The sequence below is a fragment of the Sebastes fasciatus genome, chromosome 11, assembly GCF_043250625.1.
Source record: "Sebastes fasciatus isolate fSebFas1 chromosome 11, fSebFas1.pri, whole genome shotgun sequence".
Lineage (NCBI taxonomy): Eukaryota > Metazoa > Chordata > Actinopteri > Perciformes > Sebastidae > Sebastes > Sebastes fasciatus.
This window is the reverse complement of record NC_133805.1, coordinates 21,619,736-21,758,029: the sequence shown is the minus strand read 5'-3', so window position 1 is coordinate 21,758,029 and position 138,294 is coordinate 21,619,736. Positions and strand designations below refer to the sequence as shown.

General features: G+C 40.0%; 6 protein-coding genes across 7 annotated transcripts in view; 3 read left to right on the top strand and 3 right to left on the bottom strand.

Moving 5' to 3' along the window:
• Positions 1-18,270: 18,270 nt before the first annotated feature.
• Positions 18,271-24,260, top strand: arf1 (ADP-ribosylation factor 1). Its single transcript, XM_074651580.1, has 5 exons — positions 18,271-18,404; positions 21,852-22,048; positions 22,164-22,274; positions 22,453-22,577; positions 22,709-24,260. The coding sequence occupies exons 2-5, from the start codon at positions 21,901-21,903 to the stop codon at positions 22,868-22,870; spliced, it is 546 nt and encodes a 181-aa protein (XP_074507681.1). The 5' UTR covers positions 18,271-18,404; positions 21,852-21,900; the 3' UTR covers positions 22,871-24,260.
• A 2,713-nt stretch (positions 24,261-26,973) lies between these two features.
• On the bottom strand, positions 26,974-33,060 carry c11h1orf35 (chromosome 11 C1orf35 homolog). The gene is made up of 8 exons (XM_074651576.1): positions 32,887-33,060; positions 30,783-30,930; positions 30,645-30,690; positions 29,449-29,531; positions 28,854-28,926; positions 28,593-28,675; positions 28,282-28,401; positions 26,974-27,607 (listed from the first exon to the last, which is right to left on the bottom strand). Exons 1-8 carry the CDS (start codon positions 32,981-32,983, stop codon positions 27,352-27,354), a joined length of 906 nt encoding a protein of 301 aa, XP_074507677.1. The 5' UTR covers positions 32,984-33,060; the 3' UTR covers positions 26,974-27,351.
• On the top strand, positions 32,583-41,269 carry guk1a (guanylate kinase 1a). Of its 2 annotated transcripts, none has more exons than XM_074651579.1 (7): positions 32,583-32,763; positions 37,226-37,339; positions 37,965-38,006; positions 38,228-38,463; positions 38,598-38,682; positions 38,769-38,854; positions 39,882-41,269. In XM_074651579.1, exons 1-7 carry the CDS (start codon positions 32,742-32,744, stop codon positions 39,918-39,920), a joined length of 624 nt encoding a protein of 207 aa, XP_074507680.1. In that variant the 5' UTR covers positions 32,583-32,741; the 3' UTR covers positions 39,921-41,269. The 2 variants fall into 2 exon arrangements, with proteins under 2 accessions (XP_074507680.1, XP_074507679.1); XM_074651578.1 differs by lacking the exon at positions 32,583-32,763 and adding an exon at positions 33,504-33,631.
• A 1,221-nt stretch (positions 41,270-42,490) lies between these two features.
• On the bottom strand, positions 42,491-116,365 carry obscnb (obscurin, cytoskeletal calmodulin and titin-interacting RhoGEF b). The gene is made up of 82 exons (XM_074651582.1): positions 116,047-116,365; positions 113,643-114,738; positions 109,537-109,806; positions 109,106-109,366; positions 108,090-108,395; positions 107,735-108,001; positions 107,459-107,565; positions 106,409-106,577; positions 105,648-105,923; positions 105,276-105,557; positions 104,583-104,858; positions 104,171-104,452; positions 103,328-103,621; positions 102,878-103,159; positions 102,373-102,648; positions 102,009-102,275; positions 101,651-101,917; positions 101,280-101,549; positions 100,916-101,182; positions 100,475-100,741; positions 100,239-100,351; positions 99,988-100,141; positions 99,716-99,877; positions 99,489-99,593; positions 98,185-98,451; positions 96,104-96,373; positions 95,728-95,994; positions 95,342-95,608; positions 94,014-94,280; positions 93,644-93,913; positions 93,289-93,558; positions 92,884-93,150; positions 91,548-91,814; positions 91,118-91,384; positions 90,640-90,906; positions 90,157-90,423; positions 89,668-89,934; positions 89,186-89,452; positions 87,300-87,359; positions 86,624-86,692; positions 83,143-83,238; positions 82,485-82,556; positions 77,057-77,323; positions 76,362-76,631; positions 75,170-75,436; positions 73,867-74,145; positions 73,133-73,390; positions 72,610-72,876; positions 72,088-72,360; positions 67,906-68,172; positions 67,409-67,684; positions 67,002-67,274; positions 65,504-65,794; positions 65,164-65,193; positions 63,582-64,922; positions 62,964-63,245; positions 62,231-62,312; positions 62,002-62,123; positions 60,700-60,897; positions 60,554-60,586; positions 60,354-60,452; positions 60,035-60,253; positions 59,846-59,879; positions 59,676-59,728; positions 59,441-59,539; positions 57,060-57,116; positions 56,180-56,319; positions 53,317-53,517; positions 53,110-53,186; positions 52,860-53,030; positions 52,588-52,747; positions 51,559-51,675; positions 51,234-51,398; positions 50,980-51,138; positions 50,703-50,880; positions 50,460-50,573; positions 49,529-49,696; positions 48,094-48,196; positions 47,863-47,992; positions 47,105-47,198; positions 46,857-46,899; positions 42,491-45,295 (listed from the first exon to the last, which is right to left on the bottom strand). The coding sequence occupies exons 2-82, from the start codon at positions 114,727-114,729 to the stop codon at positions 44,182-44,184; spliced, it is 19,122 nt and encodes a 6,373-aa protein (XP_074507683.1). The 5' UTR covers positions 114,730-114,738; positions 116,047-116,365; the 3' UTR covers positions 42,491-44,181.
• Positions 116,366-123,542: 7,177 nt separating this feature from the next.
• Positions 123,543-136,329, bottom strand: atg9b (autophagy related 9B). The gene is made up of 13 exons (XM_074651556.1): positions 135,651-136,329; positions 135,292-135,335; positions 134,353-134,417; positions 133,078-133,248; positions 130,602-130,743; positions 129,687-130,435; positions 128,761-128,914; positions 128,361-128,540; positions 127,972-128,217; positions 127,504-127,736; positions 127,291-127,384; positions 126,925-127,009; positions 123,543-125,056 (listed from the first exon to the last, which is right to left on the bottom strand). The coding sequence occupies exons 1-13, from the start codon at positions 135,757-135,759 to the stop codon at positions 124,896-124,898; spliced, it is 2,433 nt and encodes an 810-aa protein (XP_074507657.1). The 5' UTR covers positions 135,760-136,329; the 3' UTR covers positions 123,543-124,895.
• A 1,867-nt stretch (positions 136,330-138,196) lies between these two features.
• Positions 138,197-138,294, top strand: part of abcb8 (ATP-binding cassette, sub-family B (MDR/TAP), member 8) — a 7,666-nt gene continuing 7,568 nt past the window's right edge. The window contains exon 1 of the mRNA XM_074651557.1: positions 138,197-138,294. This exon is cut by the window's right edge and continues 147 nt beyond it. The gene's annotated coding sequence lies outside the window, so the exon portion shown is untranslated.

The following is a 138,294-nucleotide window of genomic DNA, read 5'->3' as shown; positions in this document are numbered from 1 at the left end:
TTTATGATTTTCCTTTTTGTAGCCGGTCTTAATAAAAAAAAAAATTCTGGAAAATGAACGCCTGCATGCTGCTCCATTCTTCCCACTCACACTACCAACCATCCTCAAGTACAGCAAATGATTTTGATGATTTTTGGAAATCCTGAGTGACAAAAAATGGCCACCTCTGACATCTGGGGGCTGACCTGAGGGAAGGCTCCTGAACACTGGCTTCAATATTATACATATAACGTGTGTAGCGTATGAATTTGAAGATGATAGCACAATGTGAAATAAGTGGGTAACATTATTCAGCCACTAAATGCCTTGGACAAAGAAAACAAGCTCTTTTAAAAGAAAAAAAAAGTCTCTCAAATTCAGACCATTTTTGACAAGTCGTGACTTTTGTGTAATAGCTTGATCTGGTCTTGAAGGAAAATATAATTTTTTAAAAAGCAATTCCCCTTTTGATTTATGGGTGATGGGTTGTGGGAAGTGATGCCTACGAGTTTCAGTTGGCTAGAAGAACTAAATTAGTTTGTCAGTTTTAATGAACTGTGTTAAATAGTTTGTATTGATGGATAAAAGAAGAAAAAAAACATTTTAAAAACAGCCCTGATTGGAAAGTCACACTAATCTGCTGCTTCCTCGTGGAGGACGCACATATGTGTAATGACACAGTGATTGCTATTTCTATGATGTGAGGACTATGTGTTGAAATGGAATCATGAATGATAGACTGACATTGGTCAAACTCAGCTTTGGAAGGGTGTAAAGTAACAGTGATAGCCATGTTGTGTTGATGGGAGAACCCCAAAGTCCAGGAGCACCTTAATTGGTATAATAATAGTAATAAGTAATAATGGCAGTAGTGCTAAAGTATAAATGTTTTGATGTTAAAGGTGGAGTCGGTAAAGCTAAGAAACTAGCCAGACTACACTAGATTTTAAACCTGATCCAACCTAAAAACCCAGCCCAGTGTGGCCAACTCGTTTCCAATGAAGGTAGCCAGCAGCACTAGCTCCAAATCTCCCTAAATCTATAGCCAGAAAGTCGCCAAGTCATTAACACTGACAATCCGTCCTTTCAGGTTCAAATCATCATAATGAACGTAAACATATAATGAATGTAAACAATGAATATGGCTATTGTTAGTACCAAGACCACAGGAAGCACGCTGGGCTTTGAGGCAAGTTTTCGTTGTGGCCAAATGGTGGAATTACAGCTTCCGTGTCCTTCACATGATGCCATTGGGCCCAAAAAGACTTTTTTCAAATAGAATTACATTGGGAAAGAGACGTCTGTAACATTTTGGCTTCACGCGCCACTGAGCAACTCTCATATGAAAGAATGGGAGCCACGGTTCGTACTCACCACCGTCAAAGCAGCTTAGACAGCAGAATACTTTCTTTGTGTTCCATTTTACGGATTCAAATGATGTTGAATTAAGGGACATGTAGCGGGGGAATCCTGATTCAGCACACAGGTGGCAATCCTCAAGACAAAAAAAGATATCTCCCCTAAACAGAAGCATTAAGACCGGTCAACAAACTCTGAATCCTTTTCAGTGACAATCATGCAGGTAAGCCTCCAGCCAGCAACAGAAAACCAAAACCATGTAATTACCCTGTTGAATACCTAAGGGCCACTGAATTAGCTGCACGACTGCCTGTCTGCAGACGCAGCCTCATTATGTAGACACCATTGCAACCTACCACAGATAATACTGATGCCTGAATGAATGAAAAATCTAATCACAGTCCCACACTTAGAATATGGACAAGCTGTCAGTCATGAAGACTAATAGATTTAGGCCCAAACATGGGCTATGGATTCGTCATAGAACGACGAAAGAAGAAGAAAATAAAGCTGGACCTATAATTTGATTCCTTTGAGAGACTGCAGAAGCCAGCTGTGCTTTTTGGAGAAACAATAATACCAGAAAAAAAAAAAATCTCAGTGATGAGAATTAAGAAATAGATGGAGCTTTGTTGAAGAGAAAGACCTGATCTCAAGATAGATTAGGGGTTGGATGTGAATAGAGCCCACCAGTGCTCCGGCTCAGCCGCTGGACCCCTGATAGTCTTTGAGCCCTGCAACAATGTCACCACCAGAGGCCAGGTCTCACTGCTATCTAACCCCATTATCTCACAGAAAGATTGATACACACCCCCTCCAGAGTGGAAGCACCACAAAAAGTGATACCCTTCCGTTCTCATTCATGTGGATTCATTAGTCCGCCCGACCCCACATCAAACTATATTTTAAGCCGTCTTTCACAGTTTGTCCTACGACTGAAACTCATTACTTGGGTATACTTATTTTCCCAGACATTCATAAAAATGCTATGGCATTTAAATCCTGCCTCATAATGGGAGATGAATAAAGACTTGTTGGAGACTGTGTATGAACTCCCTCCTGGGAGCCAGCCAGGTTCAGGTTTGGTTTAGTGACTGGGAGGCTGTCGGCAGCTCATTCCACACCTCGACCTTTGACACTTTTCACACCGTCTGAATGGGAGAAAACAAGTGCAAAACATGAAACAGATCACAGGATGGACAGAAACTCTGGCCCTGCAGCAACGCCGTCTTTTTGGCTGAAGGAAATGGGCCCTTCCCCTTCCAGACCAGACCCACCTAGCAGCTTTGTCACCCAAGTGAGATGAACATTGTTAGCAGATAGTTGCCAGAGGAGGCTGCGGAGGCTCCAGTGAGAGAGGTGGCATCCTGACTGTGAGAACTTCGACGCGACCAGACTGCAAGAGGCACCTCCCAATAACCATATAAATGGGAGACAATGGGCCTAATTGCAATCAGTGTCCTCTTTTTTATTTTATGTTCTGAGTTTCACCCTGACATTCACAAGAGACCACCGCATGCATTTCAATAAAGCCGTGTTGTGGGGCAGAGCAGAGCGACGTATATACAGTGTGAGTGGTGCAAAGGCCCACACTCAAATGACACACGATGCAAATACTCCCACAGAAGTCACACTTTGGTTACAGCCAGCTTTCTGTTTCACTCTTCCTGAGGCCTTTTGATGTTATGAACATAAAAAATCCCCAGTAACAAACATTGAAACTGGGATTGATAACTTGATATGTTCAATTTGAGGTTTTGTCTGCATGGAAATGTTTGAAAAGCAGTTTTTATCAAAAGATGACATATCAGAGAGACTATAATGCTCAACACTGCAGTACAGACTTAAAAGAATGTGATTCTCAAAGCTCTTTTTGTTTATAGCCTCATACTACGCCAAAGGTGATGGGCCAAAACTGAACTACAGAGGGGAAGTGCAGTGTGTGGGCATTTCATTATGTAACTGACTTTGAAGCCAATCTTTTGATGTCTATGTGTTCTTCTGTCTGAAATTAGATCACTCCCCCGGATTCAGTACACGTCTTTAACACATTTAACACGTCGGACCATCTAGAGTGGGAGATTATTAAAAGCAAATTTGTCGTGTGAATATTCCATGAAAAACGTGCATACTGTCACAGAAAGGGACGTAGCCAGGGTTTAGAAATTAGTGAGGTACAGAATCCTTTTTTTAATGGTCAATAAGCGGGAGGTCTCATTTCCTGCATTATGGTGAATTTTTATACTTGAATCTCAAATTAGACTGTGACTCATGGTCTAATTTGAGAAACCGGCACATGATTACTGTATTTGTCTCCCAAATTTAAATAATGCAAAATAATCCTCCACAAAATGCCTTTATTTTGCCTTATTAGTCCTGTTTTTATATGGCCTGTAAGTGATATTTCTCACTTCTATTTTCTAAATAAATAGATCCTGACAGCACTCACACCTTTATCCAACACTTCAGCCATTAAATTCTAACTTAAGATCCGCCAATGTGTTGTTTATCACACAATACTAATCACTTTTTTGCCACTTTTGGATAAACATTAGACACAGACAAAATAGTCTTCTACCGATAACACTATGCACTGATACGAAACAAACCATTCTCTAATGGCTGCGTGGAAACATCTTAACATCTGTAGCAATCATGGCATTACATTTTCTCTTTTACAGCCAGGGAGGGGAACGTGTGAAGTATGTCGCCTGCCTTGAATGAGGATGATGGGTTATCTGCAAGATTTCTAAAGAGGGCAGCCATCATCAGAAGAGATGTGGCACCTGTAAAGCAGCTTTATCCCCTTTTGAAGTGCCTGTTTGTATTGTTGAAGCCAACAAAGGCATTTTGCCACCTCTGTACTTACAAGAGAACATTAGTCAAACTGGGGGAGATAACAAGGGGGAAGGGGGGGTGATATGGGAGACATCCTAATGCACTACACAGTCTACAGGTGTGTGTTTGCACATGCATGTGCGTGCATTTGATTACCACACTGACTGCTCTGACGCTCCAAGAGTTTTTCAGCATGTGTTCAGGTATGCTGGTGTAGGATGTGGTCTGGTAGTGGTGGTGGTGGTGGGGTGCCGAGCCTGGAGGTTGACAAGGGGTCATCCTCCAGATCAATGCAGGCTGGGGTTGTAGTGGGGAGGAGGAGGCAGACATGATCACTCATTAGTCACCTTTTCACCTCTCTGCAGCGCAAAGTGGTTCAGCAGGTAGGATGAGCATGTATGCATTTCCAGAAGCAGTCTCAGTCAGTTTCACTAATGTTCATTTTTTCTCTTTCTCTCATATCTCCAGTGGGGTCTAATCTTATATTTATGGTATTCACAGAATATGCATGAATTAGAGATTATTTATTCACTTGTGGAAAAGTGAATCATAATGTTGTTTGTTGTTATTGGGGATTATATAGTGTCTCATTTTATACAATTATAAATTAACTAGGGTTGTCAAAGTTAACGCAATAATAACGCATTAACGCAAATTTGTTTTAACGCCACTAATTTCTTTAAAGCATTAACGCAATTGATATTTCATTGCTCAGTTTTAAAGCTAAAGTGATGATACTGGTATCATAGAAACTAGAAAAGCTAAAGAATCAATCAGTACCAATCATGTCATACTAGCTTGTCGGGAAGGAGGCTAAATAAAGCTCCAAACTTGCACTAAATTTTGGTGAGGAAAAACTCTCGTGGCCATTTTCAAAGGGGTCCCTTGACCTCTGACCTCAAGATATGTGAATGAAAATGGGTTCTATGGGTACCCACGAGTCTCCCCTTTACAGACATGCCCACTTTATGATAATCACATGCAGTTTGCGGCAAGTCATAGTCAAGTCAGCTGTTGTTGCCTGTTGGGCTTGAGTTTGCCATGCTGTGATTTGAGCATATTTTTATGCTAAATGCAGTACCTGTGAGGGTTTCTGGACAATATTTGTCATTGTTTTGTGCTGTTAATTGATTTCTCATAATAAATATATACAAACATTTGCATAAAGCAGGATATTTGCCCACTCCCATGTTGATAAGAGTATTAAATACTTGACAAATCTCCCTTTAAGGTATATTTTGAACAGATACAAAATGTGTGATTAATTTGCGATTAAATGTGATTAATCATGGACAGTAATGTGATTAATCGTGATTAAATATTTTAATCGATTGACAGCCCTAAAATTTACAAGTAAGTTTCAGTTGCCAATATACAGGGCCTGCCTAAGACTTTTTAGGCCCAAGGTGAGATTTTGTGTGTGTGAGTGTGTGTAGGATCTGGCGGCATCCAGTGGTGAGGTTGCAGATTGCAACCAGCTGACACTTTAGTCGTGTGCCAAGTGTGTCGGTGAACTACGGTGGCCATAATTTGGTTTGTCTATTCTGGGCTACTGTAGAAACATGGCGGCTGGCTTCATGAAGAGGACCTGCTCGGTATGTATAAACAGCTCCTTCAAAGGTAACGAGAAAAAAAAGGATTCTTAGTTTCAGGTGATTATACACTAAAGAAAACATACTGCTAATAGATCCCCCGAAATGTTACACACTATTCCTTTAACCAATTTCAAGTGCAGCCAAAACAGTACGACATCTGCTCAAACCGAGCATTTTTGGAATTGAGCCTGTTGAAAAGTATGGCTTGGAGCTACATAAATCTCTACAATGAAGTAATCAATCAAATTTAAAATTGTTTTCTTTTTGCAAAAAATGTAGGCTGATAATCACCACTATATTCCACCCCAAAAGTAGAGCTTTCAAGGTGGATAAAATCAATCAAAAACAAAAAGGCAGATTATAGTATGAATGAGGAGTCATCAACCATGTCAACTATTTTGTCATCTTGTTAACTCTTTACAAACATGGTCAAGTACTTAGATTTAGCGGCAATAGAAAAAGGGCCTCAATCATGTTGAGCACAGCCACAATATACAGTAGGTACTGTCATGAAGTATACAATAACAATATAGCCTCAGTTAACATGCAGGCAGCATTTATGAATGTCAGTGAAATCCTTATTTTATAGCTGTGCAGTCATCTGCCATGAGGTGAAAATAAAAAGTGGAGGAGGACAAGATCTGAACAAGTGTGGAAGTCAAACTTTTTCAAATTACCCATAAAATGGTAAACTTACACACTGAAAGCATAAAAGGCATTTTCAGATTCAAATTTTCACCCAGCCAGTCAGTTATGTACTCTAATAATACTTATTACACGGCTCTGTTGAATCCTCGATTCTGATTGGACAATCACTGCATTCTACGGTCTGTTATTTCTTTAGAGTAGACTGTTGCTATGTATAACAGAACGTTGCTATGGACGCAGTTCTGATGTTAGACTCTGGAGGACGATTTTTATGTCAAATTATTGATTTCTTAAGTAGCCGTGTAATAAGCGGGATAAATCATATCAGGGCTTCACGTCTGGGGTCGATCATCACCCTGTCAGGGTTTATTTCACAACAATGACCGGCTCGCTGTACATTATGCCTTACATAATATCTAGTGTAAATCTGAATTTATTCTTGCAATTATCACGTATGCATCATTAGTTTACTTTTTGTCAAAACCATAATTGCTGTAGGTATCTCTCAATTAACAGATTTGTGTCAGAAAAGTCATGTAATGGGTAGCAGTGGTGGAAAAATAAAAACTTGTGAAACAGCTGTTACAACCAACACTGCAAATAACGGAACCTGTATGTAAATTAATATACACCCTCCATTTTCGTATTCTATTTCCTTGCATCTTTCCATACAGTGGCTCAACTAGCAAACAACTCATGTCAATTTGGAAGAATTTGGTTTAATGCAACCCTTACCAAAAATATATTTATTCAAGTGTGCTATTAGTATACTTCTTTTAAACTTAAAATAAGAGAGTATACTTTCAGTTTACTTTTTATGTACTTATCAGAGATATACTTAACGAACGTATACTTAAGTATACTTGGCTCATACTGACAAGTATACAGAAAAGTCTAAGTATATTTGGCTTACAGGCCTACTTGTACTTTTGATCGAGATGTACTTAAGAGAAGTATAATTAAGTATGCTTGCCTTATGGGCCTACAGAAAGGTATACTTGGCTTGTAGTTGTGGTTACTTTTTGATAGAGTAACCTATTAAAGTGTGTTTTGACATGAATTTACTTCAATTCATCAAGAATTTTCAAAGTTCTGGGATTATCTGTTCACGATAATAATATAATGATAATAACAATAATATAATAATAGGTCTCAAGTCAAGTCTCAAGTCACTGTTTGTGCGACTTAAGTGCGACTCGAGTCCAGGACGCAGACTCGAGTCCCCATTTCTGCTAAAAAAGTGGGCTACGAATATATAGTATGCTTGCAGGATAAAAACTATTAAACTAGTGGTTTACTGAGAGTATACTTTAAATTGTACTTTCATAAACTATAAAGTGGGCTAAAAGTATACTTTCAATATAAAAAATTATTAGAGTAGTTGTTTACTGAGAATTTACTTTAAAGTGTACTTTCATAAACTAAAAAGTGGGCTACAAGTGTAAAACTATCAGTATACTTATAGTGTAGTTGCAGTACAAAATAAAATGTAGGTGTAAACTAAGAAGTTTACTATTCTTATACTTAAAGTGTTCTCAAAAGTATACTTTTATAAACTAAAATGTGAGCCAATTTAGTCCCAAGAAGTATTAGTAGTACTAAGTATACTACTAGTACATTGATATTAGTATCCCTACTAGATAAAGTATACTTGGGAAATATACCCTTGAACTTTACTTTAGTATACTTCATAAAATAAACTTGAAGTATACTACTTTTTCATAAGGGAAACCATATTACCATAATATATGTATTGTCAAATGAATACACCTTTTTTAAATTTCCATTCTTGGTGACTGAAAAACATCAGCTTAGTGTGGATGGATAGCCAAAATGAACAGGGGGGGGGATGCATGTCCAAATTCATCCATATTATTGTGGACATGTCCTGAGTGAGTGAGATTGGGTGTATCAATTACAAGGTGACTAGCAGGGGAGAGGAGCGGGGTTATCATTAGCAGGGACTGGCGCTGGCCTCTGGTAGTTCCAGTAATTACCTCACAAAGGGTGGTGCTTGCCTTCCCACTGCTTTTCCCACACTGCACTCCAGGCTCAGAATTCCAATCGGCCCCAGACCTGCAATCTCCTCGGTTTTAGACAGCAAATTACTGACAAGTCCCATTCTTCACAGCACTGTAATTGCTTTTTAGTGCTGTTTTTATTGAGGCAAACCCCAACCCCCTTGCCCTTCCCCCAATAAAGCTACATCGGGGAAGGGGCGAAGGGTTAATATAGATAACATTAGTACCTAATTGGAAGGTCTCGGACCGTAAGGAAAGTTTCATACAAGTCCTGTCATTTTTTTTAATCTCTTGCAGTCCTTGAGTGAATATAACTGTTTCTGTATTAAATCTATTTTGTAGTGATCAAGAGAGACATGTTTGTTTTAGATTCATTAGTTCTACATTTGTTTGAAGGTACAAGCAAACTCTGCAATACTGCTTCTGCGTGCTCCATAGAGGTGATGTCATTAAGGCTCTTCACATCCCATATAAAGAGAGGCACTGAGCATCTTGGCTACTCCGCGACTTAAATCACTCCGTGTTGTCTTTCCCACCCCTGCGCATTACTCTCTAAATCTATTACTTTGTGGAAATCATTAGTCTCCGTGTCAATACAAGCTCCGAGCAGAGAAAACATCTCATTATGGGACTTAAAGAGATCCGTAGCATTCTCGGCTCTGTCAAGCTGTTCTTCCTTTCTTCAATATAGTTACTTTCCTTTCACTCGGAGGACAAATTCTCAACGTTCCAATGCCGGACAACCGAACAGTTGCCATTTGAAATGAGAAAAAAAAAAAGGAGAAAGAACGGAAAATGGCTGAGGGATTAGAGGATCTAAACAGGATAAAGGGATAGGAGATTCTTGGTGTGATCCAGTTTAGTTTGAAAGATGGAGAGTCTTAACAAGGATTTGAGACTTTAGAATTCATTGTGCCATTATTTCCATCCTGTGCAGTTTCAGCTAAATTGTTTGCCGTTTTGTGGCCCTACAAGCCCATAGTTCTGAACATCTTTACATGCAAGTGTATGCACGATATTTTAAATTATTGTGACATAGTGTGCTAATCGTCAATTTATTCAGATTAATAACCATTTCCAGTTTGTTTCCCATTTCTATATTTGATGTGGACATGCACAAAATGCATTTGAGAGGTGTGTAAAACATCACATGCAACTTGCGTTATCCATTCGCCTTGTAGCCTTTTCTGGTGTTGAGCCCCACACCAATGTATAGTAGCTCTACAGATGGTTTTGTCTGCCTTCAATAGAAACCAAACACAAAGACATCATAAGGAAAATATCACAAAGAGGAAAAATACAAAATGCACAGATGAGTTAAGTATGGTTAAAGTCATCTGTATTTCTCCTCTTTTCTGCATCAAACGTGACTACATCCAGGCTTAGCAAAGTGCCCTGGGGCTACAACCTGCAATTGAATCGGGTAGCAACCTAATTTGCCTGTGCCCTCATGTGTCCATCTCCCTGTCAGTCTGAGCAGGTTGACACCTCTGACCCTGTCAGGGGTGTCAAATAGCTTGTCAGAGCCCTTCAATAAAGTACAATGACAAGCCCTCTAATGCATTACCGCACGAGTTCCAGCCAGAAATGAGAGGCTGCTGCCTTTCCAGCCTCAAGGCAGACAGGTGCGCCGTCGAGCAACACACACACACACTAAACACACACACACATACACACACAAATAAGCCCTCTCTATCAAAACAATGACCAACAAAATGAATAAAACAGCTTACATGTTAAATGTCTATATTAACATCTTTGGAGTAAACCAAACATCACGATATTAAGGAGGAATTATCAATTGTGACATGGGTTTTGGCCGTTGGCATACACACTTGTATGCAATGTTCAAAATGCCTCCAAATTCATTATTCAATCACTTAAGGATTATCTTTGAGGGGCTTACATAACCAAGTTGTCAGTTACAATAAAAAACACCGTACCCGGACCACCTTGGATGCATGTTAGGCCTGTCACCATCAGGCCTCTCTAAAGGGCCCAAAGGGCCACTTACAATCAACCTGTCAATGTCACGGATGCCTGAATGTTGGAGAAATAAGATGAGACCATGTTACAAATCATTTGGCATCAACATGACAAGTGAAAAATCCCACATGCCAAATCTGGACACATACCCGGTTTTGATGCCACAGGTCTCGGTTGGTGCTGGTTGGTCCTCGAGGCCCTGCTTCGACATGCTGTGCATTCCAACCAATTATCTACCCCAAGGTGCAACAGGTTCACACTTTAATCTTTGATGCCTCCTCCAATGGGATATAGCTGGATTTAAAACAGGGAGCAGGGGTGGGACAACCCTTAAAAACTTGTATACATAGCAAACATGAATCAACTTCAAACCAACCCACTGAGGGAAACAAAAAAGTCTTTCAAAGAAATAACTTTATCCTCATTGTTGTTTCATCTTGCAATGGCTCGCCATGGCCATGTGGATGCTTGAAGCAGGTTTCAAAGAGCAGACGTAGCCTCAGATATTACACCAGTCAAAATGTCCTTTGAGTTCAGAGAAGGTGAAATCTCCTGTTAAATGCGGGTCATTTAAAGGTTGCTGAGAATTTGAAGAAATGGACCATGGTAACGTCACGTCCAACCAAGTCATCATCCTTTACCAGGAAATCCAGTTCCCTGGCATGGATGTGGCGTTCTGCGCGTACCCTTACACCTTGCCAGTATACCCACTTCCTGCAAGCCAGCGATTCCCATTCTTAATACACCCCTCAACCCCCACCACCCCTCCCACACCAGAGGCCCCCATGTCCTTTCTGAGGAAGTGCGTCCTTGAAGAGCTTGTCTCAACCATCTGTCACGGATGTCCCGGGACATCTCCCATCCACCCCAATGGATCCCACATATACTAGACCAGTTGTCATTGGAATAGTGAATGGGTCACGGGGGGAACTGAAAACCAATATTTGAATTACATCATATGTACGGTAGCACAAGTAGCCCAAATTTAAATGAAAACCCAGTTAAAGATAATTTGTGGCATCAAGGATGAAGAAATTCATACTGCACAAATTTGGAAACATTTGCTTAATGCAAGAAAAACAATGCGTGGGCTACGAACTTTAGCATCTTTAATTGTAAGTTTGTTGCCCAAACGTGGTTTGCTATGCATTTCATACTCTACATTGCCATTTACCTCGTTGCCTTTGTTTCCATAAACTGTGCTGTCAAAATACATGAGAACAATCTTCATGCGGTAATGACTCAATATGGAATCGAATATTTCCGCATGTAGCCGGGGCGGAGTGCAAAATGTTATGTAAATCCCCTTAACGACCTTTTCAGGCTGCCGACAATCACCATACAAAGGTGATTGGCAGCCGACACTGGTGCACATTTATCCTTTTGCCCCAGCCTGTCTCTCTCTGTAGCGCCCCCTACTGTGAGAGGCGTGGGGTAGGGTGCCCAGTGGCACTTGTTGCCAATGGATGAAGCCAGCATGGATCCTCTCATGGCAACGATGCTGGTCGTTGTAATAATGTTTGGTTTGTTTCCTGCTTCACACCTCCTTTGGGATTTTGCCCGACCTATAATCCAGGACATGAGACGCAGAGGGAGGCATCCCATGCCTGTCCATCCGAGTTCCAGCACTGCTTAGCCCAAACCAGCTCCTTTGTGCGACTCACACAGCAGTCTATTGGTTGCCCGTGGGCCATCCCATAGTGGGCTTCTATTATCATGATTGGTATGATTATTGAAACCCCACACCATAACTCCAAATCCAAAATAAGTTCTTTGAATGATTTAATATTTAAGAATTTGAAGGCTCACAAAACTGCAGATAACACTTCTCTTTTATGCATATGCGCGGACACACACACACACACACACACACACACACACACACACACACACACACACACACACACACACCGGACCAGCGTTCCCAAGCCCCTTACTGAGCGTTTTTATCCTTGCAAGGCCTCGTCTCAGAGGGGAGTCAGGCCCCTACTGAAATCCTAACCCACTTCCTACTGGGAAGCCTGTTTGGCTCCTTGGCAGCCCTTTTCCATTCACAAACTGCAGACAAACCTCACTCTCTGCCTCATCAGCCATAAATGTACTTTGATTTGGGCTTGACTGACTCAGCGACTTGGATAACGCCTCTCAGGTGATGATGTAGTCTGCATACGTTGCCCAGAAATTTACCAAAAGCATATTTTTCCAGCTGAAAAAGGGGACTACCTTGAAAATCTATAGTCCTACTGCAGCTGTCCCCTCTGCAGGTATATATATGTATAGGTGTTCTGGGGACACATTCGACACAAATAAAGAAGGGATTTAAAAAAGAGAGAGAGTGCACACGTGCATGTGTGGAAGAAAGTTGTCAAAGCGTTGACACAAGCGGGGCATCAGAATTTGTTTGTGTGTTTGTGTGTGTGCTTTGAGGGGGCGATATATACACCCCCTACTGTCCCATTTCTAGTCCACACATCACAACTGTCAGTAACTAGTGAGATATGAAGCCGAAAAGGAGAAACGATGAAGGAGGAGAGCCCTTCAAATGGATATTACTGCCGTGTTTGCCTGTGGAGCATGGAAAGGTGGATTTAGCACTACGCCCAGGATCTTTACTGTACATTCGGCTCATGGTACGTTATAAATGCACACTATGATAACGTCAACTCCATAAAGTATTTTTTTTTCAATTTTAGTTAGAATCCTCAAAAAATAAAAAGAGAGGTCGGCTGCTTTTGCTAATGGGGTTGGACTTTTGCTTTTAATAGCTCAAATAACAGTTTATAGCTACTTCTAGTCTTGTTAAACTATATTTTCTTTAATTTTCATAGTCTGTGTTGTAATTTGCTTTAAGAAATTACAGAACAGTGCAGAGTTGAAGCCCTTGTTCTGTGCTGTTTATGTTAGTACGTCTGATACTGTTACAACCTAAAATGAAATATACTCCCTTAAACATAAATATGCTAAACAGTTCCAATGTTACAGGTGAACGACGTTTTCAAGATAGCGCATGGCATTCGATATCATTATTTCAGAAAATGTATTTGCTTTAGATAATCAAAATTATAATGCTCAGTGAAATGATTTTTTACAACCAAATTGTATTCAACAAACTGCACAGATGATGAGGTATTACAGGTATCATGTTTTTCTTTTAAGACAGTAATATCCCCCTCCATCCCACCTTGTCACCCCCAGAAATCCCCTCCCTGCTCATAAAAACAAAATAATCATAATTAAATAAAATAAAATAAAATAAATATTCATTCTTAAATAAATACAGACCTACATAAAATATAGGTAACAAAATAATTGTACAACTAAAAAAAAGGGGGTAACTGGTAATAGACAAATTCCACATGTCAACCTAACTTTAAGCATTACATGCAGCCCACAAGGTCGCAGTCCAAGATGTAGGCTATACCCACACATCTCCACACATATTTACCCACTCATATACACACTTAATGCATACACACAGCTGCATGCATATGCAATGTGGAGCGTAATTGTGCAAAGCTAGTGTAAGATTAGATTTATTTTTGTAATGACATATTTTATACAGTTTATATATATTGTATTCTGCTCTTTAAGTTAGAGATGGAGCTATATGGTTTGGCGAACCTTGCGTGCTGGTGGGGGGAGTGATGGTTAAGATTGGCGGAGGGATATGAAGTGAGGTGCCACCTTTTGATTTGTCCTACGCTGAGTTGTGTGATTAAATGTGGATCCTGTTGAACAGACCAAGCTCTCCCCGTGCTCTTATTCTACCCACAGCCCTACAGGAGTTTAATTAAGTAATAGGTAAGGTTATAGTTAAGGTAGCAAAAAGCCTGCCTTACACTAGCAAACATAAAGGTCCCCCCAGGATAGGCCTTGTCTGTGCCAGGAGGCAAATCTTGAGTCAATCTTGGCTGGTTGAAATAATTGATTGTTACTAATAGGTATAGCTGGGGGCAGAGAAGTCCAGCCAAACGGCTGCCTAATTTGTTGCCAGGCTTTCAAAGTGGTAATAACTACGGGGTTAGAGGAGAGTCGTCTAGGTTTAAATGGAAGGCTGTTACACACCAGGGCTTTTAAGGATAAGGAGAGACGAGATTTAGCTTTTAGTCTAGTCTAGCTTCTAGATAGTAGGTTGTAGTGCATGTTAGCTGTTCAGTAAAATAATTGAAAGCTTGGTAGACTGAGTTCCCAAATTCTTGGAGTTTTACCCCCATATAAAATTTGAAATGATTGAATCCAATAGGTGAAAAATGGGTAACCATTGAAATAAGTATAAATATCAGGGGAGCACATTCATTTTAACGGATTGTACACTAAGGGGTAGGCTGTTCTATCTCTGCAAGAGGGGAATTCTTTGATGTGCAAATGTGACTTTCCAAACTTGTCAGTACTGCACAAACTTTGCTCTTATTTACTAAGTACGCAGAACACACCACCTATATACTACATAGATATCACTGTGTTCACCAAAATGCAACCTTTTCTAGAACTGATAAATTGCCTTGTCTTTAGATTTACTGTCATGTGTTTTATTTTTATTTTTTTTTTTATAGATTTTGAAAAGGTTAGATGAACCCATAGCTTGCAGAATTTCCATATATCAAAGTGTAGCACATCATTTGTTGAAGTCAAACCCAAAATGTGCCAGAATTTGTGTTTTCATCTGAAGACATCTGACCCTTTTATGAAAACCTTTGGTTCATGCTTTTTTAAGAGATCCCAAACAATTTGTTTTGTGCTCTAAGATCTACGTCCCTAATTGTTGGCTTTGGGTTCAAACAATATCTGCAGAAGAAAAACAAGATAAAGAAAGAAGAGTTGTCTAGACGCTGAGGGTTTTGTTATAGTAAAGCAGGATTTGAAACATGTCTGTTTGATTGCAACACTGATATTGAAAGGTTAATGAGAATCTACGAGTATCTAAACAATTGCTACTCAGTAAAACACCTTCACTCACAAAGACACTGTGAAATATGCTGAGAGCGATCTCTCAGGCATTTGGCCGGGCAAAACCACAACATTTATGGCTACAGAGTGAGACAGCATTATGAGCCTTCACTGTGTGGTCCATCACCAACTATAGACCCTTCTCGCCTCCTGCTGCTCTCTCCTGCCCTTCTACCCTCCTGCTGCCCCCTCTGCTGGGGGTAGCAGGCATAGTTGACCCTGGTTAAAATTCAACTGGCTCAACAATAACGTGGTTGGACTTTTCCTTAATGACCTGCTGGTTGAGGAGCAAAAGGAAGTGGAAGTCGCATAGTTTGAAAATAAATACCTCCATAGATTTAAATGAATTTAAACCGTACAGTATGACAGACCAAAGGTCATCACCAGGATGCTGCCTTGGCATAAAAGAGTTCCTCTCTTTAAGCATCATTTAGAGTCTAGACAGTTAACACACAGCACATAATGCATCACTTCACACTATATGAGGAGTTTCCATGCTTTTCACATCAAATTGATTCACATTAGACCTGCATGTATTCAGATTCAATTCGGCACAAAAGCTTTAGAAATGTAGACTATCTCTATCCATGATATATTTATTGAAATGTGATTTTATTTGTTTGTATGTTGTAAAAAATGCATGTATTTTATTTCACAATGTAGCCCATTTAAGGACCAGTGTTGTAAATTAGCTTGGGCTGTAAATGCTATCACATTCTGCATTAGACTTTTCAGTGAATATTCTATGTTTATGTGTCAGTCCCATATAAAATAATGTGAAAATAAACATATAATGTCCATACTTCCTGAATTACAAAACCATGATATGTGGTTGAGGGGATGCAATCACAATCCACGGGAGCATTATAAGATTTGTTATGCTGTTATTTTGTATTACCTTCTATTATATATTCCGTTTATATATTGTTGATCATTCAAATGACAATATTGTGTATTGGGGTTTATGATATTCGTTCAAAAAGTTCAATAATATTACACTTGACCCCTCACCGGAGCACCTTATTTTAGCACCCCCAATTTAAGATAGATAAGCAGTAAAAAGATAAATAAATAAATGGCTTATAACACATCATATTGTACTTAACAACTATAACATCTCATGTGAAGCATCTGTAACTGATCCATAAACAGATAATGAATGACTGACAATATAACACAATTCTATATATGAATATGAAATATGTATTTAGTAATTATATGTATTAATTAAGTATTTATTTTTTTATGAATACTTGAACACTCTCCATGTTAAGTAAGTGAGTCGTAACATGCAGCTAAAATCTCTGGGATAAATCTACCAATTTGGACCTGGAGTTAAAGTTTTTTTTGTTAAACCGAACAGTTTTAAATCTGCCCGTGAATGATTTGTACATGTGTATTAACAATAAATGCTTCATAGATATGTAATCAGACCCTTGTCACGTCCTTCCTTAAGTTTAGGCCGCAGCTCCATTCGTTTCTGTCTCACATTGTCTGTGAAAACTTCATTGATGAAGATCTTGGTGCCCTTCAGTTTTTTTCCTCTCTTTAGAATCTCCTCTTTATCCTTGAATCTGAGCAGCTTCATCACAATCGACCATGGCCTGTTAGCCTGCTCTTCAAATTTTCCCTTGCGATGTACATATTCAACCTCAATTGATTTGCGGTCAAAATCCAATTTGTCACTCAGCAGTTTTTTAACTTTAGATTCTGTGTCTTGCCATGATTCACTCCTTTCTTCCGAGATTCCATCGATGATGATGTTGTTCCTCTTTGACTGACTTTCCAGATAGTTTGTCAAAAGAAGCTTGAACAGATGCAAACTCACTTGAAATGCTCTTAAGACTGGTGGCATGGTCAGAGAGTCTTTTGTTAAGATCATCTACATGCTTTTGTGAGAATTGCAAACTGATCCTAATCTTAATCCCTTTAAAGGGACTGTTTATAACTTTTTAAGCGTATAAATGTAGCGGGTCGGGACACATGCGCGCTCGCCTATGCGCGCTCGCGTGTGGCCGCTGTCTCGTCTCCTCTGCCTGCTCGCCTTCACTCAGACAGCGCGCGTGTTCTCGCGTACTCGCTCCACCTCTAGACGTGAACGCGCGCTCACTCCACACTGCAGAAGAGTTAGTTTAGCTCCGAGAATATGTAGTGAATACAGTGGACGTTTGTGCAGAAAATAAATGCTGCAGCTCCTCCAGACCAACAGAGGTTTCCCGTGTCTTGTGAAGTAACGGGTCTCCGCAGAGAGAAACGTTACCATCTCGTTACCGACCGGGTGCCGGTGTCTTCCTGCTCTCTCCGGCTGCGGGCGGAGGGAGACGAGTTTCTCGCTGGGGAGCCCCGCTGCTGAAGCCTGCGCTGAGGCAGGAGAAGCAAACACAGTATCAGCATTGATTCATGGAGAGACCTTCGTCTGGTCAGCTAACTGTCTTGTGAAGTGACGGGGCTCCGCAGAGAGTTACGTTGTCTTCTCGTTACCGACCGTGTGCCGGTGTCTCCTCTGCTCTCTCCGGCTGCGGGCGGAGAGAGCAGGGAGACACGCTGCAGAGCCCCGCTGCCTCAGCCTGCACTTAGGCAGGAAAAGCCAACACTAGGATCAGATCTAAATCATGTTCATGGAGAGACCTTCGTCTGGTCAGCTAACATTACTGCCAAGCAGCTGAAATATAGAGTGATATTGTGCTTTTAGCTGACGTGTGTCGCCCCACTGTTTTGAGCGATGCTCGTTCATGTCCATTTAGAGCGAGCACAAGCACGAGCCCAACGCTGACTTTCGTTGATTTCACGCCCACAGATATCGCTGTTAAGAAGCATTTCTGAAAGCTACAAATAGTCCCTTTAAATCTTGAATCTAACATAAGCCAATTAACCTGTAACTCCCCCCTCCACCGCAGGGAGGCGACATCTCCCAGACTCGAGGGGAGTTTTGCTGGAACCGGAAGCTCTGACGTGTCAAATTGTCTCCATTTTCCCTGAGGAAGGAGGAAACGCCTTGAAGACTCGAAGAAGGAAGGAACACATCAGCTGTGTGAGTAAACCAGAGAGACTTTAACGAAGCACATTCATAACTGTATTTAGATTAACGTAGTCGTGCAAAAAAGCCACGTGTTTTCAAGCACTTCATGACCGCGGGTAGTAGATATATCCAGCACGACGAGAGAGAAACGTGCTAACTTTAAGCTAAGAGCTAACTTGTCAACTAATCAGACATTCCTCCTGGTACTTCCTTATTCCTAACTTGTGCACACATGTCCTCGGTTTTAAGTTGGCGTGAGTAAATAAAATCTCATCTAATCGCAGTAAATAATGTAACGATGGCTAATAATCTGAACTGGTCAGACGAGTGTCGGTTAGCATCGCAGCTTAGCATGCTGACGTTTGTTTACGTACACAGCACTTTACTATGGACATAAACATTGGAAACGTTTACTTATTTTATTCTTCTATTGTTATTTTTAGGTATGTTAATTTGAATACTTATTTATTCTATCCTTTTTAATGCACTGACGGGAGCTGCTGGGAGAAACAATATGTCGTTTCCTTCTGTGTTTGCAAATACTCAGTGAAATGACAATAAAGTGAATCTTTAATGTACTGTAGGTTAGACTGGCAGCTTTTTGTACATGTCAAAGTACTCCAGTGAGCTGCCTTTTGGGTATTAGTTTGTGAAAAATGCCGGGGTGTCCTAACATATAATCTAATTTGCGAAGAAAACATGTTTACTATCCGCATTACATGATACTGTTGTACAACTGTGTTTGTGACCTCATCACGTTACGTTACACCCTATTATTTTTTTTTTAAAGGGACTATTTGTAACTTTCAGAAATGCTTGTTAACAGCGACACCTGTGGCCGTGAAATCAACGAAAGTCAGCGTCGGGCTCGCGCTTGCTCGCTCTAAATATACCTGAACGAGCATCACTCAAAACAGTGAGGCGACACACGTCAGCTAAAAGCACAATATCACTCTATTTCAGCTGCTTGGCAGTAATGTTAGCTGACCAGACGAAGGTCTCTCCATGAACATGATTTAGATCTGATCCTAGTGTTGGCTTTTCCTGCCTAAGTGCAGGCTGAGGCAGCGGGGCTCTGCAGCGTGTCTCCTCTGCTCTCTCCGCCCGCAGCCGGAGAGAGCAGAGGAGACACCGGCACCCGGTAGGTAACGAGAAGACTACGTAACTCTCTGCACAGCTTGGTCACTTCACAAGACACGGAAAACCTCTGTTGGTCTGGAGGAGCTGCAGCAGTTATTTCTGCACAAACGTCCCCTGTACATTCACTAGATATTCTCAGAGCTAAACTAACTCTTCTGCAGTGTGGAGTGAGCGCGCGTTCACGTCTAGAGGTGGCGCGAGCTGAGCTGTCTGAGTGAAGGCGAGCAGGCAGAGGAGGAGGGTACAGCGGCTACACGCGAACGCGCATATGTGTGACGACCCGCTACATTTATGCGCATACAAAGTTACAAATAGTCCCTTTAATTATTATTATTTCAATATTACAGTATACATAGTAACAGCAGAAAACATTAACAAGCATAGCGAAAACATAAACAAAGAGCTGTGCCAAAAATAAAAGGACAACAGAAATGAAACAAAGCAAACATAAAATAAAAAAAAACACAGTAAAAATAAATAAATAAGTAGATAATAATAAAAAAGACCACACAAGAGTATGACAATAATTTCACTTAAAAATAAAGATATTGCATACATTTATTGTTTTCATTGCTTTTTTTGTTATGGGAGGAAGAAATTCCATTTCTTTCATAAATACAAAGAAGTTAGGCTTTTTTTTGGTAAATTTACACTTGTGAATGTGGAACTTAGCGAGAATGTATTGGCAAGAATCTGGCAATACAATACCTGTCATGATACAGGGGTTACAATTCAATATATTATGGTATTGTAAGCAAGGCGATATATTGTGATTTATTTTTTTTAAATCTAATTTTAGGAAAACGATCATAGTGTAAAAAACACACCGCCATATGCATACAATTTGAGTAAAATGTTTTTATGCTTTGCGTTTAATCTTTGCTTGTAAACTATTAATTAGAAATCAATACAGGGTTTCTGAGAATTGATACAGTATCACAAAACATAATATTGCAATATTCGATATTTTCTTCCACCCCTAGTAAACACTGAGTCAGTGGTAACAGACAGTAGACATATGGATCATGTAACCTCAATCCCTGACTATTTTTAATTTAGGAATTGCTTTTTAAAAATAATATTTTTTAATATATTATAATATCTGCCATGGTGGCAGGGGACCTTCAATTTGTACCTGCCGCAGCCGACATTTAGCCTGTATTTGGCAGGTGGCAGGTGCTAATTTCATTCCCTGGTCTCAGATCAACCTGTGATGAGATAACATCTGGTGGCGATCGCCTCCAGGTTTTAGCTGCGCATGTGAGTGAAATGGATCATCATTTGAATGGTTAAGAACTATATGGCCTACATATTGGTGATGATATTGGTATCATCTTTGACCGGAATATGACTTGTGACCATAATGTCACTAAACTTGTCCAGACCTGCTTACTCCAGTTCAGAAACATTGCAAAAATCAGATGCATCTTGTCCTCCACGGAACTTTTAATTCACACTTTCATATTCACTAGGCACTGCATGACCTCGCCCCCAGTTACATTGCTGATCTCCTTGTTCCATATTCGACCCGTCAAACACTTCGATCCAATCTAATCTCTGCCTTTTATCCATCCCCCGCTCAAACTGCAAAACAAAAGTTGATTGGGCGTTTCCTGTTTTAGCCCCAACTCTCTGGAATCACCTCCCCAATCTATTAGAGCTGCTGAATCTCTGGACTGTTTGATGCAGCTTCTAAAAAAACATCTCTATAGGCAAGCCTTTCTATAGGCCTCATCCACATGTGTGTTTGTTTGTTTTTGTTTCATCTGTTTCTCATTGTTTCTGTGTGTCATAATGTCATTTTTCCTTGTTTTTTTTTCATTGTTTGATGTTTCTTCTTGTGTGTGAAGCACTTTGTAACGGTGTCTTTTAAAAGGTTCTATATAAATAAAGCTTTACTTACTTACTTACATACCAGCACCTTCAGCAGCATGTGGGACTCCATGTAACGTAATTCCTGTCGGTAGAAATAGAGCAATGTGTCCGCACATTTAACCACTTTCATGATTATACCTGCCGATTATTGAGAAATGTCAGAAAATAGACGAGCCAAGATTATGACTGCAAATAGTTTTTTTTGTGCGACCACCAACCCTAAAAGAGTCAGTTTAATATCACACAAGACAAATATAAGCAGTGACTCACGTTTTTGCTGAAACAATACTTAAACAATTCATCAATTATCAAAATTCGAGATTTTTTTGGTCCAATGACTGATTAATTGATAAATCGTTTTAGCTCTAACACTCTTGTTTTATTATTAGCCATAGTCTTCCATGCTGCCCTAATTTCAACAACTGATCTGTTGTTTCTCCTCAGGTTTGTTTTTCTTTTTTTTTGCCAAAGTAGGATCCTATCACCAGCCGCCATGGGGAATGCGTTTACACAACTCTTTCAGAGTTTATTTGGGAAGAAGGAGATGAGGATCCTTATGGTGGGTCTTGATGCTGCTGGAAAGACAACTATTTTGTACAAGCTGAAACTTGGAGAGATTGTGACTACCATTCCCACAATAGGCAAGTTAAACATTGTAAAATAATGATGTTTACATGTGGTCTGTGTCCTTACTACTGTTAAATGAGAACTTTGTTTTTAATGTGATTCTTTGTTTTGTTTTGTTTTTTCCTTCAGGTTTTAATGTAGAGACAGTAGAGTACAAGAACATCAGTTTCACAGTATGGGATGTCGGTGGTCAAGACAAAATTCGACCGCTGTGGCGTCATTACTTCCAGAACACACAGGGTACGTTTAGTTATGTCAAAACCTTAGTGCCTGACATTTATTGGCTTTACATCAGTCACTTTGTAATGGGCTTTTTATTAAAATATTCACTAAATTTCCACAGCTTTGTAGTTAAAAGATAAAGGACACATCACACACACACACACACTCATTTGTTCTCCATTTGCTCTTGTTCTAGGTCTCATCTTTGTTGTGGACAGCAACGACAGAGAGCGATGTCAGGAGGCTCGTGAGGAGCTGAATAGAATGTTGACAGAGGATGAGTTGCGTGATGCCGTGCTATTAGTGTTTGCCAACAAACAAGTAAGTCGTACTTGTGAAAATCTTAGATATAAGCCGGTGTATATCATAACCAGTTTCCTGCCAGTTTTTCCTGTTGTATTCACAGACTTGGCTTCAAATGTTTTGTCTTCTCACTGTTTTATTGTTTGTAGGATCTTCCAAACGCTATGAATGCAGCAGAAATCACAGACAAGTTGGGTCTTCACGCTTTACGCAACAGAAACTGGTACATCCAGGCGACCTGTGCCACCACTGGGGATGGCCTCTACGAAGGACTGGATTGGTTGTCAAATCAGCTCAAGAACCATTCATAATCCCCTGCTATCCACAACTAATCTACTCCACCCAATCTCTGACCTTGTTCTCTACTCTTAAGGTGTTGCAAAACTGAGTTACCCTTTCCCAAAAAAAAAAAGTACTGGAAGCCGTCCTCACCTCAGCTCAGCTGTTATTGTCACAAACATACAGGCCAGTGGTGGGGGTGATGTATTCTTGTAAAGCTGTCGGGTTTTATTATTTTATTCTATGTAACTGTAAATATATTTGGTAATGGGGCAGCTTATTGCACTCTTACAAATCCTACGGTGGTTATTTCTCTTTCTGGCTGTTGGGCAGCCACGTGTGCATTGAATAAGAAAAGGGAGGCGAGGAATAAGAATTTACCAGCACGTTGGCCCAGGACCTCAATGCAATCTGATGACTGATTATCTGGTCACACGTACTGTAGGGAGTGATCCATTAGGGGCTTTTAATTTTCAGGAAACTGAATTAAACACTGATGCACTACTTGCAGCTACTGTGATTACTTTTAAGAAGTGACTACATGTACTAGCCCCCCAAATTACCGTTTAGTAAACACTGGCATTGACTATTTGTACTCTGTACTGACATCACTTTGTCCAAGTCGAGAACTCCCGTCAATGAAGACTTACCAGCCTTTGTTCTACAGTATGTTGGCTTGAATTGAGAAATGCTGCAACAATCTCACATCGACCTGCTTCATGGTTGTTTGAAAGGCAGTATGTTGAGTCAGCATTGGGTTTTTGTATTTCCGAGTCTCAGGTTTATCATGTGCTGCCTTTGCAATATACTTGTTAGCCAAACTGCATGATGCGGTCTGTTGGGTCTTTAGGGACATGCATATTTACTGGGTGTTTACATCATTAGGCTGCACAGGAACTATTACCCCACTGAGTACTTATTTCAACAGCCCTATACTGTAACTCGTCGTGTGTACTGTGTTAGGTAATTGTAACTATGGAGTTGCACACTACAATGGCCCTACTGTCTTCACTAAAGGCTCTAGCAAGTCATGCCTTTTTTTTTATTCAGAGTTATCAAAATCTTGGAAGTGGCGTTTTGATGGCAATACAAAATCCGTTTCATCTACATGTTTAACGTAGTGCCAGTATTTCTTCCTTTGCAGCACATTGTGCTTGGGGTAAACAGGAAGCCATACATACGCCTTCTTGTCCAAGACACATGTTGCCTTTTTTTTATTTTCAAGCTTCTTTTCTAAAAGGTGTGGGTGTTACTTTACTGCTCTGAATATGTCTTGAGGGTGAATCAAACCGTTTTTTTGATTTATAACTGCCTAAATATTTGAGAATTATGTTAATCTCTTAATTAAAGTTTGTCTCTTTTTTATGTAAAGCTTTTGTTTTGTGAGGAAAAAGCACTGTAATTAAAGTGACTGGATAAAAACATGTTTCTGCAACTGATTTTCATTTTCACACTCTATGCAATAAAACTGCTGAATGTTAAGGTGCGTAATGTAGCTTTTCCTCCATACCAATTTATACTAACATTGTCTAGTTCTGAGGATCTAGATACCAGCAAATGCTCAAAGCACAGTGTTCCTCATAAGGTAGTATTTTTGTCATTTTACATTGAAAATTGGCATCTTTGCTACAAAAACATACCAAAACCTACTACCTTTTTATATATACAGTAATGCTGAAATGGATTTTCAGTCATTTATCAAGCAGAACATGCCAAATATTATGTCACAGTAGCCATTTTGGCTCTGTTGTATTCAAACGCTACAGTCAGCGTAACAGTGAGCCAGCATGCACGATACAAGGAACCTGAAATCAAAGTAGCTAAATGGAATTCAGCCATCGTTAATTTAATTATTTACCCTTGTGCTTTTCCTACTGTGGCAAAGTCAAAGGCCTTTTTCACAGCAGCCATTTTCACATGTCATTGCCGGGTAAACAGGTGTAAATGATCAAATTAATTATGGTCCCATTCTATTTAGTGTGTCACATCCTTTCCAGTGAGCCAGCATGCACAGTACCAGGGCCTTGGCCCATCTAAATGGATCATGGCCATAATTAATGTTATTAATTACACCTGTGTTTACCCTGCAATGACATGTCAAAATGTCTGATGTGAAAAAGACATATTCTGAGTATGTGCTACTTTTCTGTTGAATTCAATTTTTAAAAAAAAGGAATTTTCTATAACAAAAATTATGCGTTTTGGTATGTCGGTCGGACATAAAAGCACTTGTGATGGGCCGTTTTCACAATTATCGTACATTTTAATTGAGAGAGTGATGAATCCAAAAATAAGTTAATTGATAAAAAAAAAAAAAAGCATTAGTTGCAGTCCTAACAGAAGAGTAAAACACGTCAGGAAAAAAAAAAAAAAATGTAACAACCACAAAAACCTGGGCTACATTCCAAATCGCATATTTTTTTCTTTTTACTTATTGTACGTACTATAGCTGCCCTTACACGTACATACGTACTGTTGCATGCAGCATACATACAATAGGGACGTACTACTTCGTCATAACATTGCTCCTTGAACTTTGACCCTCTTGCTCATATATCCGCTGTGCAGAGGATTGTGGGTCAGAATAGCCAGAAAAGCATGCTGACTTGCATACTGCAACCACCAGATGAAGTAGGACATCCTGGTATTTTTGGCATACCGCATTTGACATACTATGTATTGGGCCATACTAAATCTTTTTCTGGCGTACTAAATAGTATGGGTATTGGAACGCAGGTTTGTGCTGGTCTCATAGCAACCTGTCGGGGCCGTCACCCTTTGACCCAGGGAGAAATGTGATGCCCCAAGGTGATGTAAACCACTCGATGTTTGGGTTAAAGCAGTAATGTGGAGAGCACACCCTGTTTCACATTGTGTAGGGGTGGCAATCTAGGACAGCATTCTTGCAGGTTGATTAGGCTGCTATGGTTAATGCAGCCAAGCCTATAAAACATGGCAGCAAAGTATGGTGGTAGTGGAAGGGGAGGGAGTTGGGAGTCTTGGGTCCCTCATAGGGCTGCTTTGTGTGGCCTCCTCTCCTGCTGCTCCGTCAGCTTGGTTTGTGTGCGGCAGTCTAACGGTACTCGGCCATATAAAAGGACCAGTCTGGTTTTTTGCACTCTTCTTTATGAATGCCTTGCTCTTTTTTAGTGCACCCCCCAGGGGCCAGCCAGCAGAATACCCTCTTTCAGACCAATTCAAGGCAAATGCAAACACTACACTCTATTATGACCAGTGGAGAGCATTCCAATGGTATCGCACCAGTCAGGGAGCTGAACCTAGAACGGTGAGGGATTAAGGAGCGCTGGCATGACTGAGAAAAGAAAAGGGCCGGAGCTGCTGAGTAGTGCAACAGGCACAGTGGGATGGAGGACATGTGCAAGGACGAAAAAGGCGCCAGGGAGCATCTTGGAATATTTTCAAGAAAAACATTAAAAGAAACACACTTGCTTAACATAGGCTTCATTTTGCACGAGACTGCAGCAATGTCCTATATTTAAAGAAATATTTTCTCTGTAATGCTGATGTTAAAGGAACGGTGTGTAACATTTAGTACTTAGTGTATACTTTAGTGTATAATCACCTGAAAATAAGAACTGTTGTGTTTTTGTTACCTTCGAACGAGCTGTTTATTGCTACATACAGAGCAGGTCCTCTAGATAGGGCCATTCCCGTTTTCACATCGGCCACCATAGTTCTCTAACACGCTTGGCACACGGGAGAAGTTTCAGCTGGTTGCAATCTGCAACCTCCCCGCTAGATGCTGCCAAATCTTACATACTGCACCTTTAATGATATAAACAATACCGTGCTGATGGCACAACTTGCCACAAGTACAGATAGTAAAGCCCCCTGATGCAAATTTGTGATATTGGGCTGTACAAATCAAATTGACTTGACAACCTTCAAAAGTTTCAGCTTTGCAGAAAAGCTGCCAGATGTATGATACCTTAAAATAGAAATGTTTATAATATAAATAAAAAAACAGATACAGATCATTCTTTATATTATAAAGAATGATCTGTATCTGTTTTTTGGGATCTCTTATATAAGTCGTCCTAAACACAGAGTGTCAGGAAAGTAGTTTCCAGGAAAAATTTTATGGCACACAAGAAAAGACGGGATACGTATTTTTTTTCTGCTTTCAAAATATTTTATCTTGCAATGTATTTTACACTAATGAGATAAAAAAAACAAAAAACTCAACCTGTAACAATTTATAAATGTGATATTTGGTGGTTTAAATCACATAAAAATGTGTTCAAAATTAACTTGTTGTCAAACACAATCCAAAAAAACACAAAAGAAACCAGTGTCCCATCATGACTAACTGACCAACTTAATGGGGCGAAGAAAGTTAAAACACGAGGCCAAATCCTGCGAGTCAGACACATCGACCTCCACAGTCCGTTAAGGCTGTTCAGGGTAAATGAGGTCTTCGGGGGCCAGTCGAGCTGCTGTAGAGCGTTCTGTCCGCGTTATGCGTCTTTGAATTGGGGGGGTGGGGAGGACATTAGTCATCCGAGTCTGTGTCGTGGCGCCGCCTGTGGCTTTGTGTGGCACCAGCAGGGGCCGTCTTGTGGCTGACAGGGTTATGGGGGACAGGAGACCCCCCATCGGAGGAGTCTGTGTCATGCCGCTGCTGTCGATGATGGGGGTAGGAGGGCTGTCGCTCGGCCTTTGCTCCCCACCTTGAATGGCTGTCATGGGGTCTGGCTCCACTCTGACTATGGTATGATGGATTATGATGATGGTGGTCCTTTTTGTGCCTGAAGAGTAAAAAAGGAAACAAACAATCAATGATTGGGTCGTGGTGGATCGGGTAAGATGTTGTAAGTCTGGGGAAAAAAGTAGCGGCTGGATGAGCTTTATAGTGACGTCCACAGAAAACACCTAATGACAGCTGTAAGTTAATATAACTGGCTATCGTGTTGACAATTAGTCTGTATATTTAACGACTTATATTAATAATTCTGTACACTACCATCACATGTTGTTACATTATGATTCCTCTCTCACCAGCACATTAATTACATTATTCAATCTAATATGTTCCCACCGCTCCTCCACACTTGATTTACAGGATATATCTAAGATCTTGTGATAAATGCACCCCGAATTTAAAAGGGAATGCTTCAAGATGCTGTGTGTAGGACGGTGCCTTAGTGCCCTCTAGTGCCCTCTAGTGCCCTCTAGTGCTGGCAGACGAACTCATTTGCTTCATAGCAAGTCTGTATTTTTTTTAGATGCTATACAGGAGATGGACACAGTAACAAACAATATAATTTAACAAAAAGAAAATACAGTATCAGCATACAGTCTGTAACAATTAGACGTGTTCTTCCAAATACATGATGTGGGAATATGGGTTTGTTAATAATAGTGTTCCTGTTATTTTGTCCACCCTCAGTGCAAAAAGATCTGTATTGAGAAATGAACCAACCTCTTTCTGTCGTCTGACTCCGAAGAAGACGAGTCTCTTCTTTGCCTTTTCTTCTTTTTTTCCTTCTTCTTTTTCTCCTTTTTGCTCTTTTTCTCTTTCTTTTTCTTTTTGCTGTCGTGCCTACAGAGTATTAAAAAAAAAAAGAAAAAAAAAAAGTAGTAAAGACAAGTATTATTGAAGTAAACATGGAAAAAGGATACAGGATCACATTTTGTCCAGTAGAACTACGTTTTTATGCTTTCTGTGTCTCAAATTTCATATAGGTGCTCAGTAAGTTATCTTAGGTGGTAACTAATATAATGCAGACTCACCGTTGTTCCATGTCCCCCTTTTCTACACTCTGAGACGTCTTTGTTGTTGTTGAGGTTTCTGGACAACCTTCTGTTTTGTGGTGCTGTAAAGAAAGCATTTCTTTAATCTTTGCATCAAGTTGTAGATCCAATGAAAGAAACTCTTAAAGTTTCTTCCCTACATGCAAAAGATATTTAAATCAAACTGCTTTGCACTTACATTATAAACATCTGCATCTTAAAAACGTTCAGTGACATTTGACAGTGAGGATAAGAGCTTACCGTGAAAATGGGCAAGCCCATTTTAGCTGCCTCCTTTTCCTTTTGGGAGAGCACCATTTTCCTTTGCCCTACACTGTAGATGGAAACACTCATTTATAAACAACCACTTTACAATCACAGTCTATTAAGATAAGGGCTCTCTTGCCAACACTTAAATGTCAAGAGGAACAATTTAATCAGTTTTAACAGAACAGAAAGTAGAACATGGTGAGAGGCGGAGACAAATATTGCCATTTTTCCTACCAATATGCCGTTTGCTCTAAAACAAACACTATTTTTAGGATAGAAAGAAAGACCGTACAACCATTAAAAAGTAGGATCTTAATGAACTGAAACCCTCAAAAGTGGTGGATGTTTAAATGTCTGTTTATATATGAAGAGGATGTTTAAAATATGAAGATAAATGCCCATAAATTCTCCCTTCTGACAATATGCAGGTGAGAACGTCTTAACACTCTCCATGATTTGGACGTTCCACGTCGATGTCTGTATATTCTCATTGTTCTCATTCTGAATATACAAATAATAGTATAATAGCTGTAATAGAAACAAATGTAATAGTAGTTGACAATGTTTTTAAGAAAATAAAAATCACCTGGAGCTTCCCAAGCCTGAGACACGGTCCACATTTCTCTCTTCACCATCAGCCTCTTCCCTCCTGCAAACGTCTGCAAGGTCCTGGTATCAAAATTGGGAAAATTCAAATCATTCAACCTTTTTTTTAACAGTTTTTCTCAAATCGCTTTCAGTCATTTTTTTAAACAGTCTTCACTAAACTGCAAGTGCAATCGTCACAACTGTTTCATGGGACATCATAACTCTATTGCATGTCTGCAAAAGGTAGCAAATCACCCAAAACATTTCATTTATGCTTCAAAACTCTGTTATTGTGTCAGTAAATTGGCCAATGCCACCAAAATGAAATGTTTTTTCACCATGGAAGTCAACTCAAGAAATGTTTGTTATATGCCAATATTTGTTCTACTTTTTATCTTGACACAAACTACTTACTGTACGATACATGAATGTCAGTTTTGTCCAGCTGCATGCTGTTGTGTATCGCATGGAGCTTTTTTAGATTCCCCCCTTCAACAGCAGGTAAAAGTTTAACGAGAAAAGTCAATACTGTAGGCTACAATGCTGTATACACAGAAACAGGGTTTTCACATTTGTGGTTACAGTAAATGTATTTGTGTAGCAATGTGTTACATGTTTTATAAACAGAAAATTCACCTTCGATCTTTCATGTAAAGTCATATACAGTGAACAGAAAATTTGCCACAAAATAAAAAAATATATTATAATAAAAAAATAATTTAAAAACTCTGCAACGATGATAAAACATGTGGTAATTCAATAAAAAACAACTAATTGTACCTCCCCAGAGTACGTAACACCATTTCATAGATGTTTATTCAATATCATGTATGTCTGACAGATTTTGATAATTGAATGGATCATTTTGCACCTGATGGCTGAAACGATGAAAGAATGTTTAGAAGTTGTGACGAGGGTGACAAGTGGTTGTTGTGCAAATTGTAGACGATTGAAATTACTCTTTTGCAAACCTGTGCCAAAACTAGTTCAATTTGCTTGAATAAATGAGAAATTCTAATCTGTTGTGAACAACAAACTAATTGTTCAGAGATTTTAACTTATTGTTTTGAAAAAAATAAATCTCATTCGAGAATTGAGCCAAAGCGAAATGAGGAAAAAAACTGCAATAAAGGCAAGTTCTTGAAAAATGTTCACAAGTTTTGAGTGAAAGTAGTACCAAACAAAGTGACATACCTCTTTGGTCAGGCCTGTTGGTTGCCTCTTCATATTCTTGTGCCCTCTAGATGGAGAATGGATACGGTTAATTGATTACATCTGTTGACCCACACTTGTGTTTTGTCAACCATTTCTTTTATAGGAAGTTATACGTACAGAGCAGCCATCAGTGCCTCATGTTCTGCAGCTTTGACAGCAGCGAGTTCTTCCTCTTTGGACAAAGGTGCGCCTTTTTTGTCTCTTGAGTACCATGACAGATCTTTGCCTTTTTGCCATCGTCCTACTGGTGCCATCAAAGAATTCCCTGGAAACAAGACGGAAGATTTGAGAGCGGGTGAGAAAGATGTGTTATTTCCTCTGTATTGACAGTTTTTAACATTTACCAGTCCCTCCTTGCGCTGAACAGCAAACAAAATGTTTTCATTAGTTGTAAAAACTATTAATCGATTGTCATAACAGTCTCCAATCTTTTTTTTTTTTGTAGGTTGACTAAAGACTAATTGACTAATCATTGCAGCTTTATAGTGATGTTGGCGTTTTGTAGAACATTGCTCTGTCTGAGATGATGGAGAAACAAATCATATTGAGTCACCCTAGGGAGATGATTGAGAAATTATAATCTAAAGAGGGAACAAGATACAAAACCTACCGAGCCATCAACCCAGACATATCCGTTCATCCACTTTACACCAGTAATGCATCATATATTCAAGAATATTAAAGAATAACAAATGTTTTACACGGTTCCGGTTGTCCTCTCACAGACTGCGAGTGGAAATGGGGAAGTGGAGCCGTACATCACATGAACAACATGTGTGTTGCTGTAAAACAGGCATACAAAATAAAGAACACACACTTGTGCAACCTCGAACAAAGGATATCCGTGTAAAATATGGATATGAATCCACTGAAGTGAGCTCACCCTTTGAGGATACTGATAAAAGCATTCTAGTTATGTTACACGCTTGCCTTGCATTATTGGAGCACCACCAAGCGTCTTTAGACTGACTGATGGGATTTTGTGGCGGTAATCGTATTACCTTTTAATATTTCTTTATTTCTACTAATTTATGCACCAAATATCTGGAACAAGCTCCCAGAAACCTGCAGGACCGCTCCAACTCTGACTTCTTTTAAATCAAAGCTTAAAACTTTCCTGTTTGCTGCTGCCTTTTATTAAACCACATAATGATCTTATACTGCACTAGAGCTTTTACTCTTGTGTGTTATATTCTATTTTAGCTTCTATCCTAGCTTTTTATTTTTAGCTTGTTTTTATTTTCTAATCTTTAATGTTTTTATAACCGTTTTAATTATGTCTTAATGTTCTTGAATGTTTATGTAAAGCACTTTGAATTGCCCTGTTGCTGAAATGTGCTCTACAAATAAAGCTATATATTTATATATTTATTTATTTATATATAAATATATATATATATATATATATATATATATATATATATATAAATAAATAAATAAATGAATAAATATATATATATAGATATATATATATATATCTATATATCTATATATAGATATATATATATATATTTGCATATAGTTTGGACCCAAATGTTTTATCTTTTTGTGTCAATAAAAGACCTAGATACAGATATATCTAAACTCACTGGAACAGCACAAATTAAATTCTGTTTCTGGGCAGATATTTCCATTTGATGTAACAACTGAATGAACAACTTTGGCAATATTTCACTTAGGAAAATACACATTTTAGGTCACATCCTCTCCACAGAATCACTGTTGATCCAAACTTTAAAAAAGCTCTTCTGTTGATAAGGCAGTATCATATAATGGTAGCAATAATAAGCCTTTTAATGTAACCATAGACTGTATGAATGTAACCAGATCATGGGGTTTGTTCATGTCCCCAAAATAATGACATTTGTAAGTTGTGTGTGTGTGTCTACTTCATCCTTTCATGTCACAGCTACGTAGCTCTTGTTCGGTATGCTGACATGTTGCCAGCAGTGTGGTCTCAGCTCGGACAGCAGAGTGGCTAAACGTGTGTGTGCTCAGAGAGAGAGGGATCAATGAAAACCTGCTAGTTGTAGGGTGTTAAAACAAGGACTATACCGAGCAGCCAGACACTGTGTGATGAGGGACTCCAAAACAAAAGGTAAACATGTGGAGTACTGGCAGCTGTGGATTTAAACGTGTGTGGTTGCAGGTTAGCAAACTAGCTGTTAGCAAGTGTTAGCACTGATAACTTGGCTGCCAGTTTTATATGATTAAAACTTACCTAGATAATTCTCTCTGTGTTTATCCACTTTCACGTCATCCCAGTTGAACTGGTCCTGTCCTCCTCGGACGCCTCCAGATCTGGAGGAACCAAACATTGTAGTTTAAGAGAAGAAGAAGTTAGCTCCTGACTTTAGCCACATTAGCACACGAGTCGGCCTTCAGCGTTTCAGTCATCCGGGTACTTTTTCTGCGTTAAGTTCAACGTCCCCTGTGTTGACTGGGAACAACGCGTTTCCTGGTGGTAGTGTTTACTTTGACCCCTTGAAACTGATCCGGTAACTACTTTTTTCCCCCAGTTATTTCGTTAAAGATGTGCAGAGCGCAAAGGGGGAATAGTTGGATAAAAAAACAGCGTTCAACTGAAGCTAGGCTATGCTTTATATATAGCTAACATAACAATGCGGCCTAAAAAACAAAGCTACAGTAATTCAAGTCCGCCAGTTAAGGTAGAATCTGCAGCTACAAGTGGGATGCATACATGTATTTAATATGATCTGCCTTTGTATTGCCTATTCGCCTTGGCTAATGATAAAACTACACGTTTCTGTGTTTAGTTGCGTATATTCCCGACGCTCCGCGAACGTAACGCGTCGATGTTTTTGACACGCAGTGGTGACGTAGGCAGCACAGTTTCCTTTAATGGCTCTCACAGTAAAGACAACAGAGCAGAGGAGGCAGAGACGGACCTAGCATCTCAGACTAACTCCTGATGTACATGAGATATTTTTCCAGGCTAATGTCAGGTAGGAAGGAGGATATCATATGTCTCTTTTACCTTATGTTTTTTTTTTATTGTCTGCCCATTGTAACTGTAGCTATAATACTGCCATTAATCTCCTCCAGTGTGAGAGGAGTCAGGAGGTTGTTGCAGGAGGAAGAAAGATGGTGTGTTCACTGAACAGGGTTAAGTTCAGCTGATGCAACGAAAACCATGCACTTTAATCACGTTAATTAATTCGTCATTATACTGCTAATGCACATTGTAAATGCACATCATTATGTTGAGATTTTATGAGTTATACACTATAATATCTTAAAGCCTATAATGTCTGAGCTGTTTTAAAGCCTCCTACATCTTTAACTCAGCCAATACTTTTAAGCTCAATTTAGTTTACATATAATTATAATATCAAGTTATCCAAAGTTCCTTCCCCATCAGTATCATTGCACAAAGCAAATCACACACACACACACTTTCTGCAGGGAATGCTTCTCTATAGTTTGCATTATTTCCCCACCCTAAATTCAGCATTTCCATGAACATCAGAACATTTTATTGCCTTTTTATAGCAGTGAGTCAAAGTGCACTTTGCATGCAATGCCTGAGTTAGGTGTCTTTATTGGTTTGATAGTTCTGGCATAAGATTGTAAACAGAGTGGGTGTTTCTGGTACTACTTCCAAGGTGCATGGAGAAGGCGAAAAGTCTGAAGAGTTCAAAACTCCAGCAACACTTGTAGTATTGTATTTTTATATCTGGTATAAATTTTTTGTACTTTGCACTACTAACTTTTTTACTGCCTTCTTACTAAAATGTTTTGCACTATGGAACTGTGATGCTGGAAACTGGAATTTCCCTCAGGATCAATAAAGCTACTATCTATCTATCTATCTATCTATCTATCTATCTATCTATCTATCTATCTATCTATCTATCTATATGGAACAACTTTATTGTTCAATATTAACTCTATAATAATAGAACATGGAAATGCTACTTTGCAGTTTCTCTGCTATATTTAGATTGACTTAAGATAATTAGTTGTAATGAAGAGATCACAGCATTAGACTGAATAAGGACAAAAACTGGTTTAACGTGCCCACATAATCACCTCTGTTTCTGGCTAAACTGAACTAACAACACTGCTGTTTTGACATTGCATACGGTATGTTGTATATACTGTATGTAATGCTTTCTAGGGCTGCAACAAATGATTATTTTAATTACTGTTTAGTCTGTCAATTATTATTTTTTTTTTCTATGAATTAATAAATAATTTTGGCAGAAAATTGCAAAAAGGTGACATATTGCAAATTGCTTATTTTGTCCAACCAACAGTTCAAACCAGAGATATTTGATATATTATCATATAAAACAACATATAAGACAAAGATGGTCAGTTAATTATCATATTTGAGAAGCTGAAATGTTTAGCATTTTTTGTTTGAAAAGTAGTTGCTGAAAAATGTGTTGATCGACTAATTGATTAATCAACTTTTTGTTTCAGCTCTTAGACTGAACAGACTGTATCCGACCACTGATAGACCTGATAGATTTCACATGATTTAAATTAAATTAAATAAATTAAATGTTTTAGTTAAAGTCAAGCACAGTGTCAGCCCGTGCTGATTGTAAACTCACATGTCTCTCATTTCCTGTCACGCAGCTCTCTGTCAAGAACAAATGGTGGACTCTTGTGTGGCTGTTGGATTATAAGTAGCTGTAAGTTTCAGAAGCGTTGTCAATACGTTAGTTTAAAAAAGTTTCCATGTTTTTTATATTACGTTTTCTGTCTATAAATATCATTAAAAATATATAGGAAGCATTAGTAAACAAAGAACAAAACTCCTTGCAAAGTTGTAGCCACTAAAAATTTTCATTTATTATACTATCAGAATCGATTGATTTGGTTCATGAATCAATCGACCATCTAAACCATGGCAATAAATCTTATTAACATGCAAATTATGAGGCTTTTTTAATGAATTGTTTACTAATGATTACAGTAGTTTTAGTAAAGAAGTAGCACTCTATATGATAATAGGCATTAAAATGTCCTATATTGTTCTAGAGCTGAAACTATTAGTTGATCGACAAAAAATGAATCATCAGAAATGTTGATTATCTGTTAATTGTTGGTCATTTATCAACAAAAATGCTCAACCTTCTCTGGCTGCGGCTTCACAGATGTGAGGATTGGCAGCTTTTTATGTTACATGTCACTGTAAATTGGATATCTTTGGGTTTTGGACGTGGTTTTAATCAGACAAAAAAAACAATAAAGGAAGAGGTCCGCTTAGGCTCTTTTTATAGGCTAAACCATTAATCAAACAAATAATCAATAATCAAAATAATAATATGTTGCAGCCCTAATTGTTTCCATATGGTAACAGAAAGCCAATGCAAATGGCCCAAATAGATTCATGAATAACTTGAAAATCCTGCGGACGGTTGGGGGTGAAACCTGTTTCAGGACAGGACTGTAAAATGTTGAGGCTTGTTCACTGGCTTCTGAAAAAGGAACTCCTGACCTGCAGCTTTAATTAGCCATGTTGCTGTTCTGTGGAAGGATTCAAGAGGCAGTGGAGAATGACTCCCTGTCATCTGCACCTGCAAAGACAACCTCTCTTCATCTGGTTTGCTTGGAAACGGGAAGGCTCACAATGCTGTGACTTGTGCATTGTTTTCTTCACCTTTAGTAAAAAGACAAAACACTTTAAAGTTACTGAGAAGAATGGAGGGTTGGCTCAGCCTGTGGAATAGAAAATAAAACACACATACAGGTCTTTACTGTATCGGATCACTCTGGATAAATCAACTCAACATTTAAAATATATAAATACATAACAAAATCTGCTAGTGTGTAAACATGGTCCTGCCCTCTCTTATACTCTCCTCCCTCCTACACTTGTACACAACCTGCATGCACACAATCACACCCTCCCGGTTCCTGTTCACTTCAATTTGCCGTCTGCTTGAGCTCTGTGTAAGGACGAAAGGTAAGGAGGAGCACTACAGAATGAATGAGACAAATGTTGTGTAGAATATATTGCCGTATAGAGAAGGTTAAGTTGTTGACGTAGCTATTTTGCAAAGATTTATACTAAAAGTACTATGATTATAGGTTCGTCAGTGATTGGATTGCTGCACATTATTTAGTTAAAATGAGTTTTAAGTCGTCGTTTCCTTGAATTTGAGCCCATATCTCTTATTTAAAACAGTTTTTCCTTTTAGCCTGTTGTATGTCATAGCTCTTCTGTTTTTTCCTCTCATCCAGGGCTCTCTACTTAGTCAGTAATTGTTGCTGCACCATGGTAACCTCCCGGCTTGCCAACCCGTTGATTGCCTTTGCTCTTGTGGGAGATGTTCCCATCATTTTTTCCACCTTTTAAGAACTGCTGGCTTATCATTTTATGGCGTTTATCCCACCAGAGCGAGTATTGTCTGAGCACCTTAACGCTGTGATGTAGTGAAATCTTTTTAAAGCCATGGGTGTTGTGCACAAACAGGTTTGGTCCGATAGTGACTCACGCCATAAGATTCCAGTGGCTGCGTGTAAACCCTCCAGCTTCACCCACTTGTTTCCGATGCTGAACTCTGTCTCCACCTCTCTTTCAGCTATGGCTGGACCCAGGCCTGTGGTGATTAGCGGCCCGTCCGGGGCAGGGAAGAGCACTCTGCTGAAGAAGCTCATGAAGGAATATGACAGTGTCTTTGGCTTCAGCGTTTCCCGTAAGTATAGATAGATAAATAGTTAGTATTTCACCTCAAGAAGGAAATTCTTTTCTACAGTAGGTGCATACACAAACAAGTAAGACTATATATACCACAAAATGGATTTCTTGGAACTTTGAACTATGCTTGTCAGGCAGGTCATTGAGGTTTTCTAGGAAATGTAGATCAGAGGAGTAAATAAACCAGAACATATTTACATTTAAGTAACTGGAATCAGAGACTTTTGACTTTTTATTCAAACCAATTAATCAATTATCAAAATAGTTGGTAATTAATTTGATAGTTGACAGCTGATTGATCGTTTTAGCTCTAGTTACATGTGTACTTAATGTCATGCATACAATCAAATCCAGTTTTATTCAAATAGGGCTGCAACCAATGATTGTTCTCATTATCGATTAATCTGCTGATCATTTTTTTCCACTATTTTTCATCATTTAATGGACCAAATGATTAATTTATTAAATAAATAAATGGCAGATTAATCAACAATGAAAACAGGCGTTAGTTGCATCCCATACAGATTTTCTGTCGATCGACTGTTGGATTAATCGATTAATTGTTTCATCTCTAGATTCAACTAAAGTAACCTGTATGACGTAAATGTCTTATCAACCCTCAGATACGACAAGAAATCCTCGACCTGGAGAAGTGAACGGCAAAGGTACAACATGTTCCTCCTCTTTCATGACCATTTCATGACCGCTGCAGCCAAAGATGCCGCTGTGGAGGTTTTAACAGCTCAGGGCTGCACAGTAGAAGTATCTGACCTGTACGCCATGAAGTTTAAAGCCACTGCTACTGCCGAGGACATCACTGGAGTAGTTCAGTAGTATTGAAGCTTTCTTTATCTGTATTCTGTGTGTCTCCTTTTTTGGGTTGTAGATTACCATTATGTCACACGGGAGGTGATGCAGACAGGGATCGACAACGGCGAATTCATCGAGAGCGCAGTGTTTTCGGGGAACATGTACGGGACGAGTAAAGCTGCCGTGCAAGAGGTCCAGTCCAAGAACCTCATCTGTATACTTGACATTGACATGCAGGGTGTGAGGAGCATCAAAAAGACAGACTTCAATCCCATTTACATCACTGTCCAGCCGCCATCCATGGCAGTCCTGGTAAGCACAGGCGGAAATGCACTTCATTGAATCGATAGAGGTTCCTATTTACCTGCCAGGGTGTAACCTTGAGTTTTCTTATCACAACAGTTAACTGGTCATACAAGTTTTGAATGCCTTCTGTATTGTTTCAGGAAAAACGTTTAAGAGACAGAAAAACAGAGTCAGAGGAGAGCCTCCAGAAGCGTTTACGTGCAGCTAAGGTGGACATGGAGTTTAGTAAGTACTTATTGTTTGTTTGCAAAAATTAAACCACATAAATGTTAAAAAACAATATGACTCTGAACCTAATTATGTCCTTCTAGGTAAAGAACCTGGTGTATTTGATGTCCAAATTATCAATGATAAATTGGAGGAGGCCTATGGGCAGTTGAAACATGCTCTTCTTGAGGTGAGCTACTATTGCGGAACACAGTCCTTGACCTTAGATAATCAACACATATTAAACACTGAACACATATTGAACATTGCTTTAATGCGTTGACTTGACAATCAACAGATATGACCTGACAACTCAAACAGCGGTATGCATCTTTTCGGACGCACTGAGCAGTAATTTACATCGTCACTTCCTGAGCGCCTCCTTGCCAGTTGTAGACGTGTAACCATGGTAACCCGTGCTAATAGGCTCGTTTCGAGATGAGCCAGGCCTGCGCAGAATCAGTCACCGGCGACCGGTGCACAATGCATTCTGGTTAGATTTGTGTGAGACTTGATCCCGACTTGCTCTGACGTCATGCACACGTGGGCAACGATAACCTCACGAGATCGAGGCAGCCGCAGTTTTTAGAGCCAGACGCCGCAGTTGCTCTCCACCGACTGCAAAACCCAGGGCATGATGGGATACGCCTGGCTGTCGCTTGATCTAAGAGCTAATGGGCTCTCAGTTTTGTAGAAAAGGGAGAACTTTCTGTGTCATTGAAATATTTAACACCAGATTGTAGGCTTATAGTCTAATGTTGTGCAATGATTGTTTCATCTGTTAACAGACATATATTGTGTGGTGGATGATAATAATAATAATGAAAGTTATTTATATAGCACTTATTAAAACGAGCGCTCATTACAAAGTGCTTTACAAGGCAGACATAAAAATAATACAGAATAGAATCCAATGCCCGATACACGCACATACAGTATTTTAGTACTACACTGTTTTAGTATGGAATTTTGGATGCAACCAAAGCGACACAGCATATAAAGAGATTGGACGTAATGTCTTTTTTTTTTTTTTCATATTTAGCCTTTCCAAAAACAAAAGGGCTAAAGTGTAAGGAACGGATTAAACATTGTGTTAATCTGCTCTATGCAGTCTCGCTTTAAATGTCTTTATTCATTATAGATTTGTCTGTATTTCTTGACCAACATCACCTACCTGTATTGGTGAGCATTATAAAATATTTGTTCCCCTTTTCTAGGAAATCAGTCTGGTCAAGAAAGGCAACATGTCTTCGTAGGAGACAGCCACATCCGGACACCTTTTAGTCCCATCCAGCCACTCCTCACAAAACCACGGACCTCCATTCCAGTTGTGAACATTCCCTCAGACGTTGGTTCCGTGAAGCTCAGACAAACGTCCCTTAGCGGATACACAAATACATAGGATTTATATGGTGTTTAGAGGTAGTTACTACCACATGATATCCATTTTTTTAAATTTTTTTTTACTGATGGGAAGTGCTTTCCACATTTTTATTTTCACTTGTGTGAAGAAAAGATACTCCAATAATGCAAAGCTAGTTTCTGGTTATGCTGATTAGTGGCAGCGAGTCGTATTGTGTTAATGGGGAAACAGATTTACAGAGACCGATGTCTGCGCACATTTAGTACAGGATGGCTGTTTACTTTCAAGAGGTACTTGCAAGTCAACTTCACTGTTGAAACAATACAACTATTCCAGTGCTGGTAAATGCTTTTCTTTAACAGATTTTGTGTAAATTGCCACAGAACTCCATTATAGTTTGTTTTGTTTGAAACCATAAATACTGTCGTGCTCTAGTAGGATTAAATCCCATGATAGAGGTAGAAAATGTTGCTTAGAACAAAGAAACAATAGTACATCTAATGTCACTTAGAATATAGCTTTTTTTTTATTTCTGGGGGTTTCTAACTGTTTATTTTACAACTGTAAATTTGTTTTATATTGTGTAACTATCGTTTTGCAGCTTCCCCTGTACAGTAAAATGACCTTCAGCGGACTGTTTTGATTCCTAACTAGAGGAGGTTTTTAAATATGAAGAAAAATTAAATTGCATGTTTCTCTTTTTCTATATTGCTTATAGAAATCAAGCACACAAGTCTCCTTTTACTTGTTTACTGAGAGAATATGTATGACCAGGAATCCTTAATGTAATACCTTTTTAAGACCCGTTCCACACATTTTAAGACCTCATTGCCTCTTTGAGTTCTAACCGGTTACATCAGCGACACACTTTAACTTAGATTTACTTGATTGTAAGACAGCACAACTAAACAGTCTTAGTTTGTAATAACTCCTTGGACCACTGTTTCAATGCAACATAATTCAGATAGATGGGGTGGGAACAAAGCACAAGAGAATGAGGTTTATTTCAAAGAGTAATATCCGTAATACATGAGAGCTGGTGGGGTCGCGACTCAAAAATGTTGAGAACCACTGCCCTACAACACAGACACTCAAACGCTTTGTTATTAGGCTATTATATATCGATTCTTTATGTTATGTTTCTTGTATGTAATGGTTTACTTAAAGGAATAGGAGGTCAAGAAATTCACTACATGTACTTGTATAACCAGTATTTGACCAATAAACTTTGATAAAAGCTAATATATGAAACTTTGGTGAGCTTCAGGGGGGGATGTCATGTAGCAGCTCCCTCTTAACAAATACCCATTATGGCATGTGTACATAAATGCGTGATAGAGACCGGGGCCCCACACATACTTCAGACCAGGCGTACACACGGCTTTACCTGAGATAGCTGCGGGTGGAATAATAAAAATGCACATGAAACATAAAGTGAGAAATATAACCTGGTAGTAAAACCTTGTTTATTTAGGTTATTTTCCCGTTTCTATTATCTTTGCAGTCTACAAAGCCTTCTGTAAAATTTCAATCAAAGGTGCATTTATGAACTTAATTTTAAATGATTTAAGACTGATGAATTGTATCTTTTTTTTTTATTGACATTTGAGCCATCATTTCCTTGTTAATGATTTTTGAATTTTATCCTGATTTGTGAAGCAGTGAAAAAAACTTTGAGAACCCCTGGTATAGTATGCCATAAAAAAGTCATAGTACACTATGTCACAAAAATGTCTTAGTTCAGTATGCCATAAAACAATTAATAAAACATTTCATAGCCATGCCATAAAAAATTTAAATGACTTTTAAAACATACTTTACTATGACTTTTCAAACGTTTTTCGAAATACTACACTATGACTTTTTTCCGACATAAATTTACTATACTATGACTTTTTTTATTTTTTCGACATACTATATTATGATTTTTTAATTCTTTCGACATACCATACTATGACTTTTTTTCAACATACTATACTGACTTTTATTTTTTAGACATACTACACTTCTTTTTGACATACGATACCGTGACTTTTTTTTACATACTATACTATTACTTGTTTTCAACATACTATACTTTGTTTTATATTCAACATACTATACTATGACTTTTTACATTTTTTCAACATACTTTACTATGACTTTTTTATTTTCTTCGACATACTATACTATGACTTTTTTTTTCCGACATACTATACTATGACTTTTTTATTTGATATTTTTTCCCTAAAATCTATGAATGATAGCGATAAGTAATCGGGATTATCCGTTTGGTCATAATCGTGCATCCCTAAATGATTAATGCAAATGTTACATTATACTCATTCAGATGCACGTAGTCCTGGTAAAATGTCATGTATTTCATAAGTCCATTAGACATCCAGCAGTAACATGCCGTTGTCCGTTAAAACTTATATTATTTGTATGTGTGCTGTAAATAAGAATTATGAAAGAAACTGGCCATAGTTTGCAGTACATCTATTTATTAAAACTGAGTACACAAACATGTTTCCAAAAACTACACATGTACAGTACAAGCAATTACAATCCATTAGTGTTTAAATATTAAAACATTACATGATCCTCGTTACTGACTAAAAGACCCAACACAAACACCACAAATCTTTAATGGGGCAATTACAGCGTTCTAGTCACTTTTTTTAAATTGAAAAGGTAGTAAATTCTGTGAGCTCAAGTACTTTGCACAAACATTTGCTTGCAATCAAATACAACATTACCGATATGGTAACTCTCGATAAACAAATACTAGGGATGCACCAATACTGGATCTGATATCGGTCCAATACTGACTGTTCGGGTATTGGTGACAAAGGTCTATTCAATTCAATTCTATATTTTATATATCTATATACATTATATACTGTAATTTTAATTCCTTTTTTAGTTTTGACCAATTTGTCGCTGCATTAAAAAGGTTTACACTTGAATTGTAATTCCTGTTAATTTTCAATATGTTTTACGTGAATTTATATCTATATATTTTTATTTGTTACATTTTGTTTTACAAAGTTAGGAAAGCGATGTTTAAGTCAAGCCTGATGTTGCCTTACACTTAAAAGAATGATCCCAGTCACTTCCACACAGTGAGGCATACAGCTTATTAGTTAAACACTGGTATCGGATCGGTACTCGGTGTCGGAGGATACCAAAAGCCCAGGTATCACTATCGGTGCATCCCTAGCAAATACATGCAGCCACTCATCTAAATATCTATCACTTACATATGACCGTCCCTGTGAGTTCACAGGTGATTGCACTGCATTAACAGACACAAAAATGTCTAAAAAGCAGAGTACAACATTAAATTAATGGTAGAAACGTCAGTTTCACAATAATAAATGACATACATGCAGTCAAACACCGATGTCTAATGTCAAACAGGTTCACCTTCCAATTGATCGGCTTGTAGAAATGCCATATGTGTATAAGCCGCGACCAACAAATCATTCACAAACCAATAACCAAAGTAGAACTTATGTGTGATTTTGCCAAACTGAATTTGACATCTTTGATTCAACAGCACATTAACTCCAACATTTGCTGCTCCAGGAATCAAAAGCACTGCAAAAGTGCAAAAGGCAACATTTCTTAAAAGGTACAAAAGTGAAACCGAAAAAATATATATCCATCTAAATATACTGTATATCTATTTGTTTGTGTATAGAGCAGGAGTGATCACTAAGGGTAATGGCTGGATCAGGTAATACTGGTGGGTCGACGTTCACGATTCTTTAAAGGTGTGTTCAAGTGAAAGATGGTCTATTTTGTTTTGATAAAATTCAACTCAACAGACGAAATAGTTCATCAGAAAAATGTTAAACCTTAATTTCCTTCTTTTTTTTGTTCTCTGTCCACAATGTATATTGTACAACACATAACTGCATATGTCATACAGTGACATATTTATACCTACATTTTCCAACTCGCCTAGTCCAAAGAGACCATCTGACTCTAACCATTTGTCAAGAAAAAGACTCAGGGGATGGGCCTGTTTTCTGATGGGCAGCTTCATAATGGAATGGTTTGTCAAATGCAGTAAATAAACTTCAGGTTAGGATATGTCTTATTCATCTAAGTAGAAATGTCCCCATTTAAGACTAAGAGGGTTTGTCGTACCAAATTAAAAGAGTTTGCTACTGCTGGTTCTGATAAAGGTTATCGCTGATTTGAAGAGTGACTGGGTTGCCCACTGATGTGTAGCCGTAGGTCTGAGTTGACACTTTGGTTTTAAAGCTCTGCTGCCCACCCTCGACTCTCTGTACCTCTGAACAGTATGATGGCTTCACTTCCAGCTTTGCGTGGCTCACTTGGATGGGGACGTGCCTTTCCGTCCTGGACTGCGCTCCGCTGGCTTGGGGGACAGCAGATGAGAAAAGGCTGCTGGAGAGATGATCCCTGAAGCGGCCGAAGAAGCCGCTCCTCTGCCTCGGGACGACGACAGGCCGCCCCACGTTGAGGAGCACCGGCTGTCCCACCGTGGACCCGCCAATCTCCCTCTGGAGCACAGAGATCTCACAGGGCTTCTCTGCAGCAGGGTTGTGGCTGCTGGAGGAGCCGTAGGTCTCTCCTTCTTCTGGGACGTAATCCTCCAAGTCTTCGAGGGTCAGAACGCGGCCTCCGTGAGTCAGAATCTCAGACTCCTGCTTTTCAAGTGAGTTATGATCATCATCTTCATCATCATCAGGTTCAAAGATGACAGTTTGTTCATCGTCCAGGTCCTCGCTGTCCTCTCCAGCTGGAGTGAGGACAGATGAGAGCTCGTGTGGCGCTCCAGAAACGGCATCAGTGGTTACATTACCCTCCTCTTCCTCCCAGGAGAGCGGCTGGCTGCTGACGTCTCCCTGCAGCTGGGCCTGCTCCACCAGCTTGTTGTTGGAATTGTTAGCGTTTGGGTTTTCCGGTTGAGACCTTCTGGGTCTGGAGGGAGTGGCTGCGCGATCGGACCCCGCCGGCGAGATGCCTCTCCTCCTGGGCAGCCTGGGAGATTTATTGACCTTATACTCGATGACCTCCTCTACCTCAATCCACCTGGGCCTGCTCTCCATGGTTCTTGCTTCAGCACCCTCGGCTTGAGTAACATAGAGGGTTGGGATGGTGGTCTTTCTTGGAGTGGGCATCCTCCTCGGCCTGGCTGTGGGGGGCTCTGGGGTGGAGGTCTCCGAGCGGTGGGCTCCAGATATAGTCAAGCCGGGGGACTTGTGCCTCCTCATACGTGGGTTCTTCACCACAGTGGTTATAGTCTCCTCACTGGAGTTACGAGAAAGAGATAACACGGACATTAATAGAGCTATAGACAAAGCGCTACCAGAGGCCTGTACTATGAAGCGAGTTCAACATACCCAGGGTATCTATACCCAGGGTATCTCTACCCAGGGTATCTATACCCAGGGTATCTATACCCAGGGTATATATACCCAGGGTATCTATACCCAGGGTATCTATACCCAGGGTATCTATACCCAGGGTATCTATACCCAGGGTATCTATACCCAGGGTATCTATACCCAGGGTATCTATACCCAGGGTATCTATACCCAGGGTATCTATACCCAGGGCATCTTCTCGTTATCTGGCTTAACTAACCCTAACAAAAGCGGTCCTACGACGGTGGCTATCAACTCGGTAAGTCAACCCAGGGTTTCTCAATCTGGCTATGAACGGGGCGGTGTTTGCTGCATATGACCAATCACAAACTTGGACAAGTCTACTGACAGCAGAGCAGCACATTTTACAAACAAAGAGCAAACTATAATATTAGACAAATACGAGGAAGTTAAACACATAATCCAGACTGAAAGCAACACAGTTGAAGCTGCCAAATGCAGGAAGGACAGCTGGCAGAAGAAAAAATTGTAGATGTGGGAATGCGTAAATTAACTGACTTATTAATTGAACGGAATACTCAAAAGTCAGATATAGTCGTCTGGATGGGGCAGTGATATTATAAAAAACGTTTAGAATATAATGGATGAATAGATTACACTTCATTATGCCCTTTGGCAAAGATGTGGCGTGTATGACTATTTCAGCCTTCTTTTAGCTGCGTCCCCGACTCCGGCGGTGTGAAACAGACTTGAGAAATAAATAAATATAACAACATGGTTCACAGCGGTAAGCACCCACAGCATACAGCCAGCTGTCCTTTCTGCATTTGGCAGTTTAAACTGTGTTTTCAAGCCTGGGATATAAATGTAAATTCTTTGTATTTGTGTAATATTATCATACGGTCAATGCACCAAGCTCCGATTGGTCAGTAGGCAGTGCTTTTATACGAGTTGATCTCTTATCTTAGCATTTCTCACATGCCACCATAAACTTGCCGCACTGCATATTTGAGGAGCTACAATAATAAAGTTGCCGTTTAAAGTTGACCGCACCCTGGAGAAGACGGCCCATCCTTTCACCATCCCTGTGACAGAATCCTTTGCACTCAGGCTTTAAATACTACAGAGCAATGCACACATGGGGCCCCAGAGAGAAACACACTCGTACAGAAGAGCTCCACATCGCCATCAAGTCCATTTTATCTTTTAGCAAGCATTATCTACACAGCAAGACCAAAAATAAAACGTTCAGTGCATCCGTATCACAAAGTCAGCAACTGCAGAGGAAATCTATCCTGAACCAAATAGATTCTTCAAGTTGACAAATGATCTCAAAGTTCGATATGAAGCTCTTTCTTATAGTCAACATTTCTTACTGAAGTAATTAGGACATGTAATGCACTGATGGATTGTCTAGAGGATGATTTGATGTCCAACCAGGCAACAGATAAGCTCAAAGATCATTTTAGCGTGTTCACACTTACATGATGATGGTTTTCCTTGGTATTCTAGTCTCCTGCTCAGTCACTATGGGATGGGAAGGGGGGGGGGAGCAGAATAAATGACATTTAACAGACAAAATAAATCACATCTAGATTATAAAATGCATCAGCTGATGTGTATCTTTAAATCTGCATGAAGAGCAATGTTATTCAGAACCTGAAAAGAATGTGCATATTATACACAGGGTCTAGAGAGTCTCCTTTAGTGAGGATAAAGTCAGTGTTCCTACCTTCAATAGTGATGGCCTGCTCACCAGTGCGAGCCACAGCAGAGGGTGGAACTAAGTCAGCAGCACACTTGGCACTGCCCAGACGGTTGGACAACTGGCAAGAGCAGAGAATATATTTTTAGAGTCTTAAAGATGACATATTGTTGCTAATTGACATCAACTGAGTTAGAGTCAGCGTTTATACTTTTCCTCTTCCACATATTAGTTTAAACAAGGGCTGTTAATCGATTAAAATATGAAACCAGGATTAATCACAAATTACTTGCAGATTTGTATCTGTTTAAAATGTACTTTAAAGGGAGATCTGTAAGTATTTAATACTCCTATCAACATGGGAGTGGGCAAAAATGCTTTCTTTATGTAAATGTATATATATATTATTGAAAATCAATTAACAACACAAAATAATGACAAATACTGTCCAGAAACCCTCACAGGTACTGCATTTAGCATAAGCAAATATGCTCAAATCATAACATGGCAAACTCAAGCCCAACAGGAAACAACAGCTGTCAGTGTGTCAGTGTGCTGACTTGACTATGACTTGCCCTAAACTGCATGTGATTATCATAAAGTGGGCATGTCTGTAAAGGGTATCAAAGTACCAATGAATTCTTTAGGTTTTCTAGTTTCAAATGATGCCAGTATCTTCTCTCTAGCTTTAAACCTGAGTCCGCTTTGACAGCTCTAGTTTAAATAACACTATAATAAAGTTTGCGATTCAAGTATGATTCAAGTATGATTAAATGTCGACCAACCTCGCACTCATAGTGTCCCAGGTCTCTCTCTGTCAGGTTTTTGATTACCAAGACCAGAACCCCGCTGCGCAGCTCACTGTAGGTCTGATACTTCTCCTGGTCAGTCAGCAGCCTGCCTTCCTTGAACCACCTTGACCATGAACACAGACAGAGAAGAGAAAAAGAGGTTAGGGCAACAGAATTTTCACAGGACCTCCTGAATTTACTTAAAATGTTCTGCAAATGTCATACCTGATCTTGGGATTTGGGGCGCTCTGTATGACGCAGGTGAACTGAGCGTCCTTACCAGCAACAAATGTAGCATTCCTCATCTTATTCACAAAACGAGGCGGCACTACAAGAAATGTGTCAAAATATAATACATGTTAAAATACTAATATCTAACTAAAATAAATTGGCTTCACACAAATCTAATAATTTCAAAAGGTCTTTCATTTTGTCCAAAGAACAGTGTGACTAATAGAGTGCTGCAGGGATGATGTATTTTTGTAGGCCAACCAGGGAGTTAGCATCGCCCTGGTTCCCTCGGAAAAAAGCCAATGGGATTTTTCCATTGGATTTTGGATTATTGTAGAAAATAAACTCTGTGGCAAACAAACATTTATGATACTTACTAAGGGCAATCGCCTTTCTAAAGATATATAAAAGCTTCAAAATTCACGAGTGGGATATCTACTGACGTATTTTATATTATAGAACAAAATGTTAAAATCTGTTAAGCTTGTGTTAATTATAGACCTTATTTAAGGCATCTGACTAAAAACATAGGGCTGTCAAAGTTAACGCAATAATAACGCTTTAACGCAAATTTGTTTTAACGGCACTAATTTCTTCAACGTATTAACGCAACTCGCAATTTCTAGATTGTAGCGGGCTCAGTTTTACCCCTAAAGTAAAGACACTGATATCATATGAAACTAGAAAACCTACGGAATCATTGCTACCAAACCATGTCATACTAGCTTGTTGGGAAGAACACTAAATAACGCTCCAAAATTACGCTACATTTTGGCGTGGAAAACCTGGCATTGCCACTTTCAAGGGGTTCCTTGCCCTCTGACCTCAAGATATGTGAATGAAAATGGGTTCTATGGGTACCCACAAGTCCCCCCTTTACAGATGTGATATATGATAATCATATGCAGTTTGGGGCAAGTCATAGTCAAGTCAGCACACTGACAGCTGTTGTTGCCGGGCTTGAGTTTGCCATGTTATGATTTGAGCATTTTTGTTATGCTAAATGCAATTTCTCATTGTTTTGTGTTGTTAATTGATTTACACCAATAAATATATAAATATACATTTGCATAAAGCAAGCATATTTGTCCACTCCCATGTTAATAAAATTATTAAATACTTGGCAAATATCCTTTTAAGAGACATTTTGAACAGAAAAAAAGTGTGTTAATTTGCATCAATCACAATTAACTATGGACAATCATGTGATTAATCACGATAACATATTTGAATCGATTGACAGCCCTACTAAAAACCCATTCAAAAAATCCATTGACTTCAAGACGAGAGAACCGGAGGTGCTAAAATGCTAACTCATTACCGTGTTTTAGGACTCATTCCTGCAGCACTCTACTACTGATATTTTCTGTGTTTCATTATAGTATAAATTAAAGTATCCATGATCACACTGTACATGTATGCCACTTACCCTGAACTGTGATCTTGCCAAGAGTGCTGGCATTGCCGGCTGAACTTGTGGCAAAGCACATGTACTGGCCAGAATCATCTGCCGTCATGTTGTCCAAGATCAGTGTGCAGGAACCGTCAGGGTCCTCAATGATGATGTGATGAGGATCTGCCTCCACAGTACGTCCATCTACAGCCGACAAGTACACCATGCATTGATGAAACACATTTGGCCTCAGATACTGTTTGTATCACACAGCGTTATGTACCATTACTCCCCATTAGGCTTCCCGCATTAGTCGGTGGTAGCGGTGTTACATGGTGGTCGGGCACACACCGATTACATTACTTGCCCACCGTCGTTTTGCTTTTTTTACAGAAATAAAACCCATTTCGTTCATTTTGGCGTACAGCGGCGTGTTATTAATACATAATTGGACGACGGACGCTACAATTTGAAAGTGAAAGTGTCTGCTCTGTATGGAGTCTCAGCACAGAGTAGCAGGTGTCATATTTTACACACACAGGATGAGAGAGAGTTGACAGACAAGACGATTGCGGCGGATTTGGTGTCAAAGCAAAAAGCAAAAGCGCCCATTTGGCAATACTTCGGATTAACACCCAATCCTTTAAGGGAAACATAACATTAACGCGGTAATCGCCGTGTGTAGGACGGAGCGGTCACAGTTGGTGTGCACGACACAGTGGCTCTAGGTGGAAACCTGCAGCGAATGCTGTACCGGAGAGGCCAGACACACCGCCATCCGACGGTAAAGATCAAAGTAAGCGCTCTACATATATTGAGCGCCGTCTTGTCTTGTAAAATGCCCGGTGTAATCGGTGACACGGGTGTTGTCACAAGTTTATTAACTGGTGGGAAAAATTTCCCCTAGTCCCTATTTGTCTACATACAGTATAGTCCAGTAGAGCAAATGACTAAAGAAATGGCGTACCTTTGTACCAAGTGATCGCAGGTTTGGGTACTCCAGTGGCTTTGCAGGCCAGCTTCACAGTCTGTCCCAGCTCTGCTGTGCAGTTTGCCAGAATTTCATCAAAGTCAGGAGGACCTGTAAAAGGAGATTAATCATGAAAGGTATCTGTTTGAAAGTGGGAGAATATCAAAATACATCCTGAGTGATAAAAGCGAGAATAAGATACAAAAAAAAAGTTAGACTGTGTGTCTGTGTTCCACTCACTCCATGCAGGCATGCTGTATCGCTGCTGCAGTTCTCTGAAGTCTCTCAGCCATGAGTTCTTGATGGTAACAGTTCGGGCCTGTAAGGTGTACTTCCTCACAGAGTCCTCACGTTCGTGCCAGATCTCAAAGGCACGGTCATCACCCTCCACTGTCTCGTTCACATCAATGTTATTCAACTGCAACAGGATGAAGAATACAGAAAAAACATCGTTAAGGCTGCTGATCAGGAAAGATGACAAGAAAGAAAAAAGGTGTGATTATATTAAAAGTCTTACCTTCATCATGTTCTTAAAGGTATATGCTTGTGTATCAGTGTTGCTGTCTCTCTTGGGTTTGCAGATTACACAGTAGTTCTTAAACAGGAAGACGTGGCGGTGGTGACCTCTAGAGGACGTCCTAACTCCTGGAGCCCCTTCCCACACTTGGAAGGGTCCCTGGTTTCAAAAGGGGGAAAAAATAAATCAATGTACATAAACAATGAATCAAACACAATCATGCCTGCACTGTACTAAACAGTAACTCCACCTACCTGTCTCATTGGCTCTCCTAATACATCCAGTGTGGCAGGATAGTTCTCGATCATGGAGACATGGTGGGTGTTCTCAGAGCGCTGAGGGAGTGCAGACACCATGGCATAAGCTTCTTCCAGTAAGCAGCAGTTCTGGCCATTTTTCGCCTTGTTTCGGATGAGCTCCTGAAGATGTTGGAGAAAAGATTTCAATAAAACTGTGGTGACAGTGATGCAGGTCTAAAACCAAAATGCCTCTTACACATGCAAGTGATGTATTCCTATCTGTAATGCAGAGAACTGAACCCCATAAGAGTTCATGCATGTTGTGTGTCGAAGCCGTCACCTTGAGAACAGCCTTGTACTTCTGAATCCTCTCCAGTGGATGTTGAAGGCTGGCGTTAATGCTGCGTACAGGGGGATCTGCAGGGTCTGCACTGGCTTGCACTTTCTCTGTGTACTCCTACAATGTGATCAAAGGAAGATTTTGAAATTAAAATAATTATACCGGTGCCTGAGTCCTTTCACAGTCACCGTAATGACGAGGTATTTACAAGGTAGAAAATACAAGTATATAGTAGTAAGTTACCAAAGAAATTACAACTTTAAATACGCTGGCAAAACTAAAATATTTATTATAGTATAATATGTGTTAAGTTTAGGTTTACAGAATGTAGGTAAGGTTCTGACACACTGCATAAAGCCTGGGCCACACCGCCTGCATGAGCAGCACGTGACGGCTACCTCACTGAACTTCTCACTCTCACGCGTGTGGTGTCCACACCGACAGCGCTGCTGCTGCGCTGCTACTACCAGCCCTTTCTTTCTACATAGTTTCCCTTTCATAATGGCCATTTCAATTTATTATAAATGTCATTTATATAGAAAAGGGTTAAGCAGCATGTGCTCATTTGTAAATAACAGTAATAATCCATAATGAAAAGCCAGTACTCTATTGATTTATGGAGCCGTGGAAGTCTCTGCATTTTCAACAACACTGTCCTGCAATTATTTAAAAATAAAAGCTTTGTGTTAACAAATGAAGGGATCGCTACAGGGCATTTATTTTGGAACTGAAACATGAAGCACTGACTTAAAAATAAATATTGACTTTGTTCATGTCTGTGACATATTCTACAGATAGACATTGAAACTGTTGTAATGTTGCTGGTATGTCAATATACTGTCAAAAGATAATTTACACCGGCTATTTTCACTGTGAACAAAAATTAGGTGAGACCTCACACCGGCCGTGTGGCTGCTCTAACCTGTTAACATGGGCGGGGAAATAAAAATCAAGAGGTTCTGCGACGCACACATGTCCTATGTGGCCCGGGCGTCACCCACAATACCACGATAACAGTTCTGTTGTTACCTTGAAGAAGCGATGAACAGCCTTGTCACTGACAGCAGATTCAGCCTGACCCTGACCAACAAGATACTGGAGGTACTTCTCAAAGCCCTCCTTGTTCTTCAGGAAGCACATGGCTATATCATCATCTGTTTCACAGTCGTTCAACTTCGGGAAGAATGCCCTAAAAACAAAATTGTGGGTAAATTAATGTATTGAAAATATCACTTAAATAAAATCCCCCTTGTTTAATAAATATCTGAATAAAATGAAAAGTCATCAAGATGTGAGCTCACTTGCTATGGAAGGACTTGATATCATCAATGTTCCTGAATATGACTTCCTTCTGGCTGCTGACATCAGGCGGTGCATCAGAGCTGTCTGCGTGCTTCAGGTGATGGGAGGTAAAGAAGTCGATCTCTTTGACAAACTCTGATTCACCATTTATCAGGTCTTGGATCAGTTGGCTGGGGACATGAAATAATAATTGGTTATGATACGTCCTTTAGTTCCAGTATTTGGTGAGTGTAGATATACTTTACTTACAATAATTTCCTCTTGTATTCACCCTCAGACACCTCCTCTACATTTCCCTCTGGAAGGTCGCTCGTATCAGCAGAGAGCTGGAAGAATACACATTTTACTATTACTTTTAAATTGTTCAAAGGCCTCAAGACAATAAATTAATAATGATGGAAAAAAAAAAGTTTAGGTGTTATGTTGGTGGATCAGTGGCTTTAGTTTTAAGATTACTTTGAGTTTCTTGTCCAGGTAGGCAGGTGAGACCCAGCCTTGGCGGGATGGCGTAGTTTTGGTGGGTTTGGTCCGGACCAACCATTTGAGTGGATGAGCTGAGTCCAAAACCTCCACATATTGTCCCTCCTTTAGAGAGATGGATTCTTTGCTTGCTATGGTGGGGTTGTAGTCAGCCGTCGCCACATAGATGTCAAACATCTGTTTAAAAAAAAAAAAAAATGGATATTGATGACAGCACAGGTGATTTCCCTAAATGTTGTGATAATATTATATAAACCCAGTATGATGTGAAGCTGCTTATTCTTACTACTCTGCATGTAGAGATGTTTTTAAAAGCTTACACAATGTTTCCCTCATTTTCTTTTTAATACCTATTTAAAAGTAATTTTGACTAACTCACACAGCTGAAGCCTCAAATTAGCTTCATATAAACATTTGAATACATTTTTTTTACACAAAACGAGGACAGTGGATTTAGTCCCCCATCACTTCCATCAGAAGCAAGGTTATAATAGTTTTGAATTTTCAATTAGTTTTTATTTCATTTTAGTTTTGACTTTTCAATTTCATTTTTCATTTTCACATTGTGTTTGCTCGCTTTAATTTAGTTTCAGTTTTTCTCAAAGGTTTAGTTAAAATTTGTATACACTTAATTTTAGTTAAAATTTGTCGGGGCCAGCTAAAATGTCTCAGAAGTATGTAGCTACATACAGTCCCGGAGCAGCGAGGCCAATTCCTTTATTTTTGCTGTGCACTGAAAACATTTGGGTTTGACATCAGACGATGAATATGAGAAGAGATCAGTATTTCAGCTTCTATTTCCAGGTATTTACATCTAGATCTGTTAAAAAACTTAGAAGATAGCACCTTTTGTTTGAGCCCACCCATTTTTCAAGTGAGCAAGATTATTGGTACATGTGACTGACAGGTGTTTTTGTTGCCCAGGTGTGTCCTATTACATTGATTATTCAAACAATAAATAGCGCTGAATGTCTGCTCTGAGTTTCTCAGTTTTGCCTGTGCAAACTGCATTTATAGTTAAAAACGTGTAACAAACATGAAGACCAGAGAGCTGTTTATAGGAAAAAAGCAAACAATTTTGAAGCTGAGAGAAGATGGAAAATCAATCAGAGCCATTGCACAAACGTTGGTCTTAGCCAGTAAAACCATTTGGAATGTCCTGAAGAAGAAAGAAACCACTGGTGTACTGAGCAACAGACGTCAAGGAAGATAGACCAAGGAAAACATCAGCAGTTAATGACAAAAACATTGTGAGAGCTGTAAAGAAAAACCCTAAAACAACTGTCAGTGACATCCCCAACAACCTCCAGAGGGCAGGAGTGAAGGTACCACAATCCACCGTTCGCAGAAGACTTCTGGAACAAAAGTACAGAGGCTACACCAGAAGATGCAAACCGCATTAGCAATAAGAATAGGATTGGAATTTGCCAAAAAGTACAGAGACGAGGCTCAAACGTTGTGGGACAAAGTTTTATGGAGTGATGAGACAAAGATGAACCTTTACCAAAGTGATGGAAAGGCTAATGTGTGGAGAAAGAAAGGATCTGCTCATGATCCCAAACACACAAGCTCATCTGTGAAGCACGGTGGAGGTAATGTCATGGCTTGGGCTTGCGTGGCTTCTTCTGGGACGGACTCATTGATCTTCACTGATGATGTAACACATGATGGCAGCAGCAAAATGAACTCAGAAGTCTACAGAAACATTTTGTCTGCCAATTTAAAGAGAGATGCAACCAAACTGATCAGGAGATCCCTTTTCATGCAGCAAGACAACGACCCAAAACACACCGCCAAAACAACCAAGGAGTTCATCAGTGGAAAGAAGTGGAAGGTTTTAGACTGGCCAAGTCCATCTCCAGATTTAAACCCTATTGAGCAAGCATTTTACCATCCGAAACAAACAACAACTGAAAGAGGCTGCGGTGAAAGCCTAGAAAAGCATCACAAAAGAAGAATGCAAAAGTTTGGTGATGTCAATGGGTCGCAGACTTGATGCAGTGATTGCAACTAAATATTAAGTATTATTCACTTTAATCTATTTTAAGTTTATCTGTTCCTATGCTTTTGCTCACCTAAAAATGTGATGCTATCTTCTAAGTTGTGTAACAGATCTAGGTGTCAATACCTGGAAATAAAAACTGAAATCCTGGTCTTTTGTCTCATATTCATCTTTTGATGTCAAACCTAAATGTTTTCAGTGTACAGCAAAAATAAAGGAATTGGCCTCGCTGTTCCAATCATTTTCTAGGGGACAGTATGCAGACAAAAGACATGGTTGGAGAACAGTGTAGGAATGGAAATGTTTAGTCTTCGGGCTACTTAAGCATCTGATGTGAAGCAATTGCAGCATGGCGCCATCTCCTGGAAGCTCTAGTCCGTTCAATTTCTGTGGTTCAATGTCACGAGAGTTGACGGAAATTAATGCAGTCTCCTTTTTTAAATTATGATATATTTCAGCTAAAAAAATTGAAACTGAAATGAATAAATACTAAAATAAACATGAACTACGTTCATGTTTATTTTAGTATTTATTTAGTCCATTTTAGTTTACTATAATAACCCTGATCAGAAGCCCATTAGGAAGGGATCTCCTACTGGCCAGTATGAAAAGGATGAATGATTACAGCAATCAAATCAGTTTTAATGCATATATATATATGGAAATGCGAATATTGTTTTAAGACTGACTTGAAAAAATGTGATGTTGAAGTGATTTAGACTTAGGACCTGTTTTAGGGGTGATTTCTTCATCTATGACCGATGCAAATGATGACGTTTACAGTAAAAACAATTCTGGACAACAAAATATCACACAGAGAATTTCTATAAATCTCACCTCTCCTCTGGCGTCCCCCTCATCAGACTCAGAGGAGGAGTCAGCGATGAGGGAGGGAGGACGAGAGCGACCGTGATGAGGTGATGGAGAAGGGGTCTTGGTCTCATCATCACTGTCAACACCCGGTACGCGTAATGAAGCTGGGGCGGCAAGGACGGGAGGGAGGTAATCACAGGAAGACGGGTCAATTGTGCAAATAAGTAGAGCATGAAGCATTAAAATAATCTATCTGTTAAATTTGTAGTCAGTGTTATGTACCATGAAAACTTGATGTTCTGCTTTGTCTTGAATTTTATAGCAGGTATTAGTGCCCAGTGTCAGAGCTCAGCTGAGGCAGTCAGCTCAAAGTCACATTTAAAGCATTAACTGACTCTTTGCTGGCATCTACTGTTTTTTTATTTACTTGATCATGTTCATCAAAATATTTCAATCATTACCCCTATACATCATTTTAGATTTTAGTTTGAAATAATTCCATTTTTTGCGATGTAAAGAAAAAAAATCCACAACAATCACTTCATTCTAAATGCTTTGCTGTGTGTTAGTATTGTGACAACATGCAAGAGAACACTACAGTACAGATAACACTGATTATCTGAGCTCTCCACGTACATCTAGCGTCTGTCGGTGAACGTGCATTCCAGCTGTGAGACTTCATTTAAAAATCAATTTGAAATCCATTTCAGACATTTTAACAATTATAATGCTGACACAGGAAAAGAGGAAACTGTCGTGGCTGCACCTTCATATATAAAACATGTTTTTGTTTTCCTGTATGTAGACAGAACTCAAATTTGCTTCCACAACTTATCTGTATCCATAACTCAGTGGGAAAGAAAATGTATATTAATTGTGAAGCTGATGCACTTGGGATACATACTGGTAGATTTGGGCCAAGATTTCATCCACTGGAGCACTTCATCATTCTGTAAGCTGTCTGAATAACAAATTAATGATTGGATGAGCATTTAATTGGGTGGATTGCTAAACTGATGGATGTAAAGGTGGTAAAGAAATTATGTCTGTAGGAAGCAATGGGAAGTCATATGCTCATGGATAAAGCCAAACATGCTGAAAAACAAACACTAGAAGAACAGGAAAGGAACACTCCTTTGTCAAGTTCGGTGCAAACCTCAAATCTTTTAGAAAGTGAATTCTAATTCAAGAATTGAAGTGTTCAAGCATTCAGATTAAAAAAGCACTTTCACAATTCTTGAATAATCAGAATGAATTCACTGAATTCAACCAAACCTGAATGGCAAGTCACAAAAAACACCAAACAGACGCACTGTATCCAACGTGATGCGTGGATCACTTGTATACTTTCAGCATCTTTAGCAATAGCAACTAGCAAAGCCATCCATAGCAGCCTGCATGTTTCAGAATTACTCCTCAGTCAAAAAGGGATAGGCAAGCTGCAGATTTTTATTCCAGCCACATACAACACAGGGGGATTTAAGAAAGAGAGTGTCCCTATGGGTGAAGGCGTCCTCAGCACTTAAATCACCTGGAACAGTGTTTGGAATGAATACTAAGGCTGTCAAAGATAACGCGTTAACGCAAATTTGTTTTACCGCTACTAATTTCTTTAACGCATTGATGCAAGTTGCGATTTTTAAGTTGAAGCGGGCTCAGTTTCAAAGCTAGAGTTTAGAGAGTATGAATATGAAACTAGAAAAACCTAAGGAATCCATCGGTACAACCATGTCATACTTGCTTGCCACGAAGGAGGTTAAATAACGCTCTGAACTTGCGCTAAATTTTGGTGAGGAAAAACTGGCATGGCCATTTTAAAAGGGGTGCCTTGACCTCTGACCTCAGGATATGTGAATGAAAATGGGTTCTATGGGTACCCACGAGTCTCCCCTTTACAGACATGCCCACTTTATGTTTATGATAATCAGTAGTAATCAGTAATCAGCAGTACCTGTGAGGTTTCTGGACAATATTTGTCATTGTTTTGTGTTAATTGATTTCCAATAATATATATATATATATACATACATACATAAAGCAAGCATATTTGTACACTCCCATGTTGATAAGAGTATTAAATACAAGTATTAAATATCCCTCTAAGGTACATTTTGAACAGATAAAAAATGTGTGATTAATCACGATTAAGTATTTCAATCAATTGACAGCCCTAACGAATACCTATATAGTTTTGGGAGTCTATGGCCTTGGATGCCTATCTCTGACCTACAGTATTTTATCTGGTCACAGTTAGTTTGCTGTATGTATGATGGCGACAGAATTAATCATTTCACACTGAATAAAACAATCTTTCATCCCACCTTAACACTAAAGGTACAGTACCTATCAGTGCTGGATATTAGTTGTACATGCAGGTTGATTGTTTACCTTTTAAAAAGTCTGGAACTGAAACACCTTCCTGTGTTTTTGTGTCCATATTCTAAGCCAAATGGGCTGTCTACTACTGTTCTACTAACCCCATGAATTAAAGCCACTGGCATGCTGTCAAAGCTTCATGGGGGCTGCTGTCAAATATTAACAAACTCTTTTTAAAACTTTAAAACGTTTTAACTTTAAACTCATTGCTTTATCTTGGTTTAAACCAGATTTGAATAAGCCTGGTTATGTTACGCTAAGCTTGGTTTGTAGAAACACTTGAGCTTTAGGTTAACTTAAGTCAGGATCTTTACCATAAATTCAGCTTTCTGGAATGCCCCCTCGATATATTTTAACATTGTAGAAAGCAGAATGTACTTTAAAGGGGACATATCATGCCCATTTCCAGGTTCATACTTCATTCATTCATTCATTCATTCGTTCATTTTGGGTTTCCACTAGAACATGTTTACATGCTTTAATGTTCAAAAATAAATTATTTTTCTCATACTGTCTGTCTGAATATACCTGTATTCACCCTCTGTCTGAAACGCTCCGTTTTAGCGTCTGTCTCTTTAAAGACCCCCCTGAAAAAGCCCAGTCTGCTCTGATTGGCTTGTGAGAAGATATTCTACTGAGCCTGCATGTGACATAGGAAGGGAAGCCAAATCTGAATGGCTTGTTGAATCACATGTTTTCTGATCTAGGCAGCCCACAAAAACTGACTGGGTTGTTTTATTTCACAGTTTGCGGGTTGGTAGGAACTCCAGATACTCAAATGTATGTGAAAGTGAGTTCTTCATGATACAGTTTGTCCTCTTTAAACTGTAACTAGAATTTCCTTGAAATTAAAATCAAATAATTAATTATTTAATTGCATAGACAGAATGGTCCATAACATTCACTTACCTTGGGTCATCTTTGCCGATACCATTTCAGTGATCTGGGTGGTGAGTTTCATGAGGAATTCCTCTGTACCTACTTCACCTAGGTAGGGCATTTTACCCTCTTGAGGCACACACAAAGAGGAAAAAACACCAACAACATTGCAGTATTTATTACTACAAATAATTTATGTTACTATAAATAACAGACTGTATTACTAAAAATAATATATGCCAGTGTATAAGATGATATGTTTTACCTTTTCCTCTGCCAGCCTCCCCTTCTGGAGGACTAAGTGTAATTCCAAGAACCCTGAGGAGAATTGCATGTTACATTTTCTTTTCACATATGCATTTAAAATGTAATGTACATACATGTCTTTTTATGTCCAATGCCATTTTGAACCTGAAATCTCACAGAAAAACTTACTCTGAGGCTTTGATCTCTTTCTTTGGTTGTGCTGCTAGAGGGAAAAGGGGTAGAAACACATTTTATATTTACAAACTAAAGCGGTAATAGGTTTGCACTCTAATAAGTGTCTTCTAGTTTATGAATATACTCAAATGTCAATATAATTTCTATATACATAGAGTGCCTAGATGACTTTTCTCTCCTTACTGTCATCAACCTCTAGGTGGGCAGTGCAGATGGACTGTCCTGCTCTATTTGTGGCGATGCAGGTGTAGGCGCCGGTGTATTCTGTGCCCACGTCCATCAAGATGAGGCTGTGCTGGCGCCCCGAGCTTGCTATTTTGTATCCCTTGGTATCAGGCTTGATCCACAGGACATCTTCCATTGATTCCTCCTTTAGCCAGGAGACCATAGGAGTGGGAGAGCCTGAAAAAGTAAAGGGGAGTATTGGGAGCACAAGATGAAACTTTTCGGGTGTCCCCAGATTACTGTAGGTGTTAAAGGATGTTAAAGCAGTCACACAAACCTTCTACTTTGACAGACAGAGTGATGCTGGCTCCTTGTTTCACCTTCCTGTTGCTGAACCTTTCAATGAAACGGGGTGGCACCAGGGGCACCTTGGGGTCTGTGAAAATATAGTGCAAAACAAAAGCACAGTCACTTATAACACATTATTATATCTATTTAAGTACTTGTGCCAAGTGTGAATGATAAATGTCAAATTACCTCTTTTATCTTGTGGCATAATCTCCCCTGGATCTGTTGCAAAATACAGTTGTTACTGCATCTGTAAACTGCATTCTTTTTTAAAAGTAATCTAAACTTAAAATTTGTATTTGAGTGAGCAACAATTCAGGTGTTTGCATACATACTCAGCACTATCAGGCGGGCAGAGGAGTAAGCAGAACCAGCTGCGTTGCTGATGTAAGCAGAGTACTCCCCCATATCCTCTTTCTTCACCTGCAGGATCTCCACGCCATGAGCATCCCTCTCTGCCTGCAACAGAATCCTCTCTGAAGGTCGCAGGGGGTGCCCATCTTTGAACCAGTATACTCTGGGTTTGGGGAAGCCTGGAAGACAACAGGTATTTCATTAAACAAATATTTTTCCTTATTCATCATTAAAACATTTACTCGTTCCATTGCCCCATCCCTTCCTCACAGTGCACACACATACAGTACATATTTATCATGGCTTCAGTTCACATATAAAAATATATATTCCTATAGAGATAGCTGCCCCTCCATTTTCTTGTATATTGTTAACAAGTTTGCCCCATATCCTGTTATATTTCATTGGTTGCCCTTTAACATAGCCCATTATTTTTTCTGTAGTGCAAAATGATAATAATTCTCTCCACCATTGCAGTAATGAAGGTGTTAGATTTTATCAACAGGTGTTGTTGTTAAAGGCTGATCAGCATAGGCATTAATCATAATCACAGACCTATTAGGAGCTGCTATAGTAATGTAACTTTATAGCAATAAAAAGACGTCTTACCGAGATACAATCCATTATAATAATTGTCATCACAAAAAAAATTACAGCATACGGCCGCTGTTGGCAGTCAATAACCGGTGTGGCTGAATTGTTTGTCTTGTGTTTTAGACAAACAGGAGCTGGTTTAATAGCTACTAAAGCGGTTTGAACATATTTTAGCTCGGGGTCTTTTTCGCGAGTGAGGGGACTATGGAACGTGAGATTGGCCAGAGAATGACTCGGAGTAGAGCCGCTGCTTCTTTGCGTCGAAAGGAGCCAGTTGAGGTGGTTCAGGCATCTAGTACGGATGCCCCCTGGACGCCTCCCTTGGGAGGTGTTCCAGGCACGACCAGCTGGGAGGAGACCACGGGGAAGACCCAGGACTAGGTGGAGGGATTATATCTCCACACTGGCCTGGGAACGCCTCGGGATCCCCCAGTCAGAGCTGGTTAATGTGGCCCCCTGGTTTGGGGTCCCCTGCTGGAGCTGTTGCCCCCGCGACCCGAACCCGGATAAGCGGTTGAAGATGGATGGATGGATGGGACTGAAAATAAGACTCAAAGCTATTTCCCTCCTTTCTTCCAAGGTGTTTCAGAAACAACAAGTCATAGGCAATTTTCTTCACATTAACTTCAGTAACAATTAGCTGTTATCTAGTTGCCTCAGATGAATTGACTATTGGTTAACAAACTTACCCTTTACTTTGAGCTGCATCTTGGCAATAGGTGAACCTGGACTGACATGAACATCGTGAAGCTCGTCCACAACTTGTGGCAGCTGATCATCTTCAGCCACAGACTCAAATGTCTCAGTTTCCCTGGACGAGGAGAGGAGAACAGCACACCTCACCAATTCAGTATTAATTCATATTATAAAAAATATGTTCATCAATATATTTTTAAACACCATTCATAGTAAATTCACCTGGACATGTAGCCCTTGGCACTGACATAGGAAGATGTCTCAGTGGCATCAGCAGCGGTGTCATAATCTGAGCTGCAAGACACTGATGGAAAAGATTTTATGTACAGCATTAAAAAGTGGAATCAGTGAAATCAGCGACAATGTGTATGTGCAAATACATGTGATTGTGTAAGACTATGTCTACACTAAGCCGTCTAATTTGAACACGGGTCGCTTAGGTCTTAATGTGAGGACATTTTTGAGTAGTATTTTTAAGTAGAGTCATTTTGACCTGCTTTTTTAAGATGTTAGTTTAGGACTAGGACTTTTGTTTCAAGAGGTTAACTGTTAAACTGTTACATAACACCAATCAACTTTGTTCAGTCCATTCAGTTAATGACTTTGTGGTAAATGTAATATTTTGGTGTATCTACTTTCCATAAAATCATTACTTCAGCTTCAGTTTCCTACATTTCCCAAAATGTTTTTGAACAACTCCAAAACAATGTGCACAATTTGCTCAACTTAATTTTCTGTATCCAGATGTTGGTTTCATGTGTAGCGGGAAAGAGCGAAAGATATGTCAATAGTTAAAGCAAGAGATGCACCCCTTAATCAAAACACAGCATGTTGTGTGTTGAACTACTGAGACTACTGCTGCAGTTTATGGACAAATTGCTAAATTTTCTTTCAATCATGATATTTCTACCGCATATGCTAAAGGATGTGCTGGGATGATGCCATGTTTACTTACTGTCAACCCTGAGTTCAGCCTTAGTAGCTGCGATGCCGCTGCTATTTTCAGCCGTGCAACGATAGACACCCATGTCAGTGGGCAGCACGGTGGTAATGATGAGCTGGTGGCAGCCCTCCTGGTCTTCATTGATCATGTAATGGTCATTCTCCTCCAGCAATTTGCCGTCCTTATACCAGCGAACACTGGGAGGGGGCTTGCCAATTACTACGCAGTCGAAGCTGACTGGATAACCGTCTGGAACGTCCTGACTTTGTAGTTCTGTCAGGAAGACTGGGGCAGCTGGGTAACACGAGCAAATAGTCAACACAATCAAAAACTTAAAAATGACAACATAAAATATTTGAATCAGAGAGATATACATGTATGAGCTGTACTTTAGAAACATGCAGATAAGCGTTCTACAACAACTAAAGGATGTGCATATGTGTCGGAAGTAGTAAACTTATTAGCAAATAGTACACCAACATGTGAATTGTTCAGATGAGGCAGTCTTCCTTTGTATGATAAAGAAGATTTTTGCAAAAATATACATGATGTTGTGATGATATTGATGATTTTAAAAGTACATAAAAATGTTTTATTGATCCTAACAGTCCACTTCCGTGCGTTTCTTACCCGGGGCACCAGTCATAAATGCAGAAGGCTGTCTATCTTGTGTGGGGGTCTGTGTGCCGTCTTGCGTGTAGCCCATCTTTCTAATTCGTAGCTCCACTTTGAGAGGCCCTGCCTCCAGGATGGCGGTCTCCACGGGAACCCCATGGATTGTAAACATCTCCTGGAACCTCTTTGAGGCGACCTCAGCCTCTGTCCGTGTGTCAAAGCGGATGTAGATGTAACTGTCGTCCTCCCGGTAAGAGTGAGGATCTGGAGGACCCAGGTCTCCTTCATCTGCGCTGAGAAATGGTTCTTCCTCCACATCTGGTGGGAGACGTGTGCGCAACAGGCGCCGGAGACGTCTGCTTGCCTGCCTCAGTGAGTCGTCCATCTCGCTTCCTGAGGAGCTCTCAGGCTCGCTGTCTGCGCTGTAGCCCACGGTCAGTGGCCGTCGCCCAGATGATTCTCTCTCCGTTCCCACGGTGACCTTACCACTGTGAGAAGTGACTCCAAATTTGTTGGTGACCTCACAAGTGTAAACCCCAGTATCCTTTGTGGTGATGGCAGTGATGATCAGTGCGCATGTACCATCGTTGTAGATATCAATATGGTGGTGCTTGCCATCCGTGAGTGGTTCTCCATCCTTCAGCCACCGCACCTTATCAGGTTTACCTTCTGCCACACACTCCAGATGTATGGTGCCATTAGGTTCTTTGGTCTGGTCTTTGAAGGCATCTTTAAAGACAGGGCGCATGTCCCTGCGGGCTTTGTAGCCCTTGAAAGCAGCTTGAATCTTAATGGCAGCATCTCTGAGCTCAGGCTCATCCTCTTTACTGATCTCCACGATGCTTGTCTCCTCTATAGACACCTGTTTTTCACCCGTCTGCTGAATTGTGGTCTTTTCCACTTTAGTCTGCGTCACTGTTCTCTGCTCTGCCATCTGGAAATGTTCAAAGAACCTCTCAGTAGTCATCTCGGTGTCATTGGTCGCTGTGACAGAAGTCGTGCTGCTCTTCTTGAGGTAGGAGACGAGCGTTGGACCCCCCGGAGCAGACTCATCCTCAGAGCTGATGTACAATTTGGACTCCGTCTGCTTCTTAGACACAATAGCCTGCTCCTTCTCTGCTGATTTTATTTCCACTTTCTCTGAGGCCTTCAGCTCTTTCTGTGCTGATTTCTTTTGACCACCTTTACCGTCCTCCTCAGGTTGTTCAGTGATGGAGTCCAGAGTGGGCTCTCGACTCATGCGCCGTTTCTTGGCCGATTCCTCCCATAGCTCATGGAGATCACCTTCTTCAGCAGCTTCTGGAGGCAGACTGGGTTGCTTCATTATCTCAGTCTCTACCTGTTTTGCCTCTGTACCTATAACCACAATGATTTTTTTTCAACGTTACTATGTTGTTATAAAAGTTACTGTCAGTATCCACACAGCACAAAACCTACTTTGATGCAAGACCCTGTCGATTAAAACTCTACTTATTCCAATTTAGCATGCTGGATATTCCTGAAGGCTTCAAATCTAGTTTGAGAATGATAAATGTGCAGAGGTGTATGGGACAAATACAAAAATAAACCTACACACCAAACACACACAAAGTCTTACCTGGGCAAATTAGTGGCTGCATGGGTGCTGCTGTGTAACAATGAGAAAACAAACACACACATAATGTAGCAGTTTATAAAACTTCTAAATTCTTCTACACTGCTATTATATATTTGGTAGAACACTGCACATTTGTAGAGCTGTCTATATTTTACAACAATTTTAGGTAAATAAAAGCACAATAATGTACAATAAAGCTCATTTCTAACAAGGGTTTTGATCTCGTATCTCCATCTCATGTTAAAAACTGTAGTTAACTGAGCAATAATAAGCTAAATGCCCTGGCAAACATGCACACTCAAGTACACTATTTCATAAAGTAAGCCACACATCCACTTACCAAGCTGCACAGTGTGAGGCAACTCAACAGGCTCTCCAATCCCAGCTCTGTTGATGGCTGCCACTCTAAACCTGTAGCCACTCCCCGGGATCAGATTATCGACTACAAACTCTGTGTTGCACACAGATTCAGAATGACATGGAAGCCAGAGGGCACTGTCTACCAGCCGCATCTCCACCCTGTAGCCCAGAATGGGACTCCCTCCGTCATGTAGAGGAGTGAACCAAGAGAGGTTGACAGACCTTTCAGTCTTACTGAGGACCTCTGGGTCCTCTGGAGGATCAGCTACAGCTGTTAAGAAGGAAAGAAGGAGGCGTTAGATGCTTTTATGAACAATAATCAAGAACTACACAAATACACATATACATACTTCTCTTGACAGAGTACAGTACTATGTAATTGAGGTATCATACAGTGTATGAAAGCAATACAAATATTTGTTATTGTAATCCTGGATTCTTTTTTGTCTCTAGTATTTCTTGTTTGGAAATTGTATTCTTTTCTTTCTTGTAGATATTTTAAAAATATTTACGCCTGTTTGGATATTGGTGGCAAGCATATACAGCTGTCTTTAATTTCAGTTTTAGGTGGGATACTTTTACAAGCCCTCGGGGTTTTTTCAACCCACCTGTGCATTTTCTTTTGTTATTTTATACCTCTTCTCTTTTGTTTTATTTTATTTTATTTTAAGCACAAATAAAGAACTGAGATAAACAAGTAAGTGGAATGATAGTCTCTTAACTTAGAGAACCATGGTTACATGTGTAGCCATCTGATTTTTCTTTAAATAAAACTTTTAATAATTGAAACCTAAAAACTAAATTCTTTAAGGGCACTTTCACGAGCCATATTCCGTTTGGCTAGTCAGAATCAGAGTGACATTGATACCTTTGATTCGTTTTCTATTTAGTTTGGTTCAGTTTCAAAGTGCACAAATTAATGTGAACCAATAATATAATAATTTATCTTTTTCATCTCGAGAGCTGCCACTTCTATGTAGGGAATCGCGGACTTTGATTTATTGCTGTCAAAGTTTTTTTCACTTTGACTCGGCACTGATCTACTGTGCACACAAATCCCTTCTCCTTCAGTTTATCTTGAATTAATGACTTTATTAACGTCACTATATTTATGGACTTTATTTAGCATATTCTGTATGTTCTCTTCGGCCCAGATGACAAGCAAACATCAGACTTCTGCAGAAGACCAGGTCTGTCCTCTCCCACTCATGTTTACCTGTCATTTACCTGTGTCCATCTCAACAAATGCCCAAACAGGCAGCCTGCATTTTGGTTCGCAATCGGTCTCGGACCGGTTGTTTTGGTCCACACCAGAGTACTATTACTGTGTTCACAACTGCCCAAACAAACCGCACCAGACTTCGATTAAAACGGACTAAATGTTGCCTTGTGAAAGTGCCCTAAAATAAAGATACATAAAAGTGAAAGATTAAAACCTTGTGATTAGAAAAGGCAACAAAACATCTTCAAACACTTACTGATGATTGTGAGCTTGGCCAAAGAGAGAGCATCTCTAGCAGCAAATGTAATTTCCTGCTGTGGCATAAGAGGTGCCTGTCTCAGGACAAGGCGATAAGAACAGCCGTCAGCCCGCGTAGCCCAGAGGTCACTGGCTTTGAGCTCGACCCCATTAGCATACCAGGCTACTTCTGCCGATGGAACAGGCTCGGTGAGCTCAACACAAAACTCAACCTTCTCTCCCACTGCAGCCACCTTGTCCTCCAGACCCTTCACAACGTCCAGCTGCCAACCTTAAAGGAAAAAAAATACACAGAATGAAATGTAAAGCTTTGTCAGTTAAAGTTTATTATATCTACAGTATATGTATAATTCCGGCAACATAATACAACTTCAAAATCCTGAAGCGTTCATTTGGATGACTCACGTTTGACATTGAGTTGGGAAGATGTGGATGCTGTGCCAGCTTTGAAGGTCACCATGCAGCTGTCTGTCACTCGCAACTCTTTCAGAAGGAGCAGATGACGACGACCACTCTCGAATGTCACAATCTCAGCGTTAGGGGATTCCTTCACTGGTTTCCCATCAAGGAGCCAGCGGAAATCTTTGCTCTCAGGACGAGAGATGGCACACTCAAACAGCGCTTCACCTCCGTCAAAGGTTTCTACATTCTCCAGGCCCTGGACAATGTCAATGGGTTTGCCTGTTGAAAACAAATGGAGAAATGAAGAAAGAAAGAAAGAAAGAAAGAAGCCTGCAATATTAGGAAGTCAAATAATTTGGGATTTGTCAACAAAGGGCACAAACTTTATGATGATTAGCAACTCATCAGTTTATTTGGCCACATACAGTAACTGTGAGATATGAGGGAGCAGAGGAGACTCCCTAAAGGTTGGTGCTCTTTCCATGTGGAGGGAAGCTCACCTTCCACATAAAGCGAAGCGACCGCGCAGGTCCCCTCTGCCTCACAGGAGTATGTGCCCCTGTCCTGAGCAGACACACGGCTAATGTACAAGCGAGCCACATTCCAGTCCTGCTCCACTACCACCCTTCGGCCATCAGGCTGCAGTGGCTGCCCGTCTTTCTTCCACTGAGCCTTGACCGGCCTTGAGAACTGGCAGATGAACTCAGCCGGTTGGTTTTCGAGCACCCGAAGGTCCTCCATCTCGCTCACCACTTCAACTGTGGGATCTGAGGTTGGGGTCAGGGGTCATAGGTTCAGGACTTGGCCATTAGTTACTGTATATGGATAGGTGCAGGACATGGCGAATGACATATGGGCTTTATAACCCCCAAAAGCATGTTGAAGTGATATTCATACATGAGTGATATCATTATGTTTTTATGGATTGTCCAGTACAAATTGTATGTGCCATGGTACAGTATCTTAAAGCAGTGGTTCCCAACCTGGGGTCCGGGCCCTCCTTAAGGCCCTGACACACTAAGCTGACGGTCGGCCGTCGGACAGTTTGGGGCCGTCGGTGAGCATCTGCTGGCCTAGTGTTTTTCGGTGTGTCGCGCACCGTTGGCTCCACTCTGCCCGTGATTCACAGAACGTACGTGCTAACTGGCCGTCGGCTGTGGTCTTTGCGGTGTGTTCTGCTGCAACTTGTCGGCCAAAAAAAAGGCGACGTGAGGCGATGCAACAGGCGGCCCCTCATCGCAGCTAGATCTCTGATGTTGGGTTGGTGTGTCCCCAGCTTTAGGGGGGCACCAAAGATCACAGGGGGTACGCCAGGATTGATCTGCTCTGAGGTTGTCAAAATTAGATTTGCTCATGTATAACTAAAATCCTAATAATACACTTAATAATAGTGTTATTATAGATAATAGATAATCTATACAAAAGTCTGTATATAAAACTATATAAAAATATATATATATTTTCTTGTTACTTAGTAGCAAAATCTAAAGAAATATTCTGCTTAAATCCATATTTGTTGGCGTTTAGCCTTTCAAAAACAATATTTTCACTATGGTCAAAACACTGTTTGCTCTCCCGCTTGACACACAAAGGGAGGTACACACCTGTATGCTTTTCATAGATAGTGGTTGGTGTGGCTTCAAGGAAAATAGGTTGGGAACCACTGTCTTAAAGTATATTGTAATGTCTACTGCGATCACTGTATTGTCCTATGTGAGCTCTGAAAATGAATAGGGGGTCAAAAAGCCCAACCGTCAAGATTCAGGGAAATGGTCACTATCAAGGCAGCTGATGAGAGAGGAGGGGGTGATACTGTAAGTGGATAGAAATGAAATGCCAAACTCATAAGGTAGGTAGGGAGGTTAGAGGTTTTAGTGCTTAAAGGTTAAGGGCAGGGCTTGGTGGGATGAGATAGTGGAGGTAAATGGAACGTGAGTATTCAACAGCAGCCGGCCTGCATGGATGGGTGGAGCAGCACTTTCCTATCACAACATTTCTGTTGACACTATTCAGTTGTTCAGTACAACTTGGATCAAACATTAACATCACCAAATCAAGCCTACTGTATTTAATCCACTGAATCCAATCACCACATCTGTATTATCCAGCATTTACATTACCAAGGGACACATACACTTAGGGCTGCCCATTAAACCATATAATAATCACGATCATGCTTTTGGCTTCAACCATTAAACTTGAACAAGTGCCACTTGACAATTTAAGAGTGCGTAGTCTGAAACAATGACTCAAGGGATCCCAAATCACATACGTTTGTTTCCAGCATGCTGTGATTAACTAATCTCTTCTTCCCAAACACGTGGTGACTGCCAGCGAGGTCACTTTCATTGTATAGTTAAGCTGTCATAGTTGAAGGGGATTCACTCAATGTTTTTCATAATCTCTTTTTTACTGATGTTTGGCTAAAGCTTCAGTAGCAATCAGAACACTTAGCAGAATTCAGTGCATCTCGGAAATGCAGCTGACAACGTACAAATGCTGAAGATCAGCCAGTGACGTAACTGGTCATTCACAATCCATGAATGTGCCTCCAACAGGCACTCTTCGTTTGTTTGGAAATACTGTACTGTATTTCGGTGACACTTTTAAGGAAAGACTCCAAATGGAGCCAATGATGCTAGCAATGGGTTGCAACATGGGCTTGAATCTTGGGTTGAAATGTAAGAGGTCATTTATATGAACCATTAGTTCATATACATTGAATAGGAAATTGTGATACAGCAGGGAGACATCAGAGACGTCAGTGAACGAGCAGCAGCTCCCAGTTAGCCACCAGGACTGCTAGCCTCAACAATAGAGATTGACCCAACCGTCAGATTAGCTCTGCCTGTTGTCTGCAATAAGAGCCCTGTATTTGTTGACAGAGACATCTACTATATAGAGAAAACAACAAATGCCAACAGACACAAGACAACAGCTGACGACTGGGTGAGTGTTTAAGTAACCAAATTTGTATAGCCGACAATGTAATAGTATCTCATGTCACGTAACGGCATGTAGAGTAGGTGAATAGACATCCATCCATCAGCTATACTCAGAGACAGACAACCATTCACACAATTTAGAGTCGCCAAATAACCCAACCTGCATGTCTTTGGAATGTGGGAGGAAACCCTCATAGGCATGAGGAGAAGAACATGCAAACTCCACACAGAAAGATCGGTGTGTCCAATTGTATTTATATTTTCAAGAAGACATCTTGATTGCATGTCACACATTATTTTGATTTGACAATTAGAGCGAGCAAAGATTCAAGAGCTATAAAACTACTTTGTTCCCAAAGATCGATGAATAGTTGTGATTGATGATTGTGATCTCAAAAGTAAGAAACATAATCGTGATTATCATTTCTGCAGCCCAACATACAGCACGCAGGAAGGATTCAGATAGAATCCAAGAGGAGCAGAAATTAAAGGGACTATTTGTAACTTTCAGAAATGCTTCTTAACATCGACACCTGTGGCCGTGAAATCAACAAAAGTCAGCGTCGGGCTTGCGCCTGCTCGCTCTAAATATACCTGAACGAGCATCGCTCAAAACAGTGAGGCGACACACGTCAGCTAAAACCACAATATCACTCTATATTTCAGGTGCTGGGCAGTAATGTTAGCTGACCAGACGAAAGTCTCTCAATGAACATGATTTAGATCTGATCTTAGTGTTGGCTTTTACTGCCTCAGCGCAGGCTGAGGCAGCGGGGCTCTGTAGCGTGTCTCCCTGCTCTCTCCGCCCGCAGCCGGAGAGAGCAGGGAGACACCGGCACCCGGTCGGTAACGAGACGATAACGTTACTAGCTGAGGAGCTCCGTCACTTCACAAGACACGGGAAACCTCTGTTGGTCTGGAGGAGCTGCAGCAGTTATTTCTGCAAAAACGTCCACTGTACATTCACTAGATATTCTCAGAGCTAAACTAACTCTTCTGCAGTGAGGAGTGAGCGCGCGTTCACGTCTAGAGGTGGAGCGAGCTGAGAACGCGCGCGCTCTCTGAGTGAAGGCAGGCAGGCAGAGGAGGAAAGGCAGCGGCCACACGCGAACGCGCATATGCGAGCGCGCATGTGTGGCGACCCGCTACATTTATACGCTTAAAAAGTTACAAATAGTCCCTTTAAATGAGTGATGATATTTATTTATTAAAAATATTCGCTGATAATTTCTATTAGTTTTAGATGTTTGGGTTTAGGTGTTACTGTGGTGCTGCACCCAGTGGAATGTTTTGGTTGTATCAAAGCATACAGCATGGAAATCTCTACTGCATTATTATTATTATTATTATTATTATTATTATTATTAATAGTGAAATGAGAAACAATGCTGCTCATGCATGATGAAACACTGAAATGTGAAAATATCCACTACTATTCTATTTATGAACTTCAAACTTTTAATGTAACCCTGCAGAAAACATCACAACTTATGGTATATTTACTCATATTCTTCAAGAAGAATTGCACCAATTTGTATTTGGTTAATGCCAATCAGTAGCAAACCAAGGAAATTTGGTACAAAATTATGATAAATATTGACGTTAGTTAAATTGTACATTGTAGTGACAATGACACAACCTTGGATTTAAAATAAGCTACAAACACTATGTAAGATTTTAAATGTAGAATTAAAATTCTGCAGGGTCTGAAGACGTATAATCTTTATAAGGTGATACCTTTGACTAAGAGCTTGGCTGTTGACGTTAAACTGCCAGTATTGAACGTGACAGTGCCAGAGTCATCTGTGGCCAGGTTCTTTAAGGTGAGTGTGTGGATGTGGCCCTGGCTCAGCCCTATCTCACTAAAGGGGCTGTTCTCCAGCAAGGTGCCATCCAGCCACCACTGCACCTTGCCAGGTGCCCTTCCAGACAGCTGGCAGGAGAAGGTTGCCCATTCCCCAACAAAGACGTCGGTGGTCTTAAGACCACACAAAATGAAGACTTCTTTCACTGTAGAGTGAAAAAATACACATATGCATACACTGAGCCTCCAACTTTCTCATTATCAGCAACTCAACAGAGAAACATATCATAAAAGATAGATGAAAAATGACACCATGTAACAACACAGTTTACGAAGACGTAGGCCAGTCCTAAAAACAGACCTACTATTCTATCTGTAAGAATACATTTTAGATTACAGTCAGAATAAAACTAATCAGCCGAACAGTATGCGGAAACAGTATTAAAATAGGCTACCTTGCACCGCCAAAGAAGCTGTGGTGAGCTGGTCTCCTGCATCACAGGTGTAGTAGCCACTGTCCTCGGGCTCTACGTTCCGTATACAGAGCTCTTGAACGCACCCTTCCTGCCTCATCTCACACTTCTTACCGGGCTGGAGGACAATGCCTCCTTTCCTCCACTCAACACGAACCCGTGGCTTAGAGAGCTCGCAGCGCAGGGTGACATCATCACCCTCTACAGCGTCCTGGTTCTTGAGCTCTTTGTGGAAGACCACCGGGGTACCTGGTCAGAATTTAAAAAGTAAAGTTTTGCATCAGATAATGAGATGGAAAGTTTGGCATCAGATAGCTCAGATGACAAGACAAACATCTCTTTAGACAAAAGTTTAGCTGATGCACAGTGATGCCAGACTGGGTGTGTGGTTGAGGGAAGATCAAGAACATTTCAGTTGTTCATTTCAATCCTATCTCGGTCCACATTCTTGAATCTGATCAACAGGTGACTTTTTTTTTTTTTAGGGGATGGCATCGTTCTTTACCTTCCACAGTCAAGGTGACGTCACACTGTGCATCTCCAGTGTCACAGGTGTACGTTCCTGAGTCCTCAGGCACCAGGTTGTGGATACGAAGCTGGTGGAACGCTCCGTTGTTCCTCAGGTCGTACTTGAGACCTGACTGGATGGCCACGTTGTTTCTGTTCCAGGTGACGGTGGCCTTGGCGTCAGAGATGGTGCAGGCCAGAGTGACAGTTTCACCCTCTACTGCCACAGTGTCGTGTGGCTTCTCTAGAATTAGCACTGTAAATATGGGAAACCCAAAACTAGACTTAATAATGGTAGCATTTATATGCAATTTTTATTTTCCTTTCGTTAATCCTTAATAGCTATAGACATAAGTTAATGGATGCATGCAGTAACTATTATATGCTGTCATAAATGTTATAGCATAGTGAATAAACATGACAGTTAGTCAAGTCACTAGTGCCCTTTGAAGTCAGTGTAGCTAGCAAACAAACGTAATGTATTGAAAATAATGTATCTTTGAGAAATACTTACAAACTTCAGTGTTAGTTTATCTCCTTAAGTTACAATATTTGTGTTAACATTTCTTACAGCAAACACTAAATGCAAAGAATGGAAGACACGTCTAAAAGTTAGGATGTTGAAGATGATGGTGCCAGCATGTTTCCATTTGCCAAGGCAAAGCTGTTTGATGGTTGATGGAGATGGATGTGAGGAGTAAAAATCTCTAGTGACCATGTTGTCTCCTTTACCTTTGGGTTTCTCCTCCACCAGAAGACAGGCCACGCTCTTCTCCTCTCCCAATACGAAGGCAATGTCCCCTGATTCATCTGTGGTCACCATCTTCAGCGCCAAACGGTGCACTCTGCCCTGGCTGCTCATTTGATTCAGATCATTGTTTTGGAGGAGGTTGTCTCCAAGCCACCATTCCCCGTTTGTCACGCCTGAGTGTGACAGCTCGACTTCAAAGACGGCGTCCTGCCCGGTGGTCACAGTCATATCGCAGAGTTCTCGGATGAGGCGCACGCGCTCTGAGGGTGAATGGGATGATGGGAGGTCAGTGATCAGATCTCTTGAGCTTTCAGAAGGCATCAGTAACAAGGAGAGTCTATGACCAATAATCCAAATTTAATACTTACTTACTACATAATGCCACAAGTTTGGATATAGTACTCTGTCATGAACCATTCTAATGACACTCTAATAGCCAAACGTAAAGTAATAAAAAATAAAAAATAAACTAGAATTACCGCCTCGCAGTTTTATGCCTCCGCCAACCAGCCAAGTTGCAGTTGACATCCATGTCTGTCTAAAATCATCATCACAATTAGCTTATGAATTCTTGAGTTATGGCCAAAAACATGTTTTGTGAGGTCACAGTGACCTTTGACCACAAAAATCTAATCAGATAATCCTTGAGTCCAAGTGGACGTTTATGTAATACAATTCCTTCCAGGTGTCCCTGAGATATCGCTTTCACAAGAATGGGATGAATGTAAGATCACAGTGACCTTGACCTTTGACCCTTGATCATCAAAATCAGTTCATCCTTGAGTCCAAGTGGACGGTTGTGCCACATTTGAAGAAATTTGCTAAAGGCATTTCTGAGATATCTCGTTCACGAGAATGGGACGGACGTGAGGTCACAGTGACCTTACATTTGAGCTTTGACCACCAAAATCTAATCAGTTCATCCTTGAGTCCAGGTGGACCTTTGTGCCAAATTTGTAAAAAATCCTTCCAGGCATTCCTGATATATCGCGTTCACAATAACGGTCCGGACGGACGGACAACCCGAAAACATAATGCCTCCGGCCACAGCTGTCACCAGCGCGGAGGCATAAAAAGTGTAGCCGACATTGGATAATTAAAATAATAATAAAAGTCAAACTACATGCCAACTGAGACATCACACTTATAACTCAAGGACTGTGAAATCCAAGAGAAATAGATGCTGAGTAGAAGCTCTGATCCAGTTTGTTAATGGGATGAATGAATGTTAAATGAACTTCAGGTAGGATGAAGATGAGAGGAGACAAGAGACATCTCTGTTACCTTTCACAGTCAGGACAGCTGTACTTTTCTTGTTCCCTGTATCACAGGTATATTCTCCACTATCCGTCACATCCAGCTTGTGTATGACCAGGATGTGAGTAGTAGCTCTCTGCTCAACACTGTACTTCTCCCCATGGATGAGCACAGTTGAGCCCTTCAGCCAGGTCACCTTGCCGTCGGGGCTGGATGTCTCGCAGACCAGAGTGGCCTTGTCTCCTTCCGTGGCCTCTTGACTTTCCAGCTCCTTCTGGAATACTACTGGTGCTGCTGCTGCCAGAAAGACCATGATTAATTTAATTAGGATGAATAATTTCAAAGGTTTCTTGGGTAAACACAGCCACCACGAAACACAGTGTACTCATAAGCAACATTATTTATACTCACAATTCTACCAATTCCATACCAACAAAGAAGCTTAAAACAGAGCATGAAAAGAACCAAGTCAGCGGTTTATCTGCACTCATTTTAAAGTTTGAGGTAAAACACTGATAGACTGAATCAGAAAACAATCAAATTCATCAAGTCATATGTTCGGTAAACGGTATAGCTTTTGAGTTTTGGACGAAACAAGACATTTCAGGACGTCATCTTAGGCTTTGGGAACCACTGATGGGCCATTTTTCTACATTTTTTGACATTTTATAGACCAAAGAATGAACCAATTAATCAACACTGAAAACAATCGTTAGTTGCAGCCCTAATTTTAATTATTGAATAATATAATGTGGTTAATCATTGAGTGAATTTTTATGTTGTACGTCATGTTATCTGAATAACGTGTGCAGCAAAAAAAGTGCAGAAAAAATTGCTGTAAAAAATAATTACAAGAAAACATATTGATCACCATGACCAATATGAAGTTTGAATACTATATTGATAAGTAAATGGGAAATGTTAGCTCAGTGGAAAGAGGAGTGAACATGCATACACTGTAGTAATATGACAGAATATACAAATACAAAAGTGTGATAGATGAATGGATAACAAGTGAGTATAAAGGGAAAAGAAAGTTAAAATAAAAAGAGAGCCTCAGGAAATCACAAGCATCCATGTTTTGGCATGCTTTTTGAAAAGATAGAGGGAAGGTGTCCCACAAGGAAGACGATAGACAAGTGAAAGGTCCAGATGTTACTCGAGAAGCAAAAAAGGCAAGTATTCATTTTCGTCCCAAGAAATAAAATATTTCCCTTACCTCTGACTGTCAGAGAAGCAGTGGAAGTGTGGTTACCCACTGTGAAAGTGACTGTTCCCGAGTCAGCTGGGGTGACGCCTCTGAGTGTGAGGCTGTGTACCCGGCCCTCAGACCTGATCAAGTTCATTTCATTATTCTGTAGTGGGACATCCTGAAGTTTCCACTGGGCCAGAGGTGCCTCCTCGCGAGAAACCAGACATTCAAAGCGGACATCTTCATCCTCGTACACGACGCAGCTCTCCAAGAATTTCAGTATGCTAACCTCGACCTCTGTTTGACAAATACATTTCAGCAGGATAGTTACATATTTGTTGTGTGAAGTTCTTGACAAAGATATAGTTCAAGTTGCTCCTGAGCTGTTATTGTGAGTAGCAAGTGAAGAAACACAGTGAAGGGTGTGTTAATGTTTGTGAAGAGAGACCACAGAAAGGCACAAATGATAAGAGATGAGTGATCAAGGTCAACAGAAAAGTGTTTGTGTGAAGTGCTTTGAAAACCGTGAAGAACGAGAATACAAGTGGGATGAGAAATAATACTTCAATATTTAAATGCAGTCAAGAAGACAGCAAACAGGATCTCCAGATGAAAGGTTGATGCACTTCATGCTCAAGTGTGGTGGAGTGGTGTAAGACACGTAGAGAGACGTGAATCGAGTGGGGGCATGAGAAGGACAGTTTTAAATAGACAGCTCCTACCCTGCACAGTGAGGACAGCTGAAGTCCTCTGGTTGCCTGTATCACAGGAGTATTCTCCCGAGTCAGCTCCCTGCAGTTTATAGACGATGAGCTCGACTATGGTTCCTTCCTGTTTCAGGTGATACTTGCTGCTGGATGCCAGCACCCTGTCACCACACCTCCAGACAACACTGGCTCCCGGCTTTGTGGTCTCACAGCGAAGATTAGCGTTCTCCCCTTCCCGTCCTTCAAGGTTCTGCAGCTGGGTTTTGAAAAGGACGGCCTGGGCTGCAGGGGACGAGGTGGAGGGAATAAGGATAAAAAAAAACTTAGGACAACCGAGAGAATGCTGGCAAAATGTATAGCCCGCCATACACATTAAACTACTAAAGTCAAAAAGTATGGTGGAAGTCGGTCCTAATCCTTAAATCATGTCAAATCCCAAATGTGTTCCTCATTAATCACAGTCAACGATAGCTTAAAGGGACTATTTGTAACTTTCAGAAATGCTTGTTAACAGCGACACCTGTGGCCGTTAAGTCAACGAAAGTCAGCGTCGGGCTTGCGCTTGCTCGCTCTAAATAGACATGAACCAGCATCGCTCAAAACAGTGAGGCGACACACGTCAGCTAAAACCACAATATCACTCTATATTTCAGCTGCTTGGCAGTAATGATAGCTGACCACACGAAGGTGTCTCCATGAATCAATGATGATACTAGTGTTGGCTTTTCCTGCTTCAGCCTCCGGGGCTGAAGCAAGAAAAGCGGGTCGGTGCCGAGGCTGAAGCAGGAAGAGAAACGTTATAGTCTCCCGACTGCGCCCGCAGGGAGACACCGGCACCCAGTCGGAGGCGATAACGTTTCTCGCTGCGGAGCCCCGTCACTTCACAAGACACGGGAAACCTCTGTTGGTCTGGAGGAGCTGCAGCATTTATTTCTGCACAAACGTCCACTGTACATTCACTAGATATTCTCAGAGCTAAACTAACTCTTCTGCAGTGTGGAGTGAGCGCGCATGCACGTCTAGTAGAGGTGGAGCGAGACAGCAAGAACGTGTGTGTGAGTGAATGCAAGCAGGCAGAGGAGGAGAGTGTCCGCCCACACGCGAGCACGCATATGCATGCGAGCGCGCATGGGATCCCGACCCGGTAGATTTATACGTGTAAAAAATTACAAACAGTCCCTTTAAGCATAACCTAAATGCCAGAAAAGAGACACCTCTCCTGTATTTATTGTTTTCATCACACACTACATAATAATGTATCTATACAACCAACATTAGCTAAAATTGGATAAAATAAAAGCTTATTTTTATATAACTCATGTTCAATGTTCAATATTTACAATAACACAACTTTTAGTCAAGCAAGTCTTCAGTAACTCAAGTATCTCCACTACAAAACAACAGGTTTTAGCAAGCATACCCTTCACAGCTAGTTGTGCGGTGCTTTGACGGACACCGGTGTCACATGTGTAACTCCCAGCATCCTCTGGGTCAACATCATGGATTACTAGTGAAGCCAGGTGTCCCGTTTGTCTAATTTCATACTTGGCACAAGGGCAAAGACCAAGTTCTCCTTTCTTCCACTCCAAAGGAACAGCAGGTTTAGAGAGCTCACAGTGCAGGGTCACACTGTCCCCCTCAGCAGCCATTTGGCTCTCAAGCTCTTTTGTGAAAAGAACTGGGGCAGCTGATGAATGAAAGGACAAGGTCAAGAATGAGTGAGATAAAGAAGAATGGATTCAAAAATGAAATGAAAGACTCGATGGCAGAAGAAGCCAGAATGAGACGTTGACATGGTCTCCATCCTACCATTTACTACAAGAGAGGCTGTGAGTACTGTGTCTTCTGAACAGCACGAGTAGCTTCCTGTGTCTCCAGGTGTCAAATCCAAGATGTGTAGCTCATAACTGAATCCCGTTTGTTTCATTTGGTACTTTTCTCCACAACTCAGTACTTGAGTTTCCTTCTTCCACTCGACGGGGAGTCCAGGTTTAGAAAGCTCACATTGCAAAGTGACACTATCTTCCTCCACAGCCTCCTGGCTCTCCAGGTCTCGGATGACTATGATTGGAAGAACTGGGGATTGAACCAATTAGATAAGGTGTTGATTTGTATCGTTGTAACTCCGGTTTTCAAAATCCCAGATAAAGACTAAAGTATGCTGTGTAAAAATATGCACATTTTCAACTTACCTGACTGAGCATTTGATATTTTGCAAAAGTAAAAACAAAAAAAGAAAATTAAACAAGTGAAACGTATGGCTACTTTGATATATATACACACACATACACACACAACACTGGTACACAGCCAATGATCCTTACTCCCCTTCAAAACAGGGGGCCACCTAAGCATTTATCGAGTCCATCAAACATAGCTCTTAATTATTCTTTTATGGCGACAACAACAAGCCAGAAGAAAGCAAATCTTGCATTCAAGATTCAAGAGGTGAATACGAAGTGAGCAACAACAAGCCAGACTGATTACACAGCATACAAAAATCCACATGGAAAACAAAAAAAACTGAGAGGAATAAACTAGGGCTGTCCTCAACCATAAAAATTCTTAACTGAGTAACACAAATTTTTGTCGACTAATTGATTAGTTGACTTAATCGACAGATCAGTTTTTCCACAAAGAATCACACAAAAGCACCGTTTTAAATCTTGTATTTACCAGAGATGTGCTCACAAGTTTCTTGGAACTAAGTCATTCAGCATGAAAAAAGCATAAAAAAAATGACCAATCGACTAAAGAACTCTTAGTCGACTAAGACCAAAATGACCGATTAGTCGACTAATCGACTAAGAGGGGGCAGCCCTAGAATAAACAATGTGCGGGTGCCACAGAAACTTTTGAAATTTTTATATCCAGCTTTGTAGGCTCTGGATTTGGGATGACTTTTAAAAACAGCAGGTTTTTGAATATCTGCAGGTGTAACTTAATTAGACCTTAAATATGTACTGTATTAAACACAGAGCAGCTCAAATGCAACAATGATAGTGTGATTTAAGCCGGATAAAGCAACAAAGGATGTTGCCAAACTGATACATTACACAAAAAAACATCAACAACAATGAAATCAATTGTGAGGATTGATTGACTCCGACTAAATGCAATTGCCAATAAACAATTTCCATCTCGTCAGCCAACAAGAACAACTGTGACAACAGAACAAATGTGCCAGACTATTGACAAAACCCTCATGAGGCTGGATGTGTAGTATAAGCTATCACAGCATGTGACTGGGCAAAAACCAGAGCATACAAGAAACCTACTGAATACCAACAGAATCCCATTTACACTCAGTACAAACTGTGTTTTTGTTCCTTTATAACACTACCACATACCTTCAACTCTGTTTTTGTACTCCTGCTTCTCAGGTTCAACTGTGGAGGTCACTGCTGAAGCTGCTGGCTTCTCTGCTGTAACTGAAGTTATTTGTAGACAATATAATGTAGGTTTTAATTCAACTTAAATAATGTGGAAGTCTTCACCAACACACTGAACAAGACGACAAATCAAAAGCAATGTGCCACACACGTTTTGGAGCCACAACGTCCAAGACAACACGATAACGTCTTCACATCATTGAAATTTGTCTGAGCTGACAGTGGTGAAAGCTCATCGCTTCATTTTTCAGATGATATGTATATTCATGCAATGTGCAACAAGAAAAGCAGTATCTTAAAAAACAATGACCAAGAGCGTGTTCAACAAAGACAGTAGTGCTATACTGTATATAGATAATGTTAGACTATGGGTTCATCCCTTCCACCACTTTTTTGGAATCCTTAGAGTGTAATGTCACAGCAGCTGGAGCATCTGGCCGCCTCTCTGCTGTGATAAAACATTTAAGACTGATTATAACTGAATCACTGCAGAGCCAGCAGCCACAAATCGTATTTCTAATTATCTCTATTCATTAATCGCCTATTAATCCAGTTAGCGTTTGCTGAGTACACGTGCAATATTTACGCAATATATTATACACTTTCATCTCTCACATTGTTGAGGTTGTTCACATCACATCATCAGTAACTCCAATCACTGACCTATGACTGGAGCTTTTAATATAAGCACAACAACATACACTGAAGCCTAAGCACAGGGTCACAAGCCACAATACAGTATACAGTGCGTCTCACAAACCAACAAGTGACAATTATCTTCAGTATATGATAAATAGCTGCTCATAAATTTCTTTTATGCTCTTTCAATCATTTTACTACCACCAAAAACCCCAAGAAGCACAAACACTTAACAAAAGGAATCACAAGACACTGCTGTGCGAGAACAGTTGAAAAACATCACATAAAAGCGATGGCCAAGCATTAATACAACATCCAATATAGGGCTGGGTGATATATTAATATTATATCAATATCGTGATATGAGACTAGATATCGTCTTTGATTTTGGATATCGTAATATGGCATAAGCGTCGTCTTTTCCTGGTTTTAAAGGCTGCATTACAGTAAAGTGATGTAATGTTCTGATCTTTTCATCTGTTCTAGCTGTTCTATTATTTGCTTTTACCCACTTAGTCATTACATCCACATTATTGATGATTATTTATTAAAAATCTCATCGTGTAAATATCTTGTAAAAGCACCAGTGGTCAACCCTATCGTCGCAATATAAATATCGAAGTATTTGGTAGGGATGCACCGATACGATACCGGATATCGAGGGAATACTGACCTAACGAGCTGGATCAGATATCGGTGACAATGAATCTATTCAATTTAGTTCTATGTTTATATACTATATTTATTCTATACTGGAATTGTAATTCTTGTTTGTTTTAACAACTTGTTGCCACATTAAAAAGGTGACTTGAATATACTTAGACTTCAATTGTAATTCATGTTAATTTTGAAGACTTTTTTTACCAAGTTGCTGGTGCACAATTTATTTTAATAATAAATAACTATTCAGTCAATTTATATCTATGTATTTATGTGTTACATTTTATTTTACAAAGTTAGAAAAGTGATGTTTAAGTCAAGCCTGATGTTGCCTTACACATAACAGAATGATCCCAGTCACTTCCACACAGGGAGGGATACAGCTTATTAATTAAACACTGGTATCGGATCGGTACTCGGTTTCGTTAACAGTATCCACACTGAAAAAGTCGGATCGGTGCATCCTCAGAAATTGGTAAGAATATTGTGATATTTGATTTTCTCCATATCACCCAGCCATAAGCCAATGTGATTCAATATATTATACCATCTCTCCCTATATTTATATTGTGACATTCTGTTAACCTAACCTTAACAACTAATTTGACCATATGTTATGTAAATATACACTATAGATACACCAGCTCAGTAGAGAAAGAACACCTGCATTTGGCAACACAAAGACTGATGGGGATGTGACAAGAGACAACGAAGAAGCACAAGGCTGATAAAGAGCTAAAATCATTCCATACCTTCTATTAGCTCTTTGGTCCCCTGCCTCTGTGTGTCTTGTTTTGCGGCTATTCCAGCAGCAGTCTTTTCAACTTGGATAAAACACAACATTAACTTCACAATCTCACAGTGATGAGTCCTATAACCTGAAGACAACAGCCAACCAGAGATAGTAAAGCACACATACACGCAAATGGCCCAGTGCAACCGGTCTACTGTAATACTGCAATAACAATTCAAGCCTCTCTCTCATCTCACAGACCATTATCAATAATCCAACACACACAGAAGCAATGCAACACAGTACTGCCAAAGTGCCATAAACATATAGCATCAAAATGTTCAACATTCAACACAGACTGGAGTAAACAAAGCTTTAAAACAACTGGACAAAATATTGTATTTGCCACTAAATGATTGACAAAACAGCGACACACACTAGGGCTAACAAGAAAACAAAAGCCATCTTCTTAATATATTTGACACATTCATCAGGCAACATAACCTACAGCACAGACAGTAAATCCAAACTGAGTTGCCTAGTTCTTCTTTCTTGTAAAGAGTGTTTTTCTACAAGCCTGAAATTACATCTGGAACAAAACAAATGACGACCATGCTTACAGTATCAACGGATGTCACAGTATAGGACAAAAGCCATGCAAACATTTGTCTCATTACCTTCACCTCCCACTTTGAGCTCTCGAGAATCACTCTGGATCTCCTGTTTGAGAAGCTGTTGTGTAGGAGTCTGTCCAGCAGTTGGCAGTGTCGTAGCTATGAAATTTAACACAACATTGGACCCACAATTTGAATTTGCCTTTGGATAGCACTATAGCTACATGTAATAACAGCTTATGTGAACAAAGACATGTCTCCATACCAATAAGTCAGCCTCCACAACCCAGAAACCACAGAAATCAACAGATGTTGAGACTGAAACTATCTTTTTTGCTCACAATACTAGCTACAAGCCCCCAAAATGACACAGATCATGACAATTAACTGGTGAATAACAAAAGCCACATTTACCAGCAGGCAGATGAAATAGTGCAGGTCAGGTCAGAAATATAAAGGTAGAGTAAAAGTTCCTTCAAGCAACAAGACACAGTTTAAGCCAATTCACGACCCAACAAGTTTTTATCTGATAACACCAGTCAGCAGCCAATAACAAGAACCTGAAGACAACAAACAACCAGAGCTAGTAAAGCACACATAAACACAAATAACCCAGTACAACCAGTCTGCTGTCGCCTGTTTACAACTTGGCAGACTGACAAATGTCCTTATGTTAGATGATGTCCATACAGTAAGTGTCAAAAGGAGGCTAAGCAATATGTGTGAGAACACAATGGAAATCAATGAAGGTTCAAGCAATAACAATTCAAGCCTCTCTCTCATCTCACAGACCATTATCAATAATCCAACACACACAGAAGCAATCCAACAAAGTACTGCCAAAGTGCCATAAACATATAGCATCAAAATGTTCAACATTCAACACAGACTGGAGTAAACAAAGCTTTAAAACAACTGGACAAAATACTGTATTTGCCACAAAATGATGGACAAAACAGCAACACACACTAAGGCTGACAAGAAAACAAAAGCCATCTTCTTAATATATTTGACACATTCATCAGGCAACATAACCTACAGCACAGACAGTAAATCCAAACTGAGTTGCCTAGTTCTTCTTTCTTGTAAAGAGTGTTTTTCTACAAGCCTGAAATTACATCTGGAACAAAACAAATGACGACCATGCTTACAGTATCAAAAGATGTCACAGTATAGGACAAAAGCCATGCAAACATGTGTCTCATTACCTTCACCTCCCACTTTGAGCTCTCGAGAATCACTCTGGATCTCCTGTTTGAGAAGCTGTTGTGTAGGAGTCTGTCCAGTAGTTAGCAGTGTCGCAGCTATGAAATTTAACACAACATTGGACCCACAATTTGAATTTGCCTTTGGATAGCACTATAGCTACATGTAATAACAGCTAATGTGAGCAAAGACATGTCTCCATACCAATAAGTCAGCCTCCACAACCCAGAAATCTTCAGATGTTGAGTCTGAAACTATCTTTTTTTCTCTCACAATACTAGCTACAATCCCCCAAAATGACACAGATCATGACAATCAACTGGTGAATAACAAAAGCCACATTTACCAGCAGGCAGATGAAATAGTGCAGGTCAGGTCAGAAATATAAAGGTAGAGTAAAAGTTCCTTCAAGCAACAAGACACAGTTTAAGCCAATTCACGACCCAACAAGTTTGTATCTGATAACACCAGTCAGCAGCCAATAACAAGAACCTGAAGACAACAAACAACCAGAGCTAGTAAAGCACACATAAACACAAATAACCCAGTACAACCAGTCTGCTGTCGCCTGTTTACAACTTGGCAGACTGACAAATATCCTCATGTTCAATTACATATACTAATGTGCATACAGTAGGAGTGTAAGAAAATATAGATTTTAAAATATATTTATTGTTATTATTGTTGTTTGTTGATATTATATATATATTGTTGTAATTGTTTGTCATCACTATTATGTGGTCATATTATGTTCTGTATATTATTCTTGTGTTTTCTATAACATTGTGAATATTTTAACATTATTTAGGTGGGGGCTTCAAATAAGCCCAGTGGGTTTTCTGCCTCTTACTGCACTCTATATTATTTGTTATTTTTGTGTATTCTTAAATTGTGCAAAAATAAAAATCTAGATACACTTGAGTATCACGATTTTATGTTTTGTAATACTGTATCAATTCTCAGATTGCACAAAAAGTACTACTATGATGTTGGATGTTACAGGGACTGTGATAAATGCAAATGCAGATCCCACAGTTCTGATTGCATCAAAAAAGTAAACTTTTTTTAACTAGATTCTTATGCATATGGCGGTGTGTTCTTTATCCTATGACAGGTTTCCTAAAATTACATTTATTGTTTTTAATTTGCCTAATGTTGTTTGGATGCACTAGTTGTATCTATGTTCTAATGTCTGGTATTGACTTGCCTTCTGTCGCTACCTCTGGGCCAGGTTGTCATTGTAAAGGAGAAAAGTTTCACAATTGTCTTATCTGGTTAAATAAAGGTAAAATAACAAAAAAACTAATAATAAAATACAGTATTGCAATATATTGTGATGTATAGAATTGTAACCCTTGTATCATGATATGTATCGTATCATCAGATTCTTGCCAATACACAGGCCTACCACACAGTAGGTGTCAAAACAAGGGGAAGCAATATGGGTGACAACAGAACGCAGCAATCAAAATCAATAAATGTACAAGCAATACCAATTCAAGCCTCTGCCTTCTCTCACAGACCATTATCAATAATGCAACACACAGCAGCAGCAATCCAACACAGTACCGCCAAAGTGCCATAAACAACCAAATTCAGTATTTGCCACAAAATAGAATTGACAGAACAGCTGCAATACAGACAAAGGATAACAAGAAAACAAAAGCCTCTTAATATATTTGACACATTCACCGGGCAGCATGACCGACAGTCTCATTACCTTCACCTCCCACTTTGAGCTCTCGAGAATCACTTTGTATCTCCTGTTTGAGGAACTGTTGTGTAGGAGTCTGTCCAGTAGTTTGCAGTGTTGCAGCTATGAAATTGAACACAACATTGGACCCACAATTTGAAGTTGCATTGGGATAGCTCTGGCTAATAACAGCTAATGGGAACAAAAACATGTCTCCATACCAATAAGTCAGCCTCCATGCAACAAAGTAACCCAGAGACCACAGAAATCCACAGATGTTGAAATTAAAACTATCTTTTTTTTTTTTTTTTTTTTTTACAATAGTAGCGCAATCCCAAAAATGACATTTAACGGGCAAATAAAAAAGCCACATTAACCAGCAGACAGATGACATAGCACAGGGCAAATCCATATTTAGCCTTACAGCAATTCCTTGAAGCAACAAGACACAATGTAAGCCATTTCATGACCCAACAGCGTTCTGTCTGATAACACCAGTCAGCAGCCAAGACATGGTTTGACAGTTTGAGCTTAATGTGTGTTTCCCACTTTTGGCTTAACAAAGCAATGCGTTGCATACACTGATTAATTACAAATGCACACGGGCTAAATAACCAAGCGAAGCCAAGAATCTTCGAGAATTACCTTCTACTGTCTCATATATCTCTTGCCGCTTGTCTTTAACAGCTATGGACGGAGCTTCAGAGGTCTTGTCTGAAATACGAATATGATATTGACATAGAAATGCTGCATAAAGTATAGTTGCAGCAACCAGTGACATTGTCAGACCTACAGTGTTTAACATGAACACCTGAGCAAAGCCAGTGTAACTGCCACAAATTCAAAGACCTTCAGTCTTCCTAAACCACACAAATATAACGTAAAGGACATTGAATCATGCCACAAACAAGTAGATTATGCACATGTGAATTCCAGCCAACAACAGGTATCATTCTCAAACCATCAACGTGCTACCAGCACAACTGGCACAAATAAAAGGCTTCTTATTTATTCTTTGTTTTAAATTAGCTGGTTATGCTACACATACTGCACACTGAAGAAAAAGACCCACATAAAAACTGCAAAACACAATCCTACTGTAGGACAAAAGGAACATTTGACACAGAAGTGGCCCACAAAATCTGGTAAATTGGAAAGAAATAATGGGGCAAGAATATATCTATCATAACCTATATAGGTCAAAAGGCACAAGCCCAACTTAAGGGCTGGCTGCACCTAGCAACACAAAGGCCATTATCAAGATGGACAGAGCACATAAAGCTGAAAGTCAAGCCAGCACATCACCGTCTTCCTTCCATACCTTCCACTGTTTCATTGGTCTCCTGCCTCTTAGATTCCAGTTTAGTGGCTGAAGGAGGAGCTGACAGCTTCACAGCTGAGAGGAAACAATTCAGAATGCTGTAACATACTTGATCTTCTACAGGACTTGACTGTCAAAATTAAAAACTAAATATCACCTGACAAAATGGCTCACAACATGTATATCAAAACAATTTCAGGAATCAGCAAGCACCATCAAACATAGTTGATAACTACAATACAACATGAACAAAAATATGTTGGCTTCAACAGACAAGAACAATTTATGGACCAGCATACATATAATATGAGTGGTCAAGACTACTACCAAGAAAAACAAAAACATAAGACACTGAAAACAGCAGCAACAAGCACGGTCTGCTAAAATGACAAAGATTCTTTGGTTTGTTTTGTAATCTCAAATGCACAGAGGGAAAAAGAAAAAGTGAAAAAAGTGATGAAACAAAAGATTCCAAAGAAAAGATCAAAATTCAAACTCTGTATCACAGCACAGTACACACAAAGCGATCCAGGCAAAGACACCCAACCGACTGATCCACCACATACAATGTGAAGGAGACATCTGATGAATCTGATGTTAGACATCCACATAGAACGCTGACATTTTGTGAGCCAGCAAACCGAAACAAGACAACAAAAAACAAAGAGACAGCAACAGAAATGTCATAGCAAAAGCAAATATTTAAATACAAGTGCTTCAGTCAAGACAAAATCGAAGTGTAACACAAATATTCATCCTATCAATTCAACATCAATGTTTAAATCAGTCTATGATTAAATCTGAACAATGTATATCTTGCATTGACACAGATAAATAAACATGTTACACCGCAAAATGCATTTTTCTAAATTACAAAGAAACATCTTAATACACTGTAGAGGTTTAAATCACAAATCCTCCTACCCTTGATGTTGACACTGGCTGTGGTCTTCTGGTCTCCACACACACAGCTGTAGTCTCCACTGTCTTCTGGCACCACTTTGTTGATCAGGAGTTCGCTCACAGAGGCCTTCTGCTTCATCTGGTACTTGTCTCCGGACCTCAGGGCCTGTGTCCCCTTCTTCCACTCCACTGGGACTCCAGGTTTAGAGAGCTCACAACACAGAGTAACACTTACTCCCTCTTCAGCCTCCTGGCTCTCCAGCTTCTGTTTGAAGGTCACTGGTTGGGCTGAACATTTATTAGTTGGTTAGCAGTGAGTGGCATGCCATGACATAAAATGTAGAAAAAATAATGAAACAAAAAATAAACACTGACAATTTGCAATTCACAATGACATCCCGACTCCAAAACATGTCTAAATCTGTATATACAAGAAGCCGTTCTTTACAGTTTTTTAAAAACGTTCCATGGATTGAATCTTTAAAACTCCTCCTCCTACCCTTAATGTTGACACTGGCTGTGGTCTTCTGGTCTCCACACACACAGCTGTAGTCTCCACTGTCTTCTGGCACCACTTTGTTGATCAGGAGTTCACTCACAGAGGTCTTCTGCATAATCTGGTACTTTTCTCCAGACTTCAGGACCTGTGTTCCCTTCTTCCACTCCACTGGGACTCCAGGTTTAGAGAGCTCACAATGCAGAGTAACACTTGCTCCCTCTTCAGCCTCCTGGCTCTCCAGCTTCTGTTTGAAGGTCACTGGTTGGGCTGAACATTTATTAGTTACTTAGCAATCAGTGGCATGCCATGACATAAAAATAAAAAAAAAAGTAATGAAACAAAAAATAAACACTGACAAGTTGCAATGCACAAATAAATGCAGACTCCAAAACACATATGTCTACTTATGTACATACAAGAAGCCATTCTATACAGTTTTTGAAAAATGTTACATGGGTTGAATCTATAAAAATCCTCTTCCTACCCTTAATATTGATGCTGGCTATGGTCTTCTGGTCTCCACACACACAGCTGTAGTCTCCACTGTCTTCTGGCACCACTTTGTTGATCAGGAGTTCGTTCACAGAGGTCTTCTGCATCATCTGGTACTTTTCTCCGGACTTCAGGACCTGTGTTCCCTTCTTCCACTCCACTGGGACTCCAGGTTTAGAGAGCTCACAATGCAGAGTAACACTTGCCCCCTCTTCGGCCTCCTGGCTCTCCAGCTTCTGTTTGAAGGTCACTGGTTGGGCTGAACATTTATTAGTTACTTAGCAATCAGTGGCATGCCATGACATAAAATATAGAAACAAATATCGAAACAAAAAACAAACACTGACAAGTTGCAATGCACAATGAAATGCAGACTCCAAAACACATATGCCTAATATGTACATACAAGAAGCCGTTCTATACAGTTTATAAAAAACGTTCAACGGATCGAATCTTTAGAAATCCTCCTCCTACCCTTAATGTTGACACTGGCTGTGGTCTTCTGGTCTCCACACACACAGCTGTAGTCTCCACTGTCTTCTGGCACCACTTTGTTGATCAGGAGTTCGTTCACAGAGGCCTTCTGCATCATCTGGTACTTTTCTCCAGACTTCAGGACCTGTGTCCCCTTCTTCCACTCCACTGGGACTCCAGGTTTAGAGAGCTCACAACGCAGAGTAACACTTGCTCCCTCCTCAGCCTCCTGGCTCTCCAGCTTCTGTTTGAAGGTCACTGGTTGGGCTGAACATTTTTTAGTTGGTTAGCAGTGAGTGGCATGTCATGTAATAACACATGAAACAAACACATAAAACAAACAAAAAAAACACTGACCATTTGCAATCCATGATGACATAAAGACTGCAAAACAAACATGTCTGAATGTGCATACATATAAAAAGCTGTTATATACAATTTTTTCTTTTCTTGTTACTTGGACCGACTCTTTGAAAATCCTCTTCCTACCCTTAATGTTGAGGCTGGCTGTGGTCTTCTGGTCTCCACACACACAGCTGTAGTCTCCACTGTCTTCTGGCACCACTTTGTTGATGAGGAGTTCGTTCACAGAGGTCTTCTGCTTCATCTGGTACTTTTCTCCAGACTTCAGGACCTGTGTTCCCTTCTTCCACTCCACAGGTACTCCAGGTTTAGAGAGCTCACAACGCAGAGTAACACTTGTATCCTCCTCAGCCTCCTGGCGCTCCAGCTTCTGTTTGAAGGTCACTGGTTGGGCTGAACATTTATTAGTTACTTAGCAATCAGTGGCATGCCATGACATAAAATAAAGAAAACAATAATGAAAGAAAAAAACAAACACTAACAAGTTGCAATGCACAATGAAATGCAGACTCCAAAACACATCTGCCTAATATGTACATACAAGAAGCCGTTCTATACAGTTTTTAAAAAACGTTCAACGGATCGAATCTTTAGAAATCCTCCTCCTACCCTTAATGGTGAGGCTGGCTGTGGTGTTCTGGTCTCCACACACACAGCTGTAGTCTCCACTGTCTTCTGGCACCACTTTGTTGATCAGGAGTTCATTCACAGAGGCCTTCTGTATCATCTGGTACTTTTCTCCAGACTTCAGGACCTGTGTCCCCTTCTTCCACTCCATTGGGACTCCAGGTTTAGAGAGCTCACAACGCAGAGTAACATTTGCTCCCTCTTCAGCCTCCTGGCTCTCCAGCTTGTGTTTGAAGGTCACTGGTTGGGCTGAACATTTATTAGTTGGTTAGCAGTCAGTGGCATGCCATGACGTGAAATGTAGAAAAAATAATGACACCAAAAACAAACACGGACAAGTTGTAATTCACAATGACATCCAGACTCCAAAACATGTCTAAATATGTACATACAAGAAGCCGTTCTTTACAGTTTTTTTAAAATGTTCCATGGATCGAATCTTTAGAAATCCTCTTCCTACCCTTAATGTTGACACTGGCTGTGGTCTTCTGGTCTCCACACACACAGCTGTAGTCTCCACTGTCTTCTGGCACCACTTTGTTGATGAGGAGTTCATTCACAGAGGTCTTCTGCATCATATGGTACTTTTCTCCAGACTTCAGGACCTGTGTTCCCTTCTTCCACTCCACTGGGACTCCAGGTTTAGAGAGCTCACAACGCAGAGTAACACTTGCTCCCTCCTCAGCCTCCTGGCTCTCCAGCTTCTGTTTGAAGGTCGGCGGCAATGCTGTACAACCAAGTTTTCATTACTTGTCAAAACGTGTGAAATAAATAGTTTGACATAGGTTGTAACAAAACACGACAAACACAACTCCTTTGGGAAATATAACACATACACTTGTTTTATGCAAATATAAAACTTTTCTGAAAAAGACTTCATGAATCCATACCGATGACTTTTACAGTTGCAGATGTCTTCTGGTCCCCGCACATGCAAGAATACTCTCCACTGTCTTCAACCTCCAAATTCTTGATCTGAAGCTCACAAGAAGTCTCCTCCATCTTCATCCCATACTTCTCTCCAGCTTTGAGAATTTCAGAGCCTTTCTTCCACTGAACACCGTCCGCAGGTTTCGATAACTTGCAGCAAAGTGTCACAGTCTCCCCTTGCTTTTTCTCCTGGTTCTTGAGCTTCTCTTTAAAACTGGCAGGCAGGGCTAAAATAAAATGAACATTGACTTGATTACATGAAACAGGCTGTTGAATTTTGTTGGGTTGCAATGGAGGATGGAAAATGATTAGAGGTGAAAATGATGTGAGTTGTTGTGCTCCAGTTGTCCAACGTTTTTGGAACCCAAGCATTATTCCAACAGTTGGGATGACGTTCCTTTAGATGAAGGTTTATCTACAACAGTGCACTTTATCTAAAAACAAACAATACAATGCAACAGAATGAAATCCTTTTTGAAATGCACTAGGGATCACCAACAAAGTAAACATTCCTTTATGCAGTGCACAGACCTTGCATAACAAGACAATGCATTTGGGAACAGGTCACTTTGAAACATTTGCACATGCTGGTGGATGTCGTTCACAATTTGTGGATGTGCAAACAGTCTCTCAATCATACAAACCCCAAGACAAAGAATAGAATGATGCTTAACAAAAGAGCAAAGCAGACCCTTCAGTAAAAACACTCACAATCAAAATACTGAAAACAAATTTCTATTAGGAAAATACGGACGATTTAGTAACAATTCAATCTAATCTATGGTACTTTTGACAAATCTACACAGTACGTAGATTTGTGCGCAGTGTTACCTTTGACAACAAGGGACACGTATACTTCCTGATCCCCAGCAACCACAGAGATGGTGCCTGAGTCCCAGGGAGTCAGCTCTCTTACAGTAAGAGAGTGGAAACCCCCCTCTAGAACGTGAATATCATTGAGCGGGCTCGGCAGCAGCGGGGTATGATCTAAGCACCACTGTACATGGGGCAGATCAGCAGGACGGACACGGCAAACAAATGTAGCAGATTCCCCTTCAAAACAATTAACATCCTGTGGTTTTTCCACTATAACCACCGTCTGGCCTTTAAAAGCAAAACCAAACCAAACTATGAGTAACATGACATTCATCTCATTGACCTCAAAAACCTTGCAAAATACATTAACAGTAAAATGCTCAAGGCAAATAGCTCTTCAAACAGAATTCATACAAATATTCAGCTCTGCAAGACAAAAACTTACCCCAAACTTGTTTACATATAAACGTATGTTCTTACCGTTGACTGTCACCTTTGCCATGCTCTTTGCGGTGCCCACGTCACAAGTGTAGATATCAGTGTCTTTCTCCTCCAGGTGTTTGATGGTGAGAGTTAAGATCCCCTCCTTCTGGGACATCTCATATTGACCTCCAGCCCTGAGCTCTGTGTGACCTTTAAGCCATACCACAGTGGATGGGGTTTGTGCAGTCTCACATTGCAAGGTCACAGAGCTCTTCTCCTCAGCTACACTGTCCTTAAGTGCTTTAGTGAATTTATGGATTGGCTCTGTTAAAAAAAAAAAAAAAATCAAGTAGTTAAATACACCTGAAAATAAGCTTAGTAGGTCCTCTTTAAATACTTTCGCTGTCAAAGAAGAAAAGTGCTGTGAGATGGGAGTAGTAAATACAGAATTTGCAGTCTTACCCTTGATTTCGAGCTTGGCTTTAGTGGTTGCACCTCCAACAACTTCACAACTGTACTCTCCGGAGTCTTGAGCAGAGACATTATGGATGGTCATCTTCATGACCCTATCCTCTTGGCTAATGTCATACTTCTGGCTCTTTCTGATGGCTTTGCCTTCCTTGGCCCACTTTACAGTGGAACTAGCATGTGTTACCTCACAGGTAAATACAGCATCTTCCCCGTGAACAACACTAACATTCTGTAGTCCTTTAGACACAGAGGAAGCTTTGCCTGCAACAAATGGATCATAACATGTTTATTTTAATACCTTAATATTTTTCCAACTTTGTCTAGGCCTCTTAAATATATAGCTTACCTTCAACTGTTAATGTTGTTTTGGAGCTCAGGTCTTTAATGTTGAAGACCACCTCTCCAGCATCAGCAGGAGTGACATCATTAATGGTCAGCATGTACTTGCGTCCTTTACTGGTGACTTTGAAGTGGCCTCCATTTGCGATAGTGCGGCCATTAAGAGTCCAGGAACACTCATCTGTGCTCTCACGAGATAAGATGCACTCAAAGCTACACGGCTCTCCCTCATTCACCTCAGCAGACTTCAGCCATTTGGTAATTCCAATGCCAATCTCTAAATTTGGGGTCAGAGAGCATACATGTAAATTGGTGAAGATGCCAAACAATATGTATGAAGGCTACACTGTAAAACTGTATATCTAAAATAACAGTACCTCTTACGGTGACCTTTGCTTTAGAAATCTCAGTTCCAAGATCACAACTATACTCTCCAGCGTCTTCTTTGGTGACGTCCTTGATGATCAGTCCCAGAGACTTGCCTGTGTGAAGGATCTCATACTTTGATCCAGCCTTCAAGACTTTACCTTCTTTTTTCCATGTGGGAGAAACCCTGGGCTTGGACGCCTCGCATGCCAGAGTTATCATGCCTTTCTCCTCTCCAATGACATCATCTAGAGACTTGAGGAACACAGCACGCTTCTCTGGAGGGGGATTGAGAGAGTAAAGAATGACTGAGGGATATTATTATGTTCTCACCTTTTGGGTGGACTGGGGTAAGCCACAGAAATGTGTCTCATGACCTAATGATTCTATCAGAGTATGATCACGCATGTAGACGCAATTTCCTGCCTCAAAGGGATAGTTCTGGTGTTTTGAAGTGGAGTTGTATGAAGTACTTATCCATAGTCAGTGTATTACCTACGGTAGATGACGGTCGACACGGCCCCTGTTTGGAGAAACAGACAGGAGTACTGTCATCGAAGCAAAGCAATGTACTGCTGTGGACGGGGCCGGCAGCAAAACGTATTTTAACCACCTAAATGAAAGGCTCACCTACAAAAAATCAATATCACTTTAAGTGTACGCTATATTTACATTTTGTTTTGACAGTTTACCTTGTCGTCAGACAGCCCTTTCCAATGGGGAACTGACGCCGTTGTATCCATCTATGCTCTCGCCAAAGGCACCAGACTCCATTGAAAAAAACTGTAATTTTACCTTGCAGCACACGGGCGTTGCTGTTCTACCGCTGCCTCAATCAGTTTGTTTGTTTGTGCTATTGGGTGACTTTGATTAGTTCAGATTCACCAAAGTCACACAATAGCACAAACAAACAAACCGACCGAGGCAGCGGTAGACCAGCAACTCCCGTGTTCCGCGAGGAGTCTGGTGGCTTTGGTGAGAGCATATATAACGGCTTCAGTTCCCTATCAGAAACATAGACTGTATAGCTGTCTCACGGCAAGGTAAACCGGCAAAAATATTCTAAATATAGCGTACATTTAAACTGATTGATTTTTTTAGGTGGTTTTCTTTAAGGTGACTAAAATACGTTTTGCTGCCAAGCCCGTCCACAGCAGTACATTGCTTTGGTTTTGTGCGGTAACTCCTGTCTGCTTCTCCAAACTGGGGTCGTGGTAATACACTGACCATGGATAAGTACCTCATACAACCCCACTTCAAAACAGCCAGACTATCGCTTTAACCTGATATTCATACAGTCATTTATTTTTTGTGAAACGTAGTGCATGACAGTTCCTACCTTTCACCGTAAGTGTCACAGACTCTTTCACTTTGCGGACTTGAAAGGTGATAGTCCCCCCATCCTGAGGCGCCAAGTTCTTCAGTGTGAGCTTGTGAACCTTCCCATCATGAGTGATGGTGTTGACTTCATTAGTGAAGAGCACCTTGTCTTTCAGAAGCCACTGTGCCTCTTCATCGGCATAGTTGATCTCACATGTGAACACTGCATCGTTGTCTTCATCAACCTCTGTGTCAGCCAAGTGCTTGGTGATCTTAATTTCACGCACTAGACAGAAGAAATAAGACAGTTTTAGTTTGGAGACAATTATAAAACAGCTTCATGTGAAGGTTTTAATAAGAAAAAACTGCTCTATTTCGTGTGGTATTCAATGGTCCATTATTTACCTTCAACAGCAAGTGTCCCTTTGGTCTCAGCAGGTCCAGACTGACAGCGGTACTCTCCACTGTCTTCCTCAGTCAACCTTTGAATGGTAAGTTGAGCCCTTGTAGCATCTTGCTTCATGTTATACTTGTCTGACGCTGCCAGAGGAACCTGACCTTTGAACCAATTAACTTCTTTGGGTGAGGTAGAGAATTTGCAGCTGAGTATAGCAGAGCTTTTCTCCTTCCCCTTCACATCTTTCATGGGCTCTGTAATCTCAAGTGGACGCTCTAAATGTGAGGAACAGTATGTGATTAGACTCAGGATATATTTACCTACAACAGTATCACAATACACGGGTTATTGCGGTCAACTGCTGTAGAAACGTGATTAATTTACCTTTGACTGTGAGCTGGGCTAAAGATTTGCTCTTCCCAGCCGTAAACTGCACAGGCCCCGTCATCGATGCTTTGGTCTTTTTGAAAGTGAGACGGTGCATGGTGCCTTCTTTCTCCATCTCGACATCAGCGCTCTCCTGTACAGCTGCTCCATTCAGAGTCCATATAGGCGGTTTCACCAGTTCCATACTGATTTCAACTTCAAAAACAGCTGCAAAGGGTTCTGTCACTTCTACTGAACTAAGCTCCCGCACAATGCTGATGGACTGCTCTGGAGGGGTGAACGAAAAGAGAATGGTTTAGTTAGAAGTCAATGTTGTGATTTCATAAAATAAAAGTCATGCTGGTTTATAGTAAAGGATCACACCAATGGTTTAGCCTTTTTAAGACCCATATCAAACTACATTACTGCCAAATGTTGCACAAGTGGACAGAAATCAAGAAATGCATTCCAATATTTTGTGTGTGATATAAAAATCAACTTGCAGGAGCTTTAACCTTAAGATAAGTAATACACCAATGAGCACCTTTGTTTTATGTCATTCCAGAGGGTAGGGGGAAAAAAACATAGTATCCTTTGAAAAATGTTCAGTAATAATGTAAAGTATACAGGACAGCGTGGCCAATGCAGATTTTTGAGGCAGATAGCATACTTTTGAGGCCGATGTCAATATTTGGGAGTTTAAAAAATCTGATAACACTATATTGGCCAATAGTAAACACATAATGGAAATAAACAATCTTAATGCAGACCCCTTAGATTTGTTCCTTTTTTTCAGTTGATACCAAGATACATACCAAGCGGGACATTTTATACCGTTGAAAAATAAACCTATATCTGATGGACAAACCATCTAATGGAAATTAATTCTATAATTCTGTACTGCAATTTTCAACATACACTTATTCAGACATATCTACATTAAGATAATCGGCCGATACATCTGCCTTGCCGGTTTATCCGTCTAGCTCTAGTATACAGACTGTGTATGCAGTTAGTGGGCTAAAATATGCACAACCATCTGTATGGTCCTCAAACAGTTCTTCAATATTATAGCAATAATAATCCATTAGTTTAATAATAGCCCACATATGATTACTTAAAGATAAAGATACACTACCAACAATTGCTCCCATTCCCTCCAAATTTTCTTAAAACTCAAATATGAAGAATGTTTACAATAGTGGGGATTTGTTCTGGAGCTACAGCTAACTCAATGATGTTGTCTTATAAACTAAACTAATATGATAATCCATTATTAGTAATAACTGTTTGAAAATGTACCATTGACTTGAAATAAGCAAAAACAACACATCATGTGAATTAAATAGAATATAAATTATAACACAATTACGACATGCAGTTCAAATCAATGACCAATTGTCTTATTTTAAAGCCTCTATATACTTGTAGTACACTGACACAGGTGTTTTCACCCATTTTGGATGACTGGACAATAGTATTCTGTCAGCCATGACAATGTGAGAGCCAGCATGCACAATGCAAAGACCCACGTAAACAAAGCAGCTAAATGGAATTCAACCATCAATACATTTATCATTTACAATTGTATTTTTCTACTGTGACATGCCCTAATGGCTACTTTGAAAAAGGCCTATTCATTGTCCATGGACTTGTAATGACCTCACGTAGGTCTACGCAATCAGAATGAATGAAAACACCTGCGTGGGTTACTTTACCTGCAGTAGTGGTACAGTTTTGTTAATTTATTGCACACATAATTTAAAATACCCATTACTATGTTGATTAATTTAGTAGGTCAGGTTTGTTCCAAAATGTCCAAGCGATAAATCAACATGGATGGATTGATGGATAGATGGATAGATGGATAGATGGATAGATGGATAGATGGATACATACATAGATAGACAGACAGACAGATACCTCATTGTCAAGGAGTCTGATGGCTTGTTTTGTCCGAATATAATGTACATGTACATCTACATGTACATATCCATATATACAGTCATATACAGTCATATACTGTACATAAATGCCCTACAATTGATAAACCTGACACTAAGCCTACAATCAACTTTTGTCATCCTCCATCCTGTTACCTTCCACGAGTAGTTTACAGGATGTCTTATCATCAGTGGCGTCACAGGTGTAGGTGTCTTCGTCCACGGAGTCCACATCGTTGATGGTGAGTTTTCGGCACACATCTTCACTTTTGATCTCGTACTTCTTGCCGTCTTTGATCTCCGTCTTGTTCTTGTACCACTTCACCTTTGCGCTGGCACGTGACACTTGGCATTCAAGATGACCACGATGCTTATACATCGCTATCTTATCCCTGAGTTTCTTCACAAACTTGACAGGCAGCTCTACAGTAACAATAACACCGAATCAATTAACACTATCAGGTATGCCACAAAGAAAGATTAAAGGCTATCAATGCCAAAGCCTTGCCGAAGCTCTTGCCTAAGCGCGCTATAGGACAGGCAATCTTCATAATTAAATCATGTTATAGTCAAAGCAAATGGAGCTAATGAGTAACGGAAAATTAATGCTTTTGATGCACCATCAGCTCCAAACATGTTTTTGCAAAAGCTGAAGCAGACAGCAAGAATCTTGTAATGACACTACATTAAATGTGAATTACTGTGTGCCAGTCATTCTTGTTTATATATATCATATTGCTGTTCGATTGCAAACAGCGAGACACTGACATAGAAACTAGGAAACATGTGCATGTTGATGCAACTTAAAGCAACTTGTGGTAAACTGAGAGCAACGTATGCTATCTCATCTGTCTCATCTATCTCATACTCCTGGAGATTTCCAATCATCAGAGGACCCTAAAATCACTGAACCAATGATGCCTTCTCTATAGACCTACATTTAATCATCAACCCCTTGACAATAATCCTTACCCTCAGCTAGTAAAACAACATGAGAGTTGTGTTTCCTTTTGCCATCAGGACTCAATGAGGCATAACAATGTAAATGCAAGTTGCAACTGGATTTCCTATCTCACCAATACTGTCAGAATGATGCATTGTGTTTACTCTTAGCAAGACATTTCATCTAACTTTAGTGTGACCTTTTACATTTGGCTCACTAAACCAGTTGAAATGTTGAGGACAAATCACAAAATCATTCAGGAAATTTTGGTTTGCATGCAGACTTCTGTATCACATAATGATTTGTTTACAGTAGCCTAATTATTTATCATTTAGAGGAAGATAAGTTTTAAAATTTGCAGAGGTATTACATTATTTGCAACTTTCTGACAGCTTTTGTCACGGTGAATAGAAATAATCCATTTGCAACCACATCTGAACATTGTAACATAAGGGTTAGCTCATCCATGCAGCAATATACAGTTTGTGAGTTCAGCACATAACACACACTTGTTTACCTTTCACTTTCAGTTTTGCAGTTGAAGAGGCCTTGTCAGCTGTGAATTTAAACTCACCCATATCTTCTGGGGTGACAGACTTAAACAGCAGAACATAGGTTCTGCCTGGAATACGAAACAGACAGCTTTACTTGGAGATAATCATTATTCAGGTCAATTCTATAAAATTGCATGAATGTCCAGGTATAAACAGTACAAATTGGTGTACTACTTTCTTGAGAACTTACCCTCTTGTCTCATTTTGATGTTGTCACCGACTTTGAGTTTAACACTTCCTTTGTACCACTGGCAGTCCACTTCATCGTGTGAGATTTCACAGACAAACGCGGCACTCTCCTTCTCCATCACTTCCACATCCTCCAGCTTCTTAACAATCTTAATATCTCTGGCTGCAGGGAAAATATTTTCAGACGCTTCTATACACTGGAAATTGTTATAATATACCCTAAATAATGGTACCTGACTGATTTGATATCTTCATGACATGACTAATAATTACCATTAACGGTGAGCTTGGCGGCGGTGTTATCATCAGCAGAGCGACAGATGTAAGTGCCTGCATCTTCAGGGGTGCATCTGTTGATGACCAAAGTGCGTTTTCGGCCCAAGGAATGGATGCCAAAGTTCTTTCCTGGTTTCAGTTCCACGTCATCCTACAGATTAATCATTTTTTCCAATATGTTAGATATGTACTGTACAATTTTTAAATCTTATTATTTCACTCTCAAACTTATTCAAATAATTTCTCACCTTGAACCATTTAACATCTGCGTTTGTTCTGGACACTTCACATTCAAAACTAGCCTTCTCCTTCTCAGGAACACTGATATCCACAATGGGCCTGGAGATCGTAGCAGCAGGCTCTGTAGCATGAACACATGTTGGTCAAACAGTGACTAAACGATGGCCTTTGTGGCAGAATAGGTGCTGTACAAAAATAGAAGTTTGGTCGGCCAAGACCTACTGTAGCAGGAAGCAGCTCTCACCTGTGATGATCAGTTTGCCAGAACTATGTACTCCTTCTGCTTGGAAGGCAATAGTTCCTGCATCCTCCCTCTTGATATTGGACAAGGTTAAGGCGTGCTTCTTTCCCAGAGCTGTGATACGGCAATTCGCCCCAGACTTTAACTTGGCCCCATCCCTGGTCCAGGAGCCTTCAACATCAGCCTGGCTGAGTTCTACCTCAAGAGTTACCGTCTCCGTCTCATGTGCCTTGGTTTCTGTTAGACCCTTTATTACCTGGATCTTCTTCACTGAAGGGAGAAGGAGGAAATGTTTGAGTTTCATCATGCAAGTAAGGTGTCCTAGCTTCACACTGTATATACAATGTATATCCAAACGCACATTACTGGAGAATTATTTTTTGTACATATGTACTTAAATACTGTATATTGTATCTTAAACATGTGATTGTGGATTAGTCTTACTCTCCACACTGAGCTTAGCCTGGGTTTTGTCATCGAGAGTTTCACAGGAGTAGATGCCCCGGTCAGCGTAAGTCACACTCTTGAATACCAGAGCCTGCTTCGCTCCTTGTTTCTGAATCTCCATGTTTCCTGCAGGCTGCAGCACTACGCTGTTCTTCATCCACCTCACTTCATCTGATTGCTTACTGAGCTCCAGCTCCAGCTTCACTTCACTTTGCTCCTCCACTGTCAGGTTTTCTAGCTTTTTCTTAAATGTCACAGGCTCGTCTAATTGGGGCGCAAAGAAATGTCAAAGTTAATGAGGAAATGATATTACTTAACATAGATAAAAAATTATATTTTAACAAGAAATGCATGCTCTTACGCTGCACTTGTAGGGTAGCTTTGCAGCTTTTGCCTTCTGCGTCAACGTTAATCTCTCCAGCATCTTTTTGGGTGACGGAGGCGACAGTGAGTGAGTGACTGCCACCACCACGCTCAATCTTATACTTGGGCCCAGCTGTGACGGGTACATTGTTGTGGAACCATTTAACGTTGGCGTCCGCCGGGTTGACGGCGCACTTGAAAATGGCATCTTTTCCCTCCATTGCAGCCACATTGTTCAGTTTGGTGGTCAGCCTCACCAGTCTGGGTGCTGAAAGGAGCGTGTGACATCAAATGAAGCAGACTGATATGAAAGACAAAGTTTCTACCCTGAAACTTTGAATGTTTGTGTTAGATTTAACGATTAATTACCTTTTGAGGAGACTTTAGCAGAGGTCTTGTCATTTCTACATTCACAGCTGTATTCTCCTTCATCTTCTTTAGTCATGCCAGTCACAGTGAGAACCCGCTTGGCACCATCTGTCCTGACACAGTGTCTGCCTCCAGGCTTAATCTCATGACCATCATGCTGCCAGACAACATCCCCCGACGCTTGATTTAGTTCACACATGAGGCTAAGTGCACCTTCCAACTCCACTGTAGCAGGTTTCAACGGAACAACAAACTTCAAAGCTAAATCTGAAATGAAAACATGGATGTTAGACATCAAAACTAAATTTATTATCTATACAATAATTATCAAATGGTTATGAACATTTCTATGACTTGCCTTTAACTTGAACTTTGAACTCCAGCTTGTCATCAGCAGTTTGACAGAAGTATGTTCCACTGTCTTTGGATTCGGAGGATTTTACTATCAGGGTACGAGAAAGGCCATCTTTTTTAATTTCATACTTGCTGCTCTCTTTCAGCTCCACACCATCTCTAAACCACTTAACACTGCCACTCTCTGAGGTCAGCTCGGTGGTCAAAACAACTTTTTCACTTGCTTGAACAACACATGTGTCCTTGACAAGCTTCTTCTGGAACTTGACAGCTGCATATAAAGAGAAGTAAGAGCTACTTTTCAGTGATTTGTGCAGAGATTTATCAATCTTGTTGCAAAACATAATTATATTTGAAAGATATTTTACCTGTCATCTGCAGCTTAAATACCAGCTTCTCTGTTCCAGCCTCACATGTGTATTCTCCAGCATCTTTTTTCTCCATTTTTTCTATCACCAGCTCACAACTCTTGCCCTTTAACTCCATGTGGACTGCTTTGCTGGAAGTCAGCAGCTTGCCGTCCTTGTACCATTTCACTTCTGTCTTGGAATCAGAAACCTCACAGCTCAGAGTGGCTTTCTGGGAGAGAGCAGCTTTCACCTCCTTCTGGACTGACTCCTTGTTAGAGAAGCCAACTGGGGCTTCTGCGGAGCAAAAGAAAAATTTGATGTAACCAAATGACAATATATCAGTCAACCTAAAATACATGGACACAGCCAAAACCGTTCAGTCACAATGAACACGTATCAATGATTGAATTCAAACAGGGGAACACAATAGGGAAACAAATCAACACACCATGTTACAAAACATAATAATTAAATTCACATTTGCAAACTCTCTGAAACACTAGCGGCATCTTATTCCGCCTACCTGCCACCTGCATCTTAAATGCCAGCTTCTCAGTCCCAGCCTCACAGATGTACTCTCCAGCATCCTTCTTCTCCACGCTGTCGATCACCAGCTGGCGACTCTTGCCCTTCGACTCAGTGTGGATTGTCTTGCTAGAAGTCAGCAGCTTGCCATCCTTGTACCATTTCACCTCTGTCTTGGTATCAGCTACCTCACAGCTCAGAGTGGCTTTCTGGGAGAGAGAGGCTTTCACCTCCTTCTGGACTGACTCCTTGTTGAAGAAGGCTGACTTGGGTTGGATCTCTGCAAAAGTAATAATGGAGAATGTCATGACAATCCCCCCCTTCATTCTAATACCACTCATTAAAACATTGCAAAACTACTATCAGTATGATACATGCTAAAATATAACCGGGAAAATTGCTTATAAATGCACAAATCACATATACTATTCTCTTTGATTGCTCATACCTGACACATGTACTTTAAATGCCAGTTTTTCAGTTCCGACTTCACAGATGTATTCTCCTGCATCTTTCTTCTCCACGCTGTTGATCACCAGCTGACGGATCTTGCCCTTTGATTCCATTTGAACTGCTCTGCTGGAACTCAGCTGTTTGCCATCTTTGTACCATTTCACCTCTGTCTTGTTATCAACTACCTCACAGCTCAGAGTGGCTTTCTGGGAGAGAGTAGCTTTCACTTCCCTCTGGACAGACTCTTTGTTGAGGAAAGCGGATTTAGCCTGGACTTCTGTAGCAGTACCTGTTAAGGAGTGTGGTGGCAGTACAATTACCTATACAAAAAAAAGGACTTGACTCTGTAAACCACAGCACACACACCGCTTTGTATTTACTTGGCAAACACAACCAAACCTTGCAGATGCCGTGCACAGAGCAATAAGCTCTATTAAAGCATGTCAAAAGACATAACATTGCACTTCGCAGTCATAAAGTGAAAGCAAATTTGGTATCTGCAAGTTGCTACAGAGAAGAGCATAAAGAATATATAAAAAAATAATAATTTAGAAAGAAAAAGACCAAATCTGTGACCAAGAACTGACAAACAACAGATCCACAAGACACCAGAGTTGCCTCAGCAAACAAACCTTACAAGAAATCAAAGCATGAAGCTCAGTAGAGCATACAAGCCACAGCACCAACAATATTGGTATAGTAGTATCATGTTTATTACAATGCAATTAATATTGTATGAGACAGTCATTAAAACTAAGTTTTACCTAAAAAGCATCTAGGCCTCAAAAAATAAACAATGAAATAAACATTTGGTATTCATTAAACATATTCTCCTTACCTTCCACCTGCATTTTAAAGACCAGCTTCTCAGTCCCAGCCTCACACATGTACTCCCCAGCATCCTTCTTCTCCACACTGTCGATCACCAGCTGGCAACTCTTGCCCTTCGACTCTGCATGGATTGTCTTACTGGTGCCCAGCAGCTTGCCATCCTTGTACCATTTCACCTCAGACTTGGTATCAGATATCTCCCAGCTCAGAGTGGCTTTCTGGGAGACAGAGGCTTTCACCTCCTTCTGGACTGACTCCTTGTTGGAGGATGCAGACTGGACCTTTGTGTCTGTGGAGGAGACCATGAATGTGGATGACAAAAACGTTTTACTTGTCCATTGATATGTTAACATCTGCAATACCTGTTAAGTACATCAATTAACAGAGATACTATAAGCCAGTTCAGTCCTGGGCCCTACCTGCCACCTGGAGTTTGAAGACCAGCTTCTCAGTCCCAGCCTCACAGATGTACTCTCCAGCATCCTTCTTCTCCACGCTGTCGATCACCATCTGGCGACTCTTGCCCTTCGACTCAGTGTGGATCGTCTTGCTGGAAGTCAGCAGCTTGCCATCCTTGTACCATTTCACCTCTGTCTTGGTATCAGCTACCTCACAGCTCAGAGTGGCTTTCTGGGAGAGAGAGGCTTTCACCTCCTTCTGGACTGACTCCTTGTTGAAGAAAGCTGCTTGGACCTCTGAGGGTAACATCAACAAGAAATACAGTGTTGTTTTGAGCTCTGTTTAAGATCACCAATGACTAAAATATATAAGAGACACCTAATTGATGCATTCTTCAGGGCATCATTAATTATTAACTGTGCAGGCAAACCTCATCAAGTCTAGTTTGGGACATTTGAATCACAAAATTGGTACTACATCATATTAAACGTGATGTACAAAGTAGGGCTGCCCCTTCTTAGTCGATTAGTAGACTAATCTGGCCTTTTTGGCCTTCTCAACTAAGATTTCTTTAGTCGATCTTTTAACGTTTTTTTCATGCTGAATGACTTATTTCTAAGAAACTTATGATCACATCTCTGGTAAACACAAGATATAAAACTGAAAATATCTGTTAAAATTCTATATATCAATGAATCAATCGACAGTCCTACCTGACACAGATATCTTGAAGACCAGCTTATCCCCTCCGGCTTCGCATGTATACTCTCCAGCATCGCTCTTCTCCACCTTTTCAATCACCAGTTGACGAGTATCGCCTTTTACTTCGGTGTATATCTTCTTACTGGATATAAACAACTTGCCGTCTTTATACCACTTCACCTCTGTCTTGCTATCCGAAACACTGCAGCAAAGAGTGGCTTTCTGGGAGAGAGTAGCTTTCACCTCCGCCTGGACTGACTCCTTGTTGGAGAAGACAGCTGCGGCTTGAGTTTCTGAGAAAACAAATGTGTATCATATCATATTAATATCTGTGATGTGCAGCAAATGTTGAATAGTACTACAAAAGCATCATAAAGTCTTACCTTTTATCTTGACCTGGAATGTGACTTTGTCGGTTGCGGTCTCACAGGAGTAATGTCCTTCGTCACTTTTCTTGGCATTCTTAATGATGAGTTTCCTTTGAGTCCCTTTGGAGGCGAAGGTAGTTCTTTGGTCCTCGGTAATCTCCACTTGATCTTTTCTCCACACAACGACCGCACTGGCGGGAGAAACCTCGCAGCTCAGCTCAAGATCTCCTTTAAGGGACGATGCCATTCCCATGGTACCTCTGGGTTTGTTCAGAAACTTGGCAGGTTCATCTTAGAGAGAAAGAGATGGAAATTGAGTGATGACTTTTTAAATTTGTCAATTAATTTGATTTGATTTCATACAAATAAAATGTGTGTTACTGAATTAGTGTACATGTAAAATAGTTGTGCCAATAATTAAAATACCTTTTGGAAATGTATATCTTAATGTTTGTTATCAGAGCAGCTCATGTGTGGAAACAGCATGACTTGTGGTAGTAGAGTAACACTGGAGTTGACTACATGGTGACAGATATCTCTTTCCTCTATGTGATGGCTCATAAGCATATGCTCACAGCCATCAGAGCAGGTCACATTTCAGTATATCACATGAAGCTGCAAACACAGAGTCCAGTTCCCTTTTACGCAATTATCTTTGCACCGAGCAGAGCATATTGGTGATACTTCCTTCACATGCCAACACACAATCCACGGCAGACAGACTGTTGACTTTGCTCTGCGATAATGTTAAAACTGTACTTTTTTGACGAGCGTACCTTTAAGAGAGAGTTGCAGGGACATTCTGTCGTCACCTAAAACACACTCGTAGATGCCCACATCCTCCTCTGTAACATTGTGCACCATCAGGATCCTCTTGCGGTCGATGATCATATATTCATACTTCTTCCCTATTTTCACCTCCCGCCCACTCCTCATCCAAACCACCTGGAGAAACAAACACAGAACAGATTGCCAAAATAGACATGATAAAACAAAAGCTATGGTTAAAAGAGTACCTTGTAATGTGACTTTTATGTTAACATGTTTTAACTGTTTGTGCCAACTATATGCTTATCATTGTTTTGTACTGATTGTCTGTATTCTAAATGGCCTACTTGCATGATGCCGCCTTATTCCTCTAAGCTTTTTATCCTGTTCAGCTGTTGACAGCTTTGTTTTTCTTGTTTTGCTTACTCCTGTTCTAATTATATACTGTATGTTGTGTGTATAATCTGTTATTTTAATTTCAGGCTGAGGGACAACAGTTGAAAAGTAACCTTTTGGCTAACACATTTCCAGTGATGCTGATCAATGTGCATTGTCCCTGAGAATAATAAATAAAAGAAAATACCTGAATATATACTCAAGTAGAACTACTGTTACTTTAGTATTACCAAGTTGGAGTACTTGTTAACAAGTAAGTGTCTCCTTTAAAGACTATTCTGGGTAACAGTAACATGAAATATAAAATGTGGCATAGTGTACTGACTGAATTTATCTCCATTTAATTACCCCCAGACCTCTACCAACTCTAACCACAATACGTCAATTCAATCCAAAGTGGGGGCCGTATTTTCTTTATCAAAGAATGGAAAAGAGAGTCAAAGCTGGCTAAAATGGGATATCCTTCAGGCATGTTTAAAGGTAGTTGACAATGCTTTGTAAAAAAAGCTGATTTTAGAGTAGACTCAAAATAGCACAGAAAAAAACCTACTCAACTACAGAAATGATAGCGTTTGTTTTTTTATCCCTATGTAAAGTCATATTAAAATAATCTGTGCAAGCTAACAGTAAAGCTGGAAATGATGTTTGTTCCCAACACAAACCTGTGCATCGTAATCCGACACCTCAGCAGTCAGCTGAGCAGTGGCTTGGGCGCTGCAGACCACCGCCTCCGCCAGATTTGACTTGTTGGTGAACCTGACAGGGGGAGCTAAAAATACAGTTTTCATGTAAGAGGGCATTACTGATTTGCTTCTCACAAAGAATTACAATAAATACCAATGGCATCCAATATAAAACAAAGCTAAGAAGATCCTGCAATGTATTTATATGACTTAAAGCATTTTCTCTATTGATAGTAACTGATTATGAGTGCATACCCTTCACAGATAGGATGCAACTGCTTTGCGAGCCTCCGCCCACAAACTTGAGCTCAACTCCGTTCATTTCCATTGTCACGTCACGGATGAGCAGAGTGTGCGCGTTCTTGGACCTGGTGATGAGGTAGTCGGCTCCACTGCGCAGGAGGCGCCCATTTATAGACCAGAAGCTGGAACAAACAGCAGACAGCTCGACGGAGATAGAGAACTCCTCACCAGAGAATGCAGCGCTGTTCGTCAGGCCTTTCCTGATTTCAGCACTGGGTTCTGGAGACAACGGGTGAATCAGACATGAGAGAAGAACACTTGAATGCATACGACAACAGCACAAATGTCACAGAGACGCCCGTCTTACCTAGGAAGAAGCTTCCAGGCACCTCCAGGTAGGGACTCTGGCCAAAGTCATTCATAGCAGAGATACGGAACTGGTAGGTGGCTTCTTCTGTGAAGCTGCAGACAGTGATCTCTGTTGAAATAATGGTTTCTCCAGCGTTGCACCTCTGCCACGTCTGAGTGCCAATCTTCCTCCTCTCCACAGTGTAGCCCTTGATGGGCACCGGGCGGTCGCTGTCAGGAGGAGACCACTGAATGGTGACGGATGAGTCGGTCTTGTTATGCACCACGGCATCGACTGGGGGATCGGGAGGATGCTTCCTTGCAGCTAGAACAGGGAGAGTGATGATCATGCTGTTTGTATAATCAGAGTATTGAGTGATCAAAAGAAAAGACATTTTTAAAAAAGATTATAAATAATACAGTTTCTTCCTATTTTTTCAAAGACGGCAATCATTCTTTTCTTTTCAAGATTTTGTTTATCAGCTTAATTTCTGTGATGCTGTATGAAGTCGCAGGGACAACAGAGTACACTAGGCATCATAGATATGAGTAATCAGATCAGGTTTTAAAGGTCCACTTTAACTCAATTTAATATAGACAAATCCAAGGCACTCCAAAGCCATATAGTATAAGTTAAAAAGCCTGTGTTGGAACACTGCTAGAGACAAATTCACACTTATTAGGAAGTGAACACGAAGATGATTACATCTAAAATGCCAACTGTAATTGTCTATGTTATGTTGCCTCTATGCAAACATTGTAAAACAACCAACCTTTGTAGTAGTGTTTGCAATCGCAGGGTTATTTCATAGTTAAATCATTTCCATGAGGTGTTTACATTATTTTGTCTTACCAAAAAGTAACATAATAAAACAGTAAAAAGAACAATAAAAGTTTGCAAGACAATTAAGATAATTACTAAAAAGTACTGTATGAAGTCTGTTTAGTTTAGTTCTATCTTTAAACCATCATGAATATGATGCGAGCAGGTCAGAACTGCAATAAGTCTGAATTAGACTCGGGTGTCATCCTCACCAGTGACAGAGAATCGAGTGGAAGTCTTGCAGTCTCCAGCCACGAAGGCCACTTCTCCTGAGTCATCTGCCTGGCAATCTCTGATTGTGAGTGTGTACTGTCTGAGCAAGCAGGCGATGGAAATACGGGAATCTTCCTTCAGCTTCTCGCCATTGCGGGTCCAGTAAGCATCCGGGAATGGATGCTCCAGCTCCACACAGAAGATGACAGTGTCACTGATGGGGACTACTGTCCTCCGGGGAAGCTTCTTAGTGATGTTGCCTGAGATATGAGAGGAAGTTGACGTTACATAAAGAAATACATTAGCCCAACTATCCCAACTTTTAGCAGTATTTTAAGGAGTCATATTAATTACTCTTGATAATGGCATTGTAATGCCTGCGCATAACATTTAACAAGAGATAAAGACAGAAAAAAAGTCTCAACCTTACCCAGGACAGTGAGCTCAGCCACAGTGCGACTGCCTTCTTTCATCTCGCAGATATAAACACCATCATCGTTGGTGGTGACATTGTGTATGATGAGACGACGGTGGGTGCCTTCCATCTCCATGTAATATTTGCTGCTTTGCTCCAGCCGCGTTTCCTCCATGAACCAGTTGGCCTGGGTGTTATTAACAGGCACCTCGCACATCAGAGTGGCTGACAGTTTCTCTTGCACCTCCACATCCTGAAGCTTCCTCCTGAACGGCACCTTGGGCTCTGACATAATGAAAAATAACAGAATCGTCAGGTTACGCGGCTTTTGATGGTTTTGCATATGTCAGTCTGTAAACTACAAAATGCAGTACTTTAAAAGCAACCATTTTACAAACTTTCAACATTAATTTCCCCGTAGTCTCTAGTTCAGGCTAGTGTAATATTAAAATCAAGTCGGAGAAACTAGAAACTTGTTTGATAGGTATTTCATCACGTTGGACATTTAATGCGTGTCAGTTTTTGAGCACCCAAGATTTGAGACTTGGCTATTCAGCAACGTTTTCAATAGTCAAAACAGAGGAAGATGTGGGCCAACGTTTCTGACAATTTAGCAAGTGAAATAAAAGCTTTTTGGTAATATGAAACCTTCGTTGTGGAAGCCAAGGTTTGACAGTTCAACAATGGTTGTCTAAAAGGTAGGAAATCAATCAAAATCTTGACTGAAAAGTTATGTGTGCTTAATACCAGTAAAAAAAAAAAGAAAAACAAAATGTACAGAAAATTGTTTAAATTTATATGACTTTGTTTAATGTGAGCTGAAGGTTTCAATGTGCTTACTACACCCGGTTCAAGTGTTCAAGGTTCTTTATTTGTCATTTGTCAATTCCAGCAAAACAGTCATTGACAATGAAAATCTTTGGTCTCAGGTTCCTTCAACAATGCTCATAAAATATGTTTATATAAAAGAGGAAATCACTCAAGTAAAAGTAAAAGCAAAATGATAATCTAAGGCATAAAATTGTGCAGTTCAAATACAGGGCTTAAATATAAACATAAGTAAATATAAAATAGTAATGTAAATTTGTAATTTTGTTGAGGACAGTATTTCAGATGGGAAAACTGACTGTAAATAGGGTGTAGTATGTATATGCATGATGAGAAGTAATATATGTACGCAGAGGTGTAAACAGGAATGTAGTATGTAATAATGAGAGGCACTAAAAATGTATATACAGAGGTGTAGACAGGAATGTCACAAGAGACGCTGTACCAGACAGCCAGATCCGTAGGATGCGCCAAATATGGTCACACCCTGACCGACGGAGGCCTATGTAAAGTATATAAAGGTAAATAAAAGTAAAGTGAAAGTGACAACGGTAAATGGCTATTTCAGCTGAGGTTGCTGCGTACATCTTGTACGTTTCCCCGCCCTACTTCTCTCTTTTCTTACTGCGCTCTGCACCACAATGACGGTTAGTTTCAAACTGTATCCATATCCATACGTTTGGATCCAAGCCAACAGTTTAAACTTAGGAATCAAGTGTTGAAACACGTGGAACTCCACTTTGAGTTATGGGTGAAGTGCACTGGGTTCAGTAAATCACTCAAAGTACCTATATAAAATAAATGCAAAATTTACATTAAAATATTTACAATATTTCCTGTAATGTACCTTCCAAGGGACAAATAAGCTGTTCTTGTTATTACGTAGAGAAAATCAGGTTTCACAAAAACCCTGGAGGGATTCAAAGTTGGTGAGATATATTTTGTCTCCTACAGTGAACCATATCTTACCATATCTTATAATACACATCACAGTATATACTAAACATTAATAACTCTTAAGTTATTTATTTTGGTCCTTAGTATTCCAAAAAAGTCAGAATGTGACTGACTTCCCTTTCTGCCAGGATGCCTCATTTCATTTCTATGTGATGTATAATAATAAAGTTGTTAAATTAAAGGTTGCACAATGTTTCCGTCTGATTTGTTGAAAAGAAATTGCCAACTTTTTCTCCTATGTCCATTGTTATTGTATATCAGAAGTGACAGTTCAGTGCAATTGTGTACTGTAGGCCTATTTATTGTTTTTCTTTTCTATTTTTCTTCTTATTCCATGCTGAATTCTTTGTAACAAGACTCGGTCAAAACCAAGTATATGGCTGGACCGTGTAAGGTCAGTCTGTGAATTTGTGGATACATTGTATACAAATAGTCAGTGGTCATGTCTATAATGTTAAAACCAGCGGTACATGTCTACCAGGTCCGGGGAGGGCACTAGGGGAAGCACTCAACATGCCGTTCAAGTGGTGACATACCCTCTCGTGGAATGCACCTGATTGGTCGATGGTTTTCTGCTTGCCATTTCAAACAGGAAACAACATGGCGGCCTGCTCATAAACTTTCTGTTATTCTGTCTAAACATCCACCGAAATCTACATCTGAAAACATTTTAAGCAAGAAATAGGCTATGCCACTTCTGAATCTTGTTTTATTTTAGAACTAGATCGCCTAGTTTGACAGCTTGTTCAAAGTTTTGTGAGCCAGACGCTTGCTCTGGATGGGCTCATTTGCATTAAGGGCTATTCCACGCTTTTTCATTTTGAAAGAGCAACGGCCAATGACGAAACCCCAACACTCGGCCGACCAATCGGTGACTTTTGAAGGGCTGGCCCTCTGCGATCCAGCCAAAAATGATAAATAACCACGCAATCATTAAGAGTTAAAAATGTTTTCCATTGTAAAGTGTCGCTTTAAATCCTACAAACTAACAACCTGCAAAGCAAACATCAGAAGTATCCATTTTCCTGCACCCGTAATAAACAGGTACATCAGTGGCACAGCCCTCATTAGCAGACATACCAACATAATTCTACAACCCTACAGTTTCCTCCCTCGGGCCAATGTCTTCCCAAGGGACGTCTCACTAACAGCAGTGCCAAAGTGCCCCAGTGAGTGAGAGGCCATCTTAGCATCTGTGAACTACTCATCACCAGCAGAAAATAGATGCAACACAACACCCTAGTTCAGAGGATGAGCCAGAACTCAACCTTGTTGTGAAATGCCACACACATTTGGAGAGGTTTAAATGAGGCTTTGGTATATTGATTTTGGACAACACTTACAGTAGTGCAGAATGACTTTATCCTACTAACATATAGCTTATTCCTCTGTGCCATAAACCTCCATTTTTATTGCTATTAAAAACACATAAATGAGCCACACTGCTGCACTGCTGTGAAATGTTTCTTCACTGTGATGAACATAGGCACCGTAGTTTATTTTGAGTGAATCTAACATACACCATCAGGGTATCATAAATACTCAGTAGAGAAAATGGGTATTCATTTTCAGCCCAATATAGTCCAATTGCCCCTCGGGGACAAATAAAGGTCTTGAACTTGAACTTGTTTGAGTTATGTTTGCTAACAAATACAGTGCCCAGCTGTTTTAGGAAATTAATAGCCTGTACAGTATATATTAGAGAGTCATTTTATAAAGACGCTTGTCTTCAGTAGGAAGCATTTGGCTTATGGTCTATGGGGCTGAGAAAGAGACAGACTATTATATTGTTGGTTTTCATGGGATTTGTTAATATTAATAAAATCATGTTTGTGTTGTCACGATACTGGAATATCTAACTTTGATACAATACCTTGAAAAATATTGTTATTAAATACCATTTTCGATACCACAGGGAAAAATTGACACAACATTGAGGGTATAAAGTTTTTGATTTTTATCAAAAGATAAATAGCGATGTGTGTGTGTATGTGTGTGTGTGTGTGTGTGTGTGTGTGTGTGTGTGTGTGTGTGTGTGTGTGTAAACTCGCTGTCGGAGAGAGAAGAGAAAGCAGAAAGCGCAGCTTATGCCCGTGTATCGATACTGCAGAAAATGAGTATTGAAACAGTTTCAAATATTCAGTATTGATATTTCAATATTTTTGACAACACTAAATCATGTAAATCATTTAACCCTTGCTTGGAATATGCTGTAAATGATGAACATACACTGTAGTGGTCTAGAGTGACGGCCTCTATGATGTTATATGTGCTGACAGATGTGTAAAACAATTATCACTGTCCTGAATGTAGAATTTTCTTAAGACATGACTTACCTCTGACTGTTACCAACACAGCACTGTAGGTCTGTCCAGCCATATTGGTTGCATTGCAGGTGTAGAGACCATTATCAGTCTGCTTGCAGTACAGGATCTTGAGGATGAAGTTCTCAGCCTGGTCCTCATAAATGACTTGCCTGCGGCCCTCGCTGATGTTTGTTCCATCTTTCCTCCAGATAATATGGGGTTTAGGGTGGCCTGTCACGAAGCAGCTGAGTTTGGCATGCTTGCCCTCAGTCACCGTGCAGGTACGGGTGAACACACCTTTGGGCAGCCTTGCCAGCGCAGACGCCCTCAGCTCATGCTCCAGACTCAGAGAGCTAAAACTATCTGTGATGTTGGCCTTGGAGGAAGACGAAACGGAGGATCTGCTTTCTTCGGTGCGATAGATGGAGATGTCCTGGTTCATTTCCTCCTTGCGCTTTTGGAGGTGAGAAAGGAGGGAGGTGTTCTTGTCTGCAGCCAGGTGGCGGGAATCCTGGGCGTCTACGACAAGAGCTGCTACAGCCTGTGCACGGCCAACGGTGTTCTGGGCCCTGCAGGTGTAGGTGCCACTATCCAGGTTACGCACGCTTTGGATCTTTAAGGTGCTGCTGTCACTGTCGGAAACAATCTTGATACGGTTAGTCTCCCCCAAGTAGCGCCCATCTTTCTCCCAATCAAAGTTGGCGTCAGGATAAGCTGCAACCCGGCAGTGGAAAGCAACATCGCCTCCCAAACCTACACGCGCAGAGGTAGGCTTATCCATGAAAACAGGGGCCCTCTGAGCCATCTCTGCTGGCAGGGCCACTTTGAGGCCCACAGCAGCATACGCTTCCCCAACGCTGTTTTTGGCTCGGCACATGAACTGACCACTGTCCTCCAGTGTTAAGTCATAGATGGTCAGGCGGTACACATCTCCATCCTCCACGGTCTTGAAGCGTCCCCCGGATGTCAGCTTCAGCTTCTCCTTCTCCCAGGTGATCAGTGGGGTCGGGCAGCCCACAATAGTGCAGCTCAGTGTGGCATCCTTGCCCGCACACACTGAGAATGCTTTCGGGCGGGTGAGAAACCTCGGGACTCCTCCGAACAAGTTTTGATCCATTGTTTGTTCCTTTAATCAAAGAAAAGCCGAATATTACAATACAGTTCCAGGCAGGAGCTTACAAGAAATAGCATGCAACATTGAACAGGATGTGTGTCTAGAGCTGCAACGATTAATCGATTAGTTGTCAGCTATTACATTAAACGCCGACGTTTTTTGAAAATCTTTTAATCGGTTTTAGCAATTTTTTAAAGAAAAAAAAAATCAAAATTCTCTGATTCCAGCTTCTCAAATGTGAATATTTTGCTGTTTCTTTACTCCTCTATGACAGTAAACTGAATATCTTTGAGTTGTGGACAAAACAAGACATTTGAGGGCGTCATCTTGGGCTTTGGGAAACACTCATCGACATTTTTTTCACCATTTTCTGCCATTTTATAGACCAAACAACTAATCGATTAATCAAGAAAATGATCAACAGATTAATCGACAATGGAAATAATTGTTAGTTGCAGGCCTGGACGTGTCACATTCATTTAAGCCCCTGTAATGATTTTCATAGCTGGTAAAACAGCAGTTAGTAGTAGTATTAGTAATTTGATATTAGCTACCAAACTGCACCAACTGCACCAAAATCATATAAATATAATGTTAATTTAGGAAAAACAAATACTATTTCTGCTGAACTGTAACAAATTGGGGCTACATATTTTGGATGCTCATAAAAGGTTGTGTCAGTTATTTTATATTACTCTCTGGCCACACATTAAATTAAAAAGCAAACCCTGTCAAATGCACCCAAACCATTGGGATATGTGACAGTTTGCTGAGTGTGCTCTATAAATATGTTATGCAATGAAAATAAGACATAAATCCACAGTCCAGATAGGCATATTTATGGCAGGCAGTTACAGTAAGTGTCAGTGAACATACCCCTTTGGCCTGGCCCTGCTACACATTCATCAATACAACGACATAACTTCATGTCATGCAGCCTATATTCAATAAAAAAGGTATAATTTGACAACACAACAACAAAAGCCCTGTAACAAGGTCAAATAGAGCAGATCTGTGCCTTTCAAAGAGTGACATTTGTGCCAGCTTTGTCACCTCTGTCGCTTGAAACTGGCCTGTCCCAAAAATAACCTCAGCTGTCAGACTCTGTCTCTTGTCCATTGCCATTTGTAGGCAGCGAAAGGGATATCAGCTGTTTGATAAAGCTCACCACTTAAGAAACATACTTCCATTTCTCACAGTGTCTACAACCCTAAACTAAAATAAGATATTTATAATATAAATAATATATTTAGTGGCTTGTAAAACTGAGAAAAACTGGAGCACACACGCTTGTAAATTACAGTTACATTACTTAATCACCTTGAGTCCACTCAGGTAAACGGATCATGTGGAGGCTAAAAACGTCAGCTGGCCGTCAAGGTTTCCGGGTGATAGCCTACACACCAAGATGTCTTCTTTTTGTGCTCAGATATCCGTGAAATGGTTGTAAATCCCGTATGGTGGAACACCCCCCCAGTCTCCTCCTGCAGTGGGCGGTTGACTAGACTTATTTTTTCTTTCTTCTCTGGTACCTCATGATGCCAAATAGCTGACGTGCCTATTTTGGCGCAGCCTTCTTTTCCAAAATAGACTTGTCATTTAGTGCTGTAGGAGATAGGAGCTGTGGTCTGTGGAGAGCAGACTGATCCTGGCCTCTGCTGGGCTGCACACTGCTGCAGGCTGCACACTACTAGGTCTTTAAAACAAACTCATAACACTGAATATTTACTACCAAAATGGGTCACACCTTCAGAGTGGAGGCTCTCAGCAGGGGGGGGGAAGTAACTAAGTACATTTACTTAAGTAGGCAACTCAAACCTGCATTAGGCAGTATATTTTTGGCATCATTGGGCAAAAATTCCATAACAACCTTTCAGCATATTGTAATTCAAGTGTCACAGGTCATTTCAGAGAGAGAGCGTTCCTATTGAGCGTTCCTATTGGCTGTGCTCCAGCTGGTGGGCGGTGCTTGGTGTTTCCTTAACTGATCTCAACATGGCTGCCGAGGTCACAAACTTTCTCATTTTACAGCTAAACAGTACACTACAAGATGTTTCTGCAAACATTTGAAGTGAGAAATAGGCATTACAGTAACAGAATATTCACATTTATTTGTATAGACCTTTACAATAACCAAAAGGTACCCAAAGTGCTTTACATTAACATCAAGAAATAACAGGAATAAAAACATAACATCATAAAATTATAAAAAGCACAGGAAAAATGTCACAGTGCTACTAGGTATTAAAAGCCAATCTAAATAAAGTCTGGAGCTTAGAGTTAAAAAGTACTAGGTCAGTAACAGTGCGTATATCAGGGGGTAACTTGTTCCATAGTATAGGAGCAACACCAGCAAAAGCACGATCACCCTACAGCTTATACCTCGACCTTGGGACTTCTAAAGAAAGTTGACCCGATGACCGCAAAGCCCTGTTATGCTCGCGAAGAGTTAAAATCTCGGACAAATAAGGTGGGGCGAGGCCGTTAATGGCTTTAAAAACAAACATCAAGAGCTTAAAATCGATTCTAAAGCGAACTGGAAGCCAATGGAGCGAGTAAAGTACATACAAATATTGATTCATATTTGATCAGCGCTGCCTAGTTTGACCATTTGATCAGAGTTCGTGAGTGATTGACAGCTGCTCAGAGACGGCAAGGCTCCAGCTCGGCTCTGACTGGTTGTTTTCCCTCCGGTCTGTGAAATCTTGCAGATGCCATTATAGGAGCACCAGAGGACACAGAGGCACATGTTTTTTTTTCCAGATTACCTGTCTCATGCACTACTGTCAGGATATAGTTATAAAGTTATAAAAATAACTTGTTTTAATCATATTTGCTCCATTTCTACCCACTGCAGCCTTAAGTACAATTTTGAGGTACTTTTTATTTTGCTTAAGTATTTTAATTTCATGTTACGTTATACTTTTACTCCACTACATTTACCTGACAGCTGGAGTTACTTTGCAAATTAAGATTTTACCAACAAAAGACATGATGAATGTATAAAATATGATACTGTGCTGCAGTAGTGGAAAGTAATTACATTAAAGATAAAAAACGAAAACAACATAGGCCTATATTTATTGATTTTATACATTTAACACATTGTACATACAACACAGAACCTTCCCTGAAATTGAACATAAGTCAGTGTATAAAATAATAATAATAATAATAATAATAAATAGCTAAACATAGTTTAAAAGGATATATATTTACAATGAAAATATACTGAAGAAAATATATAAATACAAAATTAAAACAAATATAAAGTAACTACATTTACTCAAGTACTGTACTTAAATACTTTAACTTTACTTGAGTATTTCCATTTGTCTGTTACTTTATCCCTCTACTCCACACCATGTATTTGACATGTACTAGCTTTACTAGTTACTTTGCAGATTCAGATTATTAATACAAAATATAATTAGCATGTGGATTATGATGTGTTATTATAGATTAAGCAACATGGGAGTATGTAAATTTGTTAAAATTAGCCCCACCTGTGCCAGCTGCAACATTAAGGTGATGCTTACACATAAATACATTAATACTTTTGATGTATATATATATATATAATATCCATTACTCTGAAATGGGCCATTCTGCATAATGAGTACTTTTACTTTTGGTACTTTAAGTATATTTTGATGCTTATACTTTTGTACTTTTACTTAAAATATTAAACATTAAAGTAAAGTTTGAATGCATGAGTTTTATTTGTAACGGAGCATTTCTACACAGTGGTATTGCTACTTTTACTTAAGTAAAAGATCTGAGTACTTCTTCCACCACTGCTATGCTGTAAATTAAACAATTTTTTAAACAAGTAAGTGCTGAGTCTATAAAGCTGCGATTAGCCTGCAAAATACCAACCATATCTTCCCAAGTACTTAAAAAAAAGACTAAAACAAATGTTTTTAGAGTTTATCATAGTGGCCCCATCTTTGAAGAAGGAAAGATCACATTTAATGCAAATTATGTATGCCCTTCAGACTTCCATTTAGGCTAGTTAAGGTCATTAAAACCAGTGGTGAGTCACTCGACAGGAGTTATTTTGGAGTCAGATTGTAGATCCACAGGCAGCCAGAAATGCCAGAAAATTGTCTAGTACAGGACTTTTGATGACCTCAGATTCACTTTGAGAAAAAAAACAAAAAAAATTTAAACTAAAATTAGAACACTTTTTAACCTTTCTTGTATGTGCAAATTGGTGACCTGCAAATCAATCTCTTGCCACCTCTGTCTGTATCTAATGATCTTTTGGCTCGTCTGAGCTGAGCATGGGGATGAGCCAAATTGAATCTGAAGTAGCTGAATGTCAAACTACCTTGAGCATTTGAACTTGTCATGCTTTTCCACATGTGAAGTTGAACTGCTTCCCTATACTTCTACTTTTTCAGCTGCACTAACACCGTTTTGATCGGTGTACTGAACGCATTATTTGATCATAGCCTGCTGACCCTTGTGTCTTTCTGCTCGCTATTTCTTCAGTGTCATTCTGTCCATTTTCTGAGTAACCTTCCCTTTCTTATGGACAGTATCTTCTGAGTAAGACTAGAAGCTTCCTCTTGTCCACATGTACTGTATGTATACATTTCCATTGAATGTGATTGAACTTCCCCTGTAGCTTGTGACACATTGTTTTCCACCGCCACCATGTTGACAGCTGCATTACCAGCTGGTCAGACCCATAATTAAGTCATGACTTCATATTGTACAAAAGCCTAAAATACAGTAATGTGTCATCTTCACGGTGATTAAAACACACAGCAACCATTCAGCATGACATAGCATTCATTAGATAGCAGGGCATTTATTTCTATTATGCTCTACTTTATCACAGATTTAGAGACATGATTATATTTCTTATATTTAATGCTTATGTAGAAACATAATTCTTCCCCTATTCTTTGGCCTCTGTGGTATTTTCCTGGTTCTTCCAGAGTGGGCTTTCCCCCAGTGCCAGTGACTGACAGCAGCAGGTCGCCTGGACCCTGATTTAAACTCCCCGAAACTCTAGCAGACAGTAATCCACTGTTGCTGCTCGCCTCGGCGTCATCCTGTTCTGGCTACTGTGTTTGGTTTCCATGCTCCTGAAAGTATACAGAGAAAAAGAAAAATGACAACAAATCAGCAGAGAACTCATTTGTCTCTGTCTGTCCCACATCCATCCAAACAGTTTAGATCAACAATGTGTAATAAATGGGAAAAAAAATGTTTTTACCTACCTCCAATTGTTTTTCTCCTCAATCTTTGCTCTTTCTGTGGTCTACATTTTTGACGCCCAACCAGTTAATAGCATCAAATGATATCACGGATGTTATTTCCACAACCTTTGGTAGTCGTCCAAAAGTCCCTCTCGACCCACCTGGAGCACAATACAGCAGAGGGCAGCAGACAGGCACATAGCACCTGGCAACTATAGAGTTAAATAAACTCCCAAGTAAAAAAAATGTCTTTGTGATGAGACAATTTCCATAGAATGGTTGTAATGTGTACTCTCCAATATGTGACCTACACGGCCTTCCACCTGACCTCTTAGCCATTTCAAGGATAAGGTCACGGTTGTATCATGTTCACAGCTGAAACACATTGAAAAGAACATTTACATAAGCAGACGACAAGCGAGACAAATGTCAGTGGCACCAAGGACAGATAGCCAAGAATGAACAGCAGATGGCGTTTATGTCCCTAAAATGTTCTATGGGGACTTGAACAATAATAAACAACCAAATTGGATATAGAAAAAAAAACCAGATGAAACAAAATACTGTGTCTCAAAATAGAGGCATGTGGTGTTTATTTACAATGTGGATATAATATACAGTATTGACAGAGTACCAGTATATGACAACAGGGGTACACAGGGCAATATGATGCCAGCACAGAATACCATGAAACAAAAATATGTAACCAATCATTCATTTAAGGATTAGACTACAGGATTTCAACAGAGCCAAGAGTGTTTATCTGGTCTGCACAGGAGAGGAATCAGCTGGTTATAGTATCTGATAGTGAGTGGCTGAACAGGAGGGAGTGGAAGAGAGCAAAGAAGACACACAGAACAGTGTGTCCTGAATAGATCAGCAATAAAGTCTGTGTAAATAAAGTCTGAAGGATTAAGTATTCCTGCGCTAGTGAGCTCTTATTGCTCCCTAAGGAAGGAAATAAGAGTTCAACACATAAAGACAAAGACGATAAATCAGATTATATCAGAAATATGGAATAATATGAAATATATTATTCTCTATCAGTAGGTACATCATTATTTTGTTGGTTAATTATTTCCATCATTTCTTGTTTTGTCTGTTATTACGTTGTCCATGTTACACCTTGCAATGCTGTCTACCATAGTGTCTTTTCTGATACCACCTCTAGGAGTCGCCAAAGTCAGACAGTTATAATCCCACATCTTCGGTTTATTTGGTCACTGTACAGAGGTGGGTCTGTCTCCATCTCTATCTCTGTACGGTGACCATATTAGGACATCTCAGACTTAGTTTATCAGGCTCTACTTCATCATTGAGCCACGCTTAATAAACACCAGAAATCCAAGTTGATATATAAAAAGGCATCATTACCAATATATCCGTGTCAGATATGTCCACGACTTGTAGAGAAAATGTTTCACGCTGTAATCCCACAAGCTCACAATGCAAACTAGCAATTGCAATATAAAACAAATTAAATTAAAATTTAAATATATTTTTATTTCAAATAAACATTGCATAATCAACCACACATGACATGATCAAATACACTCAAAATAGGATTTGCCTCTCTACTCACTCACAAAAAAACCCAACAACACACACGTTTTGTAAAGCTGTGCCGAAAACAAGTTCTTTTGGCATGTTTCATTTTTCAGCTAGTGTTTCTTAATTTACAGAAACAAAAACAAACAGACAAACCTATAACACAAAAAAAAAAAAAAAAAAAAAAACATGTCTTAAAACATATTCAACATTTCAGGATGAAAACTTAGCACCGTGTTCCAGTCACTGTGATTGTTCGACTGGTGTATTAGTGGATAAGAAACCACAGTAAGATGAGAGGGTTGGCCGTGATGACACCAGCGATTACAAGGCACACTCCTGCTTCTTTAGGATATTGAGGACAGTGCAAATTCAGACACCATGATAAGAAGAAGTGTGCTGTCGGATGCAACAGACTGACACAGGATCAGTTCACAACTCATTTTACAAGCCTCATTCACTACATACTTGATGCTATACACAATGACTTGCCAAAATAAAATACTGTACATAGTATGTGCTGTTAAATCTGTGAACATAAATCCAATGGTTTACATGAAATGGCTTCTATAAAGAGCAATTACTAATCCTTAATACTAAGGCACTGCTTTAAATAAAATGACAAACACAACAGTGAGGTGTAAATGTGGAGAACAGAAATCAACTCTGTGCACAAAGCTGAGCTCCAGTGTCTCTATAACATGAACCCACAATACCCATGTAAGCATATTTAACAGCGTGACAGAGACACACATCGTCCTCTACAGGGCGAAACTTTTACTGACCAGAGGTAAGAACGACCTTATGGTTGTGGGTCTGCTGTGGACGACGATACAACACAACGCGTGCCGATGCTTTGCTTATATACAAACAACGAGAAGAGGTCATTCCGGATGGAGACTGACTCTGTGTCCCTTTTTGAGACCTGCCCTTAAATGTAACTGATGCAAGTACTGTACATACACATTAAAACAAATGTTTATTTTCTGTCAGTGCAAAATCGGAGTTCATGTTAGCATAATTACACAGGTGTCAAAAAGCATTCCTTCCACAGACACACTCACAAAGAAAGTGTAATAGTTTCTAAACACGCGGGAGGGCAGAGACACATTTATACCCTCTGAAGTCTTGCAATTGTGGAGGATGTAGGGCTGTCCCGAATACCACTTTCTGGGCTTTGAAGCAAGCTGCCATGTTCTTCTGTCTGTTTATCTCCATCTTCCCAGTTTCAGTGCCTGGGACAGTGCCGCTGCCGCACTACTGGACTATTTTTTAGGATTTTTAGGATTTATAAATTATTATTACATACTTACATATATCATTTTTTTAAACGAAGCATTCAAATACTGATTTGGAGGTCGATTACCATGGCAACGGTCAAAGCTTCAAAGCCTCGAAGCATTCGGGTCAGCCCTAGGAGGATGACATCTAAATTACTGTGATCGATGATGAAGAATACAATAAAAAAAAATGGGTAGAAAGATATTTTTGTGCACTGCATCAACAAGCAGATTTAGTCCTAGTTTATTTTTTAGTGTAAATCACATTCAAAATCATGCAGCGGGCCATGTTATCTTTGCATTAATAAAATCTTTTTATCAGAATTTCAAAATCAAAATGGTTTTTTTTTTTGCTCATTTTAGTGGAGGCACATGCCATTTCTTTAATTAACATGATATTGTGAAAGCAAATTATTTCACAAAACAATCTTTTCTTAAAATAAATAATACACATATATAGCAGTTAAATATGTGATGAGCAACAGGTAATAAATAAACCTAAAGCTAACAGATGATGCAGACTGTGGAAAGGCTTTCTTTTCTCCTCATGCTCTTACTTTGAAAGTACAAAGCCAACACTGAGAGGAACTGCTGTCCTTAAAATCATCAAATCTAAAGCTGCAGAAGCAACAGCGCACACACGCACTCTGAAATCAGCCCTTATGATGAAGTTCCACTTTTTTTATATGTCAGCGTTTTGGAAAAAAGGGCGCAAACAAAATGCTAATGTGCACAACAAAGATTTGTAAAAGCAATACCACCCTGTTTTGTTCTAAAAAAAAAAAAGATTCCTCCCCATGATTTCTGGGATATCAATGCTCGACTTAAAACATCTGCTAGACGAGGAATAAGAACAGATTCCATTTACGCCTGCCATTAAAATCAAAATGCAGTTAAAAGATGCACCTGCTCACGGCAATGAACCTCATATGTACTGTATATATATATATTTATACAAGAGTATTTACACTGCAGAGGTATTGATTGGAGTTTTTCTTCACCACCACTGAGGTAAAATCTATTGAAATGCATGTTTTTATATAGTTGTTAAGGCATAAAGCTGACTTTGTGTCTAGCTTAAATCGACTTAAAAAGACATCTTATATCTGCATTGGGATTTTGACGCCAAGTGTATTTTGGGCCCACGCTTTCAGTCTTGTTTTTGAGGAATAGTGTCCTGATACATGAGTGGTGGACATATTATAATACTGAACAAAATCTTTAGGACCACTGAACACGGTCAGCAGCATCAACACATGTGTATGTCTGGTTTAAAGACATGTTTTGCCAGCTACACCTTGTGTTTTAGTAGTACAGCTCCTGTACAAGTCAGCTCTTCATCAAATCAATACTTGGTATCTTTTTTTCAAGGATTAGCTCTGGTAGTAAAAATGTGGACTTTTTAAAGGATAAGTAAGACGTAAAAGTGTATTTACAAAATCACCAGGGTCAAACAGCACAACTTGAAATAATGAATTTGAGGTGATCAAAATTGTTCAGGCAGCTACAATACGGTTTTGCAGTCTTTGCAGCACAGATCATCCCTCTGTGAGAAACCTCATTTAGACTCACGCTGTAAATCTTTGTGATGCACAAATACTTGGAAGTGTGCACACACGCCGGCTCAGCAGAAGTCGCGATGAGCCTTTTGCACTCCTATTCACACAGTGATCCTATGAATACACTCTATTGTCTCTCTGTCACTTTAAACACAGCTCGTATGTACAAGTTTATGACAAAATCAAGACGGATCGGACGGAAGACGTATGGTTTCCCTGATGCCATAGTCTGCCTGGTGTGACAGGATGAGGCGCGGAGGTGCAGAGACAGTGGTTATTCAATGAGCCCCTCCTACAACGAATAATGTTTTTAAAGGTCCATGCTAAATTCTCCATGAAGATCATCTAAGGCCACAATGTTCATAGAAGAAAGTAAAATGTAAACACTATAAAAAAAAAAGAGAGAGAGAGGAGAAATTATCATGGCGATGTATCCCTTGTAGGATAAAAGGCCATTGTTGTTAGGTTCAAACGAACACACAGGATACAGAACCACAAAGCATAGATCGTAGACATGTGTCATATTACAGAGGTTAAAGAGATCATATACCTTATGACATAAAGGCACTTCAACAACTACTCCCAGTGCCCTGTTTTGGAGTAGATCCACTGTTAATCTCCTGATCATCTTCATTCTCCTGTTCCTCCTCCTCCTCCTCTTGCCAGCCACCGAGGTGGACAGCGGTGGGCATGGAAATGCTGGTACCATGGCCACTGTGTGCCTGGATACCTGATAAGAGTGTTGATACAAGAAAGTCAGAGGCTTTCTTAGGCGTAGTCTAGTTAATACAAGGGAGATGATTGAAACATTTCAATTTAGTCCCACCTGATTTAAAGTAGGGTTGGTAGTGTTGTTCAAATACATTTTTGGTTATATCAGTTGAAATTCTCTTTACATGCCATCAGCAATCAATAAATCAAACGCTCTGACGGTATCTGTGGCTGTCGCAGGACTGTAATAAGCCTGTCCAATCATTTTATGAGACCCAAATTAAATGATTGGACGGGCTACCTGCCTGTCGGGTCTACCTGTGTGCACTCTGCCCGTGCACTAATTACGCATTACCGGAGTCTTCCACAAGCCGCCGGCTTGACAGCTATGAGCACTAACAATAGCCGTGTTCGTTGTTTACGTTCATAATGATAATTTTGGGGGAGTGGCTTTGGAGGGAGGCCTGAGGGGAGGGACTGTCTGTGGTGTTGCTGACTTGCCGATTTTCTCTCTCAATTTAAGCTGTCTACACATGATCAGCTATAAAATCGCTCTGCGCTGGCTGTGCACTTGTTTTCCTATGGGGAGAGCGGCGCCGCCCGACTAGGCAGAAGTGCTACCCTTGGCGTGGCACACCGCTCGAAATCGCCCCCGAGCGCTGCGCTCAAAGTTCATATTATTTCAACTTTGACTTCGGTTGAGGGGTCAATGAGAACAGCTGCAACTGTTGTTGTTGTTGCCTAGAAACAGTGAATGGCGTTCCTTGCACTCTTTTTTTGGGGAGATATTTTACCTGCTGCCACTGGAAGGCTCTGTGCTCTAACTTGCGGTGAGTGAAAAGCAAATCTCTTATCATGTGAAGGCAGCTTTATGGACTTTTGGAACTAGTGCTGCTGGCTACTTTCATTGGGAAAGAGTTGGCCACACTGAGCTGGGTGTTTCGGTTGGATCTTTTTTTTTAAATCTACTGTAATCTTACTGGTTTCTCATCATTACCAACCCAACCTTTAATGATCAGTGTTTCACAGAGAACATATTTTTGTAATGTTAAAGCTTTTAAAGGCCGGTCACCTGGCAAATTAACATACTGCTCCATAACAGTGTATAAATCAGTGTATAAAATTGACAAAGCCATTGGTCTCCATTCATTCTACTATAGTGAAAACAATCCACTTGTAGACACTTGAGACTTATAATAACTCACAATGAGCTTTATATTTTCAGTTATGTTACCGTTGTTAGTGCAGGTTTGGTTTCTGTACTGCATTACCATGTAGTATAACGAAAGTTTGACAAATATTGAAGCAGACAATGTAAAGTGGTCGCGTATCAAAAATCGTAGTAGGCAGTTGCTGGACAAATAGAAGACAGCAATGAAAATGTAAAAAAAAAAGCTTGCCACACTGTAGCTTCCTTAAGTGCAATTTATTAGCACATCCTCAAGTGAGTCTGAAGAAGGGCATCTGCTCAAAACATCACTACTTGAGGATGTGCTAATAAATGGCACTTAAGGGAGCTGCGGTGTGCGGACCGTTTTTTACATTTACAAATATTAAAGCAGACATATTTGCCTTTCAAAATCTATTCTGACTTAATCTAAAGTCCTTTAGGACTCTGCTCTCAATTTGCAGTTGTTGTTCTGACTGGAGTGTGTAATTAAGTGCTGCAGATTCGGGTCATGACCGTGATTTCAGCACTACAAGCAATCTTTTTTCCATTACACAGGGTCATTAGATTCAATGTTTATGTCCAAAAGAATTAGAAAATGTGGCTCTAAAATCCTCCCTCACACTTAACAAACAGAACAGCACACTGCCAGGAACATGTCACTTGCTTTTTAACCAAATATTTCTGCGAGGTTTTTCAAAAACAAGATTTTCATTTACCAGGGTTTGTGTGCAGATCTCTCATTGGCACTGGGTTTTGCCACTGCCCCGAACTTCTCTGTGGGTGAGAGGTCTGCTGGTGGAGCTGGAGAGATGAGCATTTGTCAATGTACAGTAGAACAGAGAACTAGACTAGTGGTCTACAAGGGATACTGAAAACTGTTACTCCAGTATCAAATACACAACACCTGCAGACTTGAAAGAAGACGTTTAAAACTGGTCACCATTGGGATCCTTTGTAACTGACATGAATTCAAGCTGATCAAAAGATTTTGGGGAGTTTCACTTTTAACTCCAGGCACACAACAGAGAAAAGGAGGATTCATATATTCATGTAAACTGCAGTGCCTGGAGGCAGGACATTACCTCATGCATGTAGATGGCATGGAGACTCATCTCTGCTGAGGCAAACTCTGAGTGCAGTGTATTGCTCCGGATGCGAGAGTCACCATTAGACATACTGAGAAAGAAACAACCAAAGCAGATAACATACATTTATTTATTTATTTATTTCGCCAAACACTATTCTAGCTACATTATGTAAATAACATAGTAGAAAATGCAACGTGTGATAAGTACCTGTCAATGAAGGTGCGATCGCTGCGGTACATGGTGCTCTCGGGGTGGACGGATGAGTGCAGGAGGCCATGTGAGCGGCTGGTATGTCCGAGCTGGGAGGTGGACAAAGAGGCCAGGACGCTGGCGGCGGCGGACGCAGCGGTGCTCGGTGGGATGAAGCGATGGTCTCGCCCTTGTAGTCCAGACGCAGTTAGAATGGGGTGAGCCAGGACGCTGGCCAGCAGATTATCAGGCTGGAAACAACAACAAAAGGTCAATACAGAGCCACTAAGTAAATACGATTACATTGCAACAGAGAAAAATAGCTAGTAGTTTATGGATCAATAGTTTATGCAGAGAAATCTATTCTGGAATTATTTAATTTGTGGTTAATTTAAGTCGTGGCAATGAATATTTATTAACATTTACGCTGCAATTTGGTCAACATGACTAGTTCATGTGGGGTACATGTTATTTGTGTGATCTTACCCCAGTGCCTGACTCGTTGGACTGCAGCGAGGTGCAGAGAGGAGCCTCAGACAGCAGCAGCTGGGTGGAAGGGCCACTCTGTGCATCGTGGTGCACCTTTTCCTTTAGATGGCTGATAAACACTGAGCTCTCCTGAGGCGGCTGCCAGCGTGGGTTTTTAATGGTGAAATGCATAAGAGACAACTCTGTCTTGCCATTTTCAGCTTGTTGGTATATGGAGGCCTCCGTCTGGCCCTCTGACATCCACTGCAAAAAACATTTACAGATATATGTCAATTCAAGCAACATAAAATGAAGTATTCACTTTGCTCTTGAGAGTCTCCAGTTCGAGAGAAAAGCTAATGAGCTGACAGGCTTGAATCCTATGTAAGAGAAGGACCACATCTTACTGTTGGGTTTCCATGGCGTCTGATGTCCATCTGCGCAAAGGAGCAGATGTCTCCGACTCCAACCACATCCACAGTGAAGTTCCTGAAGAAGTCAATGATCTCTAGAGACTTATTCCTCAGGTGGAAGATGAGAATGAAGGGTGTGACAATAGGACTGAGCAACTCCTCCAAGATGAACACCTGGTTTGGACAGAGAAAAAACTGATTGTACAAAGTCCAATCTTAAATGTGTTCCTATTCTACACAGTCAAATATATGTCAGTGTTCCCAAAAATGCATTAATAAATCCAGTGATTATACTATTAGACTGTATCCAAGACAAAGTCTTATCAAACGTCATCAACTTTAGTTTAGACGGTGACAAATGTGTTCCTGTCCACTGAGTTTCTCCGTTCCTCACCGCTTTGTACTGGAACAGCTGCGCCACCTCGTCACGGGTCTCGCCCTTGTTAGCATGGCCCCTCCAGTGGTCTGGCATGTAGTGAATGTGTGCCAGCATGCACTGCAGCAGCTGTTCTGGACACCACACCATATGCTCATCTGGGATGAAGGACCTGGTGCAGGACAGGTACAAAATATGCACATTATTCAACCGTATAAATTAGGAAAACAGGACAGTTTTGTACAGTATATTTAGTTTTTTTGCTTGAAAATCTGTAAATGATTAGGGGACAAGGATCCCGTTTAAATTTTCCTACGTTCATAAATGAGTGATATGCAGGATGTCTACAGTTTCCTTTACAATTTACTTCCCCCCACAACTTGAAAAAAGCTTCTGAACACCAATAAAATACTAAAATAAATTCTAAGAAATTTAATATTTACTAAAAAATGTAATAAACCAGATCAAAACAATTGAAAATCATAATCTATTTTTCTATAGTACACAGTAGGGTTATTATAGTAAACTAACACTGAAACTAAAACAAAAATAAGCAGTGAAAAATATTTTTAGTAATCTGAAAATAAATATAAACTATATCCTTTAATAAAACAATAAATAAAACTAAACTGAAATTATATTTCCTGGGTAAAAAACTAAATAAAAATGAATGCAAATTAATTTAAATTTTAGTTTTTTTAGCTATAATATATCACGACGGCATGAAACACACTCTAAAAACTAAGTAAAACTAAAATGAAATTGACTTGTCAAAACAAAAAAAATTCAAAACTATTATAACCTTGGTACACAGCTGTCTGTATATTATGATATAAACAGCAAGTGTTACAATTACAAAGAACAGAGAGCTTCGTTCATTCTAACATATAGCGATCCTGGAACGGCTCCAGGAAGAAAAAAACAACCTGGCTCTGAAAACTCACCTGGCGATCGTAATGACCACTCCCAGCACAGTGATAGCGGTCAGAATGTGCTGCACTGTTAGAACATCCTCATCATAGACTGTCAGTGCAATGAGCACAGCCAGAATTGAGCCTGAGAAGAAGGCAAAGTTCTTAGCGAGCACAGTCAGCACTGGTGATGTAAAGGAGTTCATATATTTGGAAGTGGGCTTGTAGCCGCGGCCTAAACGTCCATGCAGCTCGTGGTCCAGCTCGTTGAAGTGTCGCAGGTATAAGCGACCGTACAGGGACCAGCGTCGTGCACCCAGGCTCCCCGGTTCTCTGCGGATCACCTCGGTGTAGCTGAAGAACGCGTACAGCACCTGCCACACCAGGATGAAGGGACACAGCAGCAAATTGGCCAAACCCATCAGCAGGATAACTCTACTGAGCTGCTGCGCCAGCTCTAGGCGGTTCCCGTTCCGCTTGTACTTGGGGTGCAGGTTCCACTTATTCTGAAACAGAGAGCCGGGACCCCAGAAGAGGATGAGCTCAAAGTTGTACTTGAGGCCCTGGGTGAGGAACACCACATTGCCCAGCAGGGGGAGCTGCAGCTGCACTGGCAGCAGCGATTTGTTTATCATGGCCACCATGTAGTTCTTGAATCGCAGGATGCGGTGATAGATGTCAAGTTCTGTCAGCTCTTTCTTGTGTATGCACATTTGCTGCTCTCGCTGCAGGCTGATCAGCCGGTCCTGGACTTCCTGCCATGTGAAGTTGCATAGTTCATCCTGGGACAAGGAGCACAGCGTAAGCCGACTAATAACACGGAGATGTTGCATGACAACACGACTCATCATTTTAGGTGTGGTTCATGGTTTTATAAGCATAAGCCATTAGTCACATGATTGATTACTTTTCCCTTGTAGCATTAAAATGATAAGGTCTCCCACTTACCATCCTGATCTTCAGTGCTTTGATGTAGAACTGCCTGATCTCCCAGTAGCTCAGGACATTGCAAAAGACTTTAACAAGTCGATAGAGCCAGAAGATGGCTGCCATGATGAGAAGGAATATAATCCAGCTGTCCTCTTGGATCCTGAATAGAAACAAAAGCCCTTTTCAGACATGGCTGGCTATATACCGTATATCTGTTAGAGTTATGGATTTTGGTCATTTAGACATTGGTGACTACTAGAGCAGTGTTCAAACATGTCAGAACATGTCAGAAAGAGGCACAATAGTCACACAATATTTGGAAGAGGATGGAAAGATAGCAAGTCTATAAATATCCTGACAAAGTGTCTAAGGGGGAGGCTCATTTGAAATCTGGGATGCAGACACAACATCTATAGTGGGTTCTCAGAGGCACACATGACACCCCCTCTCCTCTTATGACACTGTAAATTGACCCTTTATTATTTACTTAACTTCTAACATGATAAACAGATGGAAAAAATCTGCCGTTTTTACTCAGTATATGTTATAATGTATCAAACAGACACTTAAGTCCTGATAACAGGTTGTGGGACAGGCAGCGTACTTCATTTTAAAATAGAGCTGCAACAATTAAATGATTAATCGATTAGTTGTCAACTTTTAAATTAATCTCAAACTATTTTGCTAACAGATTAATCGGTTTGAGTAATTTTTTAAGAAAAAAAAAGTCAAAATTTTCTGATTCCAGCTTCTTAAATGAGAATATTTTCTGTTTTATTTACTCCTCTATGGCAGCAAACTGAATATCTTTGAGTTGTGGACAAAACAAGACAGTTGAGGACGTCATCTTAGGCTTTGGGAAACACTGATCGACATTTTTCACCATTTTCTGACTTGCTATAGACCAAACAACTAAGCGATTAATTGACAAAATCAGTAGCAGCTTAAAACAACAATGAAAATAATTGTTAGTTGCAGCCCTATTCTAAAATAAAGGAATCTTCCGAGTATTATATTTTAAAACACAGAGCACTTTGGGTATTGGTTACCCATACTTATAAACAAACATTAGCCAGTATCTGTGCAGTTGTTAATGCTCTTTTAAATCATTTTATAACAGTTTACTTTCAGAAATAATAAACAAAATATGAGAATGTTTTCAGGACATGCATCTGGCTTCAAAATGGAAATTAGAGAAGTTACTGAGTATATGAGGGGGACAGAGAGGTTCCAAACTGTGGAACAAGCTGTTCCCAAATTAGAACTTCGACCAGTTGTACGTCACGGACTATAAACGACTGAAGAGCCACAGTCACAAATTAATGAAAGGCCAATTAGACAAGCTGGAGAAAACAAGGCTTCATTTTGGAAAAATATGACAACATAAGGTTTGGTGGGGCTAGTGAGGTGTCATGTGGTTGTCAGCTTGCTGGCCCGGCCAATCTGTCAGTATCTCGGCTGGACAGTTATACCCCACCAAAGCTATCAATTACATTGTCCTGTTCCCTAAAGCCAGTCTTAGCACGGTACACAAATACCTTCCTACCAGAAACCAACCATCAGTTACAGGAACGTGGCAACTCGAGGCTACCAATCTCAGGTTCAAATAAACAACGAAACTGAGAAAGAAATGCATTCATAGAAAGAGATGTCACATGTACTTCAAATGAAACATCAAATCAATCTGGTTAAACCGTATGCCTGTTGATAGGACCTTTTTCACCAATTCAACCTTTAACGCTAGCTTGTAATCTGCCATTATCACACTGGCATTAAGACCTTTTTCCAACATGAATAACTTCAATTTGGCAGATGACTTCAAAAAGATAATACACAATAAAAAAATTGAACATGTCGGTCAAATGATTCATTCTGGATGTGTGTTAAAGTTGCTTCTTTTGAGACAACAGTTTAAGAACAAAAAAAACAATGGGTACTCAAGTTGGCTAATAACCAAGTAGTAGAAACAAAAGATTGTTTCTGCTAAGGTCATTACTTAGAGTGCTATTAGTTAATAAAAGAGCTTAAAGAGACATTAACTACCGTTACAAATACAAGTTCTCATGATTTTCTGTGGTAAATCAAGAAATCCACAGGGTACAGCTAAATATGCTACTGTTCCATTTTCCTTCCTTGTGAATATGTCTGTAATCTTGCAGTCTGAAGCTACATCTGACACGATCCAATAAGAAATGAAGTCTGAAAGTCTGATTACAACTGCATTAAGCCAGACAAATTAAATCCCTCTGAAGGCCCGTCTCTAAAAGGGCTCTAATAATATCCAAGACCATGTCTGCTTGAGAACAAAGTATCTAATCAAACTGGCTGCAATGAGAGGACAGACGGGCACATCATTTATTGCGACTGTTTAGCCTTTTCGATTTATTCACCTCGACTCCTTCTACTCATTTTGCCCCCCCAAAGGAAAAAATACACATTTCTACTCTAAAGCTCTCCAAAATAATGTATGTACTACTGTATTGAACAGGATTACCTCTGAGTGCACTGTTGACTAGGCAGGATGGCATCAGGAAGAGTGACCTTGTTCCTGTCCAGGGGATTCTGGCCTGGCCCGGTGTGGTTGACCGCTCGATTGGCAAACAAGACATCATACTCCACGCAGTTGACAAGGAACGTTGTGAACGTGACAACAAACAAAAACTGACTGTTGGAATGAGATGAAAAAAAGAAAAACAAGGAGATTAGGCATCATACTTAATGACAGCAAAAACAAACAAACAAACAAGCAAACCCAAAGTAATACCAATGACAAAAGAGATTAATATTAGTATACAGCATTGAGATAAGTGACTATATTACATTTCTAACCATCAGGCAACAGACGATGCACTCTGCAATTACTGAGAAGTGATTAATGTACAAGTAGATAAGACAGATCAATTGCAGTTCCCTTAAAAATTAAATATGTTGACAGACTGAGGTTTGTTTTGGGGTGTCATTATGTGGACAGATTCCCCCCCATGTCAAAACCAGCTGATGAGCTACTTGTAATAAACACTGTATGAAACCTCAGCTACATTCTGTAGCTAGCTCCTCAGCAGCTTAAGCAGTTCAAATAAGGTTAACATTAGCTGTAGCTAACACTTGCTTACTAACTTGCTAGTCTGGTTGAAAACGCTTGCGTAACCCTACGCTACCATAGTAACGTGAAAAATACTGAGTGACAGTTAAGAATAAAGTACACAAATCTTCGGCAGATATGTGGACAGATTTTCTCCAGCTAATGGTTTAAGGGGCCCCATACTAATAAGCCAACTGTGGCCAGAATCAGACAAACACCAGATCAGGACCCAATAACAAAGATGGCCTACTAGTAAGAGCAAAAACTTATTTCAGGTGGCAGGAACAGAAAAAACAACACTATGTTATGCTGACACATTGGCCTGGTGATGTGATTAAGGGCTAACAGAATAATTTATACCAGGAGAAATGCTCCAAAAATGGTGATACTAACAAAAATAGTAATGAAGTTAATAGTAAATAAAGAAATAATCCCAATGTTAGAGTTTAGTGTGGGGAAATTATTTGACATGAGCTTCCAAGTACAGCTGCTGTTGAAATCTTCTGGCTGAACTTGTTCATGCTGGAGCCTGAGGCACACTTAACTGTCATAACAACAACATGAAAAATGACCAGTGACATACTGTTCCTGTTGGAACTGCGAACCCTACCTAATGCTTTTAATTAAAAAGCATTTCACTGTGTCTCATGATGTGGATAACTCTAGGCATCAGTATTTTGTACTTACACAAGTTCGAAGAACTCTGATAACATCATACAAGCGAAGCCATTCTTTTGGTGGAAATGATAGATGTGGACAGACTGGTTAAGGAAAAGTTTGAAAAGACGTTATCTGAAAACATTAAACAAAGCCTTATAATTGGTCAGTTGTTGAAAATACCTTGATTAAGCACAGACAATCTTCAGGACAACATGAGATATCACAGATATATCATCAAATTCAAGGATCTCTAGAAATTACCCTTGCCCACTGACCCCAGTAGTAACTAGGGATGCACCGTTCCAACTTCTTCAGTTCCCATAGCGATACCTGGGCTTTAGGTGTCGGCCGATACTGAGTACCGATCCAATACCAGTGTTTAATTAATAAGCTGTATGCCTCACTGTGTGGAAGTGACTGGGATCATTCTGTTATGTGTAAGACAACAACAGGCTTGACTTAAACATTGCTTTCCTATGTTTGTAAAACAAAATGTAAAAAATAAATATATAGATATTAATTTACGGCATTGTAAACAATAAATTGTGCACCAGCAACTTGGTAAAAAAAAATCTTGAGAATGAACAGGAATTATAATTAAAGTGTGAACCTGTTTGATGCAGCAGCAAATTAGTCAAAACTTACAGAGGAATTAAAATTTCAGTATATAATGTTAATCTATATAGCATATAAACACAGAATTGAATTCAATAGATTGTCACAGATATCCAATCCACCTATTTGAGTCAGTATCGGCCCGATATCCGATCCAGTATTGGTATCGGTGCATCCCTAGTAGTATGACTGTAAAAAGGGGCAGTCAAGAGGTAAACAAATTCAACAGATACTAAACATGAACACTGACAACAAGCATGTTAATAAGTCTGTGTGTCAGCATGGTATGATGCCAGGGACATGCAATGACAAGACACCTCTTATTTAACTGTACTGTAATTTAAAGGATATCCTTTTGAAGAAGTTATCCAGGTTCTTGATATGGTGCCATGAGTCTGTAACATAAATGGAAAGCATTAGCACTTTAAGATAAGATATTCCTTTATTACAGCAGCAAAGGGGATAGTGCAAAAACAAGATGCATCAGCTAACACAGTAAAAAACAAAGTGTAACAAAATATGAAGCATTTAAATAGAAGGAAGTCTAAAAATAGGAGCAGTATATACAGTATTGACAATAAACAGACCATTAACAAAAGAACCAGTTGCATCTGTTTTTTTAAGGCTACCCGCGTATTTATTAGGTATAAACACTCTCAATGTGCTCAATTATAATAAAGATAATTCATACTTTAGTGGACTTTGTTTACCTTTCAGGCCTTCTGGCACGTGGACCAGTAGATCCTCCTCTCCTGGTGGAGAGTCCTCCTCGAAGTCCTCGATCCTCTGATACTCCTGGTAGGCTTCAAAGTTGGCCATTGTGCTTTAACATTCTTAAGGTCACCCCAACAACTGACGAGCAACTTGTAGTGTAAACACTGTATGAAACGAAGGCAGCCTCAGTAACCTCAGCTACATTATGCAGTTAGCTCCTCAGCAGCTCAAGCAGCACAAACAAGGTTAGCTGCGGCTAACACTAGCTTGCTTACTTGCTAGTCTCTAGTAGTGCGCTACCATAGCAACACTGAGTGGTAGGTAAGAATTAAGTACACGAATCTTAGGCAGATTAACTAATGAATTTGATCGTTTAAAGATAACTCCGCTGCTGTCTGGTGGCTGGTTAGCCTGTGAATGATTCAGCCACTCATGCAGTCCAGTCCGGGTGAAATAGGTTTGTTTTGTTCTCCGTCCGTCTGCTGATGTTAAATCTTCTCTCCGTCTTTGCTTTAGAGTCCAATCTTTAACCAGAGCTCGTTTTATAACACGCAGCTGTGTTTATAAATCACGATACGGTGGTCTTCAGTCTGCCTGTTAGTTGGTGGTTTCCATAAATACATATACCCCATCCAGTGTGAGTCCACTGTTTTTGTCTTTCACAAACAAATGTCAACACAACGTCACTTCCGTTTTCATCCCTGCGTCATTTCCGGGTATGAATTTGTAGTTTTCTGTCGTTTTTTCTCCAAATATGTTCTATTTTCTTTGTCGTGTCTCTGTTTAACAATGTTGCACACATCGCTAAAAAATCGTCTTTTTGTTGTTGCCTGTTGTGAAATAAAGAAGCACATTGTGGTCACAAACTAATGTTAACAATAAAAAATGAAGTCATCTGTAGTGTCAACATGGCAGTGGATTATGCACGCAATGTAACAAACCAATATCTTTAAAGTTTTTAAGTGAAATTATTGTCATACTCTCGCGTGGTCTTTTTTTATTATTATTTATTTATTTTTTGTGTTTTTTTATGTTGGTTTTGTTTCATTTCTGTTGTCCTTTTATGTTTGGCACAGCTCTTTGTTTATGTTTTCGCTATGCTTCTTCTGTATGTAAATGCTTTTAATGTTTTCTGCTGTTACTATGGATAATGTCATTTTAAAATAAAAAAATTTATTAAAAAAGTCCTATTTTTTGTCGTGTCTCTGTTTAAAAATTTTGCACAGATTGCTTAAAATTTCGTAATTTTGTTTTGTTGCCTGTTGTGAAAAAGAAGCACATTGTGGTCACAAACCAATATTAAAAATAAAAAATGAAGTCATCTGTTTGCCGCCGAAATGCATTGTGGGTCAGTGTCAACATGACAGCAACAGCATGTTCTTATCATGGATGTATTAAAAGAGCGCTCTTTACAGGACAGCATGGTTTCTACTCCGGCAGCAACATTTTAATGGAGTAATTTTGTTAGTGATATTGACTGGAAGAAAGTTTGGTCCTTACCGCAAAAGTTCCTTCTAACAAATAAGGTAAAAGAGGTGTCATTTAAATTGATCCACAGATTCTATCCAGTGAAACATTTCTTACAAAAGTTAAAGAGTGACATAATAGATGTAAATTGTTCCTTCTGCCAATCACATCCTGAAACTTGCTCTCATTTATTCTGGTCCTGTAAATATACATGTGAATTGTGGAAAGATGTCAATCATTTTATACTTGTTAACATTTTCTCAGATTTTGCACTGTACTATAGAAATATTATATTTGGTTGCTATGATTACAGTGACAAAGACAGTAATACATTCTTTTTTTTTTTTATTTTATGTTGCTTTTGTTTCATTTCTGTTGTCCTTTTATGTTTGGCACAGCGCCTTGTTTATTTTTTCGCTATGCTTCTTTTGTATATAATTTGTTTTATGTTTTCTGCTGTTACTATGTATACTGCCATTTTGAAATAATAATAATAATAATAATAAAAAAAGAGTAGATGATGGAAATATTACAATGGGGAATCTGCTAGGAAAGACAGCTAAGAAAGTACACAATCTTCTAATTAATTACTTAAGGGCAACAAGAATAATGGAGATAATTTAATTATTATTATTGTTATTATTATTATTAATAATTATTAGAAATATATTTTTTTTAATTTTATTTGTATTTATTTTATTATTTTTATTTATTTATTTTGTTCCTGCCAATCTACTGCTCCACACTCTCATTCAAATTTGTTAGTAACACATTTTTCTGTGGTGTGACAAACCCAGAATGCATATTTATTTTTGCTTTACACGGACTTTAAAGGAGATTTGTCAAGTATTTAATACTCTTATCAACATGGAAGTGGGAAAACATGCTTGCTTTTGTGCAAATGTATGTATATATTTATTACTGACAACTAACAACACAAAACAATGACAAATATTGTCCAGAAACCCTCACAGGTACTGCATTTAGCATACAAATATGCTCAAATCATAACATGGCAAACTCAAGCCCAACAGGCAACAACTAGGTGGCGGTAATGCACCTATAAGCTGGTTTGCCAACCCGCAAATAAACCCCAAAGAAGAAGAAGAAGAAGTCAACATGTCAGCCTGCAGGGTGCCTGCTGTGGATTACTGTAGAGCTTAAACGATCATT

Coding starts and splice junctions, on each gene's coding strand:
- arf1 (XM_074651580.1), top strand. CDS start 21,901: ATGGGGAATGCGTTTACACAACTCTTTCAGAGTTTATTTGGGAAGAAG. Junction 22,049..22,163: donor GACTACCATTCCCACAATAG/GCAAGTTAAACA, acceptor TTTTTCCTTCAG/GTTTTAATGTAGAGACAGTA. Junction 22,275..22,452: donor TTACTTCCAGAACACACAGG/GTACGTTTAGTT, acceptor CTCTTGTTCTAG/GTCTCATCTTTGTTGTGGAC.
- guk1a (XM_074651578.1), top strand. CDS start 33,598: ATGTACATGAGATATTTTTCCAGGCTAATGTCAG. Junction 38,007..38,227: donor TGGAGAAGTGAACGGCAAAG/GTACAACATGTT, acceptor TTTGGGTTGTAG/ATTACCATTATGTCACACGG. Junction 38,683..38,768: donor TAAGGTGGACATGGAGTTTA/GTAAGTACTTAT, acceptor ATGTCCTTCTAG/GTAAAGAACCTGGTGTATTT.
- obscnb (XM_074651582.1), bottom strand. CDS start 114,729: ATGGATCAAAACTTGTTCGGAGGAGTCCCGAGGTTTCTCACCCGCCCG. Junction 60,898..62,001: donor GATGCAGCTCAAAGTAAAGG/GTAAGTTTGTTA, acceptor GTTGTCTTCCAG/GCTTCCCCAAACCCAGAGTA. Junction 52,748..52,859: donor ATCAAGTCCTTCCATAGCAA/GTGAGCTCACAT, acceptor TTTTGTTTTTAG/GGCATTCTTCCCGAAGTTGA.
- c11h1orf35 (XM_074651576.1), bottom strand. CDS start 32,983: ATGTTTGGTTCCTCCAGATCTGGAGGCGTCCGAGGAGGACAGGACCAG. Junction 30,691..30,782: donor GAGGCACTGATGGCTGCTCT/GTACGTATAACT, acceptor TTCTCCATCTAG/AGGGCACAAGAATATGAAGA. Junction 27,608..28,281: donor GAGTCAGACGACAGAAAGAG/GTTGGTTCATTT, acceptor TTTACTCTTCAG/GCACAAAAAGGACCACCATC.
- atg9b (XM_074651556.1), bottom strand. CDS start 135,759: ATGGCCAACTTTGAAGCCTACCAGGAGTATCAGAGGATCGAGGACTTC. Junction 134,418..135,291: donor TGGATAACTTCTTCAAAAGG/ATATCCTTTAAA, acceptor CAGTCTGTCCAC/ATCTATCATTTCCACCAAAA. Junction 127,737..127,971: donor CCAACGAGTCAGGCACTGGG/GTAAGATCACAC, acceptor TGTTGTTTCCAG/CCTGATAATCTGCTGGCCAG.